Source organism: Hemicordylus capensis, chromosome 4, assembly GCF_027244095.1.
Source record: "Hemicordylus capensis ecotype Gifberg chromosome 4, rHemCap1.1.pri, whole genome shotgun sequence".
Taxonomy (NCBI): Eukaryota; Metazoa; Chordata; class Lepidosauria; order Squamata; family Cordylidae; genus Hemicordylus; species Hemicordylus capensis.
Window position 1 is genome coordinate 209,471,029 of NC_069660.1, and position 144,179 is coordinate 209,615,207.

Genomic DNA, 144,179 nt, shown 5'->3' on the forward strand with positions numbered 1-144,179 from the left:
CATTATGGTGGGCTTTTTTGTGGGGGGATTCTGAACAATGTAATTCCATTGTTTTTAGTATTTTAAAATGTAATTTTAGTATTACATGTAATGCTAAATTAAATGTAATTCCATTGCTTTTATGATTTTAAAATGCAACACAGATTTTAGTTGTATTTTAAAATGTTTGAAATAGTTTTTTTAGCAATGTAATTCAAATTTTAAAAAATTTATTTGGAACTTTTTGAAATGTTCAAATTGTATTATTGAGTCTCTATTGTCACCAAAAGAACAGCATCCTTTTTGTTTGTGGCAAAACATTTTTTGAAGGAATCTTTTGTCCCGACAGCAAAGCCTCTGTGTGTGCTTAACTTCACATTTAATGCAGAGATTTATGTAGTCCATGGGTTTGCAAATGACTGTGAACCCAGCAAAAGTTCTTGGAAATAGATTTACCTACTAGAGGGTTGATTATAAACATCAGAAACATTTAGTAATCACACTTCCCCTTCTTGGCATTGGCTAATAGGAAATGTCTGGAAATGTTTTGTCTGGCAAGATCATGGGCAAGCTTTATAAATTTTACAGTTTTGCTAATTCAAAGTTGCATCTGTCAAGTTCCTTTAGGAGCAGGTGAGGAGCTGTTATGTAGAATAACAGCAAAGGGAGTACTGTTTGCATAGGCAGGTCTTGAGTTCGAGTCCTGGACTGGACCCCATCCCATCTTCAGTAACTCTCTGATTTTAGTTCTGGGACAAGCCTTTCTGATGGAAGCTGTTTTCTGATGAGCATCAATTTTTAGTACCCCCATCAGATTTTAGTATCAAGGTATGCTTTTCTGATTGGAACTGTTTTCTGATGGACTACAGCATCAGTTTTCATGACCCTGTCAGATTTTATTACCCCCTCATATTTAACTACTGGTGCAAGATATTCTGATGGGAGCTGTTAAAGTGTTTCTCAACCTTTTTGGAGTCAAGGACCGCTACATTCTTCATGCGCAGTTTCCCGGACCAGCAGTTAGTAAAGGGGTTTCAAGTTTAAGTTTTTCTATTTATTTATTTATTTATTTATTTATTTACTTATCAGACTTTTATTCTGCCCAAAACTGGCATCTCTGGGCAGTTTATAATAAAAATAATATAAGCATTAAAATCATTAAATTTGGAATCTTTTGCAAACATGGAATATTAGGGGTTCTCAACCTTGGGTCCCCAGATGTTGGTGGACTTAAATTCCCTTAACCCCCAGCCACAATGGCATTTGGCCATTATGGCTGGGGATTATGGGACTTGAAGTCCACCAACATCTGGGGACCCAAGGTTGAAAACCCCTGAATCTAAAAGCCTGGGTGAACAAATATGTCTCCAGTATGTCTTCAGTATGTGCGGGGTGGAGGTGGGGGTGCTTGTGATTACTCAATGGAGACGGGATGTTGGGGCATTAGAAAAATTCAAAAGCTGCATGGGGCCAACGAAAACAGCACACAAGCAAGCTTTTGAATTCCCCAAAATGCTTCATCAGGCTGGATGTCAAGCAAAGCAAAAAGGAGGTGAGGAGAGGAGAGCTGGGCAAATTGTCAGACCTGAACTGACAATTTCGGGTTGAACTGTAGACCTGAAGTCTACAGTTTAACCCTCTCATGATGGAAGTGAAGTTTTAGCAGGAGTTGTGTAGTCGCAGGGCTGGATCAAGATGACATTAGTCAGGACCACCCACTGAAATTAATTTAGTCATCTCTCATTTGTGTCAATGCTGCTTGATCTGGATCCTGCTCTTAGATGTGCACTTTGTGAGGCGGATCTAATGAAACCCGCACAGCTCCTCCAAAACTCCTTAAAAACGGTTACGTGGCAGGCGCTGGGAATGTTTTGTTTTTTTTAATGGTGAAAGAAAATGTGAAGAAGAGTGGTGGGTACCTGGCATTAAAGGGAAGGGGACGATTCTGAGATGGCTGGGGTGCAGGGTGTTGTACTGGTCGATGCCTCGGCTTCCTCGCTGGGAGATGAGACACTGTTCAGGGTGGGAGAGGGAATGGTGCACCAGACCATGCTCAGAAGGTCTCCTGGGTCCAAGAGCTGCCGCTGCTGTGCTTGCACACCAGAGTGTAGCAGGTGTTCCCCCATCCTCTCTCGCAGCACGTGCCTCTGTGCCCCCCTCCCAACTCCCCTGCTTGTGCCAATCACACCAGCCTGCCTTGGGGGCCACGCAGCTCATGTGTTCCCACATGCTGACTGCGTGTAGCTGCGAGGCGAGCCAAGGCAGCCCTCCTCCCTCCCTCCACCACTTAGCCCTCACCGCAGCATGATCCCGGCCAGAGGCTGCCCCCCCCGGGGGCAAGTTCATAAAGGGGACCGCTGTGTTCCACCAGCGGTGCAGGCCAGGGGTCTATAGGGGGCTGGGGGACCACAATGCCCCACCAATGCAAGAGGGAAACAGCATTTCCTCTCAAGGTGCCTTGGCGGCAACAGGCAACTGGTTTTAAATCGGTTGGGATCGGACACGAACCGCACTGGGCAACAAATCTCCAGGATCACTTCATTCCACTGCCATTCATCCAATGACCCTTTTGCATGAATGCACAAAATGGTATCTTGCCTCTCCCCCGCACCACGCCCCCTTCCTCCACCACTTAGCCCTCCTTGGTACGCATTGCTCCCCCTCTCCTGAGGAAGGTCCACCTGCACTCCCTTTCTGCAAAGCCCGAGCCAAGGCAGCCCTCCTCCCTCCCTCTGCCACTTAGCCCTCACCACTGCATGATCTCAGCCAGAGGTTCTACCCCCCAGCGAGGTCACAAAAGGGACTGCCGTCTTCCACTGGCGGTGCAGACCAGGGGGTTACAAGGGGCCGAGGGACCACAACGCCCCACCGATGCAAGAGGAAAACAGCGTTCCCTCTCAAGGCACCTCGGCTGCACTAGGCACTAGGCAGCTGGGTTTCAATCAATCAACCTTTGGCTGCAAACAATGAGCATGCAAGAACCAGCAGCCCTTCAAGTGGTGCCCACTGCCATACCTTTTCCTCCATGCCCCCGTGCCACATACAGTTTGAAGCAGTAAAGATAGGGAATAAGATAGCTGTAGGAAGATCTCAACAGCACGTGGAGGCAAGGCACAAGAAGGGTTCCACGCCTCCGTGATACTCCTCCTCTTCCTCTTCTGTGCCATGTGCAAAATTGAGGAAGTGAGCGCATTGATTGTAGTTGTGGGCGGGGGGTGGGGTTGACTCCCAGGCAGGGACCGGCACTCAACCCTTCGCGGACCGGCAGCGTGGTTGAGAAACAGTTTTCAAGATCCTATCAGTTTTCAAGATAAATGTTTGCTTTTCTAATGGGAGCTATTTTCTGATGTACTTTCTGATGTAACCGCAGGTCCGCAAACCAGTTCAGTGGTTTGAGAGCTGGTGGGAGTGGTGCCAGGGAGGCCCCACAAGAGGCATATCTAAAAGTAATTTAGTAGGTCCTTACCAGCAGTACTACTGCTCCAAGCACCTTCCAGGTTTGGCAGCACTTCCCTCAGCAGCCTGAATGGCAGTGGTGTGGCTCTGCCACTCATATGGTCTCTGTGCATGTGCAGAGGCCAGCTAAGTGCAAGAGCCGTGACACTGCTGTGAGGGCAGCTGGAGGAAGCGCTGCCACACCTGGAAGCTGCCTGGAACGACAGTAGGGTAAGGACCTACTAAATTACTTTAAAAAGTGCCTCTCACTGGCCCTCGAACTGCCAAACCAGTTTGCTTTGGTTTGACTTCAGACTGGCCCCCTTTCCTGAAGGGCAGTCGAACTGCTCGAACTGCCCCGATTACTGGTGGACCAGTTTGGATCAAACCAGTTCTTGCACATCCCTAGTCCCTAGAGCGCATAAGCAAAGGTGTAGTGCTGAATTGAAATAGCCTTGGAGGCTGAGCTGACCAGTGAACTGTAAGTTATGTAGAAGTATTTCTCCTCGACCTTCATGGAAGGTTATGTGAGATTGCTTGATAATACAGAATGTTTATAGCTCAACAAAGTATAGGGAGGGAACAACAGATGGCCTTTTGGGAGAAAACAGCATGGTCCACTATATAATGGAAAACTGCCTTCTGTAGTTCCAAAGGTGATTTGGAAGCTGACTAATGAAGCAATTGCAGCAAAAAATCAAGTTGCATCTGCAGTTTGAATACTCCATTATCTTACCAATTTACTAGCTTGATTCTATGGATGTTTACTCATTAGCACCATTCAAATCAGGGGAATAGTTCCTATATCAAGTGTGCATAAGATTGTAAGCTCCATTTAACCTATTGGGTCTTTCTTCTGAGTAACTACGTATAGGTAAAAAATGGATATTAGGGGTGTGCACAAAACCGATTTGCCCAGTTTCATTCAGTTTGGACTGGACTTGAACCGGACTGGGCATGTTTGGTTTTGTGCTCCTGAACTAGAACCCTGGCTCGGCTCGCTTTTGAGCTGGTTTGGGTTTCTAAACATTAAAAACACAGGTAGCTTACCTGTAACAGATGATCTAGTAATGGTTCCATCATACGTTCATAATGAGTGGGTTCTGTACCTGCACAGACCAGCTTCGGATAAGATTCGTTAGCTCCTTGCGACGCCTGCAACCGCCGGCTGCGCATGCCTACAGTACCCTATAGTGGTGGTTAGGGGTCTCTCTGCTCAGTTTCTTGATGGCCGACTGTCTCAACCCTAGCCAGACTGGCACTAGGCATGGTAGAAGCAGTTATCTTAGCATCCGTTGACATATTAGTAGCTTGCCTGTTATGCAGTTGGTATGGACGGGTGGGTTTTATGAATGTCTGGAACCACTACCAGATCATCTGTTACAGGTAAGCAACCTGTTTGTCTGGATAGTGGTTCCAGACATTCATGAGTGGGTGAATTACGAGCTACCCAGCTGATGGTGGGTGTTGCAAGCTACTATAGTACTCTTTTAAGGACCGCCCGTCTAAATTCAGCAGCTGCCACTGTTCGAAGGTCCAAGGCATAATGTTTGATGAAAGACTGATGCGACGCCCTCATGGCAGCTGTGCAGATGTCCCAGAATTCAATGGCTGCCAGGTGTGCGGCTGAAGTGGCATATGCCCTGGTGGAATGGGCACGTATTGAGGTTAGTGGGGTGACATTTTGTAGGTCATATGCCATCTTTATGAGCTCAACCAACCAATAGGATAGCTTTTGTCATGTTAGAGTCTGACCCTTGTGTTTCCTTTTCTCACATACTTGGATCTGGGAGGGGGCGTTCCTCAGGCTCTGAAGAGTCGGACGCGTAGTGCTCCCCATCGTCTGATGAGGAAGGTGGCGTTGAGTTACCTCGAGGATCAGTTGTCAAAGGTGGTGATGTTGTTGCTTGGTCAGTAGTCGCTTTAGGGTACTGCAGGCATGTGCAACCAGCGGTTGCAGGCGTCGTGAGCAGCTAATGAATCTTATCCGAAGTTGGTCTGCTCAGGCGCAGAACCCACTCATTATGAATGTCTGGAACCACTATCCAGTTAAAAAAGCTTACCTGTGGGTTGTCCTGGCCATGCAAATGGCCAGGGTGCATGCGTGCTGGCCTCCAAAATGGCCACTGCGATGATGGAGAGGACCCAGACACCCCGAAAATGGGCCAGTGGAGGGGAGGAGAAATCTCCAGAGACTTGTCCATGGCCGTGGCAGCAATCAGACCTGCCGATAAGCTTAGATAGTTAGTAAATGTTTAAAACCCCAAATCAGCCCCAAGCCAGCCTGGAGGGGTTCAGGTCAAGCCAAACTGGGCCCAGCTTGAGGGCAAGCCATTGAGCTGGCCCAGTTCAATGGTGAACCAGCTTGACCTCAAGCTGGTTTACACGTCCCTAATGGATATCTCTTTTGCAATTCTTGTTCATGTAAGTGTGGTATGTGGGCTAAGTATTAGAGCTTTTGGGGTCACACTAGAGGAGTAATTTCTTTACCAGAATTTAAATAAGTACTATGTGTTAAGGTTGAAAGAGTATCGCTTTCTTAAACTCACTTGACACCATCCTTGGGAACCAATTCCCAAGAAAGAATTCCCAAACTTGGAGCAGTTCCAAATGTTTCATCATCTCTTAATAAAGAAAACAAAGAAAAAATGAACAAGAAAGAAAATAAAGAAAAAAATGAACAGTGTTTATGCTTTTTATCAACTTTATTATGTCATTTGTAAACACATTTGGCTCCTGTGCTCACATTCACACTGAGCATTTTCAGTCCTCTGTCCATCAGTAACTAAATTGTTTCCATTCAGTTTTTGAAAGTCCTGTAAAATAGTAGGAGAAAATCACAATTCTGCATTTTCCTTTAATATTTTAGTTACTGATGTTTAAATGTGTATATATAAACATGAATAATACTGATACACTAGCTGACCTGGTGCAGAGTATCTGCACCGCTAGTTCTCCCTGTCCCCCACACTTCAGCCTCATTTTGTTCTGCCAGCCCAGTTAGTTCTTCCCCCTGCCTCAGTTCATTCATTCTCTTCCCCACACCGCTCGTTCTCCCTCTGTGGCTGGCCGCTGCTTCCTTTCTGTGGTTGCTTTCGCTCCATGGCTGGTCGGGCTGCTGCCGCTTGCTCTCTGCAGCCGGCTGGCTGAGCTGCCACCACCACTTTTCCTCCGTGGCTGGCCAGGCCACCGCCGCTCTCCTCCATGGCTGACTGGGCCACCACCACTACCTCTCTGTGACCGGCTGGCTGAGCTGCTGTCACTGCTTTGCCTCTGCAGCTGGCTGGGCCACTGCCCCTTCCCCTCCGTGGTTGGCTGGGCCGCCGCCCCTTCCCCTCTGTGGCTGGCTGGCCACCCAGGCCACCGCCCCTTTGCCTTCCCTGGTTGGCCGGGCTGCTGCCTCTTCCCCTCCCCCTCTATGGCTGGCTGGGCCGCCACAGTTGCTTTCCCTCCGCAGCTCGTGGTCCAGGCCACCACTGTTTCTCCACTAGCCAGCCGGACTCCACCACTATTCCCCCCACCCCACCTGGCCCGCCAGCACCGCCATTTACTTGCCTCCCACCCCTGGCTATCTGGCAGCTTTCCAAACTCTTGCAAGAGCTGCCATGCATGGGATTAGCCACATGTGCACTTAAAAGAATTAAATAGATCAGGGTGGATTTGATTTAAATCAAACTGATTTAAATCACGATTTAAATCACTAGCAGGGTGGATAAAAATAAAAAAAATCCGATTTAAATCAAAAAAATCCGACTTAAATAAAAAAAATCGGATTTTTTTATTTAAATCGGATTTTTTTTATTTTTATCCACCCTGCTAGTGATTTAAATCGTGATTTAAATCAGTTTGCTTTAAATCAAATCCACCCTGAAATAGATAGAAGATAGATACTGCTGAAAATCAGTCTGATTTCAGATACTATAAAGATCCAAAATGTAAAAGTGCTGAACTTTGGCTGAAATCAGTAACAAGCAGTTAAACATGTTCTTAACATGGAAAATAATGGAAATTAAAACTTTGATTAGACTATGAAACCTTAACTTTGATTAGACTATGCAGATACGTATTAGAGAGAGATAATATAAGTATATGTAATATGCTAAGTTTTTTAAAAGTGCAAATACAAATGACATATTTATTTAAAATGCTCAGTCAGCCTTATATTAAATCAAAATATCAGAAAAATAAGGGATGGGAATCTGCTGGTCAGCAACTGGATTTCTTGGAACATCCTTTTGTGAATGGAGGATTAATCTTTGTTACTTAGACTGGAAAACTAAGGGGCCAACACTTCCCCTTAGGAGGCCAACATTATCTCAGGGACTTCCATATATTCTAAAGCAATACATTTTGACTTACTTCCTGAATCAGCAAAAACGAACACCTTTGCCTGTGAACATATTAAGAAAGTGCACTCAGACAGAGAGCTCAATGCTATCACACTTGAAAAAATCTCTACAAAAGCTTCTGCACCTTGTTGAAGTTTGAATGGGGGAGAGGTAGCAGAAATTCTAAAGGTCCCTATGCAAGACCCTGGGTGGGACTGTGTTGCAACCCATAACCTGGTCTTTTTAAACTGAAAACTAGTTCCACAGAGGCAGTCAGGACTGAACAAACAGCGGGAGAATAGGAGGTGCTTAACACACTCCAGGCCCACCATATCCCCACTCCAAATATCCAAACAGCTTCTCCTTCTGCAAAGTTATAAATGCAGTTTTTTCCTGCATTTGGAGCTTTGATGGGAAGGGGAGAAACTGTTCAGGATGATTTGGAGCAGAGAGCTGGCGGATGAAGAAAGGGTTAAGTGCCCTAGACACTTGCTACTTCTCTAATCCTAGCTGCCTCTGGAAGCAGCTTTTTGTAGGGGTAACTAATGTCACATATATCTTTGAGTAGCATCTGCTTTGGCCCTAAGGTAAATGGACCTCTAGTTAGTCTCAATTTAAGGGCTGCTTCACACAACATAATTTCTGTTATGTGTGCTCCCCAGTATTTGTGTGTTGGTCTGAGGAGCCAAATATGAGTAAGACCCCATCACAATGCTTGCCTCCATATGATCTCATGACATGGTGGTTGCAAATGTTATTCTGTTTATAAGGAAATGAACTGTTGCAGGTTGTCTTAATGAAGAATGAATTAACTTTCTATCAGCATGTTTTAAATACCTGTTTTGGTAGATGCATCTCAAATGTTACTGGATAAATAGACAGGAGCCTATTTTAGTATACAGAAGTTTGAATTCTCAAGTTGCCTGCTCGTATTTACCACACATTGTGATTATTCACATGCGTATGCAAAACTGGGCTAAGGAAGCCTAGCCTGCTTTTGCATGAGCGTGTGAACTGCTGCAATCAGGCCCAGCCCCAGCGGCACCATGAAGGCAAACCCGTTTGTGGAGCCACCCCGCAAACAGGGTTAGGAAAGCAAGCGCTCTGCTAACCCATTTTGGCAATCTTGTGTCAGCCACGGCTAGCAGACTTGAGGGGGGGAGGGTGCCATTAATGCACCACGCAAGTGCTTATTGGAGCTCGGGGGCGGGGGGAACTTGGGGTGGCATGCCCCAGCCCTTGGAGCTACCAGCAGGTGCTCATCTGGGTGGGCGATCCGCCCACTCAAGGAGGCAGAACTGCTAGTCTGTGGGAAAGATAAGTTTAACCCGCCTTGCTTGCAGTCACAGACCACCCTCTAGCCTTCTCACAGATCATGAGAAGATGCTCATTATCATGGTAACAGTGCCAAGAAAATATCACACAGCTGCACATACTGTATAAATACATTGGAAGAGATACATGCATATCTGTTTTCTTGATAAGATTCTGAGGCAGAAGGGAGGAATACTGCAGATTTCACTTAGATACTCAGGTCCAAACAACACACGATGAGAAACATGTCCCCACCAAGAACAGCACCCTCTGCCGCCCCAGTAATGTCTAGTTAAAGAACAAGCATAATGTGACATAATTGTGCTCAGAGTATTTTTTGCCCCACTGTAAACAGCAGCGAAAGAAGTAGAGTGGGAAAACTTTGAACCCAATGACATCACTTCTCATAATCTCTAATTAAATGTTACCAGGGAGGAGCTAAGGGGAGACTGATCACTAGTTTCTGATAATGTATAGTTGGATCTCAAAGGAGCCCTTTTGATGTAGCAAGGGATTGGAATAATCTCTTATTATGGCTTGGGACTGGGTTACCTGACAGAAAGCCTTGCCCCTTGTGTACCAACATGGATCTTAAGATCTTGCTCTAAGTGCCCCTACCAAACAAGGTGAGGCAGGTGGCTACTAGGGAGAGGGCTATGCCTCATTTATGGAATAGCCTCCTCAGTGAGGTTTGCCTGGCTTCATCACTTTGTTCTTTTAGACACCAAATAAAGACCTTTTTGTTTACTCAGGCTTTTAAAATTTTGATTTTTAAATTTGATTTTTAAAACTGACTTTAAAATAAAGTTTTAAATTGTTTTATGTTGTATATTGTATTTTTTTGTTGTAATGTGTTTTTACTTGATGTTTTAATGTGTTGTAAGCTGCCCAGAGAACAATTTGTTATGGTGGGCCTAACAAATAAAGTTTGTTGTTGCTATTGTTGTTAATTATTATCTTTGAGTTATTTTCTTATAAGTGAAGGTTTGTTCAACAAAGTAGAATTGAACACAATATGAGCTACAGGAGAACCTCAATATTCACAGGGGTTCTGTTCTGGGCTGCAGCTGTGGATATGGAAACTGCGAATATTGAGTAATTGATCTTATGGGGTAACGGGGGTTAGGTTCCCAGTCGCCTGAAAATCGACCAAAAATGGCAGAAAATCAGTCAAATTTTGTGGTGGAGGGGGAAGCTTCGTACCTTGTTCTGCTGCTCCCCCTGAGTTGTACTGTGCCTCCAAAGCAGTGGGTTTTTCTTATTTCTTTTTCTTTCTTTTTCTTGTTTTTTAAAAACTTTTTACAAGGACAGGAGCCATTTTATAGCTCCGTTGAAGAAAATAGCAGCTGGAAATTACCTTTGCAGTCATTTTTTGCTACCTCTGATCCGCGAATACGTGAGGTTCGCATGTCCCCCCCACCCGCTTTTCCACATATGTCAAGGTCAGGTGTTTCTTTCCCAACCGTGGATAACGAGGTCCACCTTACTTCAAAACCCTCCTCTTTTTGAATCTGAAATACATGTGACGTTTACCTCAGTGATCTGGTTTTCATTTTGTAGTTCTTAGTTCTATCTTCCAAATCCTGATTTCTTTTCTCTAAACTGTCAGTAAAAGACAATTTAACTAATTGGTACATTTTTTACATATATACAGTTGCTGTCTACTAAATCACTCTGTTAATGTTTCTGGGCCAAACTACACATTATATCAAGCATGTCATTTGTCTTCATGTGCTTGGTTTCCTCTTGCTCCAAATAGCAGCCATGGGGATGGAAGCTGATCAGGGAGATCACCCTGGGCCCTGAGCTGGGACAGGTCCCACACTGGAGCAGCCTGCCCTCCAAAATTTACCTTCCTCCCCCACTGCCTGGTGGGCTGGCCTGTAGCTGCAGGAGCTGCGCACAGGCTTGCCTGCTAATAGAAAGGCTCCTTGCAGCTACCCTGCTTCAGCTCCCTCTCTGCCCCGAGACTCAGCTGTTTGGCAAGTGGGAGGAGCTTCCAGAGGCCTCTCTGCCAGCGCAGGCCTCACTGAGTCCCTGGTCCCTGAAGCTCTCCAGTCTGGACTGGAGGCAGAGTGGCCAGCGCTGGCTGCCCACCTGAGTGTTGTGTACACCCTCTACTCTCCCTGCCCTGCAGCCTTGAGCTGTGCTGAGAGTTTGTGCCTTCCTTCTCCTCCTCCTCCAAGCCAGCAGAGCAAGGTATGGGAAGATAAGGAGCTCTTTCGCTGTAGTCTCAGCAGAGATGGTGGCGAACGAGCTCCTTACATGGGCCCACCTTCCTCCCAAACGCTACAGATTGGGCATGTGCGCAGAATTGGCCTGATCTGTAAAATTGGGGAGGAAGGTGGACCTGTGTAAAGTGCTCTATCGCCACCTCCAGCGCCCATCATCCTGCCACCTCTAGTGCCCAACCGTTTGGGAGGTGGGAAGAGCTCTCGCTTCCGTCCCCGCTGCTGCACAGTGGCAGCGGTAAAAGTAAGAAAAACAGATCCCCCCTGAATCCCTGGAAATGACTCCATGAACCTGGAAATGACTCCCCAAACCTGCCAAAAACCCACCCAATTATTATTTTTTACTCTCCAAACCATGAATGCTCGGGTTGCGGTTTGCAAGGGTGGTCACAATTTCTCAGTCACAGATACTCAAATCCGCAATTGGGAAACCCATTATAGGCGAGAGGGATGACCGTAAGTCAACAGTCAGCATGATTTTGTAATCATATGACATGTTAAGCCCCCCCCCCCCCCCCGCAAATTTTAATTCACCCCCAGCCCCGCACCCCGCTAGGGACAGCCCTGCCTACATTGTGTGGGGAGAGGGGTTGAACACTCTGCCCCACTGCCACAGTTCCAGTTTGGATGACTCCCCACCCCAGAACTTCTGTTTGATCTGCGAGGGAAGCTGCAATTGGTACTATATTGTGCCTTGTCAAACAATCATTTTAATTCTCCTTTCAAATGATTGCAGAGGAACTTCAGCAATGCTATGAGTCCCTCATGTAAAAGCAACCAGGGTTTCAGATGCATGTTCACCAGGGTAATTATGCTTCTGGGAGCTGATGGAGAAAAGCAGGTTGTAGCAGTGTTGAAGGGGGACATGGCCACTCACCCCCTTTTCTACTTCACGCCAGTCAACTCAGAACTGCAACCCTTTCGAAGCAGTGTTAAAGCAAAGTTGTTGTGACTTTGCCAAGCATACAGTATTTGCTCACATATCTCATAGTTTGTCTCGGAGCTCCAGCAAAAAATGTTTGCTTGAAAGTAGGTTCTACCAAGTTTGATGGATCATACTTCCTATAGCAGTATGCTTTTGAGTTTGTTTTTGATGCTGCTTGTTGCTGTGTAGTTTTTTAATTGAGGAACAGAAAAACTGATAGCAAATATGATTAGGATTGCACATTTCTAGGAAAAATGTTTGTTTGGAAATACTTCCCTTTTGTTCTAGAAACCTTTTCCTTACAACTCTGATGTGTGGAGACTCTCTGTAGTTAGTACTGAAGGAAATGCCACATGCACCCACTTTGCATGTTTATCCTGAGTTAAGGGACAAAATACACCTTATGCTTCAGCCACAGGTATGGAATCAACGGCATCTCCATTACATAGTGCCTTTGGAAAGGGGTACTTTGAGGTAAAGAAAAGACAAGAGGAAGAGGGTGCTTGACTCTTCTACTACTACCACTCAGTGGTAGGTGCCCTTACATGCTGCAGCCATCAGTCAGGGCTTCCCTAGATATGGCTGCCATCACATGTAACTTTCCCTCAGAGTGTCAGCATGGATAAAAGGTGTCTGGTGTGAGCCTGGACCAAATTAAGTCCTGGTGTTGCACTTTTAGACTGCTTTCAGACAAAAGCAAACAACAGTAATTTTCAACCACAGTGAATGTGAAGCTGAATGTTTCCTCCTTATTTTATTTATTTATTACATTTATAAACCGCCCCATCCAGAGGCTCTGGGCAGTGTACAACAAAAACACAGCAGCTATTTGATGGAGTGGGAATTCTTTCACATTCTTCTGGAGTGACTGCTAAAGCTTTATAAAACAGCTGCTGTTGAGAATTTAATATCAGCCCAATATTCAGTTCAAAAGTATCTAGTTTGGAGTGGTGGTCATTCTGGCAACCACTATAAACATCACAGCGCAAAAATGTGGTGCAGTGGTTATAGTGTTGCACTAGTCCAAGGTTGGGCAAACTTGGCCCACTAGCTGTTGTTGAATGGCAGCTCCCATCATCCCTGGCCACAACTGTGCCTGAGGAATTATTCATTCATTCATTCATTCATTCAGTTTCTATACCACTCTTCCAAAAATGGCTCAGGGATGATGGGAGTTGTAATTCAACAACAGCTGGAGGGTCAAGTTTGCCCAACCCTGGAACTGGGCCAGTGAGACTGAAGTTCAAATCCCCAATCAGTCATGAAACTCACTGGATGACTCTCGGCCAATCACTTAGTTCTCAGCCTAACCTACCTCACAGGGTTGTTGTGAGGAAAAACAGAACCATGTACAACCACTCTGGGGTCCAGTTTCCAGACTGAACTGCATGTTGAAGGAAAATGGAGCTTCTATACACAGCAGTTCTCACAGGATTCTTTTGAATACTTATGCCTCTATTTTCCATCTGCACTAGGGAGTGGAACATTGCCAGTTGTCTGTATCTACCCTGTCTCGACCTGCCCTCAACTTATTTAATTCAGTGGGTAGTTGCATACTGCAGATGCACATCTTCTGCAGTAACTCAGAAGTTAGTAGTTCTCTAATGTCCTTTTAAGGCATTGTCACTCACTGACACCCCAATACACAATACCACCAAAGAACAGTTAGTTCCTATAAATGGTTTGGTCTATGTAGATGAAAAAGTGCCCAGGATAATCCAAACATGGATGGGTTTTCCCCTTGTCTGGACATGTTTGGCCAGATTTTGTGATGTCGTTTATGGGTCAGAGATCATCTGAAGTTCATTCATACCAGTTCTGATACCCTTGGTAACAAATTGAAGGTCATCTACATCACACTTTTGCAAGATATCTGAAAAAAAAATATTTTTTTTTGCTAACCTTACAGTTGATAGGATACAAAGTCATCTAATCTCTGCTTGATGCTTGCCCTTTGCTAAAAAGTTAATTCACACCTATTCTTGTATACTTGGTAACTTAACACACTGATGACCAACTGTGCATCCTACGTTTGCAAGATTCTGCAAAATAGCCTTTTGATAACAAGATGCAGTTATTTTGAGATGTGAGTTTTTGGCATTTAAACCCCCAGGATCAGAGAAGTCGGAATGGGAACAATATTTTAAATGCACAATCCTACTTTCTCCAACATTCATCGTTCCCCTCTTCTCGGAAGGAAAGCCAATTTACAGCAGTGAGGTAGGGATGTGCACGAACTGGTTCGGCGTTCTATTCACAGACTACTGAACCAGTTCGAAAGACTAGCGTTCAAGCTGGTTCAAAGGGGGGCGGGTAGCTTCAAGGTGTAGGGAGGTTGTCCTTATCTCTCCCACTGCGTTTCCTCCAGTGCTGCTTCCAAAACCGCTGAAGCTGGGCAGATGTATAGCCTCTTGCCACCCTGGTCAGAGTAATACCGGAAGTGGCCAGCACATGTGTGCATGTAACGCACGGGCGCTAGACACTTCAGATGACTTCAGCACTGACAGGGGCAGCAAGAGGGTATACAGCCGCCCCGCGACAGCAGTTTTGGAAGCAGCACCAGAGGAAACGCAGTGGGGGAGGTAAGGATAACCTCCCTGGTAGCCTTGAAGCTACCCACCACCACTTCTTGGGAGTGCACGGAACCAGTTCTGTGCATATCCCTACAATGCGGGTAACATATGAGTAAACATGAATAGGAGTGGCTTTTAGTTTTGAAAATTAAAAAGGGTAGAAGATTGTAATAGTGATAAAGTTGGGCTTGTGTTTCCCCCCCCCCTTCCCTTAAGAAGAGAACTCAGTGACCAAAAATAAAGTAGTGCAACTTCAAAGATGTGCACAGGTGCAGAAGAGGGGCATGCATATCCCTGGGAGATGTGCCATCATCTACATGCCATCATCTACCACTCCTCCTCAAGTTGCACTGTGGTGGTCCATCTACACCTTTCCTTGTGCAGGTTGTTTGATTAGTATTTTTAAGTCAAAATAAATTAGATTAGGATGTTTTACAAGAGTAGCATAAATCCCACACTGGGCGCAAAAATCCCTCATAACTATCAGTGTTCACGATGGAACAAACCACCACCACCAAATAATTATATACCACTTTTCAACAAAAGTTTCCAAAGCGGTATGGACAGAGAAATAATAAATAAGATGGATCCCTGTCCTCAAAGGGCTTACAGTCTAAAAAACGCCATGTGGAAGGACCATTAGTTTGGATGCTGCCCAATGTATGTAATCAATATCTTTAATATTTGAATACTCTCTAATTGCATTTGCTAAATTATCAATCAACATTGTAAAAAGAGCAAAGAATAGAATGTAATCTAGTCATATGCCTCTTTCCAATGCAGTGTCTTTAGGTTCATGTCCTAGGCAACTTGGCTTTGTGATATTTATAGCAGATTAAAATCTATGTTAAAAATTTAGCTCCTACTGCAATTTTCTCCAAGACAAAATATAATTAAGCTTTTCCCACTTTATCAGACATCTTTGTGGCATTTAGGAAGGCAAATACCTCCTTTTGGAAGCTTCCTAATAGTGGATGATTCAGTCATTAAAGGTATAGAGAGATGGGTCTGTGATCTGCTTGTAGACCGCATGAGTGACTTGCCTGCCTGGTGAAAAGGTGGTGGACATCATGCAGCATCTAGATAGGCTGTTAGGCAGCGCTGGGGAGGAATCAGCTGTCGTGGTGCACATCGGCACCAACAATATTGGGAAATGTAGTTGGGAGGTCCTGGAAGCAAAATTGAGGCTGCTAGGTTTCATATTGAAGTCCAGGACCCTCAAGGTAACATTCTCAAAAATGGTATCTGTTCTGTGCACAGGGCCAGCAAAACAGGCATTGCTGAAGGGTCTCAATACATGGATGAAATGGTGGTGCTGGGAGGAGAAATTTTGATTTGTTAGGCACTATGATACATTTTGGGACAAGACAAGCCCGTACAAAAGGGACGGGCTCCACTTGAACCAACATGGAACCAGGCTGCTGGTGCTTAAAATCAAAAAGGTTGTAGAGCAGCTTTTAAAATGATGCCTGAGGGATAGCCGACAGGAGCTGGGCAGTATCCAGTTTGGCAAATGCCATAACTTAAGGAGCGAGGGTGCAAATGCTTCAGATAAACTAGAAGGGGACAGAGTAAAACCATGTAAAGAGCAGACAGAAGGATATGCTAGCTGGTCAAAGAAATCAAATTGGCTATAAAAAAGATAGCACACACCAGGTAAAAGATTTGGCGTACAGGTGCTTATATGCCAATGCCAGAAGCCTCTGAGCCAAGATGGGCAAGCTGGAGTGCTTGGTGGCTAATGAAAACATAGCTATAGTGGGTATAAAGGAAACATGGTGGAACAGTGAGAACCAGTGGGATATTGTTATTCCTGGATATAAACTCTATAGAAAAGACAGGGAGTAGCATTGTATAATAAAGAAGGTATAGAATCTTACAAACTAAAAAATGTAGGAAGACTGGAGTCCTCCACAGAAATACTGTGGATGACAACACAAGGCCAGAAAGGAAATATGTTACTAGGAACGTGTTATTGCCCTCCTGATAAAAATGCTGACAGTGACTGGGAGTTGCAGAAAGAAATCAGGGAGGCATCAGAGATAGGGCTGTAATAATGGGTGACTTCAATTACCCACACACAGACTGGGTAAATTCACATGGAGGTAAGACAAAGAGGCCACATTTTTAGATACGCTGAATGACTGTGCCCTAGAACAGTTGGTCATAAAACAAACCAGAGAAGAGGCGACCTTGGACTTAATCCTGAGTGGTACATAGGAACCAGTGCAAGATGTCAGTGTCGTGGAGCCTTTAGGGAACAGTGACCATAGTGTGATCACATTCAGTAAACATGCAAGGACAGAATCACCAAGGAAGTCTAACACAGACACTTTGAACTTCAGAAGAGGAAACTTCTAAAAAATGAGTTTGGTGGAAAGAAAACTGTAAGGAAAAATCAGGAGAGTCACTTCATTCCAGAATGCATAGAGTTTATTAAAAACTACAATAATAGAAGCCTTGTTAGAATGTATACCTAAAAGGAGGAAAGGTGCCACAAACAGGGCTGCCCTTAGGGCATGGCAAAAAACGGGATGCACGCCAAATGGAAGGAAATGGGACAGAAAAAACACCGTGCAAAGGTGGATGCTCAAAGACCATAGAAATGCTATCGGTGGCGGAAACACTGCAAAAATGGCCAAAATAGCACTGCTGTAACTGCAAAAATAGCCAAGGATCTGAGTGGAGGGAAAAAAGAAGGCAAGACACTTGTATCCTAGAAACAAATCCAAGATGCTATATTATAAATGGGGGTAATGAACCCATATCAAACATGGTCTAGAAAACTAGAATCGATAACAACAGTCTAGCAGAAATTCTGCACATGCATATATCCAAATATTGTAACACATATAGTTGATCATAACAAGGAATATACATATAACTAAGCACATGAATGTATTACAACACAATGTATATTAGTCCATATGAGGAGAGATGGAAGAATGAACACTCAGTCATAGATGAAAAATCCAAAAGAGTGACCAAGCACTAATGGAGTAGATGATGTCTAAACATGCATGTAGAAAAATATAGCATCAAAAAGGAATGAAACTTCTTGCCAGGCTGGAGAAGATCCTGTGAGAAAGTCCTATAGGCTAATCCGGAATTCTTAAGCCCATTTCGGATGGTCCTTCATCAGAGCATATTTATTCTGTAACAATAAGATAAAAACCAACAGGTCTCCCAGCCGAGGATTTTCATAGATAGTCATAATGGTGTTAACACTGTCCTCCCCCTTGTACATAAAGCAATACATACCAACTTTCTTCCTGTTTAAACTTACAATCTTTATAGAGGCGACCTTTCCTCTTACATCTTGCTGAAAAGAAAATGCTTACTAATTAAGCCGTGAGGCTTGAAAATATATAGTCCGACACCAATTAAGAGAATTCTAGTCAGGTGGAGCCGCCTACAAATTGGTCTTCCAAGACGCTACCAAGCACATAAAGACATCAGCTGTATACTATCACCCCATTCATAAACAAGACAACTTATCTTAGCTTACAAATTGTCAACATCATCATCCTGCTAAAACTGCCAAAGCAGTGAGCCATCCCACCACAATTCACTCTGCTTTTCAGATCATTAGTATAGCGTGTTATGGACAGAGTGTTGCAATTAAATGTTGCAAGAACCACTATCTTAAATTGATTAATTCAAATGTTACAAAATACAGCAACATCCTCTCTAATAAAACGCTTGGTGTCCGTCCGTGGACGGACACCAAGCGTGTGTTCGTGCCTCCCATGGCGGTTCTGGGCATGCGCGAAGCGCATGCCCAGAACAGGCCAGGGAGCCACGACCTCCAGCACCCGGCGGACATCTTGGACGGCCACAAGCGGCCGCCCTGAAGAAGCCAGAGAAGCGCCGGCGGGGGAAACTGGCCGAGGCGGCGGCAGAGCCGCCACCTCGCCCAGAAGAGACAGCGACCAAGCTGGGGAGACGGGGGACGGAATGGAGGCCAACGGAGGCCGGCGGGACAGAGCCGACCGTGAAGGGCCCGGGCCGGCCGCGGAGGATGGCAGCGGCGCCTCCAGAGACCGCCCGGCCAGTGATTGAGGGGGGAAGAGGCGGCAGGGGAAGCCTGTCCTCCCGCCGCCCGCTCACCCGCCCTCCCAGCTTCCCAAAATCCCCTTCCCCGCTCCTCCCCCCAATTGATTACGGGCCAAAAGGGCCCATGAGAAGGCCGTCGCCCCCGCCTATCGCCCACCCACCCACCCAGCTGCCCGAGCCCACCTTACCCGCTCCAGCCCGCGATAGTCGGGCGAAGAAAAAAAAATTATTTGCACAGTGGAAGTGAGGAGCTCAGGAACAGAGCTCCTCTCTGTGCTATGCTGCTGCCCAAACTGCCGCTATGGACGAAAGGACGCAACGTCCTTTGCGTCCATAGCGGCAGTTTGGGCAGCAGCATAGCACAGAGAGGAGCTCTGTTCCTGAGCTCCTCACTTCCACTGTGCAAATAATTTTTTTTTTCTTCGCCCGACTATCGCGGGCTGGAGCAGGTAAGGTGGGCTCGGGCAGCTGGGTGGGCGGGTGGGAGATGGGCGGGGGCGACGGCCTTCTCATGGGCCCTTTTGGCCCGTAATCAATTGGGGGGAGGAGCGGGGAAGGGGATTTTGGGAAGCTGGGAGGGCGGGTGAGCGGGCGGCAGGAGGACAGAGGGAGGAGGGGATAATGGGGAAAAAAAAAAAAAACCAGAGAGAGAGACAAAGAAAAAAAAACACTTTAAAAAAACCACTTAAAGGCGGGAGAGAAAGCTAGCGCCCGTTATCATAACGGGCTTAAAAATACTAGTATATAATATATAACATGTAACATCTCCTTCCTAATTGTAGATCACAAAACTCTCATATACAAATGATAGGTAACAACCTATCTTTGAGCATCCACCTTTGCACGGTGTTTTTTCTATCCCATTTCCTTCCTTAGGGCATGGCAAGCAGGGCAACTGCCCCTGGCCCCGCTCTTTTAACCCCCATTAGAATTAACTGGAAGGGGGCCATGCACTGGCAGATTTGCCGCAGGCCCTGACCCCCGCCAGGGCTCTCGAAGGACAGCCCTGGCCACAAAGTCCGGGAGGATGCCAGCATGGCTGACAAGTAAAGTCAAGGAAGCTATAAAGGGGAAGAAGACTTCCTTCAGAAACTGGAAGGCCTGCCCAAATGAAGAGAACAGAAAGGAATACAAACTTTGGCAAAATAAATGCAAGGAGACAATAAGGGATGCAAAAACAGAGTTTGAGGAACTTTAGCTAAAAGCATCAAGGGGAATTACAAAAAAATATTTAAATACATCAGAAGCAGGAAACCTTCCAGAGAGGCAGTTGATGAAGGAGTGAAAGGGATTATTAAGGAGGACATAGAGATTGCAGAGAAGCTAAATGAGTTATTTGTATCTGTCTTCACGGCAGAGGATACTAAGTGTATACCTGTGGATTGGTAACTGACTGAAGGACAGGAAACAGGTTAAGTATAAATGGACAGTTCTCTGAGTTGATCCAAGTAACAAGTGGGGTCCCCCAGGGATCTGTACTGGGACCAGTACTCTTTAACTTGTTCGTAATGATTCATAAATGATCTAGAAGTTGGGGTAAGCAGTGAAGTGGCAAAAATTGCAGGTGACACTAAACTATTTAGCGTAATGAAATCATAAGCAGTTTGTGAGGAGCTCCAAAAGGATATCTCCAAACTGGGGGAGTGGGTGACAAAATGGCAAATGCAGTTCAGTGTAAGCAAGTGTGAAGTGATGCACATTGGGGCACAAAACCCCAATTTCACATATACACTGATGAAGTCTGAGCTGTCACTGACTGACCAGGAGAGGGATCTTGGAGTCATGGTGGACAGCTCATTGTAAGTGTTGACTCAGTGTGCAGCAGCTGTGAAAAAGGCAAATTCCATACTAGGGATCATTAGAAAGGGGATTTAAAATAAAAATGCTAATATAATGCCCTTACGCAAATCTGTGGTGCGGCCACATTTGGAGTACAGGCAAACCCCATTACTCACGGGGGTTCCATTCCTCAACTACTACTGCGAGTAACAAAACTGCGAGTAATGAGGAATTATCCCTAGGGGAAATGGGAGCTTAGGTTCCAGAATGGACAAAAAGGGTGAAAAGATAACAATAAACAACAACAGAGGTGAGAATAATTTATAATGTACCATGCTCCATGGGGTCTACATGTGCCCAGGAATGCCCCCCCAAACCATGAAAAACCATGGGAAAAAATGCCTTTTAAAAAAAGAGCCACAAAATGGCTCCTCCTGACAAAAATGGTGGCCAGAAGTTACCTCTGTGCTTCTGGCCCTCTTGGAACTGTGGATACATGGGTTTTAACCCTTCTGTAGCCACAGATAATGAAATTGGGTGTTAATTAGACACCCGCAAATATGCAGAACTGCAAATAGTGGTTCCATGAGTAATGAGGTTTGCCAGTATACATATATACTGTGTATATATACTGTGTACAGTTCTGGTCGCCATACCTCAGAAAGGACATTACAGAACTGGAGAAGGTGCAGAAAAGGGCAACCAAAATGATCAGGGGCTCAGAGCACCTTGCATATGAAGCTAGGCTACAACACCTAGAGCTTTTTATTTAGAAAAAAGACGACTGAGATGACATGATAGAGGTATATAAAGTTATGTATGGTGTGGAGAGAGTTAAATTTTTCTCGCTCTCTCATAACACTAAAATATGTCATCTCATGAAACTGATTCCCAAGAAATTTAGGACTGACAAAAGGAAGTATTTTTTCACACAACGCATGATTAACCTATTGAACTCTCTGGCACAAGATGAGGTGACAGCCACCAGCCTTGATGGCTTTAAGAAGGGCTTAGATAAATGCATGGAGGGCAAGTCTCTCAATGGCTACTAGTCTGAGGCCTATAGGCCACCTCCAGCCCAAGAGGCAAGATGCCTCTAAATACAAGTTGCAGGGGAGCAACAGCAAGAGAGAGGGCATGCCCTCAGCTCTTGCCTGTGGGCTTCCCAGAGGCATCTGGTGGGCCACTGTGTGAAACAGGATGCTGGACTATAAGCCTTGGGCCTTGTCCAACAGTGCTGTTCTTATGTTCTTGTATACAGGTGGACCTCAATATTTGTGGGGGTTCTGTTCTGTGGCTCTACCGCGAATATTGAAACTGCAAATATTGAATAATTGATCACGGGGGTTAGGTTCCGGGTCAGCCATTTATGGCTGAAAACGGCTGATTTTCACAGGGGTGGAGGGGAATGCCTTGCCATTCTCTGCTGCTCCCCCCAAGTCACACTGTGCCCCTAAAGTAGCCAAAAACTGGCCTAATAGGCCGATTTTCATGAGAAGGAGTGCCTTTATGGCCTCTGCTGCTCCCCGCAAGTCACATTGTGCCTCTAAGAAGTGATGGGAAAGTAGCCAAACAGTGGCTGAAAACTGGTAGGAAATTGCATTTTTAAAAAAAATGGGAGCCATTTTGTGGCTCTGAGTCCTACAATGACGGCCAGAGATGACCTCCATGGTCATTTCCAGCCAGCCCCCACCTGCGGATACGCAAGGTCAACGTGTGTGTTTTTCTGCATACGCTGAGGTCAGGTGTCATCTTCCCAACCACGGATACGCAAAACTGGATAATGAAACTGCAGATAAGGAAGTCCAGGTGTGTGTGTGTGTGTGTGTGTATCTTTTTTTCGTGTTGTTACAATTAATTGCTTTTTGAACATATGCCCTTTAAAAAACCCAGCTTGATCTTTGTAGTATATCTATGTAAAATATGACAGAGTCTTTTAGCCAATGCAGTTAGAGTTATTTTAAAATTGTGATTTAATAATGCTAGTGGGCAATAAGATTTAATGTGTCTTAGATCTGTTCCTTCCTTAAGTATAATACACCCTCACTCTGTGAAAATATTCAGAGTATTTTCGTTATCATTTCATTCATTAGCTTCATTAATATAATTACCAATTCATTCTAAAATTTCACAAAATTCAGCAGTTAAGCTATTTAATACTAGATCTTTGGGGAAAATAGATGATCAATAATTAATACTAACTTTCCCCCGAGTAGTATCCATATTTAATATATTTTTAATCATAGTTCTGAGAAGGAATATTTTCTTTTTGATCTCTTGTCAGTCAATGAATTAAAATTACAGGCTCTGCAAGTTCAGAAACACTTCACTAACCCTCAGCGACATGTTTTCGAACTTGCAGAGCCCTTTCGGAACGCTAGAAGTGTGTGTGCAGGGGGGAAAGAGGAGTTGCTCAAGGGCTCCCATTGTACCCCCGCAGCCCCTTGAAGCACAATTGCTTCATTAGTCAGAATGTCAGCCACAGAAAGGATTTTTCCTTAACCACCCCACCTAGTTTCCCCAGTCGATCCATATACATGAGTAAAGCCCTTTGAGTACCATTATAGATATGGCTTTGAAGAAATTACACAAGTTGCATGGAGACCACAGGACAGAGTATAAATATAGTAATGTAAACCTAGCTGGGACGGGCGCAGAGCATCTGCCCTGCTTCTCCCCCCGCCTGCCTGCGCGATTTCTGCCTGGTGAGCTGGAAAGCCACCTCCTACTGCCCTCCAATTCCCAGCAGCTGGGCCGCCGGGCTGCCTGCTCCCGGCGGCTGGGTCAGCCGCCTCCTGCTCCTGCTGTTGCTTGCTCTGGCCAGCCGGCCAGCCGGCCACCCACTGGCGGGAGCAGCCCACTTCTTAGCCTGCCTGTGGCTTCTGGCTGGTGGGCTGGCCGGAAAGCTGGCCCGCCACCACCTCCTCCTGCCCACCCACCAATTCCTTTGTACATAGTCCAGAAACTGCAGCTTGTACAGAAGGCATCAGATAGGTTGGTCTCTGGGGTTACCGGAAGAGATCACATTATACCCACTTCAAAAGAACTACACTGTTGCCAATAAGTTTCCAGGAGAAATACAAAGTGCTGGTTATGACCTAAAGCCCTGAATGGCTTGGGTCCAAGGTATTTAAGAGTTCTTCTTCATGAACCCCACCGCCTATTAAGAGCATCTGGGGAGGTCCGGTTGCAGTTGCCACTGGCTCAGTTGGTGGCGATTCTAAACCGGGCCTTTTCTAGCTTTGCCCCAAGACTTTGGAATGCACTTCCTAATGAAATTAGAGCCTCCCTTTCTCTTGATGTTCTTCAGAAGGACCTGAAGACATGTTTGTTTAGTCAGGCTTTTAGTTTATAGTTTTAAAGTTTACAATTTTAGAGTTTATCTGTATTTTAAACTGTTTTAATTGTGTTAAATTTTTAATTGTTGTGTTTTTAGATTGCCCCCTCTCCCCCTTTTATTTCAATAAGATTACAACAGTGCATATAAACTAATCAAGGACAGCAATTATATATGTGAATATGACTGGAAAAGAAAAATCCCTCAAGCATAACTTTAACATACTGAGGCACTTCACATGATTGGTGTGAAGCGCCGGGAGGGTCAGTGCACGGAGAGCAGATGTAGCCCACTCTCCCCACACACAAGCAGTCACTCATTGCTGGGAGTCTGGAATGGCCGCCCAGATGAATGGCTGCTCTGGTTGGGTGCTCCTGCACCTGGACGCAGCTCCATTAGGAGTTCCAGGGATTAGGGGAGTGCCACCGTGTGGCACCCCAAACCCCAGGAAGGCACCGTGCGAGTGTGCGGTGACTTCCTGGGGTCCCCCCTCCCCTCCAGCCCGGATGTGCCAGCCGCGGTGGCTGACACACGGTCGAAAAAATGAGGTTAACGGAGTGCTTGCTCTGTTAACCTCATTTAAGGGGAGGGGTTGTTAGACGGGCTAGCCGCCAGGGAACCACCAGCCTTGCCCGCGAGCCCGGTGGTTCCCATGATTGATCAAAACTGGGCTGGCCTGCGGTAGCCAGGTTTTGATCAATTGTGTGAATAGCTTCAATAAAATACAACCTACCTAGGAAAAAAGAAATGGGGCGGACAGTGGGGGAAACCACCTTCTTGTAAGATTATATAGAAGTTTTAATATATAAAAACTTATACACTAATTTTTATATAAGTATATCTATATAATAGATATATAAGTTTTTAGATTGTGAACCACCCGATTTTTATTTTATTTTAGGGGTGGTGGTTCACAATCTAAAAACTTATATATCTATTATCGAGTTTGGTAAGATATAGGATATATGTTTTGAATAATTATAACAAGGGTTAATTGTATAGTTAGTGATTCGCGCTGATTGGTGAGCTGGAAGTCAATTTTTGCTTAACTGGATGTAATGAGATTTTCAAGATATTGTTAAAATCAATAAAAATTTAAAGCAAAAAAAAAAAAAAAGATTGTGAACCACCCAGGATTTGCATATGAGGCAGTATTAAAATGTGTTACATAAATAAACAAACCTACTATGATATTTGGGAATTGGCTAGCTCAAGTTTCTGGTCAGCACATTCAATGATTTCCTCATATGATGTCACCTTTTAAAATAAAACCAGAAAATGATTAAGGCAGTATAGTGTATAAAATCAGCCAATGTTATCTTTGTCAAAGATAGCCTATCATCTTCATATCACTGATAACCAATATGTGGAGCAGCATCCATATGAACACTGCATACAAAAGGCATATGTTAGTCATTTTATACATACCAAGAATCTCACTGAAGCTTTGGGACTAATTAATTGAGCTAAATGGGCTGAGACTGGACCTTATGGAGATGTATGCAGTATTACTGTGCTTTTTCATATTGCTGGAACTATTAACTGGACAGGGACTTTACCACTGCATGAGGAAGGAAATGGGAAGAAACTGGGTAAGCTGAAGGCGCTTGGAGAGGGGGGGGGCGTGGGTTGATCTTCTTCACCATGACAGGGATTTAAAAAAATATTTTTAGAACAAGCTGAGTTGATTAGATGGTGCACGTTCCCTGGGCAGAGGACTGTGACATATGAGCTGTCTAGGATTGCAAACCTTTTTCTCCTGCCCCTCAGGCTCTGCTCTGAGCCTTTAGCAGCAGTCCAGGGAAGGCACTGGTCTTCTACTTGCTTGGTTCTTAGTTCTAGCAGCCCAGCAGTCATTCTGAGGGTCTGGCCATATTTGACATAAAAGAGGCACTTCCGTTTGGAAGAACATCTCTAGGGTATTGGTTTGTGTCCACGTGTAAGCTGACCCACAGCAACAATGTTTTGGAAATTATCGAGTCTAACAGTCTTGTCAAGTAACATCAATATGTACTCTCACCTTGCACATCAAGCTACCCAGGTTCTTCTGAAGCTTGTCATTTTCTTCAGTGACCTTTTTGCATGCTTCTTCTTTGGATACCAGATTATGTTCCAATTCTTTAATCTTGGTTGTTTTGGTTTGGTTTTTTGGAAAAAAAAGGATATCTAACTGTTAAATCTGGCCAAGAGAGTAGACACAGGTTTTCAAACTTTTCACACACTCTGTTTCTGTTCTGTTGCTGCCGCTTCCTTGTGTGACGCAGGGGTAGGGGGTGTAGGGGGACCACTGGGACAGTTGCTGACATAACTTTGACTTGTTTATCTAGCAGCTATCTACATCATGTAGCCTGTGTGTACTGTTGAGTATGTGCTGAATCATATCTAGTTTGTCTTTGCTGTAAATCCTTGAGGTGGCCATCAACTAAAATAATAAATGTGGCAGGCAGCATGAAGCCTTTGGATTTGTCTGGCCTTGCATAAATACTAAGAGCCTTGCCTGATGCCTTTGCCTAGTCAAAAAAGCAGCATCTTTGGCTTGCACCAGTTCAGGTTCCAGTGCCAGCAGCCACTGCCTCAAGAACCTTGAAGGGTCCTGCACAAGAAGCTGGAATGCACACACTCAGGGGCATATGGGGATTTGGCACTGCTTCCTACAGCTCCGGGGCACTTTCCAGATTACACATTACAACAGTGTCACTGTGTATAAGTGTACTTCTGTACTTCCTGTGTTGTGACACTGCAGTCCCTGCGCTGACAGCAAGGTCATGTTCATATTTCCGATGCCGCCTTTTGGATTTTATCTTTGTGTTATAGTGCTACAACATTGCATGTAAGTCACAAAAAAGTAGCTGTATTTTCCTGTTGGAGTAGGAGGTTTGCATAAGCTAGAAAAGACTGCTGCCCCTGCTGGTGGCTTTGCACAACAAATGGCTTGACCTTTTATTTACATTTTCAATACGATCCTGCCAAGCCGAAACATTTTACCACTGTTGTAGCATGTAATCTGGAAAGCGCCCAGCCTGGTTCTGGCACTTCCTGGTCCTGACAGGAATGGTGTAGTGGTTAGAGTGCTGGACTAGGACCGGGGAGACCCGAGTTCAAATCCCCATTCAGCCATGAGACTTGCTGGGTGACTCTGGGCCAGTCACTTCTCTCTCAGCCTAACCTACTTCACAGGGTTGTTGTGAGGAGAAACTCAAGTATGTAGTACACCGCTCTGGGCTCCTTGGAGGAAGAGCGGGATATAAAATGTAAAATATAAATAAATACATAAATAAATAAATAATATATATATATTTATCAGACTCCTTCTGTCTTCTCCTCCAAGACTTTCCATTCTCTTTTAAAACATATGCTTTTCTGATTCATTCTAGCTCCTTCTTATCAAACACATCATGACTTCTAATTTTCAAATTAATCCTCCCCATTCTAGTCTTTGTAATCCTTTACAAGAGACCACATTATCATTGTGCTAGCCCATCTAAAGCCATTAGAGGCTTGGCAGCAGTAGGAGAAACCTGTCCATATAAACTGCATTTCCTAGGATATAACCTAGGATCAGCTGGTGCAGTCCATAGATCTTTCTAGGAATGTGCCCATTACCATGTTTTCCTTGAAAGCGAATACTTCTCCAGTAAAGTAGTGGACTAAGTGTGACTGGAATGTGGATTAGAAATATAGGAAGCTGCTTTCTACTGAGTCAGACCATTGGTTCAGCTTGGTTAGTATTGTCTACACAGACTGGCAGCGGCTTTTCCAGGGTTGCAGGCGGGAATCTCTCTCAGCCCTATCTTGGAGATACCAGGGAGGGAACTTGGAACATAAATGCTCTTCCCAGAGCAGCCCCATCCCATAAGGGGAATATCTTACAGCACTCACACATAGTATCCCATTCAAATACAACCAGGATGGACCCTGCTTAGCAAAGGGGACAATTAATGCTTGCTACCACAAGACCAGTTCTCCTCCCTCAACCAGATATTTGTCCTATCCAAACATCTGGTTTGCAGGTGATCAATGCTTTGTTTTAGAGACCCACTAATCTGGATCCACTAATCCAGAAACTCATTCACAAATGAGTCCCTAAAAGCTCATCCGGGAAGCTTGTCACACAGGGCTTTTGAAGCCCTTTAGCTCGCATCTCCTCCGGAATGGAGGAGTTAGATTTACCCCGAAGTCCCTGCGAGTTATTGGGTAGCAGTTCACACACAATTCAGAGTTTTCACTGTGCATTAGAGTGTAACCCAATTTATATCCAGGGCTAAAAAAATCCACTATTTGTGTCGGGTTTTTGGGACAACTTCAAGTCTGCAGTAAAGTCTCCCCATAAACTCACGGTAAAATGTGCTGTGTGTAAAAGCCCCAGGAGCTTTCCCAGAGAGCAAGCTTTACTGTGGGTTTTCTGCGAGGCTTTACTGCCCCCAAAACCTGACACAAAAAGTGGATTTCTTTACTCCATATATAAATCGGGCTACACTCTTTGGGGTAAATTTGGCCCTGAGGAGCTGCAAACTAAAAGCCGGGTGTGAAAAACTTCCAGGAGCTATTTGTGGTGTCTTGTAAAGCAATCTTTTATTGGCTCTTTACTTTTGAGGTTAATTCCTCTGTTGCTTTTTGTATTAAAACTGATCACCTAGGGACGGCCCTGAGGGAGTGGTACGTTTTTCCAATAGACATCTAATAGAATCATACATCTAATGGAATTAGACCATTAGACATTTAATAGAATCAGACATAAATTCCCACTGAAAAGCTTCCAATGAGTTGTGCCAAACATAATAAGAACTCTGTTTTTCTCTTAATGGAAACAGTAATGCATCCCAAGGAAATTATTCCCAAGAGCCCTTTCACTCATCTCTGATTTTCCTCACCACACCATGGAGCTCATCACTTTGCTTGTGGTATTCACCCAGTTTTGTTTTCAGAAGATCTAGTAGGTTTGTGCCATTATCAGGTTCCTCTTGGCTAACCTCTGTAGCCTATGAAAAAATAACATTCATGGGAAGAGAAAAGCCTTAGATATGCTACTGCCTTTGATATGTTTGCATAATACATGTTTGCTATGTTTATTCCATAGCTAGGTCCCCCAACCCTGTCATTTGTCTGCATGTTATATTACAGTCCAACTGTACTGACCAGGATGGCAGGAGTTACTTCTCAATCTCTTTTGCTTACTAAATTTTGTCTCTAGCTGCTGGTTTGGCATCTCAGTGAGGGGAAAAAAAAACCCTTTAAAAACTCAGCTGCATACACAGAGACTATATCCTTAATATATTTAAAGGTTCACCCTCTTTTTCAAGGGCGGGGGGAACTGATGCCAGCAGGTAGTGGCAAAACCACAGACTGGTATGCAAAAATAGGAAGTTATATGAAGATTGCCCAACATGTTTTGGAAATGATCTTCCTCAAGGAAACAGACTTTTTTAAAAAAGTCTCCCATCTGCCTTCAGACAGAAGATACATGATATGATGTAAGAGCACAGAAAAGAAAGCAATCAACATTTGTGCATAATCATATAACTTGCAGCATCCACATTTCAAACGTGGGGAAATAAACAATAATAAACAATTCTAAAAATTCCATTGCAGTTATATTAATACCAACTGTTTCTCTCTAATCTAAAGGTAATAGGGTTAAAATTATTATTAAAAATCCAAGAACACCTCACCTCACCACTGTGGTCTTCAGAAAATGTTTCATGGAGTATTAACTTCTTTATTGCTGTAATGTCCTCCTTGTGTTTCTGCAACTAAATATTTATGGTGATAAATTATACAGGACAGGGAAAGATCAAAATAATATACTTTGTTCAGACTTTCTTATAGCAAATATAAATTTCAGCACTTAGAAGATGGGAAATATTTACTGCTATTGGGAAATAAGTTAACCATAATATTCAATCTCTATTGTCCTACATAAAGGAGGAGAGCTGGTTTTCTGGTAGCAAGTATGATTTGTTGCCTTTACTAAGCAGGGTCCATCCTGGTTGCATATGAATTGGAGACTTGATGTGTGAGCATTTCAAGAAATTCCCCTTTGGGGATGGGGGCGCTCTGGGAAGAGCACCAGAGAATGCCAGAAGGTTGCTTGCATGCAGAAGGTTCCATGTTCCCTCCCTGGTATCTCCAAGATAGGGCTGAGAGAGATTCTTACTGCAACCTTGGAGACGCCACTGCCAGTCTGTGTAGAGAATACTGATGGACCAATGGTCTGACTCGGTATATGGCAGCTTCCTATGTATGTACTGTATTTTTATAGATCCCAATGGATTATTCCTGATCTTGGGGTATCATCTATGTTTTAAGTTTATCATGGATTTTGTATGACAGATAATGATTGAGGTTGATGGTTAAATGTACAGCTGTTGGTACGTATGACTAGACTTTGGGGAAAGGAGACCATCTTATTATTCTTTTTCTATATAAACCATTTTGAGAACTTTTTTGTTGACAAGCAATATATAAATAGTAGTAATAACAACAATTAGTGCATAGTGGAACCTTGTAAAATCAATTTGCAGTTGCACTGAATTATCATGAATAAGACTTCAGCTTAAATAAATGCATAGACCAGTTTTCCATCAAGAACAGTGGTTGTGTCAAACCTCGATATAATAAATGATATTTTATGCATTGTGCATTATGGAGCTTTTCTCATTCTTTCCCATCAATTATTACAGATTAGATTTCGGTTTGGTATTATTAATTGTCATGTGATCCTATAGTTGAGTATAGTATAGTTGTATAGTAGAAATCTGGCTATTGCTGATGAAGATATCAATTGCTTTCTACCGAAAGTATATCTTTCGCATTTAATGCAAGATTAGATGGATTTTCTTGCAGCACTATTGTCTTTAGACAAAATAATGGATACTATTAGATCTATAAAATGTGAAAAATCCCCAGGGCCAGATGGGTAGGAGGGGGGCATTTTATAAGAAGTTTATTAATTTTTTAGCATCTATTTTGTTGGAGAATTATAATGAAGCATTTTTGAATAAGGTCTTACCACTGTATTTTAATGAAGCTTATGTAAAGGATATTTTGAAACCAGGTAAAAATCCTACATTATATTCTAGTTATAGACCCATTTCCTTCTTAAATGTGGATGCCAAAATATTAACTGCTGCATTGGCACGTAGATTGCAGTTGGTCGTTTCAACTCATCCTTCTCAGACAGAGTTTATTTTTGGTCGCCGGGGTCTGATAATATTAGGTTGTTGGTAGATACTGTGGCTTTAACTGTAGATAAGGAAAATCCAACTGTGGTTATTTCTTGGATGCAGAGAAAGCCTTTGATAAGATACATGAAGGGTTTTTGGAAGAGGTATTGATTAAGTTTGGATTCCCTCAAAGCTTTCTGGATTGAGTTCAAATGTTGTATGCAGCTCGCTATTCATAGGTGATTACCAATAGTGTCTCCTTCCATTAACTTAGATCCTGGTACATGTCAAGAATGTTCCCTATCCCCTCTTATATTTAATTTGGAATTAGAACCTCTGGCTAGTGTAATTAGATATTCTGAGAATATTCATAGCATTATACAAAGTGAGGTTCAGTATCAGGTTTATATGCAGATGGTATGTTATGTTTTATTGATAAGCTAGAAAAATCCATTCTGAACCTCGTTTCATTAATCCAGGGATTTCTGGTTATTCAATTAATTGGGATTAATCAGAGGTGATGCCTTTGGGTTTGAAGGATAGTATGGATAAATATAAGATATGGGATTTTAGGTGTTGCCCAGAATCTTTTGTTTATCTAGATATTGTAGTGGATAGAAAATAATCTCAGATGGTTAATTTGAAATTTTCAAGGTTTTTGGAGAAGATAAAAAATAATTTGGATAAGCGGTCCAAGCTAAGAGATCTTCTGATTTCTATACCCATTTTCTATTTTAAGAGGGTATATAGATTGGTGAGAGAGTTTTTGTAGCAAAGGGGCCCTCCTAAATTTTCTCTTGGTAAATTACAATTACTGGTGAGAGAAGGTGGGTTTAATTTCCCACATTTTAAGTTTACCACTGTGATCCTTGCACTTTTTTGTGGAGTGTTGGGTGGGTGCTACCTTCACTTACCTTTTTTTTTTAAAAGTCAACATTCTTGTCACCACAAAATTCTTGGCAGCCAAAGAGAGCCATATCATCAGGGCTTTGCTCTGCTAGACTGCCCCCCAGGCTTCTCCTTCCTCCCATCTTTCATTAGCTTTTGGGATGTTTGAAGTGGTCAGCTGCTACCACAGCTGCTCCTCTTGGCTCCCTCTGAATCTCAGTAAAATCCCCCTCCTCCCCAAAAGCTGTTACTAACACTGCCACTACCATGTTCCCACAAGGAGCAACTGCAAACCCACTCTGCCTGCTAACTGAGTAAAGAGACACCTTTTAAAGTGGTGATTCTCTTATATTTAGCAGGGGGAGAGCAACCGGCCCTATCCAGCCCCAGCACAGCATCCCTCCAGTGGCAGTTGCTGGTGTCTGCCTTATGTTTCTTTTTAGATTGTGAATCCTTTATGGACAGGGGACCATTTTATTTATGTCGTATTTATATTTCTATGTAAACTGCTTGGAGAACTTGAGCGGTATATAAATATTCAGAGTAGTAGTAATAGGATTACAATAGTCTACAAGGATTCACATCACAATGAAAGCAGTATAACAATGCCTTGTACAGTGAGTTGGTACAGTGGTACAGTGAGTTAGCCAGGAGACATTTAAAGTGCCTTCTATGCTCTGTCTGTGCACATTGCTGCTAGCTTAAAAGATAATAAAGCATTCTTTTTGATGGAAGGATTAATACTCACAGGATCTATTCTCAGTTGAGTTGTTACAACTAACACAAACCCTAACCTCTAACCATGTATGACAATGTAGAATTGTGAAGGAGTGAGGGAGAAATCCTACCTCTTTTTCCAACCGTTTGTTTTTAAGTAAGAGGCTCTTCATTTTTCTCTTCACTCCAATAACAGTTTCATTTTTCTTGTAATGTTCAGCAAGTGTTTGGTTATCTGTGTCCTAAATATAGAGATATAAAATTATATATAATGTCTTTGGAAGCCTATTAGTTGCCCAAGAATCGATGTTTTATTGGTAATAAAGGCTCAATTTCCTAGTCATAGTTATAGAGCAGTAACTCCTGAATTCTATGTCAGAGCGCACTAATGTACCATGAGAAAACTCTTAGCATGCCACAAGAAATGCGTAACTCAAGTAAAGTCTCCTGGGAATCCAAATTAGTCAACCACAGCGGGGTGTGTCCACTGTATCACACTGTGAGTCACTAGTTTGACCTTGCTGCATTTCTGTCAGGTGGCACTCCCAGATCAGTGGCTCATGCAGGAGCGCTAAAATGTGGCCTCCTCAGAGAGTGAGGCATTATTCTTACATTCATTAGAAATCAACCTTTTGTGATATAAGCATGGACTGTGTGTTCAGTTTTAATTCAGAACAAAAGTGTGCCTCAGCTATGGGGCTGTAGCTCAGTGGTAGAGCATGTGGCTTCCATGCAGAAGGTCCCCGATTTCATCCCTGAACATCTTCAGGTAGGGCTGGGAAAGGCTCCTGCTTGAAACCTTGTAGGGTTGCTGCCAGCCAGTATTGATAATACTTGGCTAGATGGATCAGTGGTCTGACTCCATATAAGGCAGCTGCGTATGTTCCAACCCTGTTATAGAGAAAAGCATGTAAAAATTATGAACACGAGGAGAGAAATAAAAACCAAAGGGTTTAATCCAGTCAAGGTGAAGCACTTTTAAGTCATAAATTTAAACAGTACTCATTACCACTCACATAACTCTTTCCCATTGAAACCCATGAGACTTCAATGTGCTTAATTTTGATAGGATCAGGCTCAAATTGATTACAGTGTTATATTACTATTTCTAAATTCAGCCATGAATTTGAGCAGATTACCCAGGCTTGTATTCTAGAAAGCCATGGGTTGCCTAGAATACATATTGGTAGCCAACTATGAGACTCATATAGTCATTCCTACATTATGTTTTTCACAGTTTTCAATACAGATGTATTCAGAACCATCAGTGTCATCCTGTGCATTTTTACTTGGAAGCAAATTCCACTGTGTTCAGTAAAACTTACTCTATTTAGCACTGAAGCCCAAGTCAGAAAAATAAAAATAAAATAAGAATCAAAACTTCCGTTTCACAATTAATAACATGATTATTAATTTAGAATTCCCACTACCCCTGACCAAAGATTTAACTGTGTCCCTAAGTATATTCCGGTGTAAAAAGTGGTGCATTGAGTTACTTTACAAAGCAGGAGTATTCAGGCAAAACTTGGCATCTGTAGATAATCAGGAAGTATGAAATTCAGAATGTCTTCAAAAAACTACAAAAAATTATCTACTTCCCCTCTGAGTACATTCTGGTGTAAAAGGTAGTACATTGAGCTAATTAAGTGGCAGGATTGTCTATGCAAAATTTGGTACCTGTAGGTCATTAGAAAGTGTGACTTTATTTTGCACAAAACTGTTCAAAATATATATTATACTAGCTGGGCTGGGCGCAGAGCATCTGCGCTTCTAGTTTGTCACCTGTTACCATTTTGTCGCTGCCCGCCTGTTGCCACCTCCTTCTTCCCCTGCCCGCCCGTTACTGCCTCTTTCTTAGCCTGTCTGTTGCCACCTCCTTTTTCCCTCCGCCCACCCACCTACCTGTCTGTCCCCGCTGCCTCCTTCCGCCCATCACCATTTTTGGCGCCGTCCCCCCCTCCCCCTGCTGGCCGGCTGCTTCCACCATTTTCTTCCCTCCCACCCGTGCTATCTAGCAGCTTTCCGAAACTCTCACAAGAGCTGCCACACATGGGATTAGCCACAGGTATGTCTTAGAGAAATATATATATGAAGAAGAAGATATATCAAACATATAATAAATATAATATAATAGATTTGCATTTATATACTACAAACTATTGAAACAATAATAAGATTTAATTTAAAACACACTCAAAATCAACAAACTCAGCTACAACTATTTCTCCCTTACTCTTCTGTCCTTAAAAGCAATTAGGCTCAGAATACAAGACTGAGTGGGAATGACAAACAGCAAATTCTGCCCTTGTTGAAAGATGATAACAACAACGAACAAGGCAATAACAATGAACTTGTGCTAAGTGCCTGGTAACACCATGGATAAGAATGGTCCAGCCCCCAAACAGTTTGCCAAGGGATTATCTAGCAACCTGCCCCCTGTGCAGATAGTTTATATGGATAAGCTGGCATCTCCACTGACCATAATATATGGGAAACAATAACAGTCTAATCTCTGTGTTGGTCATGGGTGCTGAGGAAAAGAAGATATGTCTAGAATTTCACCACATCAAAGAAAGTGTATTGATAAGGCTTTATTATGTTTGTATTGAACAATGTCAAGCATAAAGATACTATTTGAAGTGTAGCAAAGTGGAAGGTATACAGTACTCTGGTACTTAGAATCTAGCCAGAGATTTTAACTTCTGCTATTCTTTTCAGAGAGGAAATATGTTGCTTCAGTAAACAGGCTTCCCAAACACGTTTGCTGGTAACAACAATTCACTGGTGGACATTCTTCTCTGCAGCCAGTGTTTCCTCTAACAGGGATTCCCAGAGGTGGTTGACTACAATTCCCAGAATCCCCAGCCAAAGGCCACTGCAACTGGGAATGCTGGGAATCGTAGTGGATAACATCTGGGAATCTCTATTAGAAGGAACAGTGCCTGCAACTTTCCCCACTAGGATGTTCTCTCAGGGCTCATTTCCAGCCCCCAGCCCCGCCACCGCGCTGAGGGGAAATGGGAAGGAAATGGCAAAGGGGAAGGACTGTGGAGGGAGGGAATTTTGCAGGAGGGAGTGTTAATCATCTCTGCTACCCACCAGTGGCACTCTGCATGCAAATATTATTATTATTACATTTATATCCCACTCTTCCTCCAAGGAGCCCAGAGCGGTGTACTACATACTTAAGTTTCTCTTTCACACCAACCCTGTGAAGTAGGTTAGGCTGAGAGCGAAGTGACTGGCCCAGAGTCACCCAGCTAGTTTCATGGCTGAATGGGGATTTGAACTCAGGTCTCCCCGGTCCTAGTCCAGCACTCTAACCACTACACCACGCTGGCTCCTAATACCTCCCTGATCCCACATTAGCATTAAGAGACAAACACAGGGAACAAACCCATAAGGTAGGTTTGCTCTCAGTGCTAGTTGTGGTTTATTTAAGAGGTTGAGGGAGACCTCAGCCTTTCCATATGCTGTCAAGGTTGCTCTGTGATTCTCTTTTCTTCTGCAGCAAAACATTGCACAAAACAAACTGATAGGTAAAATTTTCTGTTGGGGAGAAGCAGCGATCAGACTCCTCTTTAGAAGGAAGGCAGCCATTCTTCTCCCCTACTTTTCACAGTCGTTCACTCATTATTACTTTTGGGTGCTTCAAGATGGAGGGAGATGGAAGTGATGGATGTGCTGAATCAGCATGTTTGGTACCTGCAGTCCACCTGGGGCTTGTGCTGATCCCCATGCTGACCACTGCCAGTCCAAATGGATGAGCAGGATAAATGCAGGTGGCACAGCACCAACTGTCGGTCGTGCAAAAGCAGCAACAGTTGCTCTAACCCCACCATGCTAGATGGTACCTCTCCCTTAGTTTCTGTCTAGTTCTAACGGTGCTGGGGGCGGAGGTGCCTGTTTTGAAGCACCCTTAGTGCCACACAATGAAAGACTGCCTGTTTGCCGTGGAGAATGGATGATCCACGTTTCATGGCTTACATCAACTCTTTGTGGGACTCACTGAATGAAGCAGCAATGGTTCCGCCCCTTTCCTTATACTTCCCCTTCCTTGAGAATAAAATCAAACACCAACCACAGTGCATCTTTCCTGGAAGGAATCAGATTTTTTGAATGATGAGGTATGGGATATAAGGAAATTTAACTGAATAGCATTGTCCCCCCTTATGTAGCCAGAAATTACTACATTTGAGCATTTGTGTGCATTACTAACATCTTGCTTAGTAATTGGCAAGCTCCATGCTAAACATGGAGCTACTCTGGCCTAAAGCAGGCATTCCATGTTTCCCAGTTAAAATGACAGCAAATGTTGGAGTGCACCTTTCCGCCTGAACCGGTCTTCAAATTTGTTAAGACATAATAGATACTCTTCATTAAGGCAGAAATTCACCAAGGGCATCTCAAGAAAGTGATTGGGGAAGCTGCACCAGTTGAATGTCTACCTTGATGAATCCCTCCCCAGCCCAATGCCCAGCTGAAAGACCAAGGCAAAGTGTGGCTGCATGAAGCCTCATTTATAAAGTCAGCATAATACAGGTTGAGGAGACTCTACAAACTCTTTACAGCTTATATGGCCTGGAAGTTAAGAAAGGCACCTTAACTTAGAATGCCCATGCTTTTTAGATCATGAGTGAAACTCTCATCTTAAACGGAAGATTTTTGGACAACTGAATAATATCATGCTAGCAAGCAGAAGGTTGCCGGTTCGGATCCCCGCTGGTACTATATTGGGCAGCAGCGATACAGGAAGATGCTGAAAGCCATCATCTCATACTGTATGGGAGGAGGCAATGGTACACCCCTCCTGTATTCTACCAAAAGAAAACCACAGGGCTCTGTGGGCAGCAGGAGTCAAAATCAACTTGATGGCACACTTTACCTTACCTTTCAGCTTAACATATGTAGTGAGGCATGAAACCACTGTCTTTATTTAAGCCCAAACTGAATCAAATCTTCAGATAAATTCTAATTCATACTGCAATCTTCCTTTGAAGTTATTTTGTTGTAGAATGGTGACTTCCATCAAAGTATCCTGTGGGACTGAAATGTCATCTCACTGGTTTCTGAATACTGTTATATTTATGTCAGATCTGTGTTCACCTTTTTAATGCATGTGGAAACTGGCCTGTTGTCCCATGTAAACAGCAGCAGAGCTTTGATAGGTGATATCATATATCACATGAGGGGTTGAGCAAATGAATAAGCCCCTAATATTATTAGGACTAGTAGCAATGTTGATGGAATGAATTTTGAGGGAACAGAGATGGCATCTGGGTTTGTTGCAGAGTCTGCTCTGTGTTTGTGACTTATGTCACCTGCTGTTCTGGTGAGTAGTAGCTGTTTCAGATTAGAGTGTTGTCTGTAAACAAGGACAGGTCTACCACCCAAGGCTTCTGAGAGGGAAGCGTCATTGTCCAAGATGGGCTCTGGGTCTCTATGCATCCTTCAGTCCAAAGAGAATGACTCCCTAATTGTGAATTATACGTTTAACATGAATGCCTAGAAAGCCAAGAATTTATTACTCTAGGGTGCAATCTAAACCCCACTGCATAGAATGGCAAATCTGCTATTGATTGGCATGGTGGTGGATTGTGCCCAATCAATATTTTATTGTTTTCCTCTGTTCATAGTGATAGGTGCAAAATAAAAACCGAGCTACATTTCCATTACTGGAAGTTTTGCCACTGTCCTCAGTAGCACTGATATTTTATCTGCCATTTTCAAACATTTATATTAATTTGAACTGAGTGACTGTGTGACTTGGGCAGGTAGCCAGGGTGTAGCTATAACTGAGTGGATGGGTTCATAGAACCCGGGCCCCCAGCTCCTGAGGGCCCCCCAGCTCCACCCCTCCCTATTTTCTTCATTCTCTCCCTCACTCCGAGGGGCCGCCAGGGACAGGGGTGAACATGGGCCCCCTCTCCCTTATCTGCACCCCTGCAGATAGCAATGGCATGATGTTCCAGAAGCTGGCCCTTCTGTTCTACTTTATGCTTCCCCCACTCCACCCACCTCAATAAGAGGCAGAGAATGTTGCACTTGTGTCATGTTTGATTGCCATCAAACATTGCCTAGGAGCCAGAGAATTAAAAAGTAACTTCATAAATAGTAACATACAAAGGCTCTGTCTACATAAAGGCGATCAATGAAAGCTGGAGGGAAGGGACTACAATAAAGACTGATTTGTTTTAGTGGCACAGATGAAAGATTTTTTATTTCAATCTTGTTGGAAATATACAGTGCAGCATATATCGGCTGTTCTGGATGGACCACAGGATGGACCACAGAATGCCTTGTATTTTAGATGTGATCAAGAAGACTGTTTTTGAAAAGGGCTGTTTTGCATTACCTGGCAGGTCAGTAATCCATCTGTAAGAGCCAGAAGACTCCGGACTTTTGACAAGAGGTGGGATGCTTTCTGAACATAGGGAGAATTGGAGTGGTCATCTTCACTGTGGAAGCTTCTGGTGGATAAATCAGAATGCATTGACTTCATGTCCTATTTTGAGAGTACAAACATTGAGGACTGTTAGATTACAAAGAAAGAAATCTGAAAACAAGCAGAACTGTGAGTACCAGTATCATAAATATGTTAAAAAAGCATTATGAAAACAAAATGTATTTTCAGATTTTCACCACCTACAGTTAGCATTGAGGAGAAAATGAGGTTTAAAGTGTGTGCGCGCGCACACACATGTGAAGAGAAAAGAGGTTAAAAGTTCATTTGTTTTGCTTTTGCTAAATGTAATGCATTTGTCACTTTTTTCCATTTGGAAAAAGAAAATGCAACAAGACAGAAATGGTTAATTTTACATCGTTTTACAATAATTTCAAGCAACCACTGCAGAACCTTTTAGATGTAGTACAGTCCAGTTTTGTGCCATGCAGACTGTACTCAAAGTGCCTATTAGCAAGAATTAACATTTCTCCAAGGGCATATTTACAGCCAGTCCCATGATAACAATCTGAAAATTCTGTGACATCAATCCAACACATAATTAGATCTGCTATAGCCCATTGAACTAAATGGATGTGAGTGAGTACACATGACCCAACTCTCTGCTGGATTCTAACAAATCTACAGAATTAAAACAAAACAAGATGTTGCTGTTATACAACAATAAACATAGTGATAAATTGACTGTACCAGAAAAAACCTTCCCAGAATGTGCATGTGCCACTCGATTATTTCTTCCTTCTTTCTCAATTCTTCCTGCTGTGATCCAATTTTATATCGGAGTAACTGGATCATTTGGTACTGCATGTGATCCTAGTATGAAGACAGAAAAATCACACCATTTTAGCTTTCTTGTGTACCTCTTGCATGCAAATGCTTTTTCATAGCTCATCCTCTCAACATTCAGAGAGGGTGTGGGAGCAAAATATTTGCTGCTGTTCTAAAAATGGTTTATGTCCCTAGCTGAAAGGTTTGTAAAGACAATTCTTTTTCCTTTTTTTTGGAAGAACATATATGATTCTTCATAAAGCACTGTACTTGCAGTAGCCCTGATCTTGTAGCAGAAGTATTTTAATTGTATAAATGTAATGGGGGTTGGGGCCAGATGAGAAACACCTGTTTGCTCTTGTTTTTTTTTTTTTAAAGGAGATTATGCTGAAAACATAGAACACGCACTACTACTTAATCCACAGGTTAAGAAAACCTGTAAAGCAGGGGTGTCGTGGAGGCGGTCACGCAGGGACAGAACGCTACTCAGCTTCTCTGGCCGTTGGGGTGGGCATGGCCATGGAGAGCACCTTCTGCACTTCTGAACTTGCAGCTACATCAATGTTACTGAGCTTTAAAAAGTTTAACTAGACCTAGATGTTTAACTAGAAGTTCCCTAATTTAACTAGAAGTTTATTTCCACCCCGCCATTTGCAATTTGCCATTGAAGTATATCTGCCCTCAATGGCTGGGCAACCTGGCAGGAAGGCATTTGCATCACTTACAACAAAAGGGTTGCAAATCTGCAGTGATTTCTCAAAAAGTGAATTATCTTTAGAAGTCCTTAGATATTTGTATCCAAACACACCCACCCACACCCACACCTTTAACCAAGTTAACCTGCAAACAGGCAGCACTGAGGAAGTGGTATGTATGTTGAGGGGTAAAAATTAACAACCTCTAACACAATGCACCATATGAAAGTTTCTCTGCCTCTCCCTTATAGGCATGCCTGAAGAGCTCTCTCCCTTGCTGCATGTGTTCAGAGGACAAGACAAAGGGTACAAGGAGCACTCTGCCGGTGTGATTATCTGGCTAGCAACTGTGGGAGTCAAGAAGCAAGACTAGAAGACCCTAGGCTTGCTCCAGAATGGCTATTCTTATAAAGCTGTACTTATAAATCTATAATACTACTCAGTGGCTTCAAGCACTTAGTCTCTGATACCTCTACTGTTCGTGACCCTCTGATCTGGTCATACTGCTCCTTCCACCTGGCAGACTCCAGCTGCAAGCAGCGATTTTGCTCTTTGTCTTTTGCAATCTGCTGCTGAAGTTCACTGCTTTCCATTTTGAATGCACATATCTGCTGCTGCATTTTCTCTGTCTCAGCCTGTTCATTCTCACATTCCACCTGCAGGACTTTAACCTGAGCAATCAGCTTATTGTACCTGTAGTCCAGCTTTTCCCTTTCTGCTAACCTCTCATCCTTCTGCCTCTGCAGCTCTTCCTGCAAAGACACAAAATGCTTCTCAGTGTCTTCCTTCTCTTTGTTCATCCTGTGCAGAGCTGAGATGGTGCCATTGACCTCCTGCTCTAATTTTTTTTTTAGATGGTTCAGCTCCTGGATCTCTTGCTCTTTTCTTTTGAGCATGCAGTCCAGTTCCGCACACTGGTTCATGTATTTGTTCTTCTGTTCCACCTCAGCCTTGTGCTTTTCTTGAAGAATGTTATGGTCAGCATCAAGTTTTTCCAACTGCAGCATCAGAGCTGACTTCTCAGCCCCAAAATCCAGCAGATGATTTGATGCTCTGGCTAAAGCATCTTGCATACTCTTCAGGCATCTTTCCGCCTCCTCCTTCTCCTCCGTGGCTTTGTTCTTTGCTTCTGTGAGATCAGCAATGTACCTTTTCAGATCCTTGATCACATTAATAAAGTTATGCTGTTCAAGAATGTCTAGCTCCAGCTCTTTAATCTTGGTCTTCAAGGAGACATTATCATAGTAAAGGTCCATGATTTGGGTTTGTTGCTTCTTCTGGTCCCACTCTAGTTCCTGGATGACTTTGTTGAAGTCTGCATCTCCTTTCTGAAGAAGCAGTTTCTCCTTTTGTTTAATCTTCTTTTCAAAAAACAAACTGTCAGACTGAAGATCCACTATATGGGTGAACTGCTTTAGCTGGTCCTGTTCTAAATCCTTAATGGCTCTGCTGAAGTCCATATCACCTTCCTGAAGCAGCAGTTGCTTTGAGCAAAGGTCAGAGGTATTTGCCTCACGCAGTTTTAGAAGTGCTTCAGAAGGATTCAAGCAGCTGCTGCTTTTATTATGGGATGTGAAAATGTCACCTGTGTCCCCTTGCCTACATTCTCCAGCCATAGCAAATGACGTCTCTGAATGGAGAGGCTTCTCCTCAGCGTTATGCTCTCCTTTGGTCACAAGTTCAACCTGTCTTGAAAAATTGACAACAACCAGCTCAGATCACTTGATAAGTAAAGAATTCAGGCAAATTGTCATGGGTGGGAAGTAATGAGATATTTTCCATTATAAGAAGACTGACACCTTCCAAACTGAGGTGGGACATTTACCCCCTACCCTTCCATAGTTTCATCTAGCACAGGGCTGCTCAACTTCAGCCCTCCTGCAGATGTTGGCCTACAACTCCCATAAACCCTGGCTACTGGCCCCTATGGTTGGGGATTATGTGAGTTGTAGTTCGAAAACAGCTGGGGGGCCGAAATTGAGCAGGCCTGATCTAGCAAGATTGCCTCTACTTTCTGAGCCTCCAAAACTTTCTTTCTCCCTGCTGTTAGATGCAAAGGCATACATAGGAAGCTGCCTTATACCAAGTGAGACTCTAGGTCCATCTTGCTCATTACTATCTACACTGACTGGCAGTAGCTCTCCAGAGTTTCAAGAGGGGTCTTCCCCAGCGCTACCTGAAGGTGTCAGGGATTGAACTGGGAACCTTTTATTGAAAAGTACATTCTGTGCTGCTGAACTGTGGTCCCATCCCTATAACCTGGCTACCACCAAGTGTTTCCTACTTTTGCATTTCTATATGATCAATATAATGTTATAAATAAAAGGCATCTTACATGTTCTGGTGGAGAGATGCTACCAACCACTTCCTTTTTGTTGATACAGTGTGTTAAGTTGCTCCTGAGGCATTCTTTTAAGTGCCTGCTCGACTGCATCAGGGTGCGAATGTAATCTAGGTTTTCATCCAAAGGATCTGGAGAAATAGTGAGCTCAGTGTCCTGGAAACTGTGTGTTGATTCAGTTTGTTGTCCAGTGTCCAACTATTAAAAAGGTGGAGTTAGAATCTGTTTGCTGAATGAGAATGAAAATATGCTACCACAAACAAACTTGCCAGATACTAGGTTCTAACAGACTGTATCTCTCTTACCATGAAAGCCCATGGGTAGAGTACTCTCCTTGGACCTGAGAGATACACAGCTGTGGGTTTTCCAGAACATTTTGAATTGACCCTTTTTCTGTGGGTGGGGGAAGAGAGAATTCCAGTACTTTAAATAAATAGATTCCAAACTTTGATGGGCAGCGTATCTCTTCCAAAACCTCAGGCAATGAAAAGCACCCCCAACAATTAAAAAGTGTTGAAAGAGACTGACCTACAGGGAACTACAAGGGACCCCCAGGAAAGCCCTCAAATACCTCCAGGAGTATACAAATCACAGCTTGGGAATTATTGCTCTAAATCAGTTGGAAGCTGGTTTAGCATGTTTATCTGATTGCTATAAATCAAATGTAGGCCATGTTAATTGTATATGCTGTATAAATATCTCAAAACATCTTCTCATCAGCCAGAAGTATTTGAAAGAAAACATCTGATGGTGTGTGTGTGTGTGTGTGTGTGTGTGTGTGTGTGTGTGTGTGTAAAATGCAGTAAAGCACACAGTGTAGAATCAATGTTATATTTAAACAAAGAATTCAAAGTTTACTTTGAAATTATGTTTGCTGAAATGTAATTATTTGAAGATATGGCTCAACATAGCTCCACAGCATGTTAAACTGTAAGAAAAAGTGAAGGCACTGAAAACTGTTAATGTATTAATTGTAGCATAACCAAAAAGCTGCACAATAGGTATATACTGTAGGTATTTTCTAGGTATAAACCCTTATCTCCTGTTTCCCCCATGCATTCAATCAACATGTGGAGGTGAGAACAGGGTCTACAGATATATGTATGAAAAGCCCATCCTCACCTTCCATGGAACATGCAGAGGTCAGGGGGTGGAGCCAGGGGCCTCAATCTTGCTCCCCCTCTGCAAGATGATTGAATATGTGTTCAGTAGATGAGAAGAGCAGGGGAAGAGCTATAATTGGGCGGATGGGTTCAAAGAAGCCCCCTCTCCCCTAGCTATGCCCCTGGAGAAGAGGGTTATTAGAGTCATCTGGGAAAAGTTAATTTCAATTGGTGCTGTTTCAATTCATTATGCTGCTATTGAACTTTACGAAACAATCATGCATTTTTATAAAATGGAAAAACTTCCATGGAAAAATACAGGAGTGGAACATTATTTGGCCCACATCAGTGGTGAGATATGGAGATGGCTGCTTTCTAAAGACAGATAAGCTGAGATTTCCTGAAAAGAAGTGGGGTCTGGTAAGGTAGGGCATTCTTAGGAATTAGTATTTAAGCAGACAGGGTACATAGTTTTTAGGTCTGTTTTTCAACGGAATAGAGGAGTTGAAGAGAGTTAAAGGTTTGTCAAATGACAATAACTTGAGGGAAATACTCTTACTGTTTTTCTACCTATTGTAGAATCTAATGTTTGGATATCACACAGAACTACAGTTAAAGCCTGGCCCCACATGATACCCTTCAGCCTTGGGAGTGCATGTTTCCCCCTGCTCTGCCTGCATGAACGTCTGCTTCTGATTTCAGTTAGAATAAACCAAGATCAGTCATGATATTGAACTGACCTTTCCTCTAATCCACTTACTTGAAATAAACAGTGATCTGTAAGCACAGTTTTGAACTGAGGTACAGATCACAGTTTATTTAAGTAAACAGATTACAGGAAAGGTCAGTTCAGCTACCATGGCTGATCTTGGTTTATTCTAAGCTAAACTGGAAGTAAATGCTCCAATGTGGACAAGGTGGAAGCACTTGCTCCTAAAGTTCAGGGATACTGTGTGAGATTAGGTTTCAACGGTGGTTCTGTGTGATGTGCGAACGGGCCCTTAAATTTTGTTGTACTGTGTGGACAAGTATTCTAGTTTACATGTTCTTTTTTGTTATGCAGCTGCCATTTGGGAGGTTGCTCAAAAAGCTTTGAATAATTCCTGCTGCATTCCAACTTAGCAGTGCTAGACATACAAGGGCAAGGGCTATGGCGAAGCACAGCTGGGGAGTGGGTAGGCTTTGTTAGATCTGCACATGCTCCATATCACAGATATTTGTCCGGCAAGTCACTGTTAGCAATACTTTCCTTTTCCTTTCATCGCACAAGTTAAATACTCTTGCGCTGGACAGTATTTAACTTTATTTAAGGATATAGCAATAGCATTTACATTTATATACCACTCTATAGCTGGAAGCTCTCTAAGCGGTTTACAATGATTTAGCATATTGCCCCCCAACATTCTGGGTACTCATTTTACCGACCTCGGAAGGATGGAAGGCTGAGTCAACCTTGAGCCCCTTGGTCAGGATCGAACTTCTAACCTTCTGGTTACAGGGCGGCAGTTTTACCACTGCGCCACCAGGGGATATGCGTTTTAATGCAGCATATCTTTATTCTAGAAAAGCCTGTTGGCATTTTACTGTCTTGTTTTGTTTTGTTTCTGGCCATAGTGACCCCACAAAAATAAGGTCCAACATGGAAGATAAGGAAGATACTATCCTATATGATATATCCATCCTTTTCCAATTGACTTAAGAATCTTCATCACTTTCTTCCATGTTTATGCACAGAGCTATAGGAGAACTTACTGTGTTTCCTTCATGGCTAGACATTTTTTCAGTCACATCTGAGTCATCCCATTTAATGATTAAATCTTCATCAGAGGAACATATATTTGTCCTGAATAAAGCTCCTGTGGGCTGAGTGAGAAAACTTGATACTTCTTTGATGGGGGATTCCTTCACAATGCAGTCCAATAATGATTCTCCCATGGTCACCGACATATCTTCTCGGGTAGGCACGTATGACATATCCACCAGTAATTGCTTGGATGGAATAGCTTGCTCAGTTGGGAGTTCCCATGATGCTTTTTGACTAGCAAAGTCTTCTTCCACTTTGCAGCCTTCCTTCCTCCAGTCCAGCATTCTGCATTGTTGTGCCGATTCTCCCTGGGGCAATAAGTTCTTACTGGTTTCCTTCCACTCCGTGGCAAAGGAAGCATCTTTGTTTATAGGGCTAGTTCTTAGAGTGTTAAGTGGTGACATTAGTTTCTCTGAAGCATCTTCAAAATCTACACATAATCCAAAAGAATAGTGGTAAATAAATCAGAGACATGTAATAGACCTCATGGCGCTATTCAGTTTTATAGGATTACTAGGCAGTTTCCCTGCTCTCTGAATGTCACCAGGCAGTCTCTAGGGGCCAAGGGCAACTCAAAATCAAGCCACAATAGTGGCTCTGTTCCAGGGCTGGACTGGGGGCACTGAGAGGGCGGTGGAATGTATGTGGGGAGGGCACCAGGTTTTGAGCAAGGAAGTATTGTGCAATAGCTCCCCCCCCCGCCGTGGGTGGAAGGGTCTGATGCAGTCAAACTAAACAAAGAAAACACTTTTGCAGACAATGCAACTAATCTGAACTCATCACTCATCACTCTTCTCTACATACTGCAGGCAGCCAATGTTGATTTTAAGGCTGCTATCCTACAACACTCCTACCAGTGAGCGCAAGTTTCACTGAACTTAGCGAGTCTTACTTCGGAGTAAACACACCAAGACTGCACTGCACAGGGCCACAATCCAGCCCAGGTTAAACAATTTTAAATTTGTGGGTGGATGACTGGTTTTTTAACATCTTTTTTTTTAAAGGCACAAATAAAAGCACTTATTCCATATTTACCTTGTGAGTTTTGCAATTAGTAATAAGAAATACTGGGTAGTGAGGGGAGAATCAATCAGACTTGGCTAGCTGCAACCTTTTATCTAGACATGAAGATCGGGGGTTGGAGGGGGACTTCTTGGAGAGATAGAAAAACTGAATGGAGATGTTGCATAACGAAGAAATGACTGAGACGCAGAAAGAGGAGGAGGGAGAAAGAAGATCAGACTGGATCCAGCTGTAGTTTGCCGAAAGTCAAAGGATCTGTCTGTCATCTAAGGAAACACACATTTCTGCGAACATGGACATGCCCAACCTTGCAACCTTTGCTGTGGCTACAAGGAAACCAACTGTCTTCTCATGTGGAGAAGGCAAAGGGGGACCCAAGGAGTGTAGCTCAGGGGTCATCCAAAGGAAGGGAAGGCTCAGGAGGCGAGAGAGGAAGGAGGAATTTTCCTTGGAGAGAGCTCTTGGTTGGTTCCCATCACAGTGCAAGCCCCACCCCTTGCCCAATAGGAAACTTTTGGTGCTCTGATTGATGGGCCTGAGCATGAGTCCCCCACTGGGGATGTTTCTCTCCTAGCACGATGGAGTTCAGCGGGGATTACAGGTGCAGAAAGTTGGTGCGTCTTTCCTGACGTTTGCTCCAGGTCGAAGTTACAACAGGTTACATCAGGGCGCCAGGGTGCACCAGGAATTGTCCCAGCGGCCCAGTCCAGCCCTGCTCTGTTCAGGAACATAGGAAACTGCCTTATACAGAGTCAGACCTTTGGTCCATCTAATTCACGATTGTCCATACTGACTGGCAGCAGCTCTCCAAGATTTCAGGCAGAAGTCTTTCCCAGCCCCTCCTGGGCGTTTTCCAGATTATGAGATTTGCACCATTTAAAGTGTTGCAAAGTGCAACAGTATTAGCCAGCGGCTGGAAACCACGAGCACAGCATTTTTCAATGTGTTTCTCAATGCATCGTGACAGGGTTATGGCTGTTCAAATTGCCCACCACTACAGCGGGTTTTCTGGGCAGGGGCTGTCCATATTCCACCAGAATCATATTCACTGCCCTCTCCTCTTCCTCCATTTTGGGCCAATGGGGTCGCAGAGCAGGAATGACGTGAGGAAGTCCCCCGCCCCCCGGGTGCTTTTGCGCAAAACCGCCACTAAGAGGAGCACCATGGCGCAAACTGCAATCCCTTGATTACCGCCATGTTAAGGAAACAGAAAGGGATGGTCCATTTGCGCAAGAACCCAACCAAATAATAAACCAAAAAAAACCATATACGGAGAGGGGCTTTAGATAGTAACAAATCCTTGAACTGCGGAATGAGACTTCCACATCACATGGCATTGAGAACAGTTTGCAGGCTTGCTGGTGAATGAGTCACGCTGGGCTTCCTTGCAGTACACCAGGGGGAGAAAGTCCGTTGCCTTGCAGTAAACAAATGGGATTGCACAGAAGTAAATAATTCAGTTCAATGGGCTTCCTCTTAAGTAAGTGGCCAGATCTGTGCTTGCCTCAAAAGCAGAATGCAAAAGGAAAGCAACAGTAGAAGAAGAGGCGCCGCCACTGTGCTGTGCAAAAGTCGGGCTCGGACAGCGAGGGAGAGAGAGAGCTGAGGGAGAGAATGGGGAGCAGCCCCCTGGGAGCTCATCCTACCTTTGGAGGGTACACACGGGGCCCCCGCCTTGTTCTTCTTTGCCACAAGCCCCAGTGCACACACACACACACACACACACACACACACACACACACACACACACACACCTGCAACCAAGCCCATCTAAGAGACCTCTAAGAAGAGAAGCTGCTTTTCTGGCCCCCTCTCTGAAAGTGTGGATTGGGGAAGAGGCAGGCAAGCAGGTGGGGCTCTTTCCAGAGGCTGACCACACACACATCTCCATTCCTTGGCTACCCTCCTCCCCTCCCCTCCGTCTCCTCAGAGAAGAGAGCTGGTCTTGTGGTAGCAAGCATGACTTGTCCCCTTTAGCTAAGCAGGGTCTGCCCTGGTTGCATTTGAATGGGAGACTTGATGTGTGAGCACTGCAAGATATTCCCCTCAGGGGATAGAGCCACTCTGGGAAGAGCAGAAGGTTCCACGTTCCCTCCCTGGCTTCTCCAAGATAGGGCTGAGAGAGATTCCTGCCTCCAACCTTGGAGAAGCCACTGCCAGTGTGTGAAGACAATACTGAGCTAGATAGACCAATGGTCTGACTCACTATATGGCAGCTTCCTATGTTCCTATGTTCCAAGCTTGTCTCCCTCCCTCCTTCCTTCCATCCCTGCTCACTTGCTCCACTGTCCACACTACACTACGTTGCAATGCACAAACTATGGAACAAGCCTCCTAAAAATGGGAAAATACAGCTACTTTCCAGCAACACATTCTCCACATTATAGGGTTGAAACACATCAATAAATATGGACAGCACCCTGCTGACAGTGCAGTGACCATGATGTCGCAACACGGGCAATTTGGAGGGACACGTTGCGAACCTGTTGCAGGGAGTAATCTGGAAAATGCCCTGGGGATACTGTGGATTGAACCTGGGACCTTCTGCAAGCAACGCAGATGCCCTAAGGGGAATATCTTACAGCAGACAGTGTTCACAAGTAGTCACCCATTCAAATTCAAATAGTGCCTTGGATCCTGCTTAGCAAAGGGGACAATTCATGTTCACTACCGCAAGCATGGCTCAACAGCCAGCTTCCACTCCAGTTATTCAGGCTGGAATTGCCATCCTTCGTTCACTCCACATTGCAGAGATTCCAGACAATGTAACTTGCATTCTGACCATTTCCCAGCTTTTGGTGATATTGCATCCCCTTTTTTCCTCCCAGACATGGTGTGTGTGTGTGTGTGTGTGTGTGTTTAATTAAAATGCAATTGTGCTACCAGCATGTTCAATGTGTACTGACAAAATGCTATTGAGTCTTTTCAGGCTACTGTATTTTTAACTGGAAGCTTCCTTCTTGTAGCTTCTCCTCCCATAAATGTATGACAGAGCTGGGACACAGTATCACTGATTTGCCCCCTAATTGGCTCTTTAATTACTGGTTTCCAGAACAATTGCAGCATAGTGCTAATAACAAATACAATACAATACAATACAATACAATACAATACAATACAATACAATACAATAAAAACCATGAGCAATTGCCTTATTTGCACAGAGGAAACCAGTAATTAACACGCAGAAGTCACAAGAAGACAGTTTCTCATTATAGGGACAGTTCCAGGGGAATTCTATGCTGCCTAAGACTTACTTTTGAGTAGATGTTGTAATAGAAGTTTTGCCATGTGGATAGGCATTGCTGGATACTATAATGCTAAAGTGCAGTATGGAACAACTGCTTTAATTCCACTTCCAGCTGAATGCTGTAAATAAATACTTCGGAAATACTCTAATGCCCTAATGTGGAAGCTATGGCCAAAATGAGGGGTAGGCAATCTTGGCTGTCTGGCTATTGCTGAACTACAACTCCCATCATCCCCAGCTACAATAAATTGCAACTCTGGACAGCCAAAGTTGCTTACCCCTGGCCTAAAGACACAATGATTCAATACCAGCCTAAATCAAGGTCATGTGACTCTCAGAAAACTTCAGGCTGTCTGTTGTCCCTATCAACCAGTAATTTCATAGTATCTGAACAAAGCTTCCTAAGTCTGAGTACGTATTGCCTACTGCTTAGATTTCTGGACTGCATATACCCAGTCTATTGCTATTGCTTTTTCAGCCTATCTGAAATACAGGCCAATAGATTCCATAACGCCATCACAGATCAGGGAATCTTTTTGCTTTTGTCAGAGTTGAGGTATCAGACTCCTGTTCTAACTAGAAGGCTGGCAAAGTCCCTTCTAGCTCTTAAAGTTTATTTTTCTACTCCTGCCAATCGGAGCAGTATCTTACAAAAACTATGCTTTAAGCAGTCATTTCTGGGAGTAGATTACTTAGCTCTGCAGTATGTATGAAGAGTCTTTATGTGACCAAGCATCTCTTTTATCAGCCATGTTACAGTATGGATATATTATTATTATTATTATTATTATTATTATTATTATTATTATTATTATTATTAATTTGATTTCTATACCACCCTTCCAAAAATGGTTCAGGGCGGTTTACACACAGAAATAATAAATAAATAAGATGGATCCCTGTCCCCAAAGGGCTCACAATCTAAAAATAAACATAAGATAGACACCAGCAACAGTCACTAGAGATACTGTGCTGGGGGTGGAGACAGCCAGTTACTCTCCCCCTGCTCAATAAAGGGAATCACCACATTAAAAGGTGCCTCTTTGCCAAGTTAGCAGGAGTTATAGTAAATATAGTAGATATCCATATTATTGGATATAGTAGAACATTTCCATAATTGTAGAGGTGCTCATGGATCTGTTGAGGAACATGGGGTAAAGGGTTCAAGCTAATCATTCTAACACTCAAGAAGGAATGAGAGTTCTATTGCTCCATATCACTGAAGCAAAGAGGCACATACCATATATGAAATCTTCAAATAGAGGCTCAAAAAGATGGTCTCTCTTGTAAAGTGTGCAGTCAAGTTCACTTTTATTCCTTGCTTCATCATGCTGCACTTCATCCTGCACCCACCAAAAAAGAAGAGTCATGAATAACCTTTGCAACTCTATGGTTCGGGCAATAGGGCCCTTGTGGGAACCAAGTGAGCAGTGTCTGATAAACTATCTGGAAACTACAAGTGGTTGAAAGTGCAGCAACCAGAATTGTAACAGGAGTAGACTGTAGGGAACTACAACACAGGTCGTAAAAGATCTGTATGGGGTGCCAGTTGATTTCAGGACACAGTTCAAGGTTGCTAGTGCTGACCTTTAAAGCCCATCATTTTTGCCCTGCATATCTGAAGGCGCTAGGTGCACTTTGTCCCATAAATTCCATCCCTAGCATTAGATCTTCCAACAGTGCAAGCCATTACAAACAGTGCAAGTCCCACTATTTTAATGAGGCTTATGCCCTAGTAAGAGGGCCACTGTAAGATCTAGAGCAGGAGTGGCCAACCTGAGGCTCTCCAGGCTCCAGCTGTTGCTGGACTACAACTCCCATCATCCCTAGCTGCAATTTATTGCAGCTTGCTGGCAGTGCCTACTCTTCTCTGCCTTCTGATTTGTTTAGAAGGCAGGTGAAAACGGTTTTGTTTCAGAGACCTGTTAGATAAAATGGATGTTTTCATCTGCAGTATGGGTGGGTGTTAATTCTTGCCTTGGGTGTTTATGGATGCTGTTTTTTAAAAGTGTTTTTTCAGCTGTTTTGATTGTATGAAGGTTTTATTGATTTAATTTTGTACTATAAACCACCAAGAAGTTTTTCACACGGGGCTTTTGAAGCCCTTTAACTCGCATCTCCTCTGGAATAGAGGGAGTGCGTTCACATATCGACCAGATTTACCCCTAAGTCCTTGTGAGTTATCGGGGAGCAGTTGATACACAATTCGGGTTTTTCACCATGCCTTAGAGTGTAGCCCAATTTATACCTGGGGTAAAAAAAATCCACTATTTGTGTCATTTTGAGAGGACAACTTTGAGTTCGCAGTTAAGCCTCCCGGTAAAATCGCTGTAAAGCCTGCTGTGTGTAAAAGTCCCAAGAGAACTTTTGTGATGGAGTGATACAGACACTGAATACATATATACACACAATAATGATGACTACAGCCCAAAGAACTGCACTCCTGAACTGGCAGGAGGCAACTCTGATTAGATTAGAGTGTACACACTTGAGAGATCACTGAAGCTGTGCTTTCAACTTTAAGTGAGTCTTCATGGGTCATCTCCAGAGAAGCATGGCTGATGGAAATAGGATCTCCTTCACTCATGATAGCTAAGGGCTCCCAGGCACATAGATCCTCCTCTGACATGCTGACTTCTGAAGAGAAATAACATCATTTGATAGTTTGTATTTTCAAAGACTGGGAAACTTCTACAAATACTAGATTTTAATAATTATACTGATCCAGCTTTATCAATAATACATGTATTAATAATTGACATATATAAATACCTTTAATTAATAAAGCCAAAATAAAAAGACCCAAGTATTGCTGACTTTCAGAATTTCTTAAAGACCTTACACAAAGCCAGAGTCTGACACATAGAGCAAGGGTGCACTGGGGCAGCCTGTGGGGACATATTTTGGGGTGGCATAGAGGGCTTCCTGGGGAAGAGGAGGCATCAAAACGTGCTGCTTCCCTGCTGCACTGGTACAGTTAGTTGGGAAGTTCCATTAGGCCTCTCTCTTGCTGCACTGGTGCATTCTTGCTCATATGTTAGCCACAGTGTATTAACACTAGCCTAAAAAATATATGCATGCATTTCTAAGGTGAGGCCTGGTAACGTCAAACCACCTTGAAAAATTGGGGTTGGAGTGGGGAATCTGGTACTAGGGTGTAGCCCAGTAATGGCACTAAAATTGATTGAGATGTACTACTTGAGGGGGGGGGGAAACAGAAGACTTTTAAAGACAAACCAGGAATTGCTTTCCTAAATTTAAAACTCAAAACACAATGTATATTCCGTATTAATAGAATGTTTAAAACACTGTTATTTTTCACAGAGCAATGTGTAACAAGCTTACAGCAGACATTATTCTGCAGATATACTTCTCCACCATTGCCCTTGATGTTTATGTCCTGTTTATTTATTTATTTTTAAATTTGAATTTACAATGTACTGTGTTTTTCATGGTTGGCAAAATTAGCTTTGAATAGAAGTTTGTAACTACGAGCTTGTAACCATGAAACTGATTAAGACTGGTGAAGGGAAGTGGTTTTATTTTTGTTGTCTTTTAAATTGTTGTAATGGAGATGAGATTACAAATTCAACATAATAATTAAAATAATAATAAGCATATATTACAGCAAACAGATTTTTTAGATGGGTGTATCTATGCTGTAGACTAGCATCAGTTTCATAGCAATTTTACTGTCATGCCAGGATTCTTAAGGAATTCTGGATATTGTAATTTAGTGAGGGTATTTTTAATGTGAAATGGGGCAGTTTTCTTGAATATTGGATTTTCTGATTATTTTTGGAGACTTGGCTATCTCTAATTAAAATGGTAATAATTGTATCTACTCACAGTAAACAATATAAAAATCTCACAGTTTTAGTGACCTGGCATTATCATGTCCCCATGGTTCATGTTTTTTCCAGCTAAAGTCTTTTGGTGTGGGAAAAATGTGATGTGTGTTGAGATATAGATATATACAGTGCTCAAGAAATGTTGGCTCAGTTCACCAGCCAGACAAATTATTTTACTCATCAGATGGTTCCTGGAGTTATGCTGGTATATTGCTTGTCAGGATTTTTTTCACTTGTCACAGACAAATAGACTAGTGGATTTCCTGAGCCATGAATATATATCCTGCAAACCCTTCTTGTACTTTAAGCACCCTGTCCAGTACTGTAATTTCCATATTGTTGCTGGGAGAGGCTTGTCCAATGTTATCTACACATTACAGATTTGAGGGAGAGCTGAAGTAGTGTGACTTAGGTGCGTGCCTGCACATGGTCATTTGTTGATGGATGTTTTGAGCTTCCAGTAAATATTTCCCACACAGATCGTACTTCAGGACGCTTTCCAGACTAGACCCTGCAACGGAGTCACGCCACGTCTGTGAAGTGTGCTTCCACACTTCCTGTGTTATGACACCGCAGTCCTGACGATAGCACCAGGGTGCCGATCATATGTCGGCTGCCTTGGTTTGAATTTAATTGCTGCGACTTAGTGCTACGACGTCATTTATCCCACGTTAAAAAGGTCTCGTTTTTCCAGGTTGTTAGCTTTCACGAGACTGTTCCCCATTCAAGTTTTACGTTTTGAAAGTGATTTGCCTGAACGGAGCATTTTGCCGCTTTTGAGCGGCTAGTCTGGAAAGCGCCCAGGTTTCACAGTAAAAGTAAATGTAGCTCAGTTGCCATCTGAGAAACCACCCCCAGTGCCATGCTCATGTGAATCCAGATACCTTTGTTTTCCAACCACTGGTATTCTTGTTTTCAATAATAATATTATCGTAAACAACAATAAGAGGGTTGCATGTTGGCTACCATTTTTTATCTACACGACATTCATAATATATCCATTATATACAGTATGTTTCAAGAGAACTACAGTTCCCAGAGTTTCTTGGGAGAGGAATAATTATTTAAAATCTATATTGTAGACTAGATTGTATTGTATATTGTAATATCATCATCAACAACAATAATATTACTACATGCTAAGGGGAACCCATCAGGAAAAAATAAAGCCTTTCCACAATGCTTAATTGCCTCTTCATTATTTTTATTTGGGGCAGTTTTAATGCCAATGTGCTCACATCTTTCTGGATCCATTTAGATTCCCCCAGGATTTTTCGAGAGGAGCCTGCCAATTCTTTCTCTCAACCTCCTCTCAAACGGCTGTTGATGACTGTTTGTTGTTCCTAAGCCTGCAAGTGGTCAAGGGCGCGGTGACGTCACAAATCTAAACCGTCGCAGCCAATCAGCTTGTCTAAAGAGTGAACTGTGAACGCTACGGAGACGCTTTTTGAGAAAGAAGGTTCTATTTCTCTCGCGGCTCGGCTGCGTTCAGTGTATCCTGACCTTACTTACGTTTATTCAGAGGAAAGTCTCGCTGAGTTTCATGGGGCTTCTTCCAAAGTCAGTGTCCATAGGACGCAGTCTTAGATAGCCATGCTCATTGACTTATTTGTGCCATACCACTGAATACAGTGAGGCTTACTTCTGAGTAAACATGTATAGGATTTGGCAACGGCTGTCAGTCAGTACGAAGTAAGCAGCTGGACATTAGCAGTCAAAAGCATAAATTGTACAGCTAGGAAAGGCCTTTGCCTGCGTGTTTTGTTTTGACAATGTGAATAACATTGATGGGGGCGAGGCTATCCGGATTACCCGAGGAAGAAGAGCTTTAACTCGCCTTCGCCTCGCACCCTATTGCCCCACCCCTCACCGTGGCAGCTATTTGCCCCAGGAGACGAGATACCCTTCAGATCAGACAAAGGATTAAAGCCAGTACTCCTCCTCCCACCATGGTCTCGATCGTGCCGCTGCAAGAGTATACTGGGCTAATTGTTTAATTCAGCAGCTTCAGCGAGATATTGCTCGTGCAGGAGGACTGCTGCTGCGATCTACATTGCCCATCAGTTTACGTTCCAATACAACTGTTTGGGGGCATCTTTGCGTGTCCACGCTGAAAACATACTTGTATTACCATGCAAAGACCCGCCCTGTACTACTACCTACTCTTGGGAAGTGCGTTCTTCCCCCGCGTTTTTTTGACGTGACCCTTTACGGCCGTCGTACAACGTATGTCTGTGACGCTTCTGCAGGGAGGAGTCTGATCCGCGCCTCGTGGGTCGGAAGCCGAAGGGCTTCCCGGCCGGCCCGGGTACGGAGTGGGCTCTGCCGTCCTGCAGCGCCTAGTGGGTCGGAAGCTGAACGGCTTCCCCGGTACGGAGTGGGCTCTGCCCCCTTGCAGCAGGTAGGCAAAATCAGCCTTGCTGGGAAATCGCAGTATAATCGCCTATATACAATGTTGCGTGTATGTAATGTCGTATAGAATTATTATAATAAATATATTCTGCTTTGGTGTGTATTTATTGTAGTCCTGTAAGATCGAAAACCTGTTGCATAGGGGAACCTGCCTTATGCCGAATCAGACCATTGGTCCATCTAGCTCAGTATTCTCTACAGTGACAAGCGGCGGATTTCCAAGGTCCAGTCAGTGTTATTGTTATTAACCTTCTTGGGCATCCATTGGACGGACTGGTGGGATGTTGGTGTTTATAATGAAGAATAAAGGTACAGTTGTGCTGTGGAGTCGGTGTCTACTCCTGGCGACCACAGAGCCATGTGGTTTTCTTTGGTAGAATACAGGAGGGGTTTAGTTAGTCCCAGTAATCCTTACAACAGCCCTGTGAATTAGGTCAGAATTATTAATCCCCAAACAACAGACAGGGTATCGAGGCTGAGAGATAGTAGCTTGCCAGAGGCCACCGTCTGAGTTCAGTAGATAAATGTGAGATGAGGATTTTGTGGCTTTTAACTCATAGCCACTTCACAGAGCCTTAATGTAACAGAAGAATAACAACTCTTTCACCCTGTGTAATGCCACATACACAAGGTTGCAGCCTTCTACTCTGTGGAATCTCTGCCCTATAGTTCTGTATTTGGAATCACAAGGATTCTAATAAAACTATATTTAATAGGCTATATTCTCATCCTTGTGATCAGGTTTGTCACAATTTATAAAAATCACGCTGGATTATCACACACCGTCCTTATCAGGCTAGCCCGAGAAATCCACGTTTAGGATTGCTGTAAGCTTTCTGGGTAGGTTTTTAACCTCAGGGTTCCTGTGATCTTAAGATGAAGTGTTTTGGAGCATGCATTATGTTTGAATAACCCTGTGAACTGATATTTCCCTTTCCATCAATTTTCAAATAATGTATTTTTTCTGCCTGGAGCCCCTTCTTCTACTATTGTAGTCCTTCCAGTCAAATGACTGATTGGACAACCCTTTGGTATGGCTTAAACTAGGACAATTAAACTATTAAACCCTAAATATGGGGGCAGTCTGAAACGGATGATATGTGGTAATATGCAGAGCCAGTTCTGTGTTTGCATATATGTTCAGTTCTTGCTGTGTTGTTATGTTTTATTTATAACTTGCTTCTCTTGTTGAGCATATAGTTTTGGATCATGTGAGAGCTCCATTGGGGCTTGTTTTAAAAAAGCAGCACAAAATTGGATTTTAAAAAATACAACCTTGTGCTGTGTCAGGAAAATATCCATGTTTCAATTCTCACATCTTGGAATGTGTGCAGCAGTTTGTTTAACCAAAGTACAGGAACACTTGGGACACATCAGAACATCTCTAGATATTTTATTCATTAATTATCTTTAACCACTCTATCACACTCATAGCTTTGGGGCAGAGTGGCAAAATGATGGGTTTTATTTCACCTTTCTGACAGTTGCTTATGGGTTCCATGGGAATGAAGGATTCTAGCACATGGCATGTTGACAGAGCACATCCAATGTATATATGCTGCCTTACTATCTGCATATATGTCTTATAGAAAACGGAGAGGGTGGCACAGGTCATGTGCATTGGAGACCACCTACTGGTAATAATGAGTTACAGGGAGGAAATTATGAGCCAGATAGTTCCAGGACAATTTGATGATGCAGAGTCTTCAGACAGGTAATGTAAACTTGAATTATTTAGGTGATTTTCAGATTGTCTGAAAACAGCAGAGCTTTGCTCATCAACGCTTTCCCCCACTCGTTCAACTTTTATTTTGCTAGCTTTAGTTGGCTTTGTGGATTGACTGTGTGGGTTATGGGCAGAAAAAGAGAGTACGCATATGTTGTTTACCTAAAGAAGAGCAACATGTTGTTTTAGTTTCTTCCTTCATTCTTGTTCTAATGTAACACATGGATGTCCAGTTTTGAGAATCAAATAACTTGATTTTGTCAATAGTTTCTTTCAGGTGAAGGCAGTGTTCTCTCTAAGGTGTGAGCATGTGTTTGCGCTCACACAGTTTTTAATGCTGCTCAGTTAAATTTAGATTCCGCTCAGGTTGAATCGTGAAGGTCCCACTCTGATTGCATGTGTGCGCACACTGCCTTGATACTGCTGCCCAGAACAAAAACTCATTCTGCACACAGACGAAAAAAATTAGAACACTGGGTGGAGGGAATTACCGTACTGGTTTCGGATACAGCAATTTGTATTAAACTGCCTGTATGTCTACAAGATTGAGCACCCAATAATTAATTATGTTTGTTCTTTAGTTTCTAGTTCCTTCTGAATTTCTTGTTCCTCCTGGATTTCCTTCTTTCCCTAGTATGGGAAGATAGAATTCCTAAATGCCAGTAAATAGATTATTTCAAAGTATTATAAAGAACCCTCTCAGCAAATGAGGAGTCAACAAATTTGAGCTGGCTTTCTTAGCCAGCCTGTATTGGTAGTCACCACCACTACCGCTGCAAAATGCTCCTTCCAGGTGGGTGCAGGATCTCTTCTGTAGTGTCACATTGCAGGGACAAGCTTCTGTGGTTCTCTTCAAGATCCCCATTGTGAAAAAGGTTTGCAAAATTGCAAGACATATTGCTACTTTGCAAGCCTCTTAGCACAAGGAAGTGAAATGTGCTGTTACCTTGCTTGGAAACAGGGTAAAGGAACCTCCCAGAACTTGGGCTAATGCTTGGAAAGAAGCAATATGTTTCACTGCTTTCTGTATCTTTCAAAAGGCACAGCTCAAGATGCCAGAGGATTTTGCTGGAATAAGGCAAAATTTTGCTGGTCTGCCCAAGCAGCAGAATGAGGTGGTAGAATGGATAGTGGTGGTAGTGGTGATTTAGAATAATTATTATACTTCTTTTCAACAAAAAAGTTCTCAAAGCAGTTTACAAAGCAGAAGTTATGGAAAAATAGTTCCCTGTCTCCAAAGGGCTTACAGTCTAAAAACACAAAGGCGACAACCAACAATAATTACAATTCCGGGGGCTGGGGCGCCACATGGCTTCCTCTGGAGCTCCCCAGCAAGCCGCGGCTGGGCGCTGGAGTGTCTGACCGAAGCCGCCACTCATCTGGGCTGCTCATCTGGCCACCCAGCAGCGAATGACTGCTTGTGTGCGGGGAGAGCGGACTAAGCCTGCTCTCCCCACCAAACCCTCCTCGGCAGTGGCCCCTCTAATTTTTTTCATCTCTGTGCGGAATGAGTTTTATTCTGGGTGGCAGAATCAAGGCACTGTATGCGCTCATGCATTCAGAGTGGGGCCTTCCTAATTCAACCTGAGCAGGTTCTAAAAGTAACTGAGCGGACATCAGAAAACTTGTGAGCGCACACACATGCACATGCCTTAGAGGGAACAGTGCTCTTCGGCTCCACATTTTGTTTGTGCGTAGAGCCTCAGTGAGTGCAAGGACTTGGTTACATGTAACACTTTGGACTTCCATTTTTTACTGTCCTTCCATGTAAAAATGCTTCCTGAACAAAAAAAGCCAGCATATTGGGGAGAGAAGTTTAACCTCAGCCTGTGCTAGTTTGTTGTTTTAAACTTGCGGGGCATCTTCTACATGCAGGAATGTTAGAGAGAGAGAGCGAGCGAGAGAGAGCGCATGAGTGAGCTTGCCCACTTGAAGGCAGAAATGGTGAGGTCTGTTGCACCACCTGAGCATGTCGCTAGCTCAGCCTGAGAGCAAATTGTGTTCCATTGCTAGCTTACTGATTTGTTGTATGTTGACTTCATGAAGATGTTGCTAACTGTGTGTGTGTGTTTTTAAAAATTAGTGAATGCACACAAGCTATCAAAGTGATTGCAAAGGAGATAATTCAAGTGCAGGAGGAACCAGGTTTAGGCTTGGAAGCAGACACTGATGAATTTGATGATAGCTGCGAAGATGATGAAGATGATTGGGACTGGGATGATGCAATGGAAAAAGTCACAAAGCGAAATCCCGTGTCTGGAGGAAGAAACCCACAGGTATGTTGTTCAAAAACAGCTTAGCTTGAGGGCCTGAATCTGTCATTCTCCCTCTTAAGCGAGTTTGTGCTGCCATACATTCAAATCCAGCTGCACCTATTGAGGCTGAAGTCAGAGGTCCTTTACAGGGAGGGAGCCTTCATTAGTGATAGAGTGCATTCTTTAAATGCACAAGAACTCCAGTTTAGCTAAAGGAGCAGAAATGTTCTGTGGCACTTAAAAGGTGAACTGGCTTATTATGATAAGCACTTGCATAGTAATCATAATTCATGTTTAGTATTCCAGAAATTAGGGTCTACATTCTGCTGTTATCTTCAGTTCAGTCACCTACCTTTGCTGTTCACTTCTGGCATCTGATGAGGCAGGATATTGCCTTTGTGAGCTGATGCTCCAAGTCCTTTGACTGAGAGATGTACAGTGGATGTAATAAGATCATGCACGCCCTCCCCTCTCTGATGCGAATTCCCTTCACTGGCCTTAATCATAGTAAAGACTTATATTGCCACTGTCTTCACTGTGATTAAGGTTAATCAGAGTTTTGAACCAGGGTGAGGGTGGGGAGAACTTGCACTAGATAGATACTTTATTACGGTCATCAACTAGATAGCAACCATCATACAATTTATAGCAAACCAAAAAAAGCTACACCAAGGTAGACATCACTTACATATTTTACAGGCTATAAAACAAAATTGAGCTACGTTGAAAGAAATGGCTCCATTATGGTCTGACAATAAATGTTGTGAATTGGCACTAGAGAAGAGAAGTGCACAACCCAAATTGCTTAACCATAGTAAAAAGATCAGGGGCATGATGTGTGCCAGAACTAATGCATGAACTTAGTATGGCTTTAGATGGAAGTTTCATTATATCACAAACCATTTGTTTCAGGCGAATAGACAGACTCCCAACTGCAATTCAGCAAAACTCTCCACCCCCACTGATAAAGCCATAAGAAAATTTGAACATAAAATTAATCTAGGTATGTATGATCCTCCTCTGAGGACACATTTCTAGTGGTTGAAGTCAGTGGATTTATGCATGTCAAACTAACTTGGAAGCATCAGCCTGCATCCAAAAAGTGATTTGCCATGTTGTGAAAAGTCTTTAGAAATGAGTTTAAATGGGTCACAGTCTGGGTGTGCCCTGAAAAATGTTGACTTAGTGTGAATTGTCTTTGAATTGTTTCCCTTCATGAATCTGTTCATCTCCTCTGCAGTTTTATTCTTGTTGGTTTTTGTTTTGTTTCGGTCTTGGTCAACATTAAGAGGGTTTTTTTTAATCTTATGCTCTTGCTACAAATTTCCAATAAGATGAGTATTTTTACTAACCACTAAAGCAGGGATATGCAACTGAAATCACTTTGATGTCCACTTTTATATTTTTTCTAACTCAAGCGTAAGTTAGGTTATATCTTAGAGCTGTGTAAGAATTGCATAGCTACATTCAACCATGAAAAAGAAATGTTGTTTCAGTATTAACTCTGTGTTCTGCTTAACCCAACTTCTTTTACTTGGCTTGTACTTCATGGTATGCTTTGTTTTTTCTCTGTGTGTTCTTTGTAGCATTATCTCTATGCATAATCACAGGTCTCTGATCATTATTTTAATTAGGGATGTGCACGAATGGTCTTCGGCACCGGCGGGGGTAGTACTTTAAGGGCGGGGGAGGGTGTACTCACACACCCCTGCCATGTTTCCCCCGACGGCGCTCTGTAAATTTCAAGCCCCTCGGGGCGGCAGCGTTCCTCCCCGCCGCCCCGTTCCCCCTGTTAGCTGGAAGTCATGAGCGCGCGCGCGCTCGTGACTTCCAGCCACTTCCGGCCGACAGGGGGAACGGGGCGGCAGGGAGGAATGCTGCCACCCCGAGGGGCTTGAAATTTACTGAGCGCCAGTGGGGGAAACGCGGCGGGGGGTGAGTACACCCTCCCCCGCCCTTAAAGTACTACCCCCGCCGGTGCCGAAACACTGAAAACCACCCCAGCGCCGAAACGTTTCGGAGGCCTTTACAGTGGCTTCCGAAACATTTCAGGCACATGCCTAATTTTAATTGGATAAACATAACACAAAACATTATTATTATTTCATTATTTTTACATTTATATCCCGCTCTTCCTCCAAGGAGCCCAGAGCGGTGTACTACATACTTGAGTTTCTCTTTCACAACAACCCTGTGAAGTAGGTTAGGCTGCGAGAGAAGTGACTGGCCCAGAGTCACCTAGCTAGTTTCATGGCTGAATGGGGATTTGAACTCAGGTCTTTCCGGTCCTAGTCCAGCACTCTAACCACTACACCACGTTTAGAATAAAACAACCATCACGTATAGTGAATATGTATCTTTCTGCAAATCACATAAGCTCTAATTTCTATTTAAATACAAAACAACATCATTTAACAATCCAGATGCTAATGTTGTCGGAAGGCAGAGTTTTCCTGATTTGTAAATAAAATCAAATCAGACCATGTGGTAAAAAACACAAACATTGGGATTAGCCTGACCCATCAAAGATGAATAGTATGGGTCAGTTTTTCCGATATAGCTATATGCCACCTGTGCTGACACCAAGTATCAAGGGTCATAGTTTTATTTTTCCATTGTTGTGCTATATACAGTCTGGCAGCTGTTAGCTTAAGTACTTTCAAATCCTTTGATGATAACTCTGAGTTAACTCCTGAAAATATATTTATTAATGCCTCTGCCTTGTGATTTTACTCATCTTTAAAACCTCTGACCAAAAAGAAAAAACACTAGGACAGAACCACCATAAGTGAAAATATGTTCCCCTTGACCCACAGCCATTCCAACAGAGAAGGGAACTGCTCTTGTTAATATAGACTAATCTGGAAGGGGCCATATACCACCTATGAAAAAGTGTTGGTTTTTTAAAAAAAACTCTCATTAATTCGGGCCAAGGATGAAGCCACTGGTTTGCATTTTCACTAATCATCTGCTGCAAATCATTTCCACAACTCAATTTAAGGCCAATTAAAGGGTTATTCCTTTGATTTATTATAATATCAAAGATACTATATTATTATATTATATAAAGATAATATATTATATAAAGATATTATATTATTACTACACTTGATTTTATCCAAAAGGCTGAGCAACTTTTGTCCAGTGGCTCCTAATATTTGAGATGGTATATGGAAATCAGGAAATTTAGGTTGACTAAAAAATCAGTCATTTATTTATTTATCAATCAAACTTCTGTATTGCCCAAACTTTTGTCTCTGGGCAGTTAATATAAAACAATTAAAACACACACAAAAAGTTAAAACAATTCAACAATTTAAAATCAACCATAAAATTAAAACAGACAATTTTTAAAAGCTGGGAAAGCTTGGGTGAGGAGATGGGTTTTCAGATTTTTAGGAAAAAAATGCCAGAGATGGGGAGAATCGTATCTCAACAGGGAGCACATTCCACAATCTCGGGGCAGTAACCGAGAAGACCCGTCTCTGTGTAGCCACCAGATGGGTTAGAGGTAACTGGAGACGGATCTCCTCAGATGACCACAATGGGCAGTGTGGCTCATAGTGAAGAAGATGCTTTCTTAAATACCCAGGTCCTAAGCTGTTTAGGGTTTTATAAGTTATAACTAACACTTTTTATTTTGCCCTGAAACCAGTTGGCAGCCAGTGAAGCTCCATCAGTAAAGGGGTAATGTGGGCTCTCCGAGATGACCCAGAGACCAAACTGGCTGCCACATTCGGAGCCAACTGAAGTTTCAGGACTAAGTACAAAGGCAGCCCCATGTAGAGCGCATTACAAAAGTCAAGTCTGGAGGTTACCAACAAATGTACCACTGTTTTGTGGTCACTGATCTTGAGAAACGGGTGCAGCTGGCGTATCAGCTGGAGCTGATAGAAAGCACCCCTGGCCACCACCTCAACCTGAGAAACCAAGGAGAGGTGTGGATCCATGAGTACTCCCAGGCTGTGAACCTGTTCCTTTTGGGGAAGTGTGACCCCATCTAGAACAGATAGATCAAGATCGTCTGTTGAGTTCTGACCCCGCACAATAAGTACTCTGTCTTACCTGGATTCAGCTTCAGTTTATTCTCCCTCATCCAGCCCATTACTGCTTTCAGGCAGGCATTTATGGAGGATATGCCAGCTCCTGAAGAAGTTGACCTGGAGAAGTAGATCTGGGTGTCATCAGCGTAACACCCAGCTCCAAATCCCCTAATGATCTCTCCCAGCGGTTTCATGTAGATGTTAAAAAGCATTGGAGAAAGTAAGGAGCCTTGAGGGACACCATACTTAAGCTCAGATCTCAAAGAACAACAATCTCCAATTGACACCATCTGGAATCTGTCTGAGAGGTAGGAGCGGAACCACTGTAAAACAGTGCCTCCCACCCCCAACACCCTCAGACGTTCCAGAAGGATACTATGGCCGATAGTATAGAAAGCCGCTGAGAGATCCAAAAGGACCAACACACTTCCTGTGTCAATACCCAATTGGAGATCATCCATCAGGCCAACCAAGGCAGTCTCCACCCCATAGGCCGACCAAAAACCAGTTTGAAATGGGTCTAGATAATCAGTTTCCTCCCAAGACCTCCTGGAGCTGAGAGGCCAACACCCTCTCAGTTACCTTGCCCAGCCATGGGAGGTTGGAAACTAGCCTATGATTGCTCAACTCTGAGGGATCTAATGCAGGCTTCTTTAGAAGAGGTCTAATAATTGCTTCCTTAAGACAAGGAGGCATCCTGCCCTCCCTCAGAGAAGCATTTATGATTTCTACCAGGCCTCCTACAAGAGCCTCCCTGCTAGATAGTACAAGCCATGTTGGACAAGGGTCAAGAGAACAAGTGGTAGGCCTCACCGCTCCAAGCAGCTTGTCCACATCCTCAGGAGTCACAAACTGAAACTGATCCAGTCGAATCACATAAGAGGAGTTGTTGGACACCTCCAGTTCAGACATCAAATTAATGGTGGAGTCTCCATCTAGGTCGGCTCGAATCCGAGAGATTTTATCTGTGAAAAACTCTTTAAACACATCACAGCAGGTAACTGATTACTCCAAGTTCGGGGGGTGGTGGTAGGATACTAGTCCCCTCACAATCCTGAACAACTCCGCTGGACGTGAACTCGCAGAGGCAATGCAGGTGGAAAAGAACCACTTCTTTGCCGCATGTATTGTCTGAGCATAGATCTTTAAATGTGCTCTATGTTGTAATCTGTCGGATTCGAGTCGAGTCTTTCTCCACTTGCGCTCCAGTCGCCTACCTTGCTGCTTCAGCCCCCGTAGATCTTCTGTATACCAAGGAGCCAAATTTGAAGCGGGTAGGAGGGGACGCTTGGGAGCAATCATGTCTACTGCCCTAGTGAGCAAGTTGTTCCAATTCTCAACCAGGGCACCAACAGGATCACCAGCAAAGCCAACATTAAATCTCTCTAAGGCTTCTTAGAATCTTACTGGATCCAATAACCTCTTTGGGTGGACCATTCTAATAGGCCCCTCGCCCCTGCGGAGGTGGGAAGTGGTTGTAAGTCCAACCTTAACCAGATGGTGGTCCGTCCATGACAGTGGGGAGATCACAGGAGTCTCCACTCACGGAACACCACCCTGATCAGAGAAGAAGAAAAAATCAAGCATGTGACCTGCAATATGTGTCGGTCCAGAGACCGCTTGGGATAGGCCCATAGATGAACTCCCGAGCTGCCGCTGACAAATTGGTACCGAAATGAATATTGAAGTCCCCCAGTACCAAAAGTCTGGGAGACTCCAACATGAGTTCCACCACCAAGTCTGTGAGCTCAGTAAGGAATTCCGTTGGGCAGCAGGGCGTTCGGTACACTAACAGAAGTCCCAATCTATCCCTAGTCCCCAAACTTAAGTACACACACTCAGTATGGTCTGATACCCTAACAGGGACCCTGGAAGGGAGATGTTATCCTTATAGACCACAGCCACTCCACCTCCCCGCCCACGCCCCCTCACCTGCTCCTCTACAGAATATTCTGGAGGAAAAAGTTGGGACCAGACTGGACCACTACCCTCCCTCAACCACGTCTCGGTAATACACACCAGGTCGACCCCTTCATCCATAATCAAACCACGGATGAGTTCTGATTTATTTTGGATCGACCTGGCATTGCAGAGGAGCAAGGTAAGGCTATGTGGGTTGTTGGCAGTGCTCCCTGAGGTCAAAAAGCTGGCAGGGCAGCCGGAAGAGGAGACAGCTAATACATTTCTGACTACCCTTCCCCTGGAACGGCCTGCTGACCTGCCAACGTTTCTTCTTCTATTCCCCACCACCACTGGGATAGCTGCCCCATAGTCAACGAAGGCGCCCCCTGTCTCCCCATCTCCAGACAAACCCAAACACATTGCAGCAACTACAACCCAATTCCCAAACAGCTAAATACTGATTAAACAGAAGCCCTTGCCCTCATGCTCCCCTAAAGGGGTGACCCCACCACCACAAGCAGCGTTCCTATAAAGCCCAAGGCTGAGCAGATGACCCGAGGAACAGCTGAGTCACTTAGGGGCTGGTCCCAGTCCTGCACAGCCCCACAGGGGAAGGAGGAGCAGGCAGGCAACAGCAGAAGGAGCCCCCAGGACCCACCTGGTCTCTCACCCCAGGAAGCACTGGGTGGGAAGCAGATGAACTTCTTCCTCCTCCTCCGCTTGGCTTGAGAATATGATGGAGCAAAAGTCTTGTGCCATTTTTCTCAGTTCTTAAAGGTGGCAGTTAAAAAAGAATTTTCAACAGTTCTTAAACTTTTAGCAGAGTTTGCAATAAAATTTTTTTAATATGACAGAAATAATCACAGGTCTCTGATAACTCTTGTCCTTTTTCTTCTTAATCCATACTGTTCTTTTTACACGCCATAGTGCATGATCTCTGCGCTGCCCCGTCTGTATGACCATCTCTGTTACCCTTCCCCCTTCCATTTCCCATGTTTCAGCAACCTCCTCTTTATATCTCTGTACTTCCATCTGTTGCTCTCCTCTTTCTCCCCTCGCTTTCCTTCTTTCCTTTTCCTTCTTTTCTGCTCTCCATTTCCTTCTTCACTAGCCAAGTCCATACATTGCATTGTGTGTGCGTACCGGTGTCTGTATAATTTTGTGTAAATGACTGTGTAATGACTCTTGTGTAAATTGTCTTAAGAATGAACCTGCTTACAGGCCCCCTCAAATGCAAGTTACAGATAGGAAATCTGCCACTATATGTGTATTGAACATAATATGTATATGTATATAGATTCTACAAGTATTGGACATAATGTATAAATAGGGCTATTCTCACCACAACCACATGTTGTGTGTGGTGACAGTAGCAGCACCAGCACCAGCACCACCGTAGGCATTCACTTTCCCCACATTTCACACAGTGAGGGTCTCAAGTGCAAGTGGACTGTGGTGTGTTTGGCTAGTTGCTGCAACCTAGGAAAACAGGTGTCACTTCCATCAGAGGGTTGTGCAGGCATTCTCTCCCCCCCACCTCCTGTGTATAATGAACTGAACATGTGGGGGTGTTGGTGGGGGAGCTAGTGTGCCTGCTGGGCATGCACGTGTTTTCGTGAGCAAGGATACAGTTTTGTGTGTGTTGGGCTCTTTCTTGAAGTTGGGAAAACTGATTGCTCTGCTGCATGCACCTGGGCCTTTGACACACAGCCAGCAGGCACAAATCCGCTTCCTCCCCACATGTTCTCTGTGCACAGCAGTCAGAGAACATCTGTATAGGACACACATCTTTGGATTCAGTGAAAAGAAGAACACAAATAGTGATGCAGGCACTCTTCCCTCCCCACATACTTTTAATGGACTTGGAAGGGCCATTAAGGTTCCCACAAAGAGGTGGGAAAGTTTCACAAACAGGTATTTGAGATTCCTCCAGGGGTTAGCAGTAATCGGGCAGAAGTCAGGCCACAATCGGTTGTGCACCTTTATATAGTGCCGGCTTGAACTCAATAAATCTTTTCCATGTACCATTCTGTAAATGCCAGGGTCTATTAAGTCTTGGCCTAGTGCTTCATATTGCTATGCAGCCCCCAGAGGAGGTGTAGGCCTAAAACTACTTTTGAGTAAAAGTATTCAGGACTGCTGCTGAAGATGAATGCAGGGCTGTGCCATAGATACAGTCGTCCCTTGCCAACTGTGGATTTGTGTTAACACAGTTTTACATATACACAACTGGATTTTTGTAGGCGGTCTACTCCAGCACGACTTAAGTGTGTGATTTCCCCCTCCTCTCTGCCCCCAATCACATCCAGGACACCTTATCCCCACCAAGCACCTATTCCCTCCCCTTCCTTCAGTTGCACCTGTTGTCCTGAACCTCTCTCGGGCTTCCCTCCTAAGCACACTCACATGCCCCTCAAGTTCCCCCTCATACATTGGTGGAGAGTTCCCTCGTCCCCCGCCCCCGCACACCATTCCCTCTGCACGCCATTTCCCTCCCCACCCTCCACACTTCATTCTCCTCGGATCAGTGCGTCCATCCCAGCCTCCCTGCGCAGGGGCTCCCCTCCAGTGGGTGCCTACAGTCAAGCCCGGGCTTACCTTGGGGTCCGTGGGGCAACTCCCTGCCTGGGCCTCTCGCCTCCTCTGATCTCTGTTTACAGTACTGTAAGAGACTTCAAATCCCACCCCCACCCCATTTCTGAGGTGCATTCATGACTGCAGCTCCCCTAACCCCCTGATTTCCATAGACTTCTTAGTCTTGCCAACTGCAATTTTGCCAACTGTGGGGTTTTGCTAAAATGGAAGCCTCTTGGTTGGCAAGGGATGACTGTACTGACTTTATTTTGCAAATGTGGTATACTGCATAACTCTTTTTCTGATGTCTTAATTCAGGAATGGTCTACGTTTCCTGGACACAGAGCTGAAGCTGGTTTTATACTGGATGATGAGAGTAGGAGGAGGAGAGCTTCCAAATAAAGGCAGACCTCATTATCCGCGGGAGTTCTGTTTCCACCAATTTCCGCAGATAATGAAACCATGGATAACAAGTCATTGAGTGAATGGGAACTGGGGGAGGTTAGGTTCCTGGAGGGCAGAAAATGTCAGGAAAAAAGTGGAAAATGCTGGAAATAATTAAAATAAAGTGCTGTACCACGCTCTGCAGGTCTCCATCTGTCCAGCAATGCCCCCTCCAAACTGCCAATTTGTCCAATTTTCCATGAAAAGTTGGGGTGGGGAGGAACATCTTTTTTTAAAAACCAGAAGAGCCACCAAATGGCTCTCCTTTAAGCAAGATGGTGGCCAGAAATGACCTTGGAGGTCATTTCCCACCACCTAGGAACTGTGGATATGTGGATTTTAACCCTGCAGATAATGAGGTTTGCCTTTATGCCTTTTTAATGTGTGTGTTTTTTCCTCAGATAAGCTACATTTTGCTGACTCCGTTATAAATAAAGTTACAGAGAACTCTAGGCAAAGAGAAGCATATATGTAAGTGAGTGATGTTGATTAAATGTTATAAATGTTTTAAAGAACACTTTCTATTGGTAGTTGCTTTAATTGGTAAGGATGTATATTGTTCCTCAAGTTAACTTGTTGATACATTACTGCTGCTGAGTCATTCATCTTTCTCCTTACTTGCCCCTTCCAGTGGTCCAGACCCTGGGGTGTTCCCTACTCTGTCCACTAGGAGGCAGGTTCTTTGGAAGAAAGCCTTGCACAGATGTGGGCTAGGAAACACCTACCATTCTCCTCCAAGCCAGTCTTTTCTTGCCTCTGCAGTGAATGGGTTTAGGCTCACTGTCTGGCCAATGGGACAAGCTACAGCTGGGTTTTCCTTCCCAACTTGGGAATGGGTGAGAAGAAAAAAGCTCCAGGCTTGTTGTAGCCTGTGTAAGGGGTGATTGAATCAGCTCAAGTGCTGCATTCGACCTCTGCCAAGTCCCCATCCCACCACTGCAGGGTGAGTATGCTTGGAGCCACACCTTTGGGGAATGGCTCGGCACAGGATTATTGAAGAGGGCCTGTGGAGTGTCTGGGTACCAGTAATGAGTGTCGCTTTACCCCAGCCACTGGAGGTAATATCTCTTCTGAAATGATGCCTCCTGCCCCAGATATACAGATAACTCACAGATGTACTGATAATCTAAAAACAACCCCAAGAAAGCATATTTTCCCCCCGCTGATTGCTTTGAGAAAACAATCTTTTATTTGCATGCAGATTTATTCAGATTCAGATTCCATCATTTGAAGCTCATAAAGTTAATTGCCTAAGAGGTTTTCCAATAAAGCATCAGTCTTAGCTTTCAGAAAATTTGGTTGCTTCTTATGAGTTGCTTTACATGTACTCTATTGGTGTGTTTAGGGAAACAAAACAGAAACTTCTTGATCCCCTATGAATAGTTTTTAAAGCCAAGAACCCGTCTGAGGGTTTTGCATCCTGTACCTTGTCTCTCTGTTTCCTTTTGACAATTTTTGCTTCAAACACCCAAACTACTCTTTAAAATCTGACATAGTTTGGAAAGGACTTTGGGACATAGAGGGAGCTGTTGATACAGAAAGCAGTGAAGACACTCATGCTCGCATCTCTGGCTTGTGGCTAACTTGTACTCTTTTATTTTTGTTAAATATTCTTTCACCTTTAGAAGAATGCTAAAATGTTAGTTCTATATAAATTTTACATAAATCCTAAACCACTGGTTTTCATTCTTTTTTTGTCTGCCTTGAGCAACAGAGGTGTACACTTCAAAGGTTTTAGGCTTGTATCCAAAGAACCATGTGCAGAAGGAGAAAATACATCAGTGCTGTTCTGTGAACTCTTCTTGCATGTATGCAAGCAGAAGGCTTATTGTATTTCAGCACCACAATGTATTGTGGGGTTGAGGTAAAATACAGGAAACGTGAAGTGCACAGGCTGCAGCATATAAATGCTAGTGGGCCATTAAAATCTGTTGAAAAGAACATGTGCAAGCAGAAAAACTTATCTGGATTTGGGATCCACCCACAGTACTCTTCTGCTAGCTTTGAAAGAGCCCTTCCACGAGAGGGACACTTTCCACCAGCTGAAGAGCATCTTTGGATCCAAGCCTCAGAATGTAAATGTTCCTAGTCTTGTTTTCAGATTTTACAGTAGCCATTTTTGGGACCAGTTTTAAAGCAGTTTATTATGGGGTAATGGAAGAAGCACCAGGTGCCAAATATGCATCACTGCCCCTTTGGCTGACAGCACTTCTTCTGATGGTTGAAGTGGGGTTGCACATGTGCTCAGTTCTGCTCCCAAAGTGGGAACAGGTTGCACATCAGAGAGCAGTGGGAGATGGGCAATGTTTGCATTGGATGTAACGGAGAAGCACTGCAAGTCAAATGCAGGAGTCACTGGTGTGTTTGTCTGGGAGTTTGTCTGGAAATGGCCCTCAAACATGAAGCATCCTATTTCTGAGTCGTATGTTATTCTCTAAATTAGCATCGTCGTTTGGTTGTGCTGCTGTTTAGGTAGGTGGTTCTCAAACTGTGGGGTGGGCTCTCGGGATAGGTGGGTACAGCCACCTGTGAGGGAGGGAAATTGCAGCAGGGCAGAGGCGCTTTGCTCTATTTTTATGTTTCAGTTCTGTCCTGATAGGTTAGGTTCATAATCAGTCATAGAATTAATGCTTTTCTGCTAGGTACCGGGTGAAAGATAAATCGGACAGAGCAACTGTAGAACAAGTAAGTCATTCATACTGTCAAAAGTAATTGTAAAAATCCCCATTTTCCCTAGAACTGGTAGTCCTTGTCTTTAAGAAGGAAACTGACCCTCTGGGGGTCAAGTGTGTGGGCTCCCCCCCCCCCCCCGCATTCTGTGTCTCATTTTGCTATGATATGTCTATCTGGTACTAAACTTTTAATTCTGAAAAACATATAAACTTGTTAAAGATGTTAATCAATCAATGCCAAGTACAGAATGGTATGAGAACTAAAAAACAAGAACGATGCAGATCAGCACGGAAGGTAAAACTCAATGATACTGATTCTGTGTTGCTTAATGTAGCGTTAGTTTACTTTTATAGAGGGTCTGAGGTCAGACTTCAAGTCAAGTCCTGCTTCAGTTAAGACCTGGAGCTGTGAGGCACATCAAAAGTGATTGCTGGCAGGCCTTGCAAGCCAAAGGTTTGGAAAAGACTTTATTAATGAGATAGCATTGACGTGCCATAAGAAAATGTTGATTCTGCTTGTAGCCCGTTCCTTTGGGTTTCATGCTTGGAAGGGACTATTCCAGGAGCTCCTAAGTAATATAATTTTGTCGGGCCTGTTTCTTCCTCTTGAGGTTTTGGACCCAAGAACTCGAATGATTCTGTTCAAGATGCTAACCAGAGGTGTCATCTCAGAGATCAATGGCTGTATCAGCACAGGGAAAGAGGTTGGTTTCACTGTAGATGGGGCTGGAGTACAGAGTCAGTCACTTAATCCATTTAGAACATCTTCTGATCAATTGAATAAGTGCCCCCAATTAACTGAGCAACAAAAAAGAAGTTTGTATTATTTTGTACTATAACTACTTATACTTTAGAAGACGCCCCCGCCCTTCTCTCTCTCTTAATGTGGCAAACTGATTCATAATCTAAAAACACCCTTATGCAGTTAACCAACAAAAAGTCCCACTTAAATGGGACCACTGAAATTAATGGGACAAGTCAGTCATGACTAACTCTAATAGGACAAGTAATTCTGACTGACTTGTCCCATTAATTTCAGTGGAGCTCCCACTGAGTGATTTCATTAGCATGCCTGTGACTGAAAGTGGGCTTCTCATTTTCTTTTCCAAAAGCAAACATATGCACTCAATTAAAACTTATACAATTAACAAATATTTCTTGATTTTACAGTTCCAATTGAGCATTTGCTTTTAGGGTTGTTGGCAGCCCTACATATAAATGCTGAATTGTTTATATTTCTGCTGTTAGAGTTTCAAAAGCTGTACCTTGCAGAGCAATCCCTAATACAAAGTGGAAAAACTGTGCTTACTTAGAAGCATGGCCCACTCTGTTCATTGGGAATCTCTCCAAGATAAGTGTGCATGGGATTGCAGATATGCATGTATATATGGAAGTAAGCTCCACTGTGTTCCATGTGGCTTGCAGCTTTAATAATTAAGAGTTCAGACGATAGCATAAGCAGTTGTTTATTCAGTTGTGACCTGAGCTTGCACATTTTTCTTCTTCCTGCCCCTTACCACCTTTATTTTCATGCCTGGGAATCCAGTTGGTTAAACCACAGCTTGTCCAAACCCAGAGCTGTGCTTTTAACTGTGGTTTACAAACCTCGATGAAACCAGTATTTGAAACCAAGATTGAACTCTGCTTTCAAATACTGGTTCAATCATGCTTTGTAAACCCCAGCTTCAGGTGTTGACATCATGGCTCAGTGATGTAGTTGAAGAGGCTAAGGGGAAGAGGGAGTGGACAGGCTGGGGCTGCATTCACAACTACGTTGTAGGGATGTGCAGAACTGGTTTGTGACCAGACCGCTGTGAACTGGGCTGGTTCGAGCTGTTCCACCGAATTAGTCCATATATCCGCAGTTTGATCCGAATTTGGTTCAAAATCGAACTGAATCATGCCAGCTGGTTTGTGCACACTCATACTATGTTGACCCCATCCAAAATAACACAATATTTCGTATAACCAGGGCAGTGTGTACTCCATGCTTTAAAAGAAATTGCCATTGGGGCCAGCTGGCTTGCAAGCCACCAGCTAGCTAGCTATTTGCTAGATAATCTGCATATATTAGTTTGTTTATTTTGGAAACCAGTCTAGTTGTTAGTATGCACTGTGGAATACCTTCCAGAATTGGAGCTTTTGGTTGTGATTGAGAGATCCGTATGAAAAAGATTCATGCACATGGCCAGAAATTGCTCTTGACACTTTTGCTCCAGCAGCTGGGTACCAAACTGAGGCCCCAGTCTGGAGAATCACTTCTGTGCACATAACTGCTGGTTATTAGTCATAATGACAATGTGGACTCTCCAGGTTCCAAGGTTTATTTCTTTGAATACTAGTTATTGTGGCGGGGGGGATAATGGGGAATGGACAACTCTTGTCTTCAGCTCCTGCTTGTAAGCTTCCTAGAGGCGTCTGGTAGATCACTAAACAGAACGCTAGACTTGGTGGACTGTGGTCCTGATTCAGTAGGGCTATGCTTAGGTTTTACCTGGCTTGCAGATGAAGAATGTATGAAGAAAAATAGCCAAACAAGTTATGTGTGAATCTTCCTTTTGTAAAAACAATAAAGGTGCCTACAGAGGAATCGGTTCTGTCTGTAGAAACCTGTTTCACACACTTCATTTTGCAGTTTGTGCAAGTAGTTGGGAGGTGCTAGAGACTGAACGTGTAAACCGAAGTGTGGCTGTACACACGTGCCCTCTAGTGGGGGCTACAACCTTTGAGCCTCCAAGGCCCACTAACCATAGACAGTGGCCTGACTATTGCTTAATCACTTTCCTGTTCTTGCAATCTTGCAAAACAAAGAGGTTTATTGATTCTTCTGGTGGACTGAATTTATTTATTTATTCATTTATTTATTGTTGAATTTATATACTGCCATTCATTAAAAACAATCTCAAGGCGGTTTACAAAAGTTAAAAAACATACAATAAAATGACAATAAAAATATTAAGCTAAAAATATAAAAACAAACCAAATTTAAAATCTATAAAATACAAGCATAAAAACTATACATGGGTAAAAACACATAGAAGCAGCAATAAAAACAATCATGTAGAGCCTGGATAAAAAGCCAAGATTTAACAAGCTTTCTAAAAACTGTGATGGAGTCCGAGGAGTGAATGGCCACTAGAGCATTCCAAAGTCTGGGGGCAGCAACAGAGAAGGCCCTGTCCCGAGTGCACGACAGCTGAGCCTCCCTCATTGTCGGCACCTGGAGCAGAGCCCCCTCAGATGACCTCGTCAAGTGGGCAGCAACCCTTGGGAGCAAGCGGTCCCTCAGGTACCCCAGGCCCAAACCGTTAAGGGCTTTAAAGGTCAAAACCAGCACCTTGAATTGGACTGGGAAATGAACTGGCAGCCAGTGCAACTCTTTCAGAAGGGGTGTGATGTTGCTCCTCTCCGGTGGCTCCGGATGAAACCCTAGCTGCCGCGTTTTGCACTAGCTTCAGTTTCTGGATATTCTTCAAGGGCAGCCCCACATAGAGTGTGTTACAGTAATCCAGCCTTGACGTGACTAAGGCATGGGTAACTGTGGCCAGATCTGCCTTCTCTAGAAAGGAACGCAGCTGGCGCACTAGCTGAAGCCATGCAAAGGCACCCCTGGCCACCGCCTCCACCTGAGCTTCCAAAAGCAGAGCCGGGTCCAGTAGTACCCCCAAGCTGCGTACTTGCTCCTTCAAGGGGAGTGCAACCCCATCCAGAACCAATAAAATCTCCTCATCCCGATTGGCTCTCCATTTGGCCCAGTGGATTATGTGTGTAGACCTATGCAATAGGAACTTGTTTGATTGTAGTCTAAATGTGAAATTATTGTTTTTAGAAACTCTTTTATATTTTTTTTTAATGAAAGTCCTCTTTTTATCTTTAACTTGCTATGTTTTTATTTTTCTTCACTTGCAATTTGCTAGGCGAATGTATATCATGCCAGCACAGCAAATGGAGAGAACAGAGCGATAAAAATTTATAAGACTTCTATTCTGATGTTTAAAGACCGGGATAAGTACGTGAGTGGGGAATTCAGGTAAGTTAGAGGTTTATGTTCTGTACCTGCAGTGAAATGCTAGCTTTTCCAGTCTTCGGCTTCTCACAAAAAGAACTTCCATGCTGAATCTTTATAATGCACGTTGTCTTTTCTGCTCTCAAGGTTTCGCCATGGATACTGTAAAGGAAACCCAAGAAAAATGGTGAAGACCTGGGCAGAAAAAGAAATGAGGAATTTAACAAGGTGATTCCCCCACCCCCTTTTTTTATAGCTCAGACATCTTTCCCACACACATTCCATTTTGGCTTAGGGCCAGGCTACCTGAGATAGCACTTTCCCCTGCAACATTCCCTTCACTCATTAAGATAATCAGGAGAGGTCTGTCTTTGGATGCTACCAGTTCATCTGGTGGCAACTTGGGATCGGGCTTTCTCAGTTGTTGCTGCTAGGTTATGAAACATGCTCCTCTTGGGTATAAGAGGCATATCTTCTTTGGAGGCCTTCAAGGGAGCCATAAAGACCCACCACCTTTTCAGCCTGTCTTTTAATAGTATTTGATTGGTTTTACATGGTTTTTAAAATGTGTTTTATGTTAATACTTAACACTGTTTAATTTATGTTTTATGTTGAATTTTAAATGGGTTGAATTTTTGCTGTAAACTGCCCTCAGGCACAAAAGGATGCATGGTGTACAGATGAAAATACATATTTTTTTAGTAGACCATCTGAACTTTTAATCAGTGTATTCTGAAAGTTAAAATCCGAGTTGTTGGTCTTGAAGAGACCAGAGGTTCATCTTTTCTCCCACAGACCCAATCCAAGCTCCTCTATACATGAATTTCTTACCCAGTTGTCCCCATAATTCAACTTTTTAACCTTTCTGGTCAGTTTTTTAAAAAGACCTCTCTTTTTGTGGTATGAATATTTAGATATTTCCTCTCTCACACTTTTATTAAACACAAAGAAATCCAATGTAATGGGAACAAAATTGAATCTTTTTAGAAGCAGACCTCCTTTCTTTTCTGCCTGCATACTGCAACACATGAACATAATCCCTCTACCAAACACAAGTTAATACATCTGTCAAATTAATGTTCCACATTTCTTCAAGAAAGAGAGGAGGCTGACAGGCTGCTTCTACCAAGTATATTCTTCCAGGATGGGCTATGTGGTTTTCTGGGGCTCTTGATATTGGGCAGTGATTCAGAATGCTGGCAGATTCTTGGGAATAAGGAAGAAGGGAAGAAAAGGACCTTGATCCTCCCCCCCCCTCAGTCTTTTTCTGTGCCCTAGGCTATCCTATTGGGACACAGATGTTGCCTTATACTGCATTAGACGGTTTGAGTCCATCTACCTCATTACTGTCTACACTGACTCGCAGCGGCTCTCTATGGTTTCAGTCAGGAGCAGTGGTCCCACAAACTTTTTTCATCTCTGTGTGAAACGAGTTTTGTTTTGGGCGGCAGTATCAAGGCAGTGTGTGTGCATGTGCATTCACAGTGGGGCTTTCCTAATTCAACCTGAGGGATCAGAAATTAATGGAGCGGACATCAAAAAGCTTGTGAGCATGCGCACGTGCACACGCCTTAGAGGGAACTCTTGGCAGGAGTCATTCTAAGCCCTACTTGGAGATGCAAAGGATGGAACCTGGGACTTTCTGATTGCCAAGCCAGATGCTCTGCCCATCCCTACAATCCAGTTGCTAGCCCTGTTATTTTTACTACAGGTTCTTAGACTCAGGTTTTTGACATGTAACTTTGGGGCAGGGGCATTGTTATTATTGGATAGCAGCAGTTTAGGCCTTTTCCCTTTTTCTTTGTAGGTTACGTGTAGCACAAATTCCATGCCCGGAACCCATCATGCTCAGAAGCCATGTTCTTGTTATGGGATTTATTGGCAAAAATGATGTGTAAGTATTCTCAGAAACTATGTGCAAATAAAATGCAGCTTTTGAAAACAGCAGGCATGAAATCAAGAATAGTTGGGTTTTGTTTAACAGTGCTAGGGCTCTTGGCCATTTCAGCCAGCTGAAAGAGCCCTAAGGGCTGCTCTGCTTTGCAGGCAACACTTCTATACTGAATGTAAGAGGGACTTTGTGGAGCCTTATGGAAGCGTAAGGCCTGTCCCTTTTCCCATTCTAAATGAGAGCATTTTAAGCTACATGCAGGAAAGCAACTGGAATGACGAACATCTTTGTAACTTGCAGGTTGGATGTTTGTCTTATTCCAAACCAGCTTTCATGAAATTGACTGAACTTTAAAAAATATACAGGTGGACCTTGTTATCTGCAGGGGTTAGGTTCTTGGCCCCCCACTGCAGATAAGGAAACCACGATTATCAGAACACTGATCCAGTAGAAATCTGGGGGTTAGGTTCCCCAGGGAGGCAAGAGGGGAGAAAGAAGAAGAGGAGTGCTGGCCTTTCCCTTCGCCCTGCCAAGGCAACATCCAGCACTGGGGTTTCTCCTAAGCACTTGCTTTCCCCCCTGCTAGGGCGCACTAAGGCAGCATCCCCTGCAGAGTGGGGCTGCTGGAGGGCCGATTGCCAGCCACCGCCCCACGCACTCCTTGAATGTTGGCCTCTTCCCCTTTCTTTTAAGAGACATGATAAATGTCTTGTAGGCACCCGCCCCGTCCTTGTCCATCTCTCTCTGCAGCAAGTGTTGAACAGCCGCTACCAGCACTCACCTCTTTACCTGCAGTGGCGGCGCCCGCACACTCCTCAGACTCATGAGATAGACTCACAAGACTTGCGAGGCCTAGGAGGGATAAGGAAACCCTGGCCAGTCAGTGATGAGGGCCGCCTCTCCGAAGAAAACCCTCTGGGCTGGCTCTGCCCTTCCTCCGGTGCTACCCTGGCATGTGTGGATGTTGCATTCGCCCTCCGCAGGGAGAGAGGGCAGTCCTTGAGAAGCAGGCACCATGGCCGCAGGTAAAGAGGCGAGCGTGCGGGACAGCTGCCCGCTGCGGGGAAAGACTAGCAAGGGCAGGGCGAATGCCTATAAGATGCTTTTCGTGTCTCTTAAGAGAGGGAAGGAGGCCAGTGCTTGCGTGTGCGGGGCAATGGCCAGCGATTGGCCCTCTGGCAGAGGATGTTGCCTTGGCATGCTGGGGCAGGGAGAAAACCAAGCATTTAGGAGAAACCCCGGCGGGGAAAGCGGCAAGTGCTGGATGTTGCCTCCGTAGGGGTGAGGTGGGGAGTGAGAACTCTTTTTCTTCTTTCTCCCCTCTCACTCACCAGCAAAACTGCAGATACACGAACCCCTCACCCGCAGTTAATGAGGCTCATCCTCTGTTTTAAAACCACAGATATGTGAAACCATGGGTAATGGAACTGCGGATACAGAGGTTCTCCTGTATATTATTACTAGTAGGTGAGGCCTCTTGTTGACTAGGCAAAGTAATTTTGCGTAGATTACACTTATAAGAATGTTCAAGAAATTAAATATATGTAATTGGGCAAAGAGGCACCTTTTACCGTGGTGATTCTCTTTATTTAGCAGGGGGAGAGTAACTGGCCCTATCCACCCCCAGCACAGTACCTCCAGCGACTGTTGATGGTGTCTACCTTGTGTTTCTTTTTAGAATGTGAGTCCTTTGAGGACAGGGAGCCATCTTATTTATTATTTCTCTGTGTAAACCGCCCTGAGCCATTTTTGGAAGGGTGGTATAGAAATCTAAATAATAATAATAATAACAACAAAAAGCAGCTTTACTGGGAACAGCCTATATTCTGCGACGATATCTATAACAATTGACAATAAAATTCAGCCATCACAGGTCCTTGGGAAGGACTCAATGTCTGGATAAAACAAACCAGTCAATAACACCTGTCTGACTGTGTAAACAAGAAATAATAATAGAATTTGTGCTTGCAAAAGGGAAGTAAAAGAACCTTTTGACACTTATAGGATTTCAACTTCAAGCATTATTCATTTTATTTATTATGTCTAAATATGGCAAATTTGAATCTGAGAAAGATCTTCTGCATTTCTTTAGCATGATGTCATTTTGGAATTATTGAACTGATTATTGGGTGTTAAAAATCTATTGAGAACAATAATAGTTAAAATTAGACCATTTCAAAACTAGACCCATTTCAAACTGATTTTCCGTTGGGCTACATGGTGGAGACTGCCTTGGTCGGCCCGACGGATGATCTCCAATTGGGAATTGACAGAGGGAATGTGACTCTGTTGGTCCTTTTGGACCTCTTGGCGGCTTTCGATACTGACGACCATAGTATCCTTCTGGAACGTCTGAGGGGGTTGGGGGTGGGAGGCACTGTTTCACAGTGGTTCTGCTCCTACCTCTCGGACAGATTCCAGATGGTGTCGATTGGAGATTGTTGCTCTTTGAGATCTGAGCTTAAGTATGGCGTCCCTCAAGGCTCCATACTTTCTCCAATGCTTTTTAACATCTTCATTAAACCACTGGGTGAGATCATCAGGGGATTTGGAGCTGGGTGTTACCAGTATGCTGATGACACCCAGATCTATTTCTCCATTACAACTTCTTCAGGAGCTGGCATATCCTCGCTAAATGCCTGCCTGGAAGCAGTAATGGGCTGGGTGAGGGAGAACTGAAGCTGAATCCAGATAAGACGGAAGTACTTATTGTGCGGGGTCAGAATTCCAGAGACAATCTTGATCTACCTGTTCTAGATGGGGCCACACTTCCCCAAAAGGAACAGGTTCGCAGTCTGGGAGTACTCCTGGATCCACACCTCTCCTTGGTTTCTCAGGTTGAGGAGGTGGCCAGAGGTGCTTTCTATCAGCTCCGGCTGATACGCCAGCTGTGCCCATTTCTTGAGATCAGTGACCTCAAAACAGTGGTACATTTGTTGGTAACCTCCAGACTTGACTTTTGTAATGTGCTCTACATGGGGCTGCCTTTGTATGTAGTCAGGAAACTAGTTGCTTCAAAATGTGGCAGCCAGGCTGGTCTCTGGGTCATCTCGGAGAGACTACATTACTCCTCTGCTGATGGAGCTTCACTGGCTGCCAATAGGTTTCCGGGCAAAATACAAAGTGCTAGTTGTAACTTACAAAGCCCTAAACGGCTTAGGCCCTGGGTATTTAAGAGAGCGTCTTATTCACTATGAGCCACACTGCCCATTGTGGTCATCTGAGGAGGTCTGTCTCCAGTTACCGCTAACCCGTCTGGTGGCTACACAGAGACGGGTCTTCTCGGTCGCTGCTCCGAGATTGTTGAATGCGCTCCCTGTTGAGATACAATCCTCCCCATCTCTGGCAATTTTTTAAAAAAACACCTGAAAACCCATCTTTTCGCCCAAGCTTTCTCAACTTTTAAAAATTCTTTGTTTTAATTTTATGGTGGTTTTTAAATTGTTGCATTGTTTTAACTTTTATATGTGTGTTAACTGTTTTTATGTTAACCGCCCAGAGACGAAAGTTTGGGTGGTATAGAAGTTTTATGAATTAAAAAATAAAATAAAATAAAATGTGATTATTATGTTTAGAATTTTATCTTAAAAAATAATCATTTAAACCTTTGCCTGAATATATTCCGGTGTAAAAAGGAGTGATTCAGCTAATTTCAGTGGCAAGATTGTGGGTGCAAAATTTGGTATCTGTAGGCCATTGGGAAGTATGACTTTATTTTTGCACAAGCAATGCCACAAACAAACTCTTCAGAATATTATAATATTGCCCTTTTTCCAAGAAGCTCATGATGGCACACACTATCTCCTCTCCCATCCCCAATTTTTCACCTGCCAACAATTCAGTGAGGTCAGTTAGGCCAAGGCATGGTGATTATTCCAAGAGTCATGCAGAGAGCTTTGTGGCCAAGTGGGGATAGTCGAACACCCTGGCTTGTATTAAGTGGGAATTCTTTCAGTTCTGTTTCCTGCGCTCCATACTGAATCCAAGTGGGTACAGTATTAAAGAAGGGAAGGGTTGCTTGTGATATATTGACTGTTGGTTTTCCAATTCCCGCCCCCCACCCACCCTTCTCCTTTTGTTTAATCCCAGGCCTGCTCCTTTATTGAAAAATGCCCAGCTATCAGATTCAAAGGCTCGGGAGTTGTATCTGCAAGTCATCCACTACATGAGAAGAATGTACCAGGATGCCAGGCTTGTTCATGCAGATCTCAGTGAATTTAATATTCTGTATGTTTTCCAGATCTTAGCATTGATACTAATGCATAATGTATAAAAGTTGTGGGTACAGCTCTGCCTTCAAGGAAGGATGTTCTCCTCTTGGCATCACAGTTTGTGAATTTGCAAGACTTTCTGTGCCGCTGTTGCCTGAGTTTACTTTTAGAGTTAGTACAGCTTTCAAAAAACAATAAAGGGTAGTAGCTTAAGAACTTCTTCCATTCATGCAAAGGCAGTGGGGGCGGGTGGGGGCACAGTACCTGATTTTTGTGGGGGGGGGAGAGCTTAGAGGGACTGGTGAATATCGCCCCTCCGCTCTTCCGTGCACAAAATTTATTGCACAAATGTTAGATGTTTTGGGAATATAACCCATTAACCTTAATTTATCTTACAAAATGAATAGGTCTGGCAGGAGATAGAATTAGACCTCTTACCCACCTGAGATGGTGCTAATTGTCTCTGTTCAGTCCAACATGACACCTCTCCCAGTGGCTGTTGCTGGTGTCTGTCTTCTGTTTATTTTTAAGTTGCAAGCCTTTTTGAGACAGGGAACCATCTTTTCTTTTCTTTTGTTCTGCAAACCATTCTGAGAGCTTTTTTTGATAGGCACTTTTTTAAAAATGTGTACATATTCTAGATAATTATCATTGTTGGCATTAAAATAATAATTTTCCGGTGTTCACAGTGTTTAATTTATATAATCTCAGTAATTTTAAAGATAGCACTGCCAGGTAGGCCAGAGGGTGGCAGCTAAGGTTAAAAATTAGTGGCTTCCATAGGGCCACCAGTTAAGTTCATGGTTTAAGTGAGACCAGGGACTTCACAACTCGGCTCTTAGCCACTATGCTATAACAGCTCAGATGAGGAAGTGAGGTAGGTTCTTAGAATTCGTGTATGGAGAGGCATTCTTCAGTGGCTAGTCGAAACTGAAGAATTACAAACCCTCATATTTCCACAGTTTTCTTAAGTAAAATCCTTGATCCTTGTGAGTCCACATCAAGCTATCTGCCCATGGATTTCAGAGTTGCCTGCTCAATAGGATGTGCTCCCAACCACTTCCTCCACTGTTTCTCCCTTGTCATGCAGACCAGCATTTGTAGGTTAGTGATTAAGGACAGCCTAAAACAAATTGATCAGCTTTTGACTGGTCTCTGAGTTCTGACTTTCCCCCTTAATTTCCTTGCCAGCCCTCTTTAAGATGTATGTCATAATAGCATTGTTTCACATAAGTGCTCTACTTTACAAAATGTCACTGTTCAGGCCCACAGCCCTCCAGATTTCCTCCCTCAGATGGTAGGATGTTCTCTATAAAAAGTTTATGCTTCAGAAATAAAAATAAATAAGGATTTTCTTTTCCCTCCCCCTTTTCCTTTTTATCTAGGTATCACAGTGGGGAGGTGTGTATCATAGATGTGTCCCAGGCTGTGGAACACGACCATCCACATGCTTTAGAATTCCTGAGGAAAGACTGTGCCAACATCAATGGTGAGCAATGGTCCCTGTAACAGGGATTCCTAGATGTTGTTGACTGCAACTTTCAGTGCTCTTTGGCTGGGACTATGGGAGTTGCAGTCAACAGCATCTAGGAATCCCTGTTACAGGGAGCACTGATGGTGAGTGGAATGTGGTTCATCTTAGCTGCTTAATATCTCATTTGAACCAGTCTTAACCTGTGGTTTACATTTGTGGTTGGCTTTTTTGGGGGAACAGTTGCCAGTGAGGATTTCTTCAGGCTAGTTCTTGAGGAAAATGCAAATGGGACATTGAAGGCTATGGGTCCATATCCCACATGCTCCTAGGCAATTATCTGGTGATAACAGTGCTAACACAATTTGGTATGTCAGTTTTTGTACAAATATGGACTGTCAGCAGCAAATAGATTTCAGTCCAGTTCAAATCTGCATTCTTTTGGTTTCCGGGTTAGCTACCAAGTGAAGCTGCTCAAATGTAGAAATTGCAATTTCAGGACTAAAATATAGAATTTGAAATTACAGAATTAATAATCTTGACTATTTCAAATGATGTTTCAGTTTAGTTGTGCTTGGAAGTTGGGTTGCTTGAACATGGACTACCTAGGAAAACACTCTTTTAAAAAAATCTTTAATCATAGGCATTTTTCTTACATTTTTAATTGAATAAAACAAACCTCAATGGATAGGATGTAATTTAGAATAACAGAGAGATATCAGTTAGACAAATGTCAAGGGAAGAAATTGGAATAACCTGTAATAGAAAAGGTATAAGAAAAGAATTTGTGTCAGTGTATAAAAGGATTGAGTAGTAAATATATATCCTGTGACTGCTAAGGCATAATTGAAGAAAATCTGAGTGGCTGACATCCAGGGGGGAAAAAGGTTCTCATGCATGCACACCAGAGTAGATGTTGTGTTTTTTGAGGGTGGGTGGGTGGGTAATATCCCTTTTCTTCTGCAGCCCATCATTCCTCTTGAAAATACATCCCTGGTGGTCCTGCACCTCATGGGCATATTTTCATGAGACACAGTGGGCTGCAGTGGGAAGGAAAGGTTAAAAAAAAAATCCAAGTCCTGTCATGCATCCAAAGACATTAGTTTGGATGTCAGCCACTGATTTTTTTTTTTTTTTTTATTTCCAGTTAGCTGAATTAACATTCTTGGAGAACCTTTGATTCTCCATCTTGAGCGCTGCCCAATAATGGAGTTCCATAAGTCTTCTGTTAGTGTTTACAAGAATTCAGACCCACACACTGTATTATTTGTTGTGGCTTTTGCAGGGAAAGATAGTCTAAAATCATAGCATCATTTGTTTCTGTCCGCCCTGGCAGATTTTTTCCGGAAGTACGATGTTGCAGTGATGACAGTGAGAGAGCTCTTTGAGTTTGTCACAGATCCATCTATTACAAGTGAGAACATGGATGCTTATCTAGAAAAGGTAAGATACTTGGAGGTATTGCTTCTGTGGGAAAGTATTAGAAGTAAAGATTTGGATCTAATGCACTTGCAACACTCCTTTATAAATGGAAACAAAAGTATTTGGTGCTTGTGTGTGACAGTGTGTCTGTCCTCGTGAGATTTTGTATATGATGTTATAAACAACGATAAACATCATAACAAACATGCATTGATATGAATAGTGTTTCCATATAGTTTTTAGCCTCCTTTTAATGCAATGTGCATGAAACTGGTTATTCCCACTCTTGGTTCTAGTAATCTATATCGTACTTTTTCTTCTTCTTCTTCTTCTTTTTTGAGCCAACCCCACTCCCTTTTGCCTGCCTGGCTTGCCACTAAAGCAGTGTCACTAAATTGTAAAGTGTGGTGTGGACCAGTCCACCCACAATCTGCCATTCTGGTGACCCTCAGGTTCTGCATGTGGTGCTGCTCACTGGACACCTGGCTTCCAGCTATCCAGTTGTAGTCTCAAGGAAGGGACAATAGTGATGGAACAAAGAGACCAGTTTCTGAAGGCTCTTGCAGGCCTGGCATGGCCTTTAAATCACCTGTGGAGAATCAAGCCACTAAAGAAAGCACCAGCAAAGAAAATACAGGGAAGAGTGGCTAGCTAGATGGCTCTTTCTGAAGGCTCTTCTGTTACCAAGGGTTAACATCTTGAATTATATCTGGTAGGCAATGGAAATAGCATCTGAGAGAACAGAGGAAGAAAGGTCCAATCAAGATAACGTAGATGAAGAGGTAAAACAGAATCTTGACCTATTCCCCACCCCCACCCCATATCCTTCACAACTCTGTTTGAATAGTCATGGAAATGTTTCTCAATCCTTTGGACCACACTGTGTGTACAAAACAGATATTTGTACAGAGTCTAAGAACCTATAGCATGACTTCCTTTGCAATCTTTATACTGTTAACATAGTTCCTGTAATCCATTGGTACTCCACTGTGTCTCATTTCTCTAATCAAATAATCTCATTTTTTTGATATATAAAGATTAGTAGGATACAGTGCAGAATCTTTGTGTACAGGTGGCCCTTGTTATTTGTGGGGTTCCATTCTTGCCCATAGGTGCAAATAATGAAATCTTGAGTCTGTGGGAATTGGGGGGTTAGGTTCCTAGCCCACCCACTCACCCTTGCAAAAGGCCCCAAAAAGCAAGTGGGGCAGAAATTAGAGAAGAAAAGGACAGTACCTTATTCTCTAGGTCTCCAGCAATGCCTTCCCAGACCCCCAAAACAGTCGAATAGTCGGCAAAAAAAAAAAAAGAGCCACAAAATGATTCTCTGCTGGAAAGTGGCAGCCGGAAATGACATTGGAGGTCATTTCCGGTCACTCAAAACCATGGATAGGTAAATTTTGCCTATTTTTTTCTACCCACAGATAATGAAACAGATTCTTTGAGACCCAGTCGCAGATACTGTACGTGAAACCGTGGATACAGAGTCAATGGATAACAAGGGCCATCTGTCATTTATCTGAGAATAGATTTTACTCCCAGAAAATTGTGTTTCTCTTCTGTGCTTACAGGTCCTGATTTTTGTGTTGCTTTTAGCTCTAGCAAACATTATTTCTCTTTGTGGGTGTAGGAACTAGCTTTTCTTTAAGGTAGAACCGTTACCTGGTTTACACAGTATTTTTTTTCTTCTACCCCCTGATTGGTTCCAACCATCCTGAATGACACATGTATAGTGTATGAACCAGATGATTACAGATAAAGCCAGCAACAATTCCTTCATTCATGATGGCTGTAAAAAATTGCCACAATCACCTAGTTCATGTTACATTTGTTCATACAGGTGTGGTTGGATCTCCCAAAACTTTTTAAATACTTAAATGGAGATGTGGCTGGGTGTTGCTAGAAGAGAGTGCAGGATCCTCTGCTATTCCTAATGTAAAGTGAACAGGAAGCTTACCTGGCAGGAATTATTGCTGTACCAGAAGAGAGATTATATGGATAACTTCATGTTTGATCTAAGATCGTAAATAAACAACTAAACTAAACTAATGGATAACTTCAATATAATCCAGCTTTGTGGAAACTTTGGTTGCTACATTGCTTAGTTTCTTATTTTGATAATGTGTTTCATGGAACCTTCAATAGAGATAACGTTTTGCTTTTATTTGCAACATTACAATCCAGCTCCCTAGAGGAGCCTCAATAGTTATTTTGGTCTGCACTTTTGTGCTTACTTCCTTAATACCAGATGCTCATGTCAGGTATGAGCAATGCCAAAATATTTGTATAAATCAGACACTGAAAATGGGTTATACATGTTTGTTTTTCTTTCACCTATTTGTAGAAATCTTTTGCTAAAACAGTGATTTGGGTTTTCCAGAAAAATGAATTTCCTCATTTGCATAAAATGTGTATAAGATCCCCCCCCTCAAAATTTTACTGTACAGATTTTCCTGAAGCTCCAACATGATTTTCCATGGTTTGACCTATATATATTTAATTTTAAAAACTCTTTTAAAAATATACCATGTCAATCATACATACTGCATAAATATTTCAGAGCTTTTTAAGTTGCCAAGTAGCTGGAATGAAATACTTGATTTGTCGGGGTGGGGATCATTTTAATGTGGTCTTAATTTTATATTCCAAACAAATTCAAAGTTGAATTAGAAATTTTGTATATGTTTTTATAAATATACAGCGTTTACATTTATACATTCCACTAATACATCAATGAGAAAATTTCCACACAGAAAAATTTGGTAGTGGAACATTTTCCTCTCCACATCACTGATGTTTAAAATAATTACTATGATTTAAAAAGTTGAGGAAATGTGACTAAAGCATTGATATTATGGAACTGATAAAATCATTGTGTGGTTATTTCACCTTGTTAGGTGTTTAAGAGAGCCTATATTCCAAGAACCCTGACTGAAGTTAAAAACTATGAGAGAGATGTGGACATAATGATGAAGCTGAAGGAAGAAGATACAGCCTTAAATGTGCAGCAAGATAATGTAAGTAACCTTGAACTATGTGTTGTTTCATTTCACCACTTCTTGTACCTGAAGAGATACTGTAAAAAAGTGAAGGTAGGGTTTGCCTTGTGAATGACTCACTGCCATTAGATATCCTCAAACATACTATGACTTTTCCGTGGTGGCAGCAATTCATTGAAAGCATGAGGCTTGCTGTCAACAAATTGCTCATAGAGGTGCTTATTCTCTTTAAAAAGAAAGGAAAAAAAACTTTGGTTCCCCCACCAGCTAACTATCTTAAAACAGCAACACTGTTTGCAGTGATTCTAGTAAGCCAATGTGATAGCCTTCTTCAAGGAAAGCACTGCCCTTGCCCTGTTAAAATACCTGTGAAAAAATCCAGTCTCAGAAAAAGTTCAAAAGCCAGAAATCCACTTTTGTTAAATGAATTATCATTATGTGTAGAAATGGGAACATATAATGTAATCCCTGCTTTCCATATCAGCTGAACTAAAGTAGTGGCATTGCTACAGTGCAATGTTTCAGTTAGTGAAATCAAAGTTCAGATTGCTGCTTGGTTGTGAAATTCACTAGGTATCTTAGGTAAGTCCCTCTCTTTCATTGAATCTGCATCACAGGGTTGTTGTGAAGGTAAAATGTGGGCTGATTCAAATCTTGCCTTGCCCACAAACTTACTGGATAACCTTAGGCAGTCAACTATTGTTTCTGTTTTTACATCTCTTCTGAAATATCGGGATGATAATACTGACGTACCTGGTAGGGTTGTTGTAAGAATTACTGAGATAATGATTGTGAAGCACTCTGAATAGTTGAAATAGTCCCTTGGCATGGTTTTAGGGCACATGATTCAATAAGCTTACTGAAGTTAAGAAGATCTGTGTTTGGTTAGAACCTGGATGATTGATCACCTAGGAATCCCATGTACAGGTGGATCTCGCTATACGCAAATTCGTTATCCACAGTTTCGCATATCCGCGGTTGGGTAATTGGGAAAATTCACCAAAAAGGGGGTTAATTTTGCATATCCGCAGTTTAGAGTCAGCTGGAAATAACCTTGGAGGTCATTTTTGGCCGTCATTTTGTAAAAGGGAGCCATTTTGTGGTTCATTTAATTTTTTAAAAACTGTGTGTCCCTCCACCCTGTGAAAAATGATGGACAAAGAAAAGAATTTGGAATTCTGGGGGACATTGCTGTATCGTTGGAGGAGGCCCACAGAGCACAGTAGGCACTTTATTTTGCCCTTTATTTTTTGGCCGTTTTTCGACCCTCTGGGAACCTAACCCCCCAGTTCCCATAGACACAATGTCTCATTATTTGGTGTTTCATTACAGTTGTAGGCAAGGAATGGAGCCCCCACAAATAATGAGGTATGCCTGTATGCTGCTTTGAGCTCCTTGATGGAAGAAAGTGGGCTATAAATGTAGCAAATGATGTTTATTTTATTCCTTTTTTTTTTTTTTTTGGTACAGATTCTCTACCAGACTGTGACGGGGTTAAAGAAGGATTTATCAGGTGTTCAGAAGGTAAGATAGCAATATCTTTTGGACTATATTCTTCAGTAATATTATATGCAAAATCTTAATAAATAGCACTTAGGGATAACAGGCAAGATCCCTCTGTAGCCTCTTGTAAAATTACATTTACTTTGCATATATTAAATCTGGAATAATATATATTTTTTTAATTTTACATTTTATATCCCGTTCTTCCTCCAAGAAGCCCAGAGCAGTGTACTACATACTTAGGTTTCTCCTCACAACAACAACCCTTTGAAGTAGGTTGGGCTGAGAGAGAGTGACTGGCCCAGAGTTACCCAGCTAGTTTCATGGCTGAATGGGGATTTGAACTCGGGTCTCCCCGGTCCTAGTCTGGCACTCTAGCCACTACACCACGCTGGCTCCATCAGACTGATTATCATATTATGTGAAATGAGAGGCTCAATTCAGGCATCCTGTCAAACCATAGCTTGTGCAATCATAATTTAGAACCTAAACCACGGTTTACAGCTGCTTGTTTGCTTTTAGTTGCCCCTTCTCTCATCTTCATAAATTCACTCCTGTAGCCATAGTGCAGCAGCTTCTGGAAATGGAGTTATGGCCCCCAATATGATTTGTCAAAACAGACATTACACCAAACCATTGTTTGCCATGGCAAACTCCCTTCTGAGAAATGATGTTCACCGAACATGTTCGCTGAAACTATGTTGTTGTGTGGGCGGCTGATCCAGCCGCCCAGGGCAAGCTCCCTGCTGATTGATTCTGATTTTCCATATACGCTCATTTCCCATATGCTTTACAAGAAACTCCTTACTACATCAGATCTGCACCTGCAGCCTTCAGACATCCACCCATGGGGATATGGAGGGTCCCCTATTGCCATAAATGGGTACTTCATGGCTGTCCTGGAATACAAGAGATGTACTGTAGAAGGGAAAGTGTATGTGTCACAAAACGGAGTCCCAATATTGGGCAGGAAACAAAAGAAAGATCTACAGATAATGTTAGATCCAAATAGCATGGAACCCGTATTACAGATGATGGAGCATCCATATGCTGCTATGATTGCTGATTTCCTGGACTTTTTGCTAATACTCCTGGCACTGCCATTATTTCAAACATAAAATTTGGATGAAGGCAAATGCAATACCTGCACAAGATAAAGTGAGGGACATACCCATAGCATTGCACTAACCACTTAAAGAGGACCTCAAAACTACAGCATGCTGACATCACAGTCTGTTGATTCATCAGAATGGGTCTCTCTCATTGTTCTTGTGTACTCAAACAGTACACTTCCAATGTGCATAGATTTAATTGTTTCTGATACTGGTTTTATCTGACAATCATAAACCACAGCTGGTCAGTTCAGATCCAGTCGGGACAGTAATCTAAGCCATGGTTTAGATTATCACAAGTGAGCCCCAGTGAGGCTTGGGAGGAGGTTGAAAGCTTCCACTTTTAGTTTTGAATGAGCCACAGTTTCCCATGTATGTCAAGATCTGGGGAACATGTTCTAACAATGCTTAGTTCAAACAAATCAGGGTGAGACCGTGATTTCAGATCCTGGTGTTTAAACTAACACATTTAGAACAAAGTTTCCTGAGTTTGATGTAATGCAAACTGCAGTTTATTCGCTCTTTGGATTTAATCCCCTTGCATGTAAAGGAGGGGGACGGAGGAGCACTCAGGTCCAAAGCTCACCAGTCTGTTGTTTTTCATCCTTGCAAACTGTAGCTTGGCATAACATCTGAACTGAACCATAGAATTGGAAGAAACACTTGTGGGTTGTCTAGTCTAGCTCAGTGCAATTTAAGGCAAAATTACCTCAGCCATACCTTCCAGTCTTCACTAGGCAAATTGTTTCATTGCCCAATTGTTCTTACAGTTAGAAACATTTTTCCTCATATCCAACTTAAGTCTGCTTTTTTGCCAGTGAAATCAAATTGCTTCCTGTCTTTACCTCTCACACTCTGATAAGCAGTTCTCCCTCTTTTCATAATAGTTGTTTAGATCATTGGAAACTGCTGTCCTTACCGTCATTCCCTTCCCCAGTCTAAACATGCTTCATTCTTCCGTTTTTTCTCATGAGCATTTGACGCACATGACACCTTGAATGCTTAGTTCGCACATGTATGTTCATCACCTGCTGAATCTGAACAGGCTACACAGAAAAGCATTGAAGGACATCCAAACTTTTGGCACAGTGGTGTGGAAGCTCTTTCGACAGCTTCTGCTGATGCCACTGTGCCAAAAATTTGGATGCCACTCATTGCCTTAAATCCAGTGTGAGGCAATATACAGTTTTTAGCTGTGTTGTTAGATCTGTGATTGTTCGTTCATACATACAAGTCATCCCTTAATGTTCCAGCCATCAAATGGAAGAATGTGAATATTTTTGAACCAGTCTTTATGGGTTAGATTACAGAACAGTAGACTAAGCTGACGGAAAAGGATGGCAAGCAAGTATTATAAAGAGGAGGCTCACCTTGCTAAGCTGGCTACTGCAGGAAGGGAGTAAACAACTGAATACAAGTAGAACCAAAAAAGGATGCTCCAAAAGCAAATAAAAAATAAAAAAATGCTTTACTGCAAGGCAGGCATATATTTAGTTAAATACTTTTTTAATTGGCACTGTGAAATCCAGTTGCGGAGCACATGATTTCATTTTTGTTTCTCAGGTGCCTGCTCTCCTTGATAATAAAGAGGAGACAGAATCGGATTCCGATGAGGAAGGCAATTCTGACAACTCTGAATTTGGCTGTAGAGAACAGGAGGAATCTGTGCATCCTAAAGATCGACCTGCAGAGACTGGCGTGGATAAAAAGGTTAGTTGGTCAGCTGTCCTCAGCCGGGGGCACCCTGAAGGTAATCATGTCCAAGAGGGAAACAAAATGTGATTTTCCCCTCCCAAGGCGATGTATGTAAGTTCTCCCACATCCCTGGCGCAGGGAGTACCCGTTTTCCATACCTAGCAGGACTGATAACTACCAATGTTTCCCACAGTAATACAGTGGTCCCTCGACTTACGAAGATAATCCAATCCGAACGCACGTTCGTAGGTCGGAATTTTCGTAAGTCGAAAAGCGCATCCACGGAGGTCCGGAACACTCGTAAGTCGAGGAAACCGCATCTAAAAATTCGTAGGTCGAGGAAGCCGCATCTAAACCGGCAACGACTTCTGGTATTTTTTGTCGTTCGTATGTCGAAACATTCGGATGTCGAGTGCTTCGTAAGTCGAGGGACCACTGTATTAATTTCTGTCAACCAGGATTTCTCAGTGTCATCAGTGGAGGCAGAAAACATTGAATGTGTTGTTTATGTTGTCCTGTAAGAACAAAATAGCACCAGTACAACCCTTCATCACTAGAGGCAACTGATCCTATTGATTCCTTGCCAGTGAAACAGAAACTATGCATGGTGACTCTGGTATAGAAGCTAGCAAGTAAAGTGCAGTGTTCAAGAGGCCTTGCTTCAGATAGCCCTAGTCCCACTATTTCTCAGTACTAAGAATCGTAACACTGGCCTGCCTGAAAAAGTTATGACTATAAATGTATTAGGCTACCTCCCAATTTTGGGTTCCTAGATGTGGTTGGACTACAACTTCCATCATGCCCCATTACAATGTCCAAAGACCACTTTGGCTACGGATGATGGGAATTGTAGTCCAGCAACTTCTTGGGCCTCAAAGTTGGGAACTCCTAGTCTAATATAGATTTTAATTGTAAACTACCCAGAGACGCATATTTTGGGTGGTATAGAAATGTTTTGAATAAATAAATAATGAATGACTGATCGGGGTTCCCCAGAAAGAACTGGTGCATAATTTGGGAGCTGTCCTGATCCCAAAACTCCCTCTGGTTCCTCAGATTGAGGCAGCGGCCAGGAGTGCTTTCTATCAGTTTAGGCTGATATGCCAGCTACATCTTTTTCTGGAGGTAAAACAACCGCAAAACAGTGGGACATATGCTGGTTACCTCTAGGCTAGACTGCTATAATGGCTCTATGTGGGGCTGCCTTTGTATGTAGTTCAGAAACTGCAGTTGGTGTGGAATGCAGCTGCCAGTTTGGTCTCTGGGGTTTCCCTGAAGAGACCATATCACACCAATTTTACAAGAACTGCACTATGATTGCCAGTATATTTCCGATTGCCAGTGTTTCTGAGCAAAATACAAAGTGCTGGTTATTGCCTCTCAAGCTCTCAACACCTGGGGCTTTTTAGTTTAGAAAAAAGACAACTGCGGGGAGACATGATAGAGGTCTATAAAATCAGGCATGGCATGGAGAAAGTGGAGAGAGAGAGATTCTTTTCCCTCTCACACAACACTAGAAGCAGCGGTCACTCCATGAAATTGATTGCCAGGAGGTCTAGGACCAACAAACGGAAGTACTTTTTCACACAACGCGTGATCCACTTGTGGAACTCTCTGCCACAGGATGTGGTGACAGCCGACAACCTGGATGGCTTTAAGAGGGGTTTGGATGACTTCATGGAGGAGAGGTCTATCAACGGCTACTAGTCGGAGGGCTGTGGGCCACCTCCAGCCTCGGGGGCGGGGTGCCTCTGAGTACTAGTTGCGGGGGAGCAATGGCAGGAGAGAGGGCACGCCTTCAACTCCTGTCTGTGGCTTCCAGTGGCATCTGGTGGGCTGCTGTGTGAAACAGGATGCTGGACTAGATGGGCCTTGAGCCTGATCCAGCTGGGCTGTTCTTATGTTCTTATGACTTGGCTCCAGGGTATTTAAGAGAGCACCTTCTTTGCCTGCGCTTTTTGAGATCACACGGGGAGTTTCCTTCCCTGGGCGGATCGCCCACCCAGACGAGCTCGCCCGGCAGCTCTGGGGCCGGGGCCGGGATGCACCGCTGCAGGTGTGTGGTGCATTACGGGGATCCCCCCTCCTGCCCAGAGTGTGACAGCCACTGTGTGCAAGCAGCTACGGCTGGTATGTGATTAGAGAAATGTGGTTAAGGGAGCACTTGTGGGTTTGCCGCCATGTAGCCTCCAGGATCGGGCCTGATCCTGGTGCTTCACACAAGCGGGCAAAACTGGGCTGGGCTTCCTTAGCCTGGTTTTGCATGCTTGTGTGGCTAGCCTCTATGTGTGGCCACTGTGAAAAAGGCCAATTCCATGCTTGGAATCGGGGAGGGGTTGAAAATAAAACTGCTAATAGAATGCCCTGTGGTGCGGCCCCATTTGCAGTACTGTGTACAATTCTGGTCACTATACCTAAAAAAGGATATTACAGAACTGGCAGAAGAGGGCAACCAAGATTATCGTAGGCCTAGAGTACCTTCCTTACTAGGTAAGGCTACAACACCTGGGGCTTTTTCGTTTAGAAGGGGCCTGGAGTACCTTCCTTATGAGGCAAGGCTACAGCGTCTGGGGCTATTTAGTTTAGGAAAAGAGGTGACTACAGGGAGACATGATAGAGGTCTATACAATTATGCATGGTGTGGGGAGAGAGGAATTTTCCCCACTCACACATAACACTAGAACTAGGGGTCATCCCATGAAACTGATTCCCAAGAAATTTAGGACTGACAAAAGGAAGTATTTTTTCACACAACGCATGATTAACCTATTGAATTCTTTGGCACAAGGTGAGGTGACAGCCGCCAGCCTGGATGGCTTTAAGAAGGGCTTAGATAAATTCATGGAGGACAAGTCTATCAGTGGCTACTAATCTGAGGGCTATAGGCCACCTCCAGCCTCAGAGGCAAAATGCCTCTGAATACCAGTTGCAGGGGAGCAAAAGCAGGAGAAAAGGCATGCCTTCTGCTCTTGCCTGTGGGTTTCCCAGAGGCAACTGGTGGGCCACTGTGTGAAACAGGATGCTGGACTAGATAGACCTTGGGCCTGATCCAGCAGGACTGTTGTTATGTGGCTGCCCCAAGGCTTTGGAATGTGCTCCCTGTCAATATTTAAACTTCCCCATCTCTGGCTGGCTTTAAAAAAAAAACCCTGAAGACACACCTATTTGCTCAGGCCTTTCACTAAAACTATTTTAAAATGTTTTTGTTACAATCAATGATTTTAAAATTGTTTTAGTTGCGTTTATTGAGTTTTAAGCTGTGTACACCGCCATGAGACTCGGTTGTTAGGCATTCTATAAATGCAATAAATAACAGCATGCAACTGTGTTCATATGGGGTTTTAATGAGCCCCACTCCTTTAGTTCCCTCACTGATACATTTCTTGACAGCACCTTGGACGAAGGTCCCTCCCTCATCCTCATTTTGTGTGAATTAAATGACACATCGTAGTAACAGATTGATGGCACTGTGTAAATAAGAAATATTTCTTATTATAATTGTCCTTGCTATTTCATAACATAACTCAGGTGATCTGGATCCTAATCCGTTGCATTCATAATGAAATGGGTTCTGCACCTGTGCAGAGACCTCGCAGGTAGACTAACTAGCTCCTCGAGACGCCCACTCTGCCCTGCACGTGCTCTGTTTTCTCGTAAACGGCAGTTGGGGGCGTTACATCCTCAGTTTCTGTTTGACCGCCAAAGCGTCTATACCTTGGTATTGGCTCCTCGGTTTAACTGAAATAAGAAAAAGAAAATTTAGGATTGAACTTTGGACTATTGACCTCAGGACTTCTTTTGACTATCCTTGCTTTACAATTTTACTACAAAGAATAAAAATGGACTTTGAGAGACGTGGTGAGGAGTTTGGACGGACACGGTGGGTGTTTGCCCCACCCACGCCTAAATATGGAGACAAAAACAACATTTAAGAGATGTGTGGGATGCTGCGCTAAGATGCTGTCTACGGACCACCAGGATTTGTGTTTGCTGTGTCTTGGTGAGCAACACAGTACAGCAACTTGTAAAATTTGTTGCTCATTCTCTGAACAAACATTGAAAAATAGAGCGCTCCGCCTATGAGTGGCACTATATGACGAGTTGCTGTGGCCGCCAACTCCGAGACCAAGCCACTCTTCGACGTCAGGAATTACTTCAAGCTCATTACCAAGCTCAATGTCTAGCCCCCACGGAGCTGCAACAGAGCAGCCTAAAACCGTGGCGTCAGAGCCTGTCTTCAAGAAGCCAAAAGAAGTATCAACGAAGACTCACAGGCATAAGGGGGAAAAGCGGAGACGCGACTCAGAGGAGGAGAACGCTTCACCGCCCTCAAAGAGGTACTGCAGTAAAGTGGCTAGCGGAACTCCATCTCCGACACTGCTGCAAGATTGTAGCTTGGCATGGGAGTCGGAGAAGTCCTTGTTGACATTAGAGTTTGTTTGTCTGTTTATTTATTTATTACACTTTTATACCGCTCCAAACTCATGTCTCTGGGCGGTTCACAATGATAAAACAGTTAAAAACATATATAAAAACACATAAACAATTAAAAACTAACAATTTAAAAAGCAATCACAGAATTAAAAACCTATACCTTATCAAGAAGCTGAAAAAGCCTGAGTAAAAAGATGGATTTTTAAATATTTTTTAAATATTTAAAAGTTCTGCTTCAAAGGGTTCAATACCGAAGACGTCGATGTCGATATCCATGCCAAAGCTCTCGACATCGGTATCCTTGCCAAAGGGCTTGATACCGAAGATATCGATGTCGACACCCTATGTTTCTGAGGGTTCAGCATTGATGTCGACGACCTGCGGTACCAACAACTCAACATTGACAACAGCATCGACGTCGGCATCAGTATTGAATGCACCAGCGAAGCCTGCTATGACATCGAGAAGGCATCTCCTTTTCTCCCCAGCACAAATCCCAGTGCTGTCTCCTTCTACTCCCCAAAGGAGCAACGCAACAAGTGGAGAGATATATAAGGGACATATAGTGACAGAATATGACCAGGATGAGGGGTTCTCACTGGATCAAGACAAGACAAATTCACTGTTGGAACTATTAGACTCCACATCTAGCACACCGTTGGGGTCGACATTTCAAGGCTTTCTAAGTAGTGGCCTTGATGTGGGTCAAGAAGTTGACAATGCTCCAGCAGCACCTCCAAGAACCCCATCAGTATCTCCTCTGCAGGGAACAAGGCCACTCCGTATTTTGTTGCCATTACATACGTTTGAACAAGCACCAGTATAAATCATACCTGGTTTAACCAGGCCAAAAGCAACTCCTGTGCCAGTAACGGCTTCTAGTGTATCTTCGGCCTTCGTGCCTCTGACATGAAAGTCCCCTGATCAATATGCTCTTTCACAGGGACTCCATTTGCAACCACCTCAGCCAATTCACAGAGAGCTGACACACTCTTGCAGGTTTAGACAGGCATTACCAGAGGATTATGCTGATTACCTCTGTTGGAAGGCTCAGCAGGAACCTGTTCGCCAACCTGTTTTAGCAGCTACTGGAATGCAAGCTGCTGAAGCTTTTTCTGTGCAGACGGTCTCTGCTGCGTGTCAAACGCAGCAGTTTGTCAAACAGCAGCAGCATGTCAAACACAGTCAAACTTCAATACTCCCATATTGAAGGAGTTACACTGGCTGCCAATACTGTATGTTTCTGGGCAAAATACTAGGTGTTGGTCATAACCTATAAAGCCCTAAACATCTTGGGCCTTGGGTATTTAAGAGAACGTCTTCTCATTGAGATCATCAGGAGAGGTCCGTCTGCATTTGCCACCAACTTGTCTGGTGGCTACTCAGGGACGGGCCTTCTCCGTTGCTGCCCCAAGGCTTTAGAATGCTCTCCTTAGTGAAATAAGAGCCTACTCATCTCTGACAACTTTCAAAAAGTATTTAAAGATGCGTTTGTTCACCCAGGCTTTTAACTGATATTGTTTTGATTGTTTTAATGTTGTTTTTAGAATATTGTTTTAAATTTCTTGCTTTTAAATTTTTTGTTTTTGTTTTTAATTAATGTTTTACTTTTTAATCTTGTTGTAAACCGCCCAGAGATGTAAGGTTTGGGCCGTATAAAAATATGTTAAATAAATAAATAAATAAAACGCGGCCATTAGAACCATTGCAACCTTATGCGCTTTCCCCTGAGTTACTGCAGGTGCCAAAGGTTCCAGCAAAAGCACCAGGTAAGAGGAAGAGGAAATCAACTCCTCCGGTCCCGGGATGGAACAACTGTTACTTCATCCAAAGTGTAAACAATTCATGAAAGGACTCAACAATCTATATCCACCAATAAAGCAGCCTGTGGAACAGTGGAGCTTATCTTTAGTCTTGTCGTCATTAACAGAGGCTCCATTTGAACCAATGGAGACTGCAAGTTTGATGGTCACACTCAAAGTAGCATTCCTAATCGCTATCACCACATCTAAGCATGTAAGTGAGCTGACAGCTTTGAGGATGGACGTACTGTCCACCCAGTTCTACCCACACAAGGTGGTCATGCGACTAAATACAAACTTTCGCCCTAAGATTATTTTGGAATTTCATCTAAACCAGGAAATTGTCTTACCAACCTTCTTACAAAAACTGGAAACAGCCTTAGAAAGGGCACTACATTCTCTGGATGTCCGCCGGGCTTTCCTATATTATCTAGAGAGAACAAAGGCAATAAGAAGGACAAGAAAGCTATTTGTAGCATACAAGGGGAAGAACAAGGGTCTGGCAATATTGAGACAGAGGCTAGCTCATTGGTTAGTGCAGCTGATTATTTATGCCTACAAACAGTAGGGAGTAAGATCCTCCATGCACTATACGAGCACATTCAGCAAAGGCGTATGCTGCCTCGGCCACTCATTTGTCAGGAATTCAGATGGCTAATATCTGCTCAGCAGCAACGTGGTCATCTCAACAGCCATTTATCAAGCATTATGCCATTGGGTCTACTGTGCCCACCACCATGGAAAAAGCTGGCTAATCACCCATTTCATTATGAATGCAACGGATCACGATCCAGATAAATAAGTTGCTGTAACTCCTGTAACTCTTGATCTAGAAGTGATCCATTGTATTCATAAGACCCTCCAAGACCAACCCCGCAACAGTAAAAAAAAAGAAAGAAAAAATTAATAGAGAGGTTATTTACCAGTAACGAGACAGATCGTCAGGAACAGGCGGTCTGCAAGAAATTGAGGATGTAACACCCACAACTGCCGTTTGCAATGAAAGCATGGAGCACATGCAGGGCAGAGTAGGTGTCTCGAGGAGCTAGTTAGTCTACCCGCGAAGTCCGTGCACAGGCTCAGAACCCATTTCATTATGAGTACAACAGATCACTTCCAGATCAAGAGTTACAGGTGAGCAACCTGTTTTTGTGGCTCGGCTCAGTTTGTCACGTAGGCTTGCTTATTTCAAAATATGCTTCTCTGCCTTTTTTCCAGGAAAGAAAGAAGATGACCAAAGAAGCTCAGAGAGAGAAGAGAAAAAACAAGATCCCAAAGCATGTGAAGAAGCGAAAAGAGAAGACTGCAAAAACGAAAAAGGGCAAATAAATCATGGTTGCCATTTTAAAGCAGCATTAACCATTCACAACTTTAATGACTCACTATATTGGTAGCAAAATACTTTTACACCATTCTCCTCGGTGAATGTCAAAGAACATAGCTAACTTCAGTACAGTACTCTTGTGTCCTCATACATAGTCGATAGAACTACATTCATCAAAATGTTTTCTTGTGGATTTTTTTTTAAATTGAGATTTCTAAGACAGTTGGCCAGTCCAGGGGAATTCATACAGAATATATTCTACAATTAAGTGGTTGTATGAATGTTGTAATGGGTGTGCAAAGGCCTTTATTTTTTATGTTGAAACGCTATACTGAATTATTTACACAGATATATGTAAATAATATGTATGGTGATGTGCATATTTATTCTCATGATTTAAATAGTCAACTACATGGAAATGCTGCAGGTTGCCTGCACATATTTTCACAGGGGAAGGCCTTGCTTTTCTTATTTACATCTTTGTACCCTGATTAAAGTATTTCCTCAGAGGCCTCTCCTTATCCTTCACTGCTCACAGCACTGATGGGATGCCAGAAAGTTCGGGGGTGGGGGGGCAACAAGCTTACAAATAGGATCCTCCTCACTCTCAGCTCTGCCTGGATTCGTGCTCGCCTGGAGGCTGGAACGGACTGTGGAGAAGGGCAACAGTGCCCCTTGCATTATTAGCTCATTACTGCTGTTGGTCAACCAGGGAAGGACTCAGAAGGTGATCCAGTCTGCTAGTGTCAGATTCAACCTCTTGCTGCTTGATGGGAGAAGAACAGTAGTCCTATTGCCTGGACAACTAACAGCATACTTTCTTCTCTCTTTCCCCAATAGAGGTGTGTGTATACAATGACGCTTTTGTGAGTAAGAAAAATCTTCTGAGATAATTCTATTTTTGCCCCTTCTGCATCTTCATTGCCAACGTACTTGCTCCAATGTTAAAACTCAGTATTTCCATTTTCTAGATTTAAAAAAGGTTCTTGCAGCCTGAGGACATTGTACGTCAGAGCAATAATCCCCATTTGGATCCATTTGTGCAAGTGCAACATTTTGGTTTTTTAAAAGGCAGAAATTACTTTGGAAACCAAACATTGTTTTCTGTTTTCAGGCACACTTCTGCAAATTAGGTCTATTCAAATTGTATTAAGCTATGTTCGGTCTAAACAAATGCAAAGCAAAATGTAACTATATCGGATATTCATCTGGCTCAGCTGTTCAGAATAATATTTTATATCCTTTACTGATGGTGCCCTTCTGTTTTAAAATAAAATTGAACACATTCTGAATTACTTTGTGGGTTGATATTGAATGTTCATTAGGCAAATATTTAGAATGTTGCCCATTCCTGGAATGTTACTAAATACGTGGCACAAGATTCAGGGGATCTGGAAGTTCTATACCAACAAACTCTGAATTCTAACAGCTTGAACAGAACCCACTGATTGTTGTCTTGGTTTTACAAGAAAATTGAAGGAATATTGTCAAACTGCCACACTGTTCTCACTAGTGCAAACGTTTGGCACCAGGACTTGGCTGAGCCTAATGCCCACCATTTGTGGGTTTGGGTTTGTTTGGTAAAAAAAGGAGACACAGAATACAGCAGGGGGAGCGGTGATAATGCCATTAAAGTACAGGTTAGTCTTAGACTGCATTGTACACTTACTGTGGAACAGTTGCACTGCATTCAAGAGTACTTGCTGGACATTAATGCATCCTGTGTGTTGCAGTCTGTCTTTTCATGTGCATTTTAGTGTGGCTTTTGAGTGAGGACCAAAAGGAAACCTTTGAAGTAGTTGCAACTCTGATGGGCACCTCTTTCCATTGCATATTTTTGTGTTAATTTCACAATTTGATTGAATTATTTCAATAATTTGTCTTCATGCAAATAGCTTTTTAAAAAACTCTCCAAGTTCTTCTGAACAAGGAGCTAACCTTTCAGGTACCTTGTAAAACAAACTTCACACATGTATTAAATCCCTTAAAACAGCTGTTCAACTTCCTTGGCTGGCACACACTGGTGTGCTGCAAGGTGGCTGTTTTTACTGTGCTGTGAAAAAGAAAAAGGCTCCTACCGACCCAAAGTCCTCTCCCACAGACAATATTACATGATTCATTTCTCTGGCATTGTCTCTTTCCAGCTGGCCTATGTTGGGGGGGGGTGAGTAATCCACTACATCTCTTCATTGGGTGTGATTGGATCATGTAGAGACACTCCCTCCTGAGAAAGCTCCCTGTTACATCTCTGCATGAGTCACTGTTCTGGGATGCTTCTTTACAATCAGGAGGTATGCCCAGAATAGTGACTTGTTGAGAAGCACAAGGGATTATTTATTTAGTTAGTTTACACATATATCCCGCTCTTCCTCGGAGGAGCTCAGAGCAGTGTACATGGTTATTTTTATCCTCTCAACAACCCTGTGAGGTAGGTTAGGCTGAGAGAGATATGACTGGCCCAGAGTCACCCAGTGAGTTTCATGGCTGAATGAGGAGTTGAACTTGGGTCTTCCTGGTCCTAGTCCAGCATACTAACCATTATGCTATGCTGGCTATTACTTACATGCTCCTAAAGTAAGTGGGGGATGGGTTTTGATTTTCACTTTTAAAAACTGTTTCTCAGTTTGGGAAATGTTGGCCGATACAACACACAATGTTCCATGTATGTTGGAACAAAATGTGTGTATTGTTTCACAAGAACACCCTTGCACAAACAAGACATTCTGGTAAGAACTAATCTGCCTACTTTCCTTTCACTATAATCTTAATTGATAGTTATCTTCACAAGTTAGCCCACTTTCACATCAAATGTTCATGCATCCACCATCTTGAATTGGGGTGGATTTTATTTATTTTATTTATTGTTAAATTTATATACCGCCTTTCATTCAAGCAATCCTAAGGCAGTTTACAGCAAAAAATTTAAACACAAGATGGTAAAAAAAGACAATTAAAATATTAAGTGAAAAAAATATTAAATCTGATTTAAAAAAATTAAAATAAAAGCAATACAGACTATAAAGAGCAGCAGCAGAGAATCAAATAAATGCCTGGGCAAAAAGCCAAGATTTTATACTTTTTCTAAAAGCTGTGATGGAGACCAAGGAGTGAATAGCCACAGGGAGAGCATTCCAGAGTCTGGGGGCAGCAACAGAGAAGGCCCTGTCCCGCGTGTACGACAACCGAGCCTCATTGTCGGCACCCAGAGCAGAGCCCCCCTCAGATGACCTCGTCAAGCGGGCAGCAACCCTAGGGAGCAGGTGGTCCCAAACTTGTTAAGGGCTTTAAAGGTCAAAACCAGTACCTTGAATTGGACCTGGAAACAAACTGGTAGCCAGTGCAGCTCTTTCAAAATGGGTGTGATGTGCTCCCACCGGGCAGCTCCAGATAAAACCCTAGCTGCCACATTTTGCACTAGCTGCAGTTTCCGGATATTCTTCAAGGGCAGCCCCACGTAGAGCGCATTACAGTAATCCAGCCTTGACGTGACTAAGGCATGGGTAACTGGCCAGATCTGCCTTCTCGAGAAAGGGATGCAGCTGGCGCACTAGCCGAAGCCGTGCAAAGGTACTTCTGGCCACCGCCTCCAACTGAGCTTCCAAAAGCAGAGCTGGGTCCAGTAGTACCCCCCAAGCTGCGTACTTGCTCCTTCAAGGGGAGTGCAACCCCATCCAGAACCGGTAAAATCTCATCCCGATTGGCTCTCCTACTGACCAACGTTATCTCTGTCCTGTCCGGATTCAATTTCAGTTTATTAGCCCACATCCAAGCTATCAAGGCCTCCAGCCCCTGATTCAGGACATCCACCGCCTCCCTAGGATCAGGTGACAAAAACTATGCCATCGAGGTGTCCCTATGAATCCCTACAACTGTATTAAACTTGGTCCAAATCGGTTCCAACTTGTGCTTCAAACGTTCACACATCCATCATCACAAACTATACTGTTGAGGTATCCCTATTTGTCCCTACAACTGTACCAAATTTGATTCAAATTGGTGCAGACATTGTTAAGTTGATAGTGGGACACACACACACACACACAGAGAGAGAGAGAGAGAGAGAGAGAGAGAGAGAGAGAGAGAGAGAGCTGGGTGATTTATAAGCTTACTTTCCTTAAGGAAAGTAGGCTAAAGATTGCACAAACACAGCTGTTTGACAGATGGCCATTATTTTCAATGGATGTCGACTGTGAAACACTATTTGTGCAATTTTGTGCATTTTTCCCAAGTAATCTTGTGTAACTGTTTGTACGTTTTTGTTAAAATGCACAGAACATGCACAGCAAGTTAACCACTGTCTTAAAATGCTGTAATGGTCTCTGCTTTACATGTTCAGAAGTAAATTAGAAATGTGCTTTATGCTGCTCTTAAAAAAAATAATTTTAGTGTATACTATACCTTTTCAGAAAAGCATCCCTCTTTTAAGACAGTTTTTCTGATTTTACACAAAATAACCCAAAATTTTTCTTCTGAGGGCCAAAGTAGATCCAAGGTTAACACGTGCTTTGTATTTGCATATGTCTTATTTTCCAAATACTAGACAGGAGAGGGGTAAGCAGGATCATGGCCGCAATATCTGGATGAAGGTGCTTTAACTCTTTGGTCCCACCGCACTTCACATCCAGATCACTTGCTCACTCTCACTCTCTCACCCACCCACCCCCATGGCTGGTATTGAGTGTGAAGTGGGGGACATAACGGTTTATTTTTTCATTTATATCCTGATCTTCCCCCAGTCCCTGAGTGGTGCACATAATCTTTTCTTTGCACAACAGTCCTGTGAGGCAGGTTAGGCTGAGAGATAAGTAACTGACCCAGGGTCACCCAGTGCATTTAATGGCTGAATGGGGTTTTGAACTCTGGTCTCTTTGGTCTTAGTCCAACACTCTTAACCACTACAACACACAGGTGCAGTGCACACATAAATACCTCATCTAGTTTGGACCTGTCAGTAATTGGATAGTGATAGGATAGTTTGTTGCCTTTGAGGAAGGACATTGTTCATTACAGAAACCTGAGATAAATTTTTCAAGAGAGTGACCCCCAACTTGTGTTGGGTATACAGGTCTTTCAGATTAGACATAGGGCCCCCAGAATTCTGTGTAGTGGGGAGAGGCAGAACTCAAGATATTGGAGTTCAACAAATTGGGGGAAATGTGCATAATTTCTACTGCATGTTGCAGTGCCTGTACAGTCAGGATTTACTGAAATGAACAGGCAGTTAGTGCATAATTACACTTCACAGTTCAGCCTGTTTGAACAATTGTATACTTCCTCCTCAAAATTAGGCTTTCTTTAGATAGATAGATAGATAGATAGATAGATAGATAGATAGATAGATAGATAGATAGATAGATAGATAGATAGATAGATAGAATAGGAAATGACTAGTGGGGGGAACTACTGCACTTGGATGAAGTGCAGTGGTTCTGCAATGGAGAGCGGCAGATAATTTAGAAAAGTAAAGGATGTCCGCCCTGTACTCAAATGGTTTTCCAAGGACTTAATAACCAGATGCAATTTTTACATCCTTGAGAGGGAGCTACAATTCTCTTCTTAAGGCACATCCAACCATGACTATCCTTAAATCTGCACTGGATGCACTTTTAGCTCTGGACAATTGTCCACTCTGACACCAAGTGCTCACACCTCAGCTGAAAGTCCTTGCAGTGAGCAGGAGCATGTGTTTGATTGATTCCTCCTATGCATTTGCTTTCAGACATTAAAAGTCATATGTCTGCAAAGTCAAATGTCCGTGCATATAAGCATTTATTCTGCTAATTGATCCATGGAACCAATTACACTAGATAGAGTAACACATCTTTTATAACTTAAAAAAAACAAAGCAAACTGAGGTGGCATATCTGACTTAAAGTGCAAGGAAACCTTCAATATCCAGCTCCCCAATTACAGCTAAGCCAAATGGGGGTGGGGTGGGGGCATGGATCACAAGCATTTTCAAGTCCCCCCAAAAGTGCACTGCATTTTTGCTGTTTGGGGAGATGGAATGTGTCACCATGTGCTAAGGCAACCAGATGACATTCCCAGTCTGTTTTGCACTGGTAGGCAAGGAAATGCAATGAAACACGGAGCATGGAGCCAGAAAGAGCTCTAACTGGTGATCCTTCCTCCCTTGCCCATTCAGACTGAGGGCCAAGAAAGCCCTTGCACTGCCATCATTCAGAGAGGAGGGGAGATGAAGGTTTGCTGGAGGAATTAGTCGCTGCACCTGTTGAATTCTGGCCAGACATTTACTATAGTTGGTAGCATTTGGGGGAAGCACTGTGCCTTTTAAAGTGTAATCAGGAAGAAATTCACCAGATACACCTTTAGCAAGTGATCGGGGATGCTGCACATGTTGAATTGCTGCCTAGATGCATCCCAGGACAGCCCAATGTCAAGCTGAAACGCCAAGGCAATGTGCAGGTACATGGAACCTCATTTGTAAAATGAGCATAATACAAGAGTGACTGTACAGGTCTGGGCAGAGACTGTACAATTGCTCTGGGCCAAATTTTAGGCAGATTGACCAATAGAATATTCAAGGTTTATAATGGTAGAATGCCATGTCTATCTCCCAACTTAACTATACAGGCACTATTTCTTTATACAATATGCGCGGTATCTTGCACCTTATTTCTCAGTCACTTTTGTTTAGCAGGTAAAGCACAACCATTGCAAAGCTCATTCATCCAGCAAAATGGCAACCAGTGAGAGACTGAGCAAACCAGGTGAAATAACAGCGGGCAAAAGATAAGTTATTTGTTGGCATAAGAACATGATATTACTCAAGGGCTGTGATAGCTTATGCTTTGTACTTGTTGGGACCAGTTATTTCTTACTATTCAACTATGCATATGTGATGAACATCAACGTGCTCTAATCTTTTCTCTCAGATCCTTCTATTTCTTCTGCTTAATGGAAAGCACTTATGAGTTCCTGAATTTTATAGATTTTTTTTTTTTTAAGGGAATCCATATAAGAAGGTTTCATCTCTGGTGAGGCAAAAGAGATCAGTGCTTCATTTCTAAAATTAGAGGTGCTAAAGCAGGGATGGGGAACCTTGGCACTCCTGCAGATGTTGGCCTACAATTCCCATAATCCCTAGCTATTGGCCTCTGTGGCTAGGGATTATGGGAGTTGTAGTCCAAAAACAGCTGGAGTGCCAAGGTTCCCCATCCCTGTGCTAGAGCATTAAACTGAAAGCTGCATCATCCAAGCTAGAAGCCACTCTTCAAAATATCTGATATGAGGAACAGTTGCCAGCTTTTGTCCTGCCATGGACAACACAGTTGTGTGACAAGCAAAAGATACATGTTTCCTATCAGTTTATTTACATACCAGGAAAAGCTTTACCTGTCTTCAGCAAACAATATATAGTTACTTCTTCCAGGCTTCATTTTTGTTAGTCATTCACAGGAGCTTTGCCAGGAAAAAGAAACATGCCAACTCTCATCAGAGGGCATACTTTTACTACTAATTGCCTAATGTTTATGATTGCCAAACACAATAAAAAGTCAGTCGTTTTGTGCACTGGAGATAGGTTTGTCACTTTTTAAAAATGTGGCTCACTTTTATCTCCTATACCTTTAATAGCAGCCCGGCACACACAAAAACAAGTGAAGCCTCTATAGTTCTGTGTGTGAGCCTGCTGTTGATGACTTGGTTTGGCCAGTGATCAGCATGGTAGCCCTAAAACACAGAGGGTTTCAGGGTGGCGGTGGTGGGGCTCTTAAGGTTTTATTTGTTTCTGTATTCTGTTCAAAACTATTATCTGCAGGGGGGTAACTACTCTTAGCAAGGGGAGGCGGCTGCCTGGGGCCCCCCACGACTCGAGGGCCCCCCCACACCTCGAGGGCCCCCCCAGAGGCAAGTCACATGTGAAGTGTGTGTATCAGCGAGGGGCCGATTTTAAAATTTTGTCTCTGGGCCCACTCCAGCCTTGTTACGCCCCTGAGTATCTGGGCAGGGGAACAGGGGAACCTCTAATTGTCTAAAGTGCTCCTTCTGTGAGAGAAACTGAAGAGTCATCACATTCCTCATATGAGGGTTGAGTGAGGAAGCTGGACCAAAATCAAAGGAATTAGATCTTTTCATGATCTTGTCTGAACTAGCAGATGTATCTGCAGAGATAGTGAGATTACATGTTCCTCCCTCATCTCATTTCACATGGAACAAGCTCTGTAGAAACACAGCACTCATTAAACAACTGGATAGCTGAAAAGTAGATTTGTAAGGAGAGGTGATTCACCTTAACTTTGTCATGCTAAGAAGTGACAGCTACCTAATAAGCTATTGCAAATAGTTTTTTAAAAATAAACTGGCTACATTTCATTTTTGCAGTGAAGTTTTGTTGTATGTTCAGCTTCATTCACATAGGCAAGAGAGAGGTGTTCACGGCAAAAGAGTTTGCGTTTTAAATTTTTAACGCAAACAGTGAAGACATAAGTCATCTGTGTTAAGTAATTTGGAGTCTGCCCTTTTTCTTAAGAACATAATACAGTGCTTTGTTGGGTCAGACTAATTTAGACCTTAGCCCAGCCTTCTTTGCAAGAATCTCAGCACAGACTCAGGGGCGTAGCTACGGGAGAGGGGACCCATGTTGACCTGTCTCCCAAGCAGCCCGTCAGAGTGGAGAAAATAGGGAGGGGTTTAGCTGGGGGCCCCTCAGGAGCTGGGGGCCACAGGTTCTTTGAACCCATGCGCTCAATTATAGCTACACCCCTGCAGCAACCAATGGGCACGCGGTGCTCTGTTGAAAACCAGAAAATGGCCACTAATGGCTGTGTGGCATTCCTATACATTCTCTGACTTCCCCCAATCTAGTATGAGTTATGCTCGTCTTGGAAGAACTGCTTTCCGTAGCCCCATGAGTTCAGCAAGTTGTTGGTTTCTTCAGACTGGCACAGGCATGTCGTTTGAGGGAGGAAATTGTTAATTTCATATGTAAAGTGAAACCTAATTTCTGCCAACACTTTGCTGTAGCTTCACACATGGGTATGTGACTTCAACCTTTCATTAATTTGCAACGATTGTTTCACATAAAATATAAACACATGAAGCTGTCTTTTACCAGCTCAGACTATTGGTCTAAGTAAGTCAGTGCTGTCATTGACTGACACCAGCAGTCCAGGTGAAGGTCTTTCCCAACCCTAGCTAGCAATGCCAGGCACTGAACCCAAGACTTTCTGCATGCAAAGTGTGTGTGCTCTGTCACTGAGCTACAACCTCCATCATCAACAGAAACAATTAACTCAAAATATATCATCACACAAGACTAAAAACTAAGATAGAATGTATGCAAGCCTGCAACCTGAGTCTAAAACACTGGAAAGGCTCCATAGCAGAGCTCATGCTTTGCCTGCAGAAAGTCCCAGGTTCAATCCTGCTAAAATGAACTCAGGTAACAGAGCTGAGAAGGATCTTTGCCTGTGAGCTGCTGATGGTCAGAGATGGGCAGAAGATAGACTGAAGCAGCCCCCTGGTTACTTGCCTAATGGTTATAGGCTACCTCCAGCCTCAGAGGCAAGATACCTCTGAATACCAGTTGCAGGGGAGCAACAACAAGAGAGAGGGCATGCCCTCACCTCTGCCTGTGGGCTTCTCAGAGGCATTGGTGGGCCACTGTGGGAACTAAGTTGTTGGACTAGATAGGCCTTGGGCCTGATCCAGCAGGGCTGTTCTTATGTTGCCAGTTTCCAATATACCACCCAGTGCTTGCCAGCAGTGGTTGGGATTCTTGCAGAATACGCTGGGCTAGGTGAGCCTTGATCCGATCTCTCCAGGCACTTTAGCACAGATGCATATTGAACATCATTTAATACAGACTGGTTATGCCTTAAGAGATCTTGCATAGGCATTCTGCTTGTGTACATTTAACACATATCAGTGGAGGATAGGTATGCTCATTTAAAACAACAACATGCATGTCAGAAATCAGCCCCATCCCTGCAGTAGACAGTACTGAGCTAGACAGAGAAATGGGTTGACTCATGAGAAGGCAGGTTGTGGTTTATATAACAGTAAAGAAAGGTGATATTGGACAAACAGCACAGCATAGGCAGCCATGCATTTGGAGGCCTCGCTCCTGCATTTTGGGGTATTAACACATGCATGCAGCCTTCATGTCTATGATGAAAGCAATGGAAGTGTCACACAGTGCAATTGGAGCTGCCTTTCACATTGCAGAGCAGCCCCAGCAGGTCCCTAACACTGATGTTCTGCTGTGCAGGAGGTCGGTCAATAACTAGCCCTCACCAATATCTTTTTTAAAATACACTCACAAAGCAGATTTTAAAAAGAATCTAAGTAGAATGTGTTGGGGAGTATCTCTGGTGAGAGATACCCTTCTATTACAGCAGAGTGCAGTGCACAGAGGCAAAACACAGTGGAGTCTGCCTAGGCATATGTGTATGCTGAGAGCAAAAGAAACTTGGATCCAGTTCATAGTTTCACATCAATATGAGGAGTCTTTATTGGAGAACTCCATTCTAGATAGGAAAGTGGAGAGATAGTATCTCTAATCTATCTATCTAGCTGGATGTAGACAGATGCTGTCTGCATCTTTGTGCACACATGGTGCAGAGAGAGGCAAGCGTGTGTGTTAGGATCGGAAGAAGAGAGGAAGGGAGGCAGGAAGGAAGCAAGTCCCTGAGAGTAGCAATCTACATACCAAAGGGATAGTGTCAGAGCAGTAGAGAGGAGGAATGACCAATGTCTTGACCCCTCTAGCCCTCTGACTCACTAGTCTGTTCCCCTCTGTCACTGAGACATGAGACAGCGCTGAATCCTTCACTTCCAACAGAATGTACATAATCCTAGGTGCAGATTATTCTAACCTGATGGCCAGTCAATGTCCCTGTGGGCTGGGTCCAGTTCTTAAGGGAATGGCCTCACCAGCTTGTAAACAAAGCATTGCTAAACATTTTCCTTGCAGATTTTCTCATAAAGAAAACCAGCAACAAGTCTCCATGTGTCTCTTGTTGAAAACTGATCTATAAACATGTTTAATAAAATCAATATATTTAATTCTCTTATATGTACCCGTCGCTAATCCCATGTGTGGCAGCTCTCGCAAGAGTTTGCTAGCAGCTGCCTGGATAGCGGCAGGGATGGGATGGGGGAGAAAATAGCGGGGAGCAGGAGGTGGCGGTGGGCTGGGCTGGCCACAAGGAGGAAGAGGCGGCGGTGGGCCGGCCTGGCCACCGGAAGTAGGAGGCTGCCGCTGCCTGGAGTGGGCGGAGGTGGCAGGCCGGCCCTCCATCCAGAAAGCCGGGGGGGGGGGAGAAGAAACGGGCCAGCTGGCCAAAAGGCCGGGCGCACCAGCGGGGGGGGGGGGGCAGGCAATGGCGGTGGCTGGGCCAGCCAGAGGTGCCGATGCTCTGTGTCCAGCCCAGTTAGTAAATAAATAGTAATAAGAATAAGAATAATGTAATATTATTTATATTGGTAAAGACCCCTCCCCTCCCTTCCGTACCTGCCTTCTGTAGCTGGATAATATTTCTGGATTAGCACACTGGGGATTGAGCATGTAGATGTACAGAAGGCAGGGGAGGGGAGGGCCTGGACCAATGTTAGAGATCCCCATGCCTAATTGTGTGTGTGTGCACGCGCGCGCAATGTGTTTTGGGGGTGGGGGGACCTTCTGCATGAGAGATAAACAGCAGAGCAATGGTCTCCAAGAATACTAAGCCTGAGAGACCTATCATGCCTTTAGAATCCACTAGAGGAAATGGAGAAAACAGGCATGAGATGCCTTTTGGGGTGAAAACAGCCATGTTTAGAGCTTGAAATTGCCCTCGCCTTATTACATTCAAATATACCTTATGTTTGCCCAAAACAAGCCCTGATAAACCAGTTATGTAAGGTTTCAGCATGGCTCATTTAAACTGGGGGAAATTGTTGGCCTATTTGCTGGTAAGCATGACATCACCAACATGCCTCCTGTCTCCCATCCCCAGAACAAGTCTGCAATTTCTTTTAAAAGTTTGGTTTTTTAAGTAAAGTGAAGCCTTCACTTCACTATGAAAGACTGACATATACATGTATACGAGCCATTTTAGAGAACATGTTAAAAGGCATAGAGCCTGCCTGATGCATGAGGAGAGAAAGAAGTCTGGCAGTTGGTCCAGGGTTCGAATGCTGGAATGTATGTCTGGACTGCAAGTTACAAAACTGGGCTCGTACTGCAGCCTGTTGCAACTGCTCTTAAAGTTGCATGTCTCCCTTCACCCAGCATGGCAATCATTGCTGCCAACAGGAAGATATTTGTTGTTCTCCTTGAAGCCACAGCTCCAGCCTAGAGAGGCTGCCTCAGACTCCTTGGTAGCTAATACAGAGGCATTCTTACCCTTGGACTTCCGGGCCAAAGTCCAGGGTCTCCGCAGCCCCTCTTCTTTAGTCTGTCCCGGGTGGTGTGGTCACCTGGCTGAGCATGATGATGCTTAATTTGCAGAGGAGATGTGCCTCCAAAGGCCTTTAGGCCCAGGCTCCCAAATTACCTAAGTGCACCTCTGTAGCATGAAGATAACTTTAGCAATGGTTTCACTCCCCCCACTCCACCCCACCCCACAACGTTTCATCCACACTCTCATCATAATAACCAAAGCCGCTGCAGAGCTCCAGGTGTGGGTGTGACGCAAGCTATGTTAATTCTTGAAATTAAGGTTGCTGCCCAAGTACTTTTGGGCAGCACTGGATGAACTGGTATAGCAGCTCTGGAGCATCTGTGAAAGGCGGATCCTGTACTACACTCATCACAATGCCTATTTGATGTATGAAAAGGACTACACACCGCGGTAGTCAGATACACCAAGGCTATACAGAGATGCCTCTGGGAGCTCCGATAAAGTTGGAAGCAGCCCTCCTTATCAACCCACAAGATCTCAACCTTCAAAAATAATAAGAATAAGAAATGTCATTTGGAAGGGTCTGTCTGTAGGTAAATTCTCATCTTCATATCTTTATTTCACATCACAGAACCATCTACTAACACACAACAAACACAGCAGGTAAGATATAAGGGCCCACATCCAGGGATCGGTGCCTGCAGCAGATTGCTGTGTGTATATGATTGCATGGGAAGATCTCTTCTGCCAGACAGACAACTCTGGCAGGGGCAGCTGAAATCAGTCCTCTTCCCAAGAAGATTGGATCAGAGCTGTCAGAACTGAATGCTAGTCGTGCAATATTCCTCCTCCCGCCCCTGAACACAATATCCTTGTGCACCTATGGAATTTATCAGCCTCGTGATTAAAATGCCAGCTGCAGGAGTGGGAGACTGTGGGAGCTGACAATCTCCAGTTGCGTTGTTATGACATGCACCTGAAAACTAAACTGAACAGCATAGAATGTGCTTCCATCATATGCCAAGTGTTGGGGACACCCTGACCACAACATTCAACCCAGAGTTATCAACTCAGAATTACATGGAATCCAGGCCTACGTCTGACTCCATTTCATTAAGGAATCAATTAATGCCTGAATTCAGATGAACTGACCAGGTCCCATGACTGCCTCTTGTAAATGATTTGTGATGGCAGGTGTAATCTAGCATTGTTTACCAGTGTCTGTGAAACTCACAAGAGACACAATGGGTCAGGCTTGATTACATGTCTCACAGGTATCCAAATGCTAAAATTAACTTGCTCTCAAGTACTCCCTTACATCCTCAAACATGCGCTCCTTTTTGCTGTTACTTTTTTGTTATAGTTTCACACTAGATAGATGTACACAAGAAGTAATTTAATTGCTGTCTCACACAGATAGATCTAATTCTTTCACTAACTCCTCTAACTCTTAATATTCTTGGGACCAAGAGAGGCAAATTTGCTTTGAAAATGACAATAGAATAATACTCTGCTAACAGGAGATGGAACTCAAATCCGGTTTTGACTTAATATCCTGAGCTAATTTCAATAATTAAAAGACAATGGAGATCAAAAGTAGAAACAACTATAATAGCAATAGCAATAGCACTTACATTTATATACCGCTCTATAGCTGGAAGCTCTCTAAGCGGTTTACAATGATTTAGCATATTGCCCTCCAACATTCTGGGTAAGGATGGAGCATACTGAACAGAGAGCTAGCAAGCTTTGCCCACCAGCAGATCTTTGCTGAAGAGCGATCCCAGAGTTTGCTGTTCAAGCCGCGGGGCTAGAGCAGGAACTCTTTCCATGAACAGGAACCGTCGGTGATTTCCGCTGCGAGTGAGAAGTCAAGACGACCCAGCCATGGTGCGCGCTCTCTCTCTGCTTTGCTTTGAGCATTTACTAGCCTGCCTGACAGCTTGAAGCCGGCACCATTTCCAAGCTCCAGCATCAAACAAGTCCTTTGAAGCCTTCTTCGTGAACCTGGTGAGATGCCTAATCAATGCACAGCTCAGCCTGCTCCCCCCTTTCCCTACCAATCACTGCCATCCTTCTCCTAAGCCCTCCCTTCTTTCTTCTTTCTCTGCTTCTGTCTAAATGTTTTATTAGGATTTGTTAGATAGCTGTAATTACTGACTGCACACACACATATTAGCTAGAGACATTGCACTACACCTTGAATCGGAAACATATTTTTAATTTGGATGACCTGTTTGAATTTTATCCTGATGAGCAACTTTCTATAATAAAGCCCATTGAACTTTCTGAGTGTGCCTCCCTCTATCTCTGTTTGTGCGCCCAGATCCTACATGGTCACCATCTCCAAGAACCAATTCAGTTTGTGTATAATGTGACTTTGCCTCCTTCCCTCTGAGCATATACAGAGTGCGAAACCAGGCATAGTTCACAACACAAGTCATGTCATGGGTGGTACCTGAAGGCAGTAATGTGGGGGCAGATGCCCAGGCCTGCTAACAAGGTCCAAGGAAGCTGGATAGGTTTTTCAAACAAAGGCATCACACAGTCTCTGCTTTTCCCTTAATCTTGATTGGGATTGCTCTTAACCATTTTATTGGGGCCACAAGAGGAAATACTTTGCTTGATAGGGCCTGACTTGTTTGCAGCTTGACAGGGGATTTGGGGGGGGGGGTGTAGCCACCTAATGGCGCATTGAGAAATGACTTGCCTAGCAAGCATGAGGTTGCCGGCTCGAATCCCAATTGGTACCTATATCGGGCAGCAGCGACAGAGGAAGATGCTGAAAGGCACAATCTCATACTGCATGGAAGGAGGCAATGGTAAACCCCTCCTGTATTCTACCAAAGACAACCAAAGGGCTCTGTGGTTGCCAGGAGTTGACACTGACTCAACGGCACACTTTACCTTTACATTGATGTACTCTAGTCCTTGCTGGAAAGGGGGCCCACTGAAAGTATCTTGCTTGAGGCCTCCCACATTCCTAAATTGCTCAACTGCAATGGTGTCCATGGAAATCAGTGGACATACACAAACCATTTTAGCTGGCTGCTGCAGCAAACATTGGTTCTCTCCATAGGCTCTTAGTTACTTCATCATGGTGCTTCTCCACAGAAAGCACTGAAAAAAATCGCTCTTTCTAACACTTGCTTGCAAATAGCTGCGCAAAAAGGTTGAATTTCGCAAACTCTTTTGCACTTACTAAATGTGCTACCTCTACTCGAATCAATATGGATGGCATAGCAGACTTAACCCTTCCATGGTCATCAAATGTAACGTATCAATCCGGTTCAGAGGTAATACCCCAGGTTATTCAGAAACATTTAAAAGCTGCGACAGGGAGTATTAATGGCTGCATCAACCGTGATGTAATCGCTCCCCCACACACATACATTTTAGTTACTAGTCATCTATTTCTGTTAAGAAGTAAAATGACAAGGAAGTCATTGGGGGTCAACAGTACCCCACAGTGTTAATTTCACTACTAGTACAAATATGGTTGGGGGGGCATAATGTATTCTGTCGCTTTTTACAATATTGTTAACCAAAGCAGTGCCATTTTATATATCTAGCTAATGAACCAAAGTTAAAGTTATTCCATTTTGTAGGATCATAGTATTAGAGGCCCCTTTTAGCCTGAACTTTCTTTCACCCTTTTTGGAGACCTTGAGTTACTGAAGGCATACGTGATCTCCCCCAGATGCAGAAACCAAGCTAACAAGCTGGAATGCTTCAGGAAGAGCATAGATAAGGAGGACCAAAGTATTTTATGGTGGCAATAATTCAAGTCTCTGAAGTTGCTAATTAGGCAAGAACTACCTGTCATGATTGTTGGTTGTTGAAACAATACTGGATGTATATAAGCCCTGAGCTTTTTTTGCTCAGCACGCCTTTAATTTGTTCTCTTTCTCTTTCTGAAGACTTCCTATTCCTGAAGTCTATTCCTGAAGGCATCTTTTCTCTGCAGAGAAAATAAACTTTTTGAAAACGCTCTCTCTCTGGTTGTATCAACAATTGGCTTAGCACTGCCAGGTTTAGACCCGGGTTCTGGGTAACAATATATCACAGACATCATAAAAATAAAAAGCAACCAAGCAACCCAGCATCCACTGTAACAAACTTAAAATAAATTGCACATCTGAACACAATCATCACACTTCACCACTGCCTTCCTTGGGCATACAAACAGCTGACAAGCACAGTGCTTCTGCAATTTCCAGCTGGTGTGTACACAACAACATATGCGATCAGGTCACGGAACCCCCTTAACTCTGATTCAAAGCTATCCTTCAAAAATATCTTGGCAAGTTCTCTCCGGCACACTAGCATAGTGAAGTAGGAAGTGGCCTGCAGTTAGATTTGTTGGTGGCTCCCACTGTCACTAGCTTTTGCCCACCTGCCTGCTTGTCTGCATCTCCCTCCCTCCTTCCACAGCTGCCTCCCTCCCTCCCTGTTGCTTCTGACAGCAAAGAGACAGACTAATGATGTCACTACCTGGAGCATGTCATCAGATCGTGGCATCAGTAGCTCACGCACTGGCTCTTTGCCAGCAGCCATAAGGATGGAGGGAAGGAGGGAGGTGGATGGGCTGCTGCAGAGGCAGGTGATGAGTGGCTCCCTTGGCTCTGGCCCCATTGGGCAGCCCGTGTTTGCTGCACACAGCCATCCAGTGGTAGATCCACCCCTGCTCTGACGAGCTCTTCTGCCATGCTTATTTTGCTTGTCAGAAGCCACATGTAAACATAAGAGCAGCCATGACAGCAGCAGCAATATGGCGGCAGCCGCCAGGCCACCTGTGTTTACATCTGTGATTTACTGGAGAAAGAAGCACTGATTTCTGTTAAGCTGAAACATGCTCTCATATGCCCTTTCCAAGGCATGCTAACCATGTAGATTCTATTTATCTAGCCTAGGTGCCTTCAATGGTATACAGAGGGCTTGAGAGCCAAAATAAAGTCTCATCCAGATACTTTGCCTAGAGGTCATATGTATGTAAACAAGTTAGAAGGGTCATCTGAAGTTTAACTAAGTGGCACCTCTTAATCTGGCCATCTACTGAGATACCCGCTGCAAATTGCTTGCAAACATTTGGAGTCGAAAAGAATCCCGCCAAACAGAATGAGTAGGTATTGTTCAGCATGAACTCTACAGAAAGCTAGGATTGAAAAGAACACATTGTGATGGTTCACAAAGAAGGTTCTAAGTCCTACGACACTATAACACTATATACTGCTTTTCAACAGAAGTTCTCAAAGTGGTTTTCATAGATAAAGAATAAATAAATAAGATGGTTCCCTGTCCCCATAGCACAATCTAAAAGGAAACATAAACTAGACACCAGCAACAGCTACTGGAGGGACGCTGTGCTAGGGTTAGGTAGTGCCAGTTACTCTTCCCCCTACTACCAACCTACAATTCAGGTTTTTTAAGGGGGTACTTACAAATATCTTGGGGTATTATTTATCCCCCACAAACCATTTAAATATAACCATTTGTGGTTATATTTTTGTAAACATGAAAGTGACAGAAAATAGGGTTATGTTTTTAAAGTAATATGTCTCTTTCTTAACAACAACTGGAAAGAACAGGCTCTGAGCTAAATATTTATAGTAATAAATAATAATAAATTATGGTATTAAAACAGCACTTTGTGGGGTTTCTTTAACACCTAGCAGGTAAATACATAATACTTTCAGTTTCCCATGCAATACAATAGAGGTAAAATATATCCCCCAATCCATGAAAGTATAAACTGCTATATATATCTTATCTTATCTTATCTTATCTTATCTTATCTTATCTTAGGAGGTTGGGGAATGAAACACCAAAGGGCACTTAAGACTCAACCCTAATGATGTTATCTGGAACACAGAGATGCAGAAAATTAACATTCCTTTACACTTTTTAAAATTTCAAATTGGATCCAAAATCTAATCTGATATGATCTGAAAATTAAAATAAAGTTAATGTGAGTCTTGCAGGGCTAAATCAACTAGCCTGATTGTCCAGACTTGCCTGCTATGCACTCAGGATGCTGGGGAGAATTTTCCAGCTCCACCCCTCCACCCACCCCCGATTCTCATATCAACTTCTGTTACTATAGACACAATCTTCAGGTCACTCATTCAGGTCACTCACTGAGTTAAATGGGCCTCATTTATGAGAAAAGATGTTTACAATTGCACTATACATGCTTAAGCTGATGCAGTAGGTGGGCCTTGGATCTGCAAAAATAAGAGATGCCCATGTAGATAGGAGAACTCCTGGGTTTTATGTGCACAAGATTTCCCGGGATTGTCAAATTGCTCCTTAATGAATAGATTGGTAAACTATTCCTTAATGAATACCCTGAAAAAGAGGCCTGTCCACTCTGCCCCTCCCCCCACCCCATCTGTTGACAGTACCTTTTTAATCTGACTCAAGAAGCAGATGGAATGAATTGGCTGTTCTGGTGCTGTAACATTCTCTCTCTTCTATACCTTAGGGACTAAAAGTAAAGAGGCTAATTTTGACAAAGGATCCATACCAAGGTTGTAAACCGCCCAGAGATGCAAGTTTTGCGTTGGCGGTATAGGAATATGTTCAATAATAAAATAAAATATGTAGATTATATAAACAATAATTAAAACAGTTTGGACGATACTGTCTCCTCAATTCCAGGTGTTCTTTCAACTCCTTCCTTCAGTCTCCCTACTCCCCCCGCCCCCATGCACCTTTCAGTGGAGAGGGAAGGGAGATCAGGTAACCTTACACACCTTCTCATGAAGCAGAAAGCACGTAACTCTTATTTGTTTGTTTGTTTATTTAAACTTCTATATCGCCCAAACTTTCATCTCTGGGTGGTTAACATAAAACAATTAAAACACATATAAAAAGTTAAAACAATGCAACAATTTAAAATCAGCCATAAGATTAAAAACAGACAATTTTAAAAAGCTGGGAAAGCTTGGGCGAAAGAATTGGTTTTCAGATTTTTTTTTTAATTGCCAGAGATGAGGAGGATTGTATCTCAGCAGAGAGCGCATTCCATAATCTCGGGTCAGCAACCGAGAAGGCCCGTCTCTGTGTAGCCACCAGATGAGTCAACGGTAACTGGAGACGGACCTCCTCAGATGACCACGGTGTAGGCCTGAACCAGACCGAAGCCATGCTACCTTTCATATATTCTGTCTGTGTAAGGGGGGCCTAGGGGATTCCTAATAAGGAGTTGCTTTTCTGTGCCAAGGAGGGCCAGGAGAGACTAGATAAGAAGGTGATGAGGTATTCACCTAAAAGAATACATGCGCAGAAGTTAGCTGGAAATTTACAGAAAGTTCAGACAAAGGAAAGGGGCAGTACCTATGCACCATCTCCTAGGCTATAAATATGTCATGCTTGTAAATGATCGGGGTCTTGGACTTGAGCGCTAGCTATCCAGGACCTTTGCTACCATAGAGCAAATAAAGCCTTTTATAATCCTTCTCGGCTGGTGAAGTGTTTTGGCTACTGACCCAGAAAAGAACCTCTCTTTGTTGGGGTACAACAATCACAATGGGCGGTGGGGCTCATAGTGAAGAAGACGCTCTCTTAAATACCCAGGGCCTAAGCCATTTAGGGCTTTGTAAGTTACAACTAGCACTTTGTATTTTGCCCAGAAACGTATTGGCAGCCAGTGAAACTCCATCAGCAGAGGAGTAATGTGGTCTCTCCAAGATGACCCAGAGACCAGCCTGGCTGCCGCATTCTGAACCAACTGAAGTTTCCAGACTACGTACAAAGGCAGCTCCATCACTTATGTTTCTCAGTGATGTCCTTCTGCAGGACGGAAGTAATTTAGAGTAATCAACAGTTAACTAACAAACAGACAACCAACTAACTGCCCCAAACTCACAACAATAGTCTACATGTTTCCATAAAACAAACATATGCATGCAGTGAATATGTTCCCATGTTTGTGTTTTGTACAGGCACGTGTAACCACATTTGGTGGTGCCTCCCTGCTACACAAACACATGGTAGCAAACAAAGGTTTGCAGACATAGAATGGAAGAGCACCTTCTTCTGCATGATCCCTACCGCACATTAAGATAATCAAGAGAGGTCTGTGACTATTTTCGTATACCACCAGCTTGTCTGGCAGTGACTCGAGAGCAGGCCTTCTCTATAGTCGCTCCTGGGCTGTGGAATGCCCTCCCTATAGACATTCATGGCTTAACATCTTTACCAGCCTTTAAAAGAGCCCCGAAGACATACTTTTTAAGCCAGGCTTTTAGTAATCTCTGAATCTTTTAAATTTTTAATTGCTGTTTAAATTTTGTAATTGCTGTAATCTTTGAATGTTTTTAATTTTAGTTGTTGTTTAATAGTGGATTTTATTCTGTTCCTGTTGTGTTTATTTTTGTGAACTGCCTAGAGCCTTTGGGCCACTTACAAAAAAACTTTTGGACCACTTAAAAAAAAATCACTATACAGGGTAATCTCCATAAACAAACATTATGATTCTCCATCTCTCAAACCAAAAGGAATAGATTACTGCAGAAAAACTAAAGCAAAAAGACAAAGTATTTAATGGTTGCTAGTTCATTTCTTGGTGTGGCTAGGTGTCACACAGTAACACAAAGGTTGTTTCCTTGAGGCTGTAGCTTTTGTGTAATTGCTTGTACAGTGGCTGAGGCAGAAACAAAAGGACCTTAATCTATGTTGGGAAGAACAAGGTACTTCTGTAAATATTGGCATGTGGACACACCACTCCCATCACTGAAACCAGCTCCAGACATAGCAAACATCACTAAAGTCTTTTTTCAAACCCAACTGCATGATGCATTGAGAACGTCTACCTAATAAAATAAACATCTTTTGTGAAGATTTGGGAGTGAGAATAATGCTTGGCACAACTGTTCCAGTGAGTAAATGTATAGCTTAAAATTGCAAGAGGAGTGCATTGCATCAAAGGCTGATGCATTGATGCATTGATGCATTGCATCAAAGACTGTCACAGGAGACCATGGTGAAATTAGTGCCTCTTTTGTTAATTTGTAAATGCTTAGCAGTCTTTGATCCTGAGAACAAGGGACACAGCGTTTGCATATAGAAGGCCACAGGATCAATCTTTGCTTAAAGGAATTAAGGTGGCAGGGCTGGGAAAGGCTTGCTGTATGAATCAATGGTCTGATTCAGGTCTGGGGAGGTAGCACCAACGCTTTGATATCTGCATATTCTCCCACCAGCCTCTGCAAGCTGCTTGGGCTTCTTGTCATCCTACACTCTCTCCATCAGCGGGCCAAAAGTTGCTGACCTGTCCCACATTGATGCAGTGCAGAATCTTGGAGAGCTCCAAGTCAGCAACTTAGTCCAACAACAGCCAGACAGAATTAAGTCAAATACCTGCAGGCTCATACTACCCATCTCAGGTTCCACCTCCCCACTTGGGAAGCACAGATTTAAATGGACATTGCTATGGTGCAGAATCTAGTATCCTTGCCAGTTGCCAGCAATGATGTGCAGACTTGAGGGAGTGCAAGGTACTTGGCATGGAAGAGGCTGGTTCTTGGGGCAAGTTAGGCTCAGGCTCAGTGAGTACCACTTCTGAAGTCTCAAATTCTGGGGTTTGGGGGCAGCTTTCCCACACAGTCCACATACACTCCAATGCTACTTCTAAGTAGTAGTGAAAAGGGATGTGTTCTTCTAAGAATACAAGCACTGTCCAGCAAGTGGCATGTAAACATTGCACTAGGTTCCTGCTTAGTGTATGGTCACAGAGTAAGATCTCGCTAGGAAGGAGCATGAGAGTCTATGAGGGTGTGTGGAACCTTTCAAAATCCCACACTTTACTGCCATCTGGAAAAGCTCTGGTCTGGTTCTGTGATCTGCTGGCAGGTTTAGGCTCCAGCATGATATGGGGCTGGCCATGAGTGAAAGTGGCTCTTCTGCTCGGCATAGGGGTCATGAGAGATGCATGCCTTATGGTAAGTGCCCAATCATCTCCTAAACAGCATTGTACCACAAGACCTCAGGCACCTTTTAAGCAAAAATTAAGGAAGGAAGAAGCAAAGGCAACTCCATCAGTAGAGAAAGAGATTAGGATATGGACAAGAGGTAAGAAGATGGACAGAGAAAGCTCTCCGTTGGTGACTTGCAATGTGTGTGCTGTGTGTTTGTTTTCTTTATTATTTTTGGGGCATAACTTCACCTGCTGCAAGTGTAAGCTGGTTTCTTTGTTAGAAGATAAGGCCAAAGTGTTGGAAGTGAAGGACTTTGCGCTGTCTCTTGTCTCAGTGACATTGGAGGACAGACTAGTGAATCAGAGGGCTAGACGGTCAAGACATTGGTCATCCCTTCTCCACTGCTCTGACACTATCCCTTTGGAATGTAGATTGCTAATCTTAGGGAGTTCCTTCCTTCCTGCCACTTGCTCTTCCCTCTTCTCTTCCTGTTCCTTCTACCTTGCAACATGCAAGCTCCTCTCCCTGCACCATGTGTGCAGAGATGCAGAATCCATCTGCATCCAGCTAGATAGATAGATTAGAGATCCTAATTCCTCACTTTCCTATCTAGAATGGAGTTCTCTAATAAATACAATTTATATTGATTTGAAACTATGAACGGCTCCAAGTTACTTTACTCTCAGCATACACGCATGCCTAACTAAATTCCGCTGTGTTGTGCCTCTGTGCACTCTGCTATAATGAAAAAGGAATTCACTTACCAGAAATAATTCCCAACACAAAGTACTGGAGGAGCAAATTTCTGCACTATACCTTTACCTCAAGATGAGGAGTTATTGGACAGGACTCAGGGGACCTTGTAGCAGGAGGTATTGTGAAGGAGGAAGACTTAAGTCTGTAAAGAGAAAGAAACTGCATTGAAAAGAGTGACTGTCAGGAGCAGGAGAATCAGAAGGCATTCTGAACCACTAAAATGAAGAAATCACTTTGAGACTCTTTCCAGTGAGAAAGTATCCTGGATATCATGGCCTTGAGTATCCTGATTGTGTACAGCCACAGCAGGCTATGTTAGGGGTTGAGGACAATTCTTCACCCTGTAAGGACAGAGGTGGGTCAACCACCATCTGCATGAAGAGGAGGAGAAGAGTACAGTGGTTGGTGACTCCCAATAAAACCCCCATTTTATTTATCTCTGTGCAAACTGCTTTGGGAACTTTAGCTGAAAAGCAGGATATAAATATTAATCGTATTCATATTTGTTGTATCCGTACTGAGAGGTACAGAGATGGATGTGTGCTGACCAAAACTGTGCGCATGAAGCGTGCTACTTCCCTGGTGTGTGAAGAGGTTGCCAAGCTTGTTAATGAAAGAGCTCTTGGAGTATTGGCAAACCACCCTTGACTAACCTTTGGGCTTGTGTGGGGAATCAGCAAATCTAGAGAGAGCAGCTCATGGCAACGCAGCATCTGACATTTTGGGCACCAGGACTTGGGCCACTTGAACTGGGCTGCTGATACCCCACTCTTCCAGAATCTCCAAAACATGGTGAACAGTCACTTCCACGTCCTGCACAATGTCCATGGCCTTGTAAAAAAAAATCTAAAGCAGGTTCAGGTAACAACCGCCTCTGGATCCTTTCTTCATTAATACCACACACGCCAATCTCGTAGCATAGAGTTAAAAGTATCTCCAAAATTGCAGTGCTCAGAGAGGCGGCACACTTTGGCTACAAAGACAGCCATGGGCATCCCTGGCTGGCGCACACAATTATTGAACTTAAAAAGCTGAACAATTTCAGAAGGCTTGGGAAGAAAATGGTCAGTTACAGCAATCAAGTTTTAAAAAGTTTTTAAAAGAGTTGTCTGTAGGTTTTTCAGGGGCTATCAAACTTCTAACCAGTCCATAAGTCTTTGCTCCACAAACACTCAGCAGGATTGCACATTTCTTGCTGGCCTCAGTAACATCTTTCGCAAGAAAATACTGACATTCCTTGTTTTGTCTTTTCTTCCACTTATTACTCAGTTATTGTTACGGGGGGGGGGACCTAGTTTTAGTTCAGGGGGACTTGATTCATTTACTGTTTTCTTTGCGGGCCTTTTATTTTCCTTCATCCAGTTTCGTTTCTGTTTACTCTCTATCTCCGGGGTGTGTGTTTTTATAAATCCTGTAGGGATAGCCGGGATAGCAGTTCACGACGGGGGCAGAGCGAGCAAGAGCGGTGCGGAAGGGACAGAGCGAGCGAGAGCGGTGCGGAAGGGACAGAGCGAGCGAGAGCGGTGTGGGGGGGCAGAGCGAGCGAGAGCGGTGCAGGGGGGCAGAGCGAGCGAGAGCGGTGCGGGGGGGCAGAGCGAGCGAGAGCGGTGCGGGGGGGCAGAGCGAGCGAGAGCGGTGCGGGGGGCAGAGCGAGCGAGCGCGGTGACAGCCTTTTAGTATACTGTACCCAATCTTCAAACTCTCTCATAACCCCCAAAGTAGTCATGTTGGTCACTGCATGACAAAGTAGTCATGTTGGTCATGTTGGTACTTTCACTTTGTCTCCAGTGTAATATATAGACACCATATCTGGTGCAGACAGTGTTGTTTTTATGAACAAAGTTGTTCACAAGAGCACACACGTCAGGCAGGGTCCTTCTTGTGGCTCAGAAATTGAAGAAGAAACACATTGAGCATGCTTAGCCCGCCAGACAAAGAGAACCCCACTGAGCATGCTCAACAAGCCAAGTAAGTTAGACTACTAGAGTTAAGACTCCTAGTCTACAGAAACACTACACACACTTCATTCTGCCTATCTAGATCAGGGCAAATGTCCTAAATTATGGTTGATATTCATGTTTAGCCCACACAGATCAGATAGTCTGTAAATAGGAAAGAAAGAAACAAGCAAACAAGCTCAGAGAATACTTAGGAAGGCAGTGAGCAGTGAGGGTGTACAGGGTGGAGTTTAGGAGAGAAAGCAAATGCTTCAGCTTTAATTGCCGCTGTGCTGTAGTAGTTAGAGTGTCAGACTAGGACTTGGGAGACCCACGTTCAAATCCCTACTTAGCTATGAGCCTCACTGGGTGATCTTGGGCCAGTTGCTTTTTCTAAGCCTAACTGACCTCTCAAGAGTTTTTATAAGGATAAAACTGGAAGGGGACACAAACCATGTATCCTGCTCTGAATTCCTGGATGAAGGATGAGGTAATAAATAATTATCTCCTTTCAGTCTAGTAATGTTACATTTTCCCGACCACTGATGTATATTTTGAAAAAATACTGATTTTTTAAAACAGTGAAATTTAAGTATCCCACTGACCTAAACACCAGATGTTATCTTCCTGCGTGTGTATAGCATCTTCTTGATTTATCAGTTTAACTAGAATGTGCTATTCTTTTAATCTCCTTCTCTGGCTTCTCTGTGTTTATGTGGGAAAATGCGTAGGGAGTGGGCTGTGAACTGTGGCCAAAGAGAGATAAAGCAGACGACTTCATCATGGGTGAATTGCTGGAAGCTGCAGCAGAAAGTTTTATTTTCATTCCTCATTGTTACTCATTTGGATTGCAGATAATTTAACTGATTACTGGGGAAAGTTTTTGTTTTTTTTTACACAAGTATTAATTACATCAATTACAAGTTCTTCATATATTTTTTTAAAAACCAGTTCCAAGTACAATTATTGAATATATATATATATGCATGCATGCAAGTGCCGAAGGACTTTCCACCGGAGTCCTTAAGCATGAATCAAAAATATCTATATACTTATTTCTTGTAGACGGGCCATGCGTGGCAATGGTAGGAAAGAGGCGATTGGCTGAGTTTGCAAGCAGAAGCACCTGATTGGGCAGTGGGGATTCCATATGCAGAGTTTGCAAGCAGAAGCACCTAATTGGGCAGAGGGGATTCCATATGCAGATAGGGAGAAGGAGCCTGTGAGAGCAGAAGCACCATGGAGATTGGGCAGTGGGGATTCCCTGTGCAGATAAGGAGGAGGGGCCTGTGATGGTTAAGGTCAGTTGGAATGCAGCTGTTACTGGTCAGAAGATGTTCTGGATATAAAAGGATAGCAGGCAGGGGTCTGCAAAAAGACAGGTCGTGAGGGAGGAAAGAGCCCCTTCAGGAGAAGGAGGATGCCGTTGTGTAAATGAACAAAATCTGTTAACTCAGGGAGGGAGGGAGAAAAAACATGAAGGGAGGGGGAAGAAAGAGTGGAGAAGAGCGAGTGGAGGAGAAGGAAAGAGAAAAAGAAGGGAGGGGGAAGAGAGACAGAAGGAAGGGCAAGGGACGGGCCTGAGCCTGTCAGCAGCCTGACAGGGGAATGAGTGGCCATGGTGGCACTGGCAGCAAGGAAGGGTCCAGGCAGCCACTGCTGCTTTTTGGGGCTACTGAGGCCATTGTAAGAGGGAGGCAGGCAGGCAAGGGATGGGCCTGCCTGTCAGCGGCCTGAGGGGAACGAGCGGCCATAGTGGTGGCAGCAGCGAGGAACGGCCCAGTCAACCACTGCTGCTGCTCCTGAAGAGAGGAGCAGGCTCGGGTGAGGGTGGGGAGGTCTCTGGGGATAGGGGGCTGCAGCTTGGCCAATAGGCAGCAGCAATGCTGCAGCCACAACCAAGAAGGGTGAGGGGGATGGAAGCAACGGGATGAAGGAGGAGGAGCAGGAGCAGGAGTGCAGCTCAGGTGAGGGTGGGGAGATCTCTGAGGTGAGGGGAGCAATCAAGTACTAACGCTCAGAGTGTGCGAGAGTTCCAGCATTGAAGCAGAGAGAAATAATGGCAGTGGTCAGGATGTAGAGGTGGAGGGCCAGCAGGCAAAGCCCCTCCGGCCAGAAGAGGTGGGTGGACGGTGGGGCAAAGCCCTACCAGCCGGGAGGAGAAGGTGGGAGGCGGTGGTGGGATGGCCAGGCCCCGGCCTGCCCAATGGGGAGAGCTGCGGGGGGGAGCGAGCGAGCGAGAGCGCTGCGGGGGGCAGAGCGAGCGAGAGCGCTGCGGGGGGGGCAGAGCGAGCGAGAGCGCTGCGGGGATGTGTGTCATGGCTCAGACTTTGGAATCAGAAGACTCAGAGGAGGAAGACTCGCCTGCTAGTGAGCCACAGCAAGATTTCGTAGAGGAACCAGACTTGGGACCTGAGGATTCTCAACAGCTGCCAGACTTGAATTCTTATGTGGAAGAGCCTGGGTTTCCACCTATAGTGAGACGAAGTATCAAGAGGCAGGCTCAGAGGGACTCACGCAGGTGCAGGAGATAACAGGGAAGAAAGCCAAACTGCTGACTCAGGGAAGCCTGATTGGTTCCTGGTTCTGTTGAGCCATATATATTCCACAGTCTCTCATGGCTGAGTTGCTGTTTGCAACTTCGCTGGCAGCAGATACGCGATGCGCGCGGGGGGGGGGGCAGAGCGCGCGCACGTGGTGTGTGGGGGGCAGAGTGAGCGTGCACGGGGGCAGAGTGCGTGTGCACGGGGCAGAGCGCGCATGCGCGGTGCGCGGGGGCAGAGCGAGCGAGCGCGGTGCGTGGGGGGCAGAGCGAGCGCGGTGCGTGGGGGCAGAGTGAGCGCGCGCTGCAGGGGGCAGAGCGAGCGAGCACGCAGTGCACAGGGGGCAGAGCGAGCGAGCGTGGTGCGCGGGGGCAGAGCGAGCGCGGTGCACGCGGGGGTGCAGTGCGAGCGAGTGCGGTGCATGCGGGGGGGCAGAGCGAGCGCGCTGCCGGGGGAGCAGAGTGAGCAATTTGCTTGTTGATGATGTAAATAATTACTAGCTGCCCTACACAGAGCACCTGTGCGCTCTTTCGGGCCGGCTGTTCCCCCCTTCCTCCTTCCCCATTCTTCTCCCCCTCCCTCCCGCCCCACTCTCTTGCCCCTCCTCCCCTCCCTCTCTCCCACCTCACTCTCTTGCCCCCTCCCCTTCCACCTCCCCTTCCACCCAATTCTCTCTTGCCCTCCTTCCCACCCAGTTCTCTCCTATCCTCCCTCCCCCCTCTCTCACTCAATTCTCTCCTGCTCTCCCTCCCCCTCCCACCCAATTCTCTCCTGCCCTCCCTCCTTCTCCGGCCCTCTCTCTCCTCTCCCTCTGCCTCACTCTCTCCTGCCCTCCCCCCACCCCACTCTCCTGCCCTCCCTCCCCTTCCCCCTGCCTCTTGCCCTCCCCCTGCCACCCTCTCTCTTGCCCTCCCCTCCCCTCACTGAGTACCTTACCTCTGCTGCCACAGGCCAGGCCCTCCTTACTGGGTGGCGGGCGCAGAGGCGTATCTAGGGAAAATAGTGCCTAGGGCAAGCATTGAAATTGCGCCCCCTGTCCAAACATCTGACATCCATCTTTCAGATAACTTTAGCAATAGCACTTACATTTATATACCGCTCTATAGCCGGAGCTCTCTAAGCGGTTTTTTACAATGATTTAGCATATTGCCCTCAACATTCTGGGTACTCATTTTACCGACCTCAGAAGGATGGAAGGCTGAGTCAATCTTGAGCCCCTTGGTCAGGATCGAACTTGCAACCTTCTGGTTATAAGGCGGCAGTTTTACCACTGCGCCACCAGGGGCTCATCACTCTCAATCATGGGTTTAATGTAAGAGTTGGAAAGAGCTTTGTGGGCCATCCACCTGGAGGAATCCAGGCCTAGAGTATCTTCTAGAGACAGCTATCCAGCCTCTGTTTCTATAGCTCCAGTGAGAGAGAGCCCATCACCCCACCAGCTAACAATGGGCATTATATTGTTGAATTATCATTTGATTAAGAAGTTCTCCTAATGTTCAGTCAGAGACTACCCTTCTGTTATTTAAGCCCATTAGATCTAGTCCTGCTCTCTGGGACAACAAAGAATATATATTTGCCCTGTTATGTAAAAAGCCCTTCAGTTATCTGAAGAGTGCTCTCATGTCCATGCCTCAGTCTTCTCTTCTCTAGGTTAAATATTCCCAGTTCCTTTCTCATATAAGGCTGTTTTTCAGACCACTGGCTGTCTGCATCACCCTCCTCTGAACCCATTCCAATTTGCCAACATCCTTCTTAAACTGCAAAACCACCCAGAACTGGACACAGAATTCCAGATGCGGTCTAAAGCATATGGAATATAATGGAACAATACATCTCATGACGTAGAAAATATTATTATTATTTATTTAAAATATTTATACCCTGTTCCTCCAGTCCAATACTGCTTGGGGCGGCTTACAACAATAACATAGACACAGATACAAGTAATAAAATTAAATATGATTCTATTTATGCCACCTAAAGTGGCATTAGCCTTTTTTTTGCACTGACTCAAGTTCAGCTTGAGACCAGCTGCAAGCCCACAATCCCTTTCATATGTAGTATTGCCAAGCCAGGTATCCCCTCCTCCTATACCTGTGCATTTTAGTCTCTCTTTTCTTCTCCCTAAATGCAGAATTTTGTAGTTTGGCCCTCTGACACTGTCCATACACATGAGGGGTATATTCCTAGAGCAGCAAAGAAGAAGAAAGCAAAGGTCTAGGGTCTGCATAGAATCAGGCAGATTTTAATTAGAAAGAAAAGAAAGAAAGAAAGTCTCAAGTAAATTGAACCTGAGGAAGAAAAGACATTGCCTCAGATTAACTGTGATCTGGAGAAATGTCAACTGTTGTAATGGGCAATCAATTGAACTAGCTGGTAAAGTTAACGGCCAGCACTCTCCGCATGACTACATAGCAACTGCCTTAAAACTATTATTATTATTATTATTATTATTATTATTATTATTATTATTACTGACTTAAAACAACCTGCACGCAAGAGGAAACTCACTATTGGTGCAAGCACATTTATCGTACTGGGGGCAAGAATCGCTTGCTGCTTTCTTTCCTTACCGCCTACTAGACAGTAGAAAAAGCAAAACAGCTGAAAGTTTTACAACTGAAAGAAAGAACTACTAGCATAGAGTGGCCAGCCTGAAGCTCTCCAGGAGGTTATTCACACTTGGCTTCAGGCTTTGGGGTAAATGTTGAGCAAAGCCACTTTGAAGTACACTTGCGGCATTCAGAGAAGCAGCCCCTCCCCTCTGCACTCGGCTTTCGTTTTCACAAGTACACATGGCAGGCGTCCATGTTTTCCTTCCTAGCCTATGTGGGGCGGGGGAGAGAGTTCCTTGCAGAGAAAGATCTGCATTTCTGAAGAGACCATGCCTCTTATCATCATGCTAATGATTCTATGTCAGCATCTCTCCCTGTTTGCCCTGGCGTTTTCAGAAAAAGTAGTTTCAAACCAGCATTTTAAAAATCCAGAAATACCTTGAGATAAGCTAGAATTCACATCACAAAGCCTGACTTGTGTGTATGGAGTGGGTCCAAGGATCTCATCAGGAGTTTGGGGTAAGTTTAGCTGGTGTGTGAATGCACTCACTCTCTCCTGAAGGAGATTTGGGTAAGAATCCCTGTGTGTAAAACATCCAGCTGTTCTTGAACTAAGAGTCCCATCATCCCCAGCTGCAGTTGGGATGGGAGTTGCAGTCCAACAGCGGGAGAGCCTGAGGTTAATTACAACTGTGTTAACTGCTCTTTCCCCAGAAAAACCAGGTGGCATTTTATGATAATACACGTGAGATTAATTGCCCAGGAGGGAGTCTAGTTCTGGCCTGTATCTGTGTTGTTGTTGTTTGTTGTTGCTGATAGTGAACATTTATAAACTGCTTTTCAGCAAAAAGGTTTTGTTTTTTCAACAAAAAGGTTCTCAAAAACAGTGTGCATAGTCCCTGTCCCCAAAGAGCTCACAATTGCATACACACACAACACCAGCAACAACCACTGAGAGGAACACTATACTGGGATGAAGCAGGTCCCTTGTTATTTCCTTGCTAAATATAAGAGAGCCACCACTTTCACCCGCTCAGGGTTGCTGTGTTAAATCCTGTGATTATGAGCTAGTTATCAGATCCTCCTCTTCCAACCTGAAAAGCCTTCCAGGCCAAATGGCTGGACCAAATACCTTGAGAAGCTGGCCTTTTGAAGGTTATATATGATTGCATCAACTCCCCCAAAATGACTAGTGCCACTCTTGTCCTGTGTTTTATTAATATTAGGGTTTATTATTCATTTTGCACAAACAGAATATACATGCAGCACACTCATCATAAGATTTGCCTTTTCTTTCCCCCGGCCCTTCTGTGCTTTCAACAGCAGTGTTGAACATACACAGATTTAGCAGGTGAAACTTTCCCCATCGGTTATCGCCATATTACAAAAAATTCACCCACTTAATCTCTCTGGCCTGATTCAGATGATCCAAACAAACCATGGTTTGTAGGATTGTGGGTAAGCTGTGTGCTGCTCCCCACCTCTGTTTCATGTTGGTTGTCTTGCTTACCCCATCAAGCAGACTCTATATCTTACAAACAACTTTGTGTGGGGTTTTTTAAAAACAGTTCACAGAGCTCTCTCAGACAGTAGCAGCTCACCATAATGAGCCAAGAGGCACCAAAGGAGGCGCAACTGATACTAGTTCCCAGCAGCTCTGTTTGCTCTTCTCTCTTCCCCCTCCCACTCAGGCATTAACAAGAGCCACCCTGCCTGCAGGCTTCCCATTCATCGGGGAGAGCTGCATGGTAAACGTTGTGTGCTTTTTCAGGCATTTGTAGCACTGCGAGGCATGAAGTGGCAGCTACCTGCCAAACTTCTACCTGTTTTGCTGCTACGAAAAGCCCTAAGCAGACATTATGTTCAATGTATGGACAAATCTGTGTACAGTGTACTCATATACAGATCTGTCATCTTGTACAGATATTCACACATTATGTTCAACTCATGTATCATAGTGTACTTCCTCTCTGCACCCTGAATTTGAGAGGGCCTATACTCAACAACTAGGGATGTGCACGAACTGGTTCCATGCACTCCCAGGAGGGTGTGGGGGTCACTTTAAGGGGCAGGGAAGGCACTGCCTACCTGCCAGCCCTTGCTCTGTTGCTCCCCCCCGCTGGCGCCCTTCCAAAAAGTGGGCACTCAGGCTGCAGCATGCCTCCTTGAAGCCAGGATAATCGTTGCCAGGATTGGCATGCGCGCATGCGTTGGTCATTTGCTTGGTGATGCTAATCCCAGCTGCAAGGAGGCCCACTGCAGCCCTGCATGCCCACTTTTTGGAAGAGTGCCAGCAGGGGCTAAGTTGTGGGTTGGGGGCTGGCCGGTAGGCAGCACTTTCCCTGCCCCTCAAAGCGACCTCGCCTCCTCCGAACCAGTTCGGATGCCCGTTGCCAGAACCGGTTAGGCACTCCTAGAATGGAGCACCAAATGGTTCCGTGTACATTCCTAACAACCACATGTACATGCGTGCAAATGCCTGTACATGTACAACTTACAAAAGTATGTTGTGGTCAAGAGTTGGCATTCTCTCTCTTCTTCTTGAGGATGAAGCTCCTCTGCCTTGCCTCTGACCGAAGATGATCATTAAGACTCACTGTAACTTTAAGAGCTAAGTAATATCATCACTTATAGGACTCTGAAGCCCGCATGATGTTCCTGACTAACCATTCAGACACCCTCGGGGTGCAGGAAGGAGACTAACATGCTAATTTTAGAGCTGATAAACAAGCAATGGTTTATTTAATTTTACATTTAACAACCCTATACTTTGTGGAGTGATTTTGTTCACTTTCAGCTACAGGGAACAATGAACAGATGAAGAGAGAAACTCACTGCATTTTACAGGGTGCCTTTATGAAACATTTCATTTATACCCTGCTTCTGCAAAGCAAACATGCCACCAGATATGGACTGAGGTCAGCCGATCGTCCCAGTGCCCTCCATAATGTGCAGGGCTATAAAGCTGTAATGCTGCACAGCAGGGCTGCTGCAGACTTCTAAGGCAGTGGCTTCGATGCTGTTCAGAAGCAGCAGTTGCAGAAGCAGCATTATTGCAGGCTTCCCCCTTTGTGACAACCTGCGAAATTATGGAACTGCTGCTTCCACAATGGAGCTGCCTTAGAAGTTTGCAACAGCCCTGGTGTGAAGCATCATAGCTCTGTAACCCTTTAATGCAAGGTTGTTCTTATTCTTTTCTATCAGGGTTCAAACTGCTCCCCTCATAAACACAAAGTATCTTAGGCAGATTTAAGTTGGATTTTATTCAGAAGTCCAGGTTCTCTTCCTCCTTTCCCCCCCCCCCCCTTTCTCTGTGACTCCACCCTCCCCTTTATAACAACCAGAATTGAATTAATTTAAAATTCAGTGACAAAGTCTTGATGTCTTTTAGGTGGTCTCCTGTTGTGCACACTTCTCCTAATTGTTCTCTGGCACAGGAGCTGTTTGTGATTTTTCTGCTGCTACTGAGAATTGTCCATCACTTTCATTAGACTTATCTGTGAGGTCAAAACTGGGGGCAAGATCAAATTCCTTTCCAGTTCTGCTCTTGAGATCAGACTCCTTTCCCTCTTGTCTCATAGTATGCATGCTTGAAAGCCTTGGACTGTTTCATTTCTTTCCATCACCCAATATGACAGAATATTGGATGATGGATATACACAGAAGGAGGCTATTCTCATGACCGCAGGAAAGTGGGCTAAGTAGGGGCGGAGCCACAACTGGGCAAACAGGTTCAAAGAACCCGGGCCGCACCCAATCAGGGGCCACAAGCATGGCCCCAGACATGCCCTCTGCATCTGATGTCAGATGCGGGGGTGTTATTTTGGTCCCAAAGGGGCTGCGAGGCCCCATTTGGAGCCAAAATTGGCCTGCGCTGCATTGGCAGCATGGCTGGAATGATTCTCCCTGCCTTAAAGGCAGGGAGGGCCGCTCCTGGTCCCGCTGCCAACACAATGGGGCCAATCAATCTCCTTGCAAATGAGGCCGTGCGGCCCCGTTCAGGAGAGAGATCGGCCCACGCTACATTGGCAGCATGGCTGGAACGGCTCTCCCTGTCTTTAAAGCAGAGAGAGTCGTTCCGGCCCGTGCTGCTCAAAGCAGCACGGGCTGATCTCCTTCCCAAATGGGGCCGTGTGGCTCCATTTGGAAGGGAGACCATGCCCCTGTGTCTGATGTCAGATGCGGGGGCATGGCTAGCCGGGCGCATCTGATGTCAGACATGGGGGGCGGGGCGAGGGGGCCGTGGTGGTGGCTGCACATGGGCCGCTGCTAGCCTGGCTCTGCTCCTGGAGCTAAAGGAGCCCAGCCCACTTTTCTGCAGTCATGTGTTGCAATGGGAGCTGTGCGGCTCCTGGCAGCAAACCCCACTAAGTACTCCCCTGTTAAATGAGGTTAGCGGAGTGAGCAAACCCTGTTTTCCCCGATCGTGAGACGCTGTGGCGCAGTGACTCACAAGGAGATCTCCAACCAGGAGGCTACAGCAAGCTTCCCGGTGTCCCAGAATGTCTTGTGCACTCACGTGGGACATTCTGAAACTTCCGGGGGCTGGGCCGCTCCCTATCCCCGCCGCCCCATCAGCTCTGTGATGAAACTGGTAGCCGTGTGGGCAGCCAATCTGGCTGCTGAGGGCGAGCTCTCTGCTCGTCTGCAGGGAGAGCCCAGTTAGGGTCTACACATGGATCGTGTGTAGAGTCTCAATATCTATCATATCTTCTTGTGTGTCCAAGTACATCACCAAGTGTGTGCAAAACTGACATTTCTCTGCAGAGATAGTAAGTCCATGTTGTTAGAGTTTTCTTAAGACTACTTTCAGTTTAGCATCATGCTCCTTAATGGTTTTGCTATGCACTGAAATGTCATCCTGAAAGTAAGTTATGCCATCCATAGTCCTAAAAATTGCATGCATCATTCTTTGAAATAGCAAAGCTGCAGAGGCTAACCCAGTCTATTGTATTGAAAAAGACAGTGGGATAATGAAGGCTGTGTATTGTTGAGTACTTTTGAGCAGAGGAAATTGATGATAGGCTAAAGACAAGTCCATTGTTGTGAACACTGAACCCTCTTTCAGAGTAAGCAGCATTTTATAGATACTGGCAACATGGATGACAATCCACGTTGGAGTTCACATCTCTTAAATCTATGCACATTGGAAGTGTAATGTTTGATTTTCACACAAGAACAATGGGAGAGACCCATTCTTATGAATCAACAGGCTCTGTGCTGTCAGCATGCTGTAGTCTTGAGGTCCTCTTTAAATGGTTAGTGCAATGCTATGGGTATGTCCCTCACTTTATCTTGTGCAGCTATTGCATTTGCCTTCATCCAAATTTTATGTTTGAAATAATGGCAGTGCCAGGAGTATTAGCAAAAAGTCCAAGAAATCAGCAATCATAGCAGCATATGGATGCTCCATCATCTGTAATACGGGTTCCATGCTATTTGGATCTAACATTATCTGTAGATCTTTCTGATGTTTCCAGCCCAATATTGGGACTCCTTTTTGTGACACATACACTTTCCCTTCTACAGTACATCTCTTGTATTCCAGGACAGCCATGAAGTACCCATTTATGGCAATGCGGAACCTCCATATCCCCACGGGTGGATGTTTGAAGGCTGCAGGTTCAGATCTGATGTAATAAGGAGTTTCTTGTAAAACATATGGGAAATGATAGTATAGGGAAAACCAGAATCAGTCAGCATCCGCTCTACATGGCCACTAACTTTTACTTGACAATGTGGAGAAGCAGGCTCTGAGTCTGTCACATTTAAAATGCTGTCAGGAAGTGGTTCATCTGCCTCATCCTTATCATATAGTGAACCAGTAATGCCAGCGGGCAGCAGACTTGCAAACCTTAGCAAAGTGTCCCCCCCCCCTTTTTTTTGCACTTGTTGCAAAATTCCATGCAGGACAGTGAGCAAAACTGGCTTTGTGTGCAGACACTCCACATCAGTAGCAGTGGTAGCTCCTTCTTTTCTGTGCAGCCACTTTCTGGGTCAGTGCTATATGAGAAGATTGGGTTTGAAAGGATTTAGACTGGACAGCCTGGATTTCAGGAGGTTGGTTTTGTGGTACCAAAACGAGTGATTTGGCACAGTGAAGAGCATTTTCCACCCTCCTAGCCATCTCTATAACTTTATCCATAGTAGGTTTCTGCTCCAATAGCAGTTTTTCATGCAATTTGGAGCAGTTTATTTCCATAACAATCTGATCCCTGATCATTTCATCAGTAAAGTTGGCTGAGGATGATGGGAGTTGTCGTTCAACAACATCTGGAGGCCCAAGTTTGCCCAGCCCTGTGCTAGGGTTAAGGGGTATCAAACACTTCCTTCTACACCACTTTCTGGATCTCAGTTGCTCCCTCCAAGCTCTGCGGACATGAGATCAGAACCTGTATCATGTTAGCTTGCCTTTCCTATTGATGCAAATAACAACTTGTGGGATGGGATTTATGGCCTAAAAATGATGTGGAGAAAAGGGTTAAACACTCCCTTCCATAGGCGGAACTGGGGGGGCAGCAAGGGCACATGCCCTAGGCACAACTGAGGAGGGGGCACCATGCCAGTCCTGCCACCCCCTCCCCATTGCCCACCTGCCCAGCCCCAGGGCCCCTCAGCCACTTGCCATCCTGCTTGCCTTGCCTCCGGCTCTGGCCTAGGATTGGACTGGCCTGCAAACTGCAGAGAGCTCTTCTCTCCCCGCCTCTCAGCTGATCAGCAGGGCTTCCAGAGAGGCCTCTGAGTGGGCCTTCCTGAAGCCTGAACTCAGCAGGTCCCAAGCAAGCTAGGAAGGAGGCAGGAAGAGTTCTCTGCAGCAGACCCTCTGCCGGACCATCTAGCACAGCTTTTGCAAGGTAGACTGTGAATTCCTTTTTGTGCCCCCCCCCCAGTATATAGGGATCTGCTTGCCATAGAGCTTTGATATTGGGGCGGGGGGGCGGAGACTGAGAAGTCTCTGAATATTTAATTTAAAACAGATTGAAAAATTTGCTGGCTTTAAAAACAAAAACTATCTAAAAAGCCCTATAAGTGGTTTGTTTCATGGCAGAAAATTACAAAAACTTCTGGCACAACAATATTATATTCATTCATTCATTTATAAATGCACTTATGTTCAAGTTGTTTTGCAACCCAGAAGGTCTGAGTGAGAACTGTGAAACATGTGTTGTGCTTTTATTTTATTTTATTTTATTTTATTTTATTTTATTTTTCTTGTGTGTGAACTGCTCTCCAATAACTTGCAGGGACTTCAGGGTAAATCTGGCCAACATGTGAATGCACCTCCATTCCAGAGGAGATGTGTGTTATAGGGCTTTAAAAGCCCCGTGTGAAAAACCTCCTGGAATCAAACTTAACCGAATTTGTTCAGAATTCTGAGAAAACAAACATAGGCTCACCCTGCATGGTTGAAAGTCTCCTTTGCTAATCTGCAGCGAGGGGGTCATTTTAATAATTAGCGTTGCTAGTGTGTTCTAGGCATTAAAAGTAGCACAAATATATAGTACTAAATGTATATCACTATATTTTGTGAAGTGTGTGTGTGTGTGTATTCAGTGAAATGTATTTCCAGGCAGCATACTTATTTTGAAATATCAGACTTAAATCCTTGGGGGCCTGGGGTGTGTGGAGGCCCTGGACTTTGAGGGGCTGGTGGTCCATTTTAAAATCTCATCTTGGCCCATTTCAACCTTGCTATGCCCCTGGCGGTCACTACACATAGGTTTCTGCACAACACCTGCACAGAAGAAACTCCCATGTAGAAAATGTGTCTCTTGTAAATTGACCCTGAATTTTCCATCCATGACTGGGATATCTGAAAGTTAGAGTCAATAATAAAAGAACAGCACACTTCGTGTGACAGGAAGGGGCAAATTGCAATGATTTCTTAGTCTGGCAGGGGCTGGTTTTGGCCCTGGCAGAACTTGGCTGTCTGCTCCTGTTGCAAATGCCTCTGTCTAGTGTGGCAAACTAATGTATCCTCCTCCCTCCTGGTGTCAGCGTAAGCACTAGAATGGTGAATGCACATAAACCCCATCATGAGCCAACAGTCATCACAAGACAAAGGCTGGCAGGAATCATTCACTGGTTTATAGACACGCCCCCAACACCACGACCTTCTTCTTTCCCCTATATTGCTAGTGGCTATTTGGGCAGGTCATCCTCTAGAACAAAGTCATGTTTTTTTAAAAAGAATGAGATGAGACAGAGAAAATGACACTTGGAATCCTCACATAACTCCTGACTGTTGTTCTAAGTCTTTTACAGAGATGGCTCATGTTTTCAGGTTTTGATCAACAACCATGTCTAGATGGTACAGTGTTCCCTTTAACAGGGATTTCCAGAAATTGTTGACTACAAGTCCCATCATTCCTGTTTGGACAGGGGCACAATTTCAGTGCTTGCCCTAGGTGCTGTTTTCCCTAGATACGCCTCTGCTCCCTTCCTCAGTTCCAGTACTCTGACCAAAGCATTCTCCCAGTGTGGATGTTTTAAAGGCAAATTAGTCAGAGGCCCTAATCACAAATGTGTGGTTCAGCCCTAAGACTTTAGGTGCAGCTGTGCCATTCAGAGGTCATTGGAGAGGAGAAGCTGAGAAGCACTTACTTCTCTGCAAGCACAGCTGTACCACCACCACCATCAGCAGCTGCTGCACTAGCTCTGAGGCGAGGGTGGGGTCTGCTCAATTTCTAAAGCCAGGTGCTCCTTGGGCTCAAGTCTTCCTGGAGTGAATGCCCTCTATTAGGGTAGCTATCTGAGATGAGAGTGAGCTGGTTATATTCACACAGTAGTGAGGGGAAAGGCTAGCTCAAAGATACTGGGCTGTAGGGATGTGCCCGGAACCGCGGGGGGCAGTTTGATTCCGGCAGGGGTGCCGCTTTAAGGGCGGGGGAGGGTGCACTTACCCTTCCTGCTGCTTCCCCCCCCCGCCGGTGCTTGGTGCCAGTAAAAACCTTTGGGGAGGCAGCGTACTTCCCTGCCGCCCCTTCCCTCTCCTCGGCCGGAAGTGGCCAGAAGTACCAGGTGCGCATGTGCCCATCATGTATGCGCGTGTGCATGTCAGACAGGCACACGTGACAGTGGCGGGAGGGGTAAGTGCACCCTCTCCCTCCCTTAAAGCAGAACCCCTCCGACTTTGAAGCCCCCTGGTGTTCGAACCTGTTCGGAGGCCCGTAAAAGAGCCTTCAAACAGGTCTGTGCACATCCATACTTAGCTGCTTTTATTGTTATAGGGAGATGGGGCTATAGCTCAGATGGGGCTATAGTAGAGTATCTGTTTTGCATGCAGGAGGACCCAGTTTCAATCCCTGGCATTTCCAATCAGGGCTGGAAAAGACCTCTGCCTGAAACTTTGGAGCAGCCTGCCAGTTAGTGGAGACAATACTGAACTGGATGGACTAATGGTCTGCCTCAGTATAAGACAATTGCCTATGTTGTTATGTTTCAAAGCTGAGTTCAAGCACTGAAAAAAGGATTTTGGGATAGAGCATTGATAAACCCAGTCAGGTCAGAGTAAGGATCAGTAGGTGGTTTTACCCCTGAGCTGAAGCTAGGATCCTCTGAAAAGTATGAGAAATAGATTACTAATCTCTGATGCAACAACAAAGTATGGTCTCATGCTCTAGGCAACAGGCAGGTTTAAAGCAACCTTGGCTCCAGAATGGTTTTCACAGTGAGACCTACACAGATAAATATCCCTCATCCATCAGTTGATGTCCAACCCTAGCAGGGATCATGACTGCCCTTGTTTTATGTTTGGCTTTCCAGAGAGTAAGTGAGTCAGGATCATTAACCAGCTGCAGAAAGTCTAGATTAGACAAAGAATTATGTCATTGTCAGCATCTGTTATTCTCTCTGTGTTGACATCATAAAACAAATATGCATCCTTGAGAATAACAGGTTAGATGTTGAGGCTATTCTCACGACTGCAGGAAAGCCGGCCAAGGGAGCCCAGCCCGCTTTCCTGCGGTCGTGAGAACTGCCGGGAGCCATGTGGCTCCCAGAGGTTAGCCTGTTTAAGGCCCCCCCCCCTTAAATGAGGTTAGCGGAACCCCATTTTACTGATATTGTGTCACCGTGGTGTGGCTCTGTGCCATGGCGACACATGAGTACACCCCCGACCAGGAGCCTACCAGCAGCCTTCCAGCCTTGGGGGTCTCCCCAGAATGCATCATGGGACTTCCAGGGGGCCCCTGATCCCCGCCGCCCCTACTGGCTCCGTGACAGAGCCGGTGGTTGTGTGGGTGGCTGATGCAGCTGCCCGGGGAAGGGTCCCTGCTTGTCTGCTAAGCCCGCTCTCCCTGCAGAGCCCGGGAAGGCTCTCCACACTGCTCATGTGGAGAGCCTCATTCTGTGGATGTCAGCCATCAGCCACCCACCCCTGAGCAAATCCAAATACAGTTTGTAACTCCGAATCATGCAGCGTCTCTACTTGTTGCATCAACTGCACCGCTCAAATGTGAGCAAGCACTCGTTACATTTGTGCTCTGCATGGGGCTGCATGCCTGGGCCCCGTGTGTGTGCTGGCGCCACTGCAGGGCTGCTTGGGAAGAGTGCTGCCCCAGCAGGAAGCTGCATGGGGCGGTGGAAAGCAGGTAAGGACCTGCTTTCCTCTTTCTTAAAGCTCCTGCTTCCCGCTCCCTTCCCTGCTGAACCAGTTTGGACCTAGTCCTGACCAGTTTGGCGCTGAACCAGTGCTCGAGCCGTGGTTCATGCACACCCCCTAGTTAACCGATCCTCAGCATTTTTGGTCTAAAATTGGTTTCACTGTCAATCACATCACTCCATTTCTAAATAATGCCACCCATAGTCCCTTTTGTTAGGCTTGTCTCACCTTCTTAAATTGCAGAGCCTAACCTGAAGGGTTCTTGGCCTGTCCTTGCCTTTGATGTTCTACACACAGCTCCACCCTGTTTAATTCTTTGGCATTGTCTCATTTCTTCCTTTTAATTCCTTTGTCATTCTTTTCCAAGGGTTTTTTTAAAGTTGTGTTGCTCCTCCCCCTCCATTTTTAATGTGTTTTCATTCTTACTGTGTTTTCAAGCTTGGCCCTTACTCATTCTGGTAAAGCTCCTTTCCCTTCAAATTCACCTTTTAATACAAATCTTGATTGTGATGATACAGTTTTTCAAACCTTGGCTTCTTCCCGTCCATCCCTTCTGCCCAATACAGTTGCAGAGAAGGTAGGGACACCTCCTGCTTCCTATTGGTACATTCACCTGTGTTCAGGTAGCCAAGGAGTGAGTGTGTGCGCATGCATGGTTTCTGGTCATTGTTTTGGATTCTATTTTTTTATAAATGTTTTTTTCTCCTGGTGCTCTTGTGCAAGTACACCTACATGGGAGCACAATCCAATGTTCCATATTCCATTAAGTGCTGCTGCTTTAACTTTGGGGCTATCACTGGGAGGGGATGGGAAGCCCAGGTACCAGGTTCTTCGCATGCAGAATTCACTTTTTAAAAATTATTTTTGGTGTTTTTGTACACCCCCATATTGCAGAAGAAAGGAAACAAGTCAGAAATCCAGAAAACAAGTCATGAAGTAGTGCACTTGCACAAGAGCATCTTCTCAAACCAAAGAAACACAGCCATCTATGGGGAAAATAAAAAAAAATCCCAAACATGCTATGGCTGGCCAGGGAGCTCTGAAAATGCGCACTCAAGTAATGGACGTTGTCAAGACTCTGCGTATTTAATTTAAATAGCCCATCCATTTATTTTTAATGGTTTTCATTAATGAAATTAAATGATTCTCAGATATGAAGTTATTTTTTGCCATGATTCTCTGCTGTTAGTTTGATTTTGGCTTAATCTTTTAAATAACCATTAAGAATCAACAGATTGCCTGATTAACTTGAAAATAAATACAAAATCTGTTGATTTTTAATAATTAATTAAAAGATTAAGCCAAAATCAAGCTAACAGCAGAGAACTGTGGCAAAAAGTAACTTCACATGTGAGAATAACTGAATTTCATTAATGAAAGACATTAAAATCAATGGATGGACTATTTAAATTAAATATGCAGAATCTGCATGGCTAGGGGTACCATTAGGCACAGGCCAGGGGGCCCAGGTCAATGTGCCCACTCTCCTAGAGGGCCCCATGATTTTCCCCAAGGGAAAATACAATCTCTTTTATATTTCTGAAATGGCTTGGCCTAGAGTTCTGAAATTTGGCACAGATGTAGGACAGGTTATTAGGACTCTGTGGAATTATTTTGAAGCAGATCAGTCAATCTCTTGATTTTTAATGATTTTTTGAATTTAAAAAGTTCAAAAAAGCCTGATAAGTGGCTTGTTTCATGGCAGAAAATCACAAAAACTTCTGGAACTGAAGCCCTGCTTTGGACCATCATTCCATCCCCATCTGAAGGATTCTGCCCATTTATTTATTTATTTATTTATTTATTTATCAATCATATTTTTACACCGACCAAAACTTACATCTCTGGGCAGTTTACAACAAGATTAAAAAGTAAAACATTAATTAAAAAACAAAAACAAAAAAAAAATTTAAAAGCAAGAAATTTAAAACACAATTTAAAATTTTAAAACAATATTCTAAAAAACAACATTAAAACAATCAAAACAATATCAGTTAAAATCCTAAGTGAAGAAATGAATCTTTAAGGACTTTTAAAAAGATGTCAGAGATAGGGAGGCTCTTATTTCACTAGAGAGCATATTCCAAAGTCTCGGGGCAGCAACGGAGAAGGCCCGTCCCTGAGTAGCCACCAGACGAGCTGGTGGCAAATGCAGACGGGCCTCTCCTGATGATCTCAATGGGTGGTGGGGTTCATAATGAAGAAGATGTTTTCTTAAATACCCAGGGCCCAAGCTGTTTAGGGCTTTATAGGTTATGACCAACACCTTGTATTTTGCCCAGAAACATATCGGCAACCAGTGTAACTCCTTCAATATGGGAGTAATATGGTCTCTCCTAGATGACCCAGAGACCAGCCTGGCTGCCGCATTCTGGACCAACTGCAGTTTCCGGACTACGTACAAGGGCAGCTCCACATAGAGCGCATTGCAGTAATCCAGTCTGGAGGTTACCAGCAGATGTACCACTATTTTGAGGTCATCTAACTCAAGAAATGGACGCAGCTGGCGTATCAGCCGAAGCTGATAGAAGGCACTTCTGGCCACTGTCTCAACCTGGGACACCAAGGAGAGACTTGGATCCAGAAGCACCCCTAAACTGCGTACCTGTTCTTTCTGGGGAAGTGTGACTTCATCCAGAACAGGCAGATCAGAATTGTCTCTCAAGTTCCAACCCTGCACAATGAGTACCTCCGTCTTATCTGGATTCAGTCTCAGTTTGTTATCCCTCATCCAGCCCATTACCGACTCCAGGCAGGCATTTAGGGAGGTTATGCCCTTTCCCGATGATGCTGACATGGAGAAATAGATTTGGGTGTCATCAGCTTACTGATAGCACCCTGCACCAAATCTCTGAATGATCTCTCCCAGCGGTTTCATGTAGATGTTAAACAACATCGTAGACAATACAGAGCCCTGAGGGACACCATACACCATTGCCTTCATAAATAAGGGTAAACATCACCACCCTTTTCACCCCCTTTTATATTTCTGGAATGGCTTGGCCTAGGTTAGCATGACTTTGTGTATTGATTTTGAAGTGAATTGGTCAATCTAGTGATTTTTAATGAGTTTTTTAATTTTTTTTTTAAACTTCAAAATAATCAAAGTCCTATAAGTAGCTTGTTTCATGGCAGAAAATTATAAACACTTCTGGAACTGAAGCCGCCACTTGGACGATTAATCCATCCCCATGTGAAGGATTCTGCCTTTTGCCTCTATAAGAAAGTGCAACATGACCCCCGCTCTTTGCCCAATCCTTTACATTTCCAGAATGGCTGGGCTTAGTCTTCTGAAATTGGGTGCACATGTAGTCCAAGATGACAGGACTCTGTGTTTTTTATTCCAAAGAAATTGGTCAATTCTATTGTTTTTAATGAATTTTCCCCCTACTGCAGTAAAGCTTCTAGGAAGTGTTATTTCTATCCATAGGGTACTTCACATCTATATCTGAACAACTTTTTAAAAAACAAATGCACTGTGTTCAAGTTGATTTGTGATCCAAAAGGTCTGCATGAGATCTGTGAAGCAAAGGGCATGTGTTGTGGTTTTAATTCCACCACCACCCCACCCCGAATGCACTAAATGTCCAAGTTGGT

At 43.8% G+C, this 144,179-nt stretch overlaps 2 protein-coding genes and 1 long non-coding RNA gene across 3 annotated transcripts; 1 reads left to right on the forward strand and 2 right to left on the reverse strand.

The window, feature by feature from the left end:
* Positions 1-6,100: 6,100 nt before the first annotated feature.
* Positions 6,101-56,293, reverse strand: CAGE1 (cancer antigen 1). The gene is made up of 16 exons (XM_053244404.1): positions 56,187-56,293; positions 52,661-52,809; positions 51,413-51,515; positions 45,848-46,329; positions 42,987-43,190; positions 41,122-42,336; positions 39,879-40,001; positions 39,081-39,230; positions 32,857-32,967; positions 29,627-29,707; positions 28,829-28,936; positions 25,978-26,082; positions 25,144-25,214; positions 10,590-10,658; positions 7,774-7,804; positions 6,101-6,230 (listed from the first exon to the last, which is right to left on the reverse strand). The coding sequence occupies exons 2-16, from the start codon at positions 52,799-52,801 to the stop codon at positions 6,123-6,125; spliced, it is 3,102 nt and encodes a 1,033-aa protein (XP_053100379.1). The 5' UTR covers positions 52,802-52,809; positions 56,187-56,293; the 3' UTR covers positions 6,101-6,122.
* On the forward strand, positions 56,250-101,213 carry RIOK1 (RIO kinase 1). The gene is made up of 18 exons (XM_053244405.1): positions 56,250-56,424; positions 58,025-58,149; positions 60,245-60,437; positions 61,329-61,419; positions 69,781-69,850; positions 72,022-72,064; positions 72,663-72,755; positions 75,969-76,081; positions 76,205-76,285; positions 77,865-77,951; positions 82,038-82,175; positions 83,545-83,648; positions 84,967-85,073; positions 85,769-85,834; positions 87,950-88,069; positions 89,522-89,575; positions 92,230-92,376; positions 99,816-101,213. Exons 2-18 carry the CDS (start codon positions 58,049-58,051, stop codon positions 99,924-99,926), a joined length of 1,719 nt encoding a protein of 572 aa, XP_053100380.1. The 5' UTR covers positions 56,250-56,424; positions 58,025-58,048; the 3' UTR covers positions 99,927-101,213.
* Positions 95,629-99,820, reverse strand: LOC128322678 (uncharacterized). The gene is made up of 3 exons (XR_008305878.1): positions 99,521-99,820; positions 98,952-99,027; positions 95,629-96,099 (listed from the first exon to the last, which is right to left on the reverse strand). It is a non-coding gene; the product is annotated as an uncharacterized LOC128322678 (long non-coding RNA).
* Positions 101,214-144,179: the final 42,966 nt, after the last annotated feature.

What these genes read in the sequence shown, in the direction of transcription:
- RIOK1 (XM_053244405.1), top strand. Translation starts at nt 58,049, where the DNA reads ATGTGCATTGGAGACCACCTACTGGTAATAATGAGTTACAGGGAGGAA. An exon ending in CTCAGTGAATTTAATATTCT is followed by an intron (nt 82,176 to 83,544) that starts GTATGTTTTCCA and finishes CTTTTTATCTAG; the next exon opens with GTATCACAGTGGGGAGGTGT. An exon ending in TGGATGCTTATCTAGAAAAG is followed by an intron (nt 85,074 to 85,768) that starts GTAAGATACTTG and finishes TATATCTGGTAG; the next exon opens with GCAATGGAAATAGCATCTGA.
- CAGE1 (XM_053244404.1), bottom strand. Translation starts at nt 52,801, where the DNA reads ATGTCAGAGGAGGATCTATGTGCCTGGGAGCCCTTAGCTATCATGAGT. An exon ending in CTGAAGACCACAGTGGTGAG is followed by an intron (nt 28,937 to 29,626) that starts GTGAGGTGTTCT and finishes ATTTTTTCATAG; the next exon opens with GCTACAGAGGTTAGCCAAGA. An exon ending in TGGGTAGCTTGATGTGCAAG is followed by an intron (nt 25,215 to 25,977) that starts GTGAGAGTACAT and finishes TTATTTTAAAAG; the next exon opens with GTGACATCATATGAGGAAAT.